Source organism: Anomaloglossus baeobatrachus, chromosome 9 (genome assembly GCF_048569485.1).
Source record: "Anomaloglossus baeobatrachus isolate aAnoBae1 chromosome 9, aAnoBae1.hap1, whole genome shotgun sequence".
Classification (NCBI taxonomy): domain Eukaryota; kingdom Metazoa; phylum Chordata; class Amphibia; order Anura; family Aromobatidae; genus Anomaloglossus; species Anomaloglossus baeobatrachus.
This window is the reverse complement of record NC_134361.1, coordinates 205,360,593-205,504,771: the sequence shown is the minus strand read 5'-3', so window position 1 is coordinate 205,504,771 and position 144,179 is coordinate 205,360,593. Positions and strand designations below refer to the sequence as shown.

General features: G+C 51.4%; 3 protein-coding genes across 5 annotated transcripts in view; 2 read left to right on the top strand and 1 right to left on the bottom strand.

Moving 5' to 3' along the window:
• FAM120C (family with sequence similarity 120 member C) overlaps positions 1-3,267 on the top strand; it is a 15,170-nt gene extending 11,903 nt beyond the window's left edge. The window contains exon 13 of the mRNA XM_075324919.1: positions 1-3,267. This exon is cut by the window's left edge and continues 3,222 nt beyond it. The gene's annotated coding sequence lies outside the window, so the exon portion shown is untranslated.
• Positions 3,268-47,345: 44,078 nt separating this feature from the next.
• Positions 47,346-114,444, top strand: PHF8 (PHD finger protein 8). Its single transcript, XM_075324309.1, has 22 exons — positions 47,346-47,558; positions 51,538-51,748; positions 53,358-53,443; positions 53,748-53,865; positions 54,299-54,459; positions 55,012-55,153; positions 55,345-55,531; positions 55,712-55,874; positions 55,957-56,044; positions 57,367-57,473; positions 58,363-58,454; positions 58,669-58,758; positions 58,847-59,077; positions 99,408-99,520; positions 99,682-99,872; positions 106,938-107,023; positions 107,101-107,228; positions 108,163-108,518; positions 109,427-109,522; positions 109,691-109,800; positions 109,886-110,159; positions 111,003-114,444. Exons 2-22 carry the CDS (start codon positions 51,651-51,653, stop codon positions 111,092-111,094), a joined length of 3,009 nt encoding a protein of 1,002 aa, XP_075180424.1. The 5' UTR covers positions 47,346-47,558; positions 51,538-51,650; the 3' UTR covers positions 111,095-114,444.
• A 21,963-nt stretch (positions 114,445-136,407) lies between these two features.
• SH2D3C (SH2 domain containing 3C) overlaps positions 136,408-144,179 on the bottom strand; it is a 93,103-nt gene continuing 85,331 nt past the window's right edge. For all 3 annotated transcript variants that reach the window (XM_075324306.1, XM_075324307.1, XM_075324308.1), the window contains 3 exons: positions 142,285-142,396; positions 139,334-139,540; positions 136,408-138,691 (listed from right to left, as the gene is read on the bottom strand). In XM_075324306.1, coding sequence (XP_075180421.1) covers positions 138,516-138,691; positions 139,334-139,540; positions 142,285-142,396 — 495 coding nt within the window. In that variant the 3' untranslated portion in view covers positions 136,408-138,515. The remainder of the gene's footprint in view (positions 138,692-139,333; positions 139,541-142,284; positions 142,397-144,179) is intronic.

Below are 144,179 nucleotides of genomic sequence, written 5' to 3'. Positions count from 1 at the left end.
CCTAGTAGCACCATGTTTTGTTTTAGCGCTCAGTTGAGATCTTGCTACCTAGATCTCAACTAAGAAATACATTTTTAGCACGATAACGTTTTCTAAATCCTGTAGGCACTCTTTCTTTAGAATTGATTTGCTTAACTGTTGGCCATATTATGATCTCAGTTTTGGGGGACTAATTACGAGCCATTTCCGAGGGGGGGGCTAATTTTTTGGGTACCGTTTGATTCCCCTTTACGCCATCTTGGAAAACAATACAAAAGTTTATGACCCTAGGCATCCTTTGTTGAGCAAAGCATTGTATTCATCCACCCACCCAGAACAGGGGGGCAATTGGCAGACTAAAAGCCAATGGTTACGATACTGATACCAGTCCCTGCTCCATACTTTTCCCCCCACCTTCTGTCCCACTTCGACCAGAAAGGATTTCGGCGTGTACTCGGCAGAGCTGAGCCGATTTATCCAATGTACAGTTGATAGAATGGTTTTGCAGTGTTGCGGTGCTCTAACCGGCCCTTTACATTGCATGTTTGTGTTCTTTTTTTTTTTATTGTATTTTGAACTCCAAACTTTTTGACAAAAGAAGGGAGGTAACGTTACAATGGTCTCTTCAAGTTTCAAAACAAAATAAAATACCATTCGGCGGCATAACAGGCTTGGGGCATTCACTTACCCATTCTGTAATAACGCCAAGCTGCTTTCTGACGTTTTGAACTCCAAACTGTTGATTGAGGAGAGGTAACGTTACAATGGTTCCTTCAAACGTCAAAGCAAAAAAAATAAATACTATTCGGCGGCATAACAGGTTTGTGGCATTCACTTACCCATTCTGTAATAACAGGAGTATTGCCAAGCTACTTTCCAATGTTTTGAACTCCAAACTGTTGACAGAAGAAGGGAGGTAACGTTACAATGGATTCTTCAAACGTCAAAGCAGAAAAAAAAAATCAATTTGGCGGCATAACAAGCTTGGGTCATTCCCTTCCCATTCTGTAATAACGAGAGTCTTGCCAAGCCGCTTTCTGACATTTTGAACTCCAAACTGTTGACACAAGAAGGGAGGTAACGTTACAATGGTCTCTTCAAATGTCAAAGCTTCGGCGGCATAACAGGCTTGGGGCATTCCCTTTCCATTCTGTAATAACGGAGTCTTGCCAAGCCGCTTTCTGACGTTTTGAACTCCAAACTGTTGACAACAGAAGGGAGGTAACCTTACAATGGTCTCTTCAAACGTCAAAGCAGGAAAAAAATCCAATTTGGCGGCATAACAAGCTTGGGTCATTCCCTTCTCATTCTGTAATAACGGGAGTCTTGCCAAGCCGCTTTCTGACGTTTTGAACTCCAAACTGTTGACACAAGAAGGGAGGTAACCTTACAATGGTCTCTTCAAATGTCAAAGCAAAAAAATAACATTCGGCAGCATAACAGGCTTGGAGCATTCCCTTCCCACTCATTAATAACAGGAGTCATGCCAACCTGCTTTCTGACGTTTTGAACTCCAAACTGTTGACAAAAGAAGGGAGGTAACGTTATAATGGTCTCTTCAAATGTCAAAGCTTCGGCAGCATAACAGGCTTGGGGCATTCCCTTTCCATTCTGTAATAACGGAGTCTTGCCAAGCCGCTTTCTGACGTTTTGAACTCCAAACTGTTGACAACAGAAGGGAGGTAACCTTACAATGGTCTCTTCAAACCTCAACGCCTGGCATAAGAGGCTTGGGACATTCTGTACCTTTGCTGATGATATTAACGGGAGTCATGCCAAGCCGCTTTCTGACGTCGGCATCCACCGATGCCCCGCTGCTCGGATCTCTTCTCTTTTTTTTAGGCATTGTTATCAAATACATTGTCCAGAGGAGTCGTGACGAAAATTCTCCTCTGATTACTTACTATGGCCGCCTGGACGGACTTATGACGATTTCCTTTAAGGATCGTGCCCATGCCCACAGGGTATCAGAGGGCAAAAACTGTTTTGTTCATAGAGGGGGGAACCTGTCCTGATATTTCACAGGGGAGAAAAAAAAAAAGAACAGCCAGTTCCCACCCAAAAGTGTCAACTAGTGATTTTTTAATTTTTTTTTTTCATATTTTTATCGCATTTCACAACTAATTTTAATCACACGTGAACATCCACTATTAATTTGATTTTTATCATTTATTTTTATTTTTTATCATGTGTTGTACGCACATAACGTAGCTGGTGAGCGGCGGCAATTTAAACCGTTTTTTTCCGCCCTCGCCAGAAAGTTTTGTTGAAATGTTTTCTCACTAACCGTAATCTCTCTTGACATTTTAATTAAAGTAACCGCTAATCTCATATATTAGATCACATAATTGTTTCAAGCGAAATACCTTTCTGACGTTAAACCCGTATATATCTTCCACATTTGGCGCGTTTGTTCCCGACGCCCGTTTTGCCTGCATCCAAGACGGGCGCGAAAAACTCGGCATATACGGAAGATTTTATTTTATTATTTTTTTTATTATTTGTTTATTTTATTTTTTATTTATTTATTTTTTTTTTATGCTTTTTTGTGTTTGATTTCAGAAAGGTCATTTTGAGCAATTGCTGGCTTCAACCAATTAAGCGCACGTAACGTAGAAGGGGTTTAGTAGCAGATATTCATTCTGTTTTTGCAATGTTTTGGTTACCCGGCTAGGATATATATATTTTTTGGGGGGTAAGGGGTGGGTGGGCATTTATTGTTGATGTAACACTTGTTCTTTATTATATACATATTGCTCGAATTGACTTATGGTAGGTTCCCAAGAAACCCCCCTCCCCCTGTAATCTGTATGAACGGGTGACGGCTTTTCGGACCGGAACCCACCGAACCGGTAGGATGTTTTGGGAACGGTAGCTATGTGTCGCCTTGTTTCTTGTATCGTGCACCGTCTGACATGGAAAAACAAGGCACGTCCATGACACTTTACCTAGGCGGAACTTTGACGTATATATATATATATTAACCAAACCACCACTCCCAGTATTCTGGGGCCTTCCCCGCTTTGACATCACAACACGCCATAAATGAAGACTAGCACATCTTTACCGTAGACCCTTGCAGTAGTTTTCACAGTCCGAACATCCAAAGGCTTCAATTGTGTTGCGTGGGGGGAAAGACTGTGGAGTGCGAGACTACCTGACACCGATGAATTTTCTTTAAAAAACGTTCACATCCTGGCTATTTCCATTCTTGATGTCTCGAGAAGGGGCAAACCCATTCGTCATTTATTTACTTGTCATATATTTTTCTTTCTTTTTTTTTATTCTCACACCTAATAGTGGGGATTTTTTTCAGATTTTTAATATTTAGATGTTCTTGAGACAAAGAAAAAAGCAACCTTAACATTTTCTTCTTCAGACTTGTAAGACGTGACACTTAAGAAAAAAAAATGTAAAAAATACAAAAAAATAAATAAATAAAAAATATATTGTCCTCGCACACCCGATTCCTTTTGGGTGTCGACTTTTGACCCATCTGTATCTGCCGCACACGTATTTGTGATAGTACGCTTCTCTTTTAATTCCTGGTTTAGTGGTAACTTAATTGCGAATTTAATTATTTTTTTTCAAGAAGAAACAGAACCTTTTGAAAGCAAATCTTGCTGACTTTCAAAGTGTAAGTATATATATTTTGTAAGCCCCGCTCCCTGTTAAACCCGATTATTTTTTTTTTCTTAATATAAACTTCCCGCTTTCTCTTCAGTTTGTTTTTTTTTTTCGGAGGTTTTAATTTTTAGCTAGGTGAATCTTTCACTGCAATGAATCTTTGTTAGTAATTTCATGTTTTAACTGATACTGTCTGTGTTTTAATTACAGTAAAAAAAATATCTAAAAAAAAACAAACAAAAAAAAACATGGCTTCTGGATTATATTTTCTCCCCCCCACCTGTTAATAAACGCCCCCCTTTCCTCTTATGCTAGTCACCTGTTTAGTGGATGGGTAATGTGTAACTATCTCCCACCTCCCAAAAATATTCCTGTCCTGTAATCCCTTTCCCCCCCGGCATCTCCATAGTTTATCAATGTAAGTTAGAGCGGCAAAACTCTTGAGAATGTCTGCTGTTGTTGAGAAGGTGGTGAAATTATGATGCAGAATGTTTAGGAACGCTTCATGGAGGAGCTTGGTTTCCAGTTAGAAAGACTTACAATGCTTAATAAAGTCTATTCTTTTAGTAAAAATCTGTCTCGCTTTTTTATTGCACCAAAAAGAGGATTTTTGGTACTCACTGTTAAAAAACAAATGGCATGTTATATTTTCCGCCTCTAATTGACCTATGTAAGCGACAATGGAAAAAGAGAATTTCTTTGTCGCTCTATTGGGAGACCCAGACAATTGGGTTGTATAGGCTATGCCTCCGGAGGCCGCACAAAGTATTACACTCAAAAGTGTTAAGCCCCTCCCCTTCTGCCTATACACCCCCCGTGCTCCCACGGGCTCCTCAGTTTTTTGCTTTGTGCGAAGGAGGTCAGACACACACAGCACAGCTCCACAGATTGGTCAGCAGCAGCTGCTGACCATGTCGGATGGAAGAAAAGTGGGCCCATATAGGGCCCCCAGCATGCTCCCTTCTCACCCCACTCTTGTCGGCGGTGTTGTTAAGGTTGAGGTATCCATTGCGGGTACGGAGGCTGGAGCCCACATGCTGTTTTCCTTCCCCATCCCCCTCAGGGCTCTGGGCGAAGTGGGATCCTATCGGTCTCCAGGCACTGAGACCGTGCTTCATCCACAACTCCTGTGGAGCCTGCTGGATAGGAGCCGGGTACCGTTCAGGGACATGGCCCTGCTACGTGAAGGTACTCTGTATCCCTGTGGGGACCGCGCACGGCAACACCTCAGCTTTGCTGGGTGTGCTAGTGCACCGGGCCGCGGCGCTGACCGGGTTAAATGTGCCATTACATACTCAGCGTCGCTGAGTGTGTTTATATGTAGGGGCTACCGCGCTAACCGCCGCTGCCATGGGAAACTGCGGCGCGGCTGGGACTTGTAGTTCGCCGGGGACTTCGGCGTGTGCCGCGCTTTTACGGCGGTCACGCTTATACTCGAGTCCCCGGCTTACTTGCGGCCTAGTTTTCCCTTTCTCCCGCCCTCAGCCCTGACAGGCAGGGGGAAGGGCGGGACGCTGCACGGAACGAGCAGCACTGAGGGCTGGAGTATGATTTGCATACTCCACCCCCCCTCACTGTGCACAGTGCGGGCACCAGTTCCCGCACTTTCTCGGCCACGCCCACGGCTCCCTCCTCTCGTCAGGACGCCGCAGCCATTCCTGTCAGCTCCTCCGACGCTGCAGAGAGGGACAAACCCTGGGAGACCCAGACACGGTCTCTAGTGGCCTCACAACCGCTTTAAAGCGGGTGGTAAGCAGCACCTGTTGGTGCTAGCCCCATGGTGCTGTAGTGTATTGATACATTATTTGTTTATAGTATATACTCTACACTGTATGAGCACAGTTCATTCTGGCTATATACCCTATTGTGTTACACAGGGAAAACAATAGCATGGCGCCCACAAAAGGCAGGGGTGCCAAAACACAGGCTTATTATGCTGCCTGCGCCGCATGTATGACCCCACTACCGGCAGGTTCCACTGACCCTCATTGTGTGCATTGTTCGGCCCCTGTGACACTTATTCAGCCAGAGCCTCTGCTAAGAGGGGCCCAGGGGGAGCCACCTGTTGACACTGTCCAGGTGACGGGGACTGAGTTTGCAAAACTCTCTGAGACTATGGCTAAGATACTAGAAGCCTTGCAGTCCAGGCCGGTATCTCAGCAAAGGGACTCTGTTGTATCATTGTTCCCTGACCCCCCTCAGTTGGTCCAACAATGTCCTCCCGGGGTATCTCATACATCCCAGGCTGAGGGTTATGACTTAGACCCCAGCCCCAGACCGAATAAGCGGGCTCGCTTAGAATTTCCCTCGACATCATATTGTTCAGGGTCTCAGCGGGGGGAATCTCTGGTTGATGATGCGGAGACAGCTGATCAGGATTCTGATCCTGAGGGCGCTCTCAATCTTTTTTTTTCCAATTTAAAGTTTTATTAAATTTTTCAAAAAGAAACATAACACATACATGAGAAGGGCACAAAACCACGCTGCATCAAATAGCATTCATCCATAATCTGAATCAATAAGAAACTATCAAGAGCTTCATAATGGAATATGGATGATTACAAAAATATATGGATAATCATTTTTTAAACCCTAGAAAATAGTGAAACAAAGAAGAAAGCTTAAGAAAGGAGGCAGTCGTGAAGAGTAGAAAGAAAAGAGCGGGTCAGAGGAAGAAGTGGAAGGGAGGGAAGTTGGGCACGGCGACCGGGGCTGATACTGTGTCTATTGGACCATAACTTATCAAAAGGGTAGTATATTATCTGAAGAATAAGGGGGGCCAGGGTACTTGTCCTCCGGAGGTTAGATTAGTTCCATAAATTTTTTACCCGACAGGAATGATTCCCACTGAAACCATTTGGCGGCTAACTCTACCGTTTGCCCACGTGACTGGGCCATCACCATTTCCATTCGGTGAATTACATTCACCTCCATTACCCACTCATCTAGCGTAGGGGGGGTAGGATCCTTCCAACGTCGTGGGATCACTGTCTTGGCAGCCTGGAGGAGGTGACCTAGGATAGATTTTTTATAGACCTTTTCGGGTATGTTAAAGATGTACAGCAAAACTGCTTCTGGGCGGCTGGGAACCACAATCCCGGTAACCTCATGGATGGCCACCAGTACTTTGTTCCAAAAGACCGACAGACTCGGGCAGTACCACCAGATATGTGACATGGTGCCCCCCTGCGCTCCACAGCGCCAGCATGTGTCAGGAACTTCGGGACACCATGCATGGAGAGATGCTGGGACCCTGTACCACCTAGAAAGGATTTTATAGCTGGTTTCTTGCATCCTGGTGGCCACCACTGACCTATGGGTCAGACGGTAGCAACGCTCCCATTGTTTCCTAGGGAACGTCTGACCGAGCTCTGTTTCCCATGCCGCACAGAAGTGAGGGCGGGACGTCTCTGCCGCGCCTGTCATAAACTTGTACACCCTTGAGATTGCATGGCGCGAATCAGAAGACCCACTACAAAGATTTTCAAAAGGTGTTTGGGGCGGGCAGTGGGCCCTGACAGTGTCTGGGGAGGTTATAAAGTGTTTGAGTTGGGCATATTCAAAATGGAACCGCAGTTTGAAGTTACGATTCTCTACAATCTCCCGGAGCGGAAGGAGGGAACCCCCCGGGGCCACGTGGTTTAATCTCAGGGGGTTTAGTTTCGTGCTGCCCAGAAAATTGTTGGACGATGCTCCCGGCAGGAACTCTGGATTGTCAGTTAGTGGCATAAGCGGCCCTCTAGGCTGGATCATGAGGTTGCGTGATGACATAGAATGTATTGTTTTCAATGTTTGTTTGGTGCTATAGGACATCTCAATTTTATGTTTAGTGAGGAGAGGCCAAGTCCACGGCAGGGTCGGAATTGACAAAGGGCACAAATCTTGCGCCAGATCAACCCAGAGCTTGGATCCAGAACAATGCAGAAGGTCCAGAACCCTGGCGTAGGCGGCTGCCATGTAGTACCGCCTACAGTCGGGCAGGCCCGCTCCGCCTGCGTTCTTGGTCCTAGTTAATACGCTGCATCTCAAGCGAGCTCGCTTTTTGGACCAGACAAATTGATTGAATAGGCGTTGTACCTTGGCCCAGTATGCTGCCGGGATGTATACCGGAACCGTCTGTATTAAGTACAACAGTCGTGGCAAGGCCGTCATCCTAAGAGCGCTAATCCTGCCAAACCACGATAGAGTGCCTTTTTGCCATGAGGCCAAATCTCCCTCGAGCTTTGACAGGAAAGTTTGATAATTTAGTTGAAAAAGCCTAGCTGGGTCAGCAGGGATCTTTATACCCAGGTATCCAATACTGCCGTGGGGCGGCCATCGAAAGGGAAAATTTGGTTTAAGAGCATTTACCGTTGTCAGGGGTAGAGAGATATTTAGGGCCTCTGATTTATCAAAATTGATTTTGAAGTTGGACCATTTGCTGAAGCGGTTTAGCTCCAGTAGTAGAGACGGGAGGGATGTGAGAGGGTTACATAGATAAATAAGGAGATCATCGGCAAACGCGGCACATTTATGCTCCCGGTTGGCGATCCGAACACCCTGTATATCCGGGTTATTCCTGATGGCCGATAACAGATGTTCCATTACGAGAACATAAAGTAACGGTGACAAGGGACAACCTTGTCGGGTCCCGTTCCGGATGGGGAAGGGTCTCGACAGAGTGCCATTAATCTTAAGATATGCAGTCGGGGAATGATATAAGGCCATAATCTTGGATGAGAAAACAGGTCCCAGGCCTATATGCTCCAGCGTCTGTGAAAGTGACTGCCATGAGACTCTGTCGAAAGCCTTCTCGGCATCCAGGGACAGTAACATAAGAGAGAGTTTTTTAGTGTGCGTGTGTTGGATTAGATCTAGGGTCTTTATAGTATTGTCCCTTGCCTCCCTACCCGGGACAAATCCGACCTGGTCTAGATGAATTAGGTCAGGGAGCAGAGGGCCCAATCTATTTGCTAGTAGCTTGGCGTAGAATTTTAAATCGACATTAAGGAGTGATATCGGTCTGAAACTACCACATGCCGTGGGATCCTTTCCCTCTTTACGGATCAGGGAAATATAGGCGGTGGTTGAATGAGGCGGGAAAGGAGCAGAGTCCGAGATTGAGTTGAAGGAAAGAAGCATTAAAGGTGCCAACCGCTCCGCAAAGGCCTTGTAAAATTTGGCAGGGAATCCGTCGGGTCCGGGACTCTTGTTACCCGGTGTGTCGCGGATCACTGCTAGTAAGTCATTCAATAAAAATGGACTTTCCAGGTCCTCAATTATGGAGCTATTGAGACGTCGAAAAGGTGAGGATATTGCGGGGCATCCGTCACTCGACGCAGGGGGCTCGACAGGTAAATTATATAGCTTGGAATAAAAATCATGAAAAGTATTAGAAATGTCAGGGGTGGCATAGAGTAATTTGTCGCGTAAGTTCTTAATACAGGGTATGAGGGTGTGGGCTCTCCTTTCTCTCAATGCATTAGCCAACAACCTACCTGGCTTGTCCCCAAACTCATAGAATCTCCCCTTTCCTACCTGCATTAGGCGCTTATATGAGGAGTCCAATAGTTTTTTAACCTCTATCCTGGCCTGTAAGAGAGCCTGTAAGTTTGCGGCCGATAAGGCTTGCTTGTGAATGAGCTCCAGTTCAGAAACCTTTTGAAGAGCTTTTACTATATCTTGGGCCCGTTCTTTTTTAATTCGGGACCCATGTTTGATAAAAATACCTCGTATGACACATTTCAATGCTTCCCACTTATAAGTGGGAGCTGTGTCATCTACGGAATGGTCTTCTATGAACCTTGTTATGGAGGTCTGAACATCAGTAACACAGCTCATCCAGCAGCAGCGACTCATTCAACCGCCACGACCCCCTGGGGGCTGGGAGAGAGGGGATCTCAATCGAGCAATAGACCGGCGCATGGTCAGACCACAATATGCTATCCATCTCAGTGTGTTGGATCCAGGGGAGAGCGTTATGCTGTAATAATATGTAATCTATGCGGCTATATGAGTCTTGGGTATGGGAATAGTAACTATAGTCTCTGTCGGACGGATGTTCCAATCTCCATGTGTCAAATAGTTGAATGCGCAATAGAGCTTTTTTGATCCGTTTAATGGTGGTGTAGGCAATGTTAGATTTCCCCCTGGAGTTATCCAAAGTGGGGTCAAGGGTGACATTGAGATCACCGCATAAAATTACTGTACCTTGTATCAGGGGGATCGCAGCGTCCACCAGACGTGTAACAAAGCTGTCCTGCTTTTGATTTGGGGCGTATGCGTTAATAATTGTAAGTATTTGGTCCCCCACCCTCAGTGAGAGTATAATGTATCTTCCAAAACTATCTGTCGTGCACTTTAGAATTTGATGTGGAAGGGATTTATGAATAGCTATCGCCACACCCTTGGAACGGGAATCCGGGTTATCTGAGGATACCCATGTCTGATAATACTTATTTTTAAGAGTGGGGACATGCCCTTGTTTGAAATGGGTCTCCTGAAAACACACCATGCTCACCTTCCGTTTGTGAAGGTGGTATAATATCTGTGATCTCTTCTCCGGAACATTGAGGCCCCTGGCATTGAAAGAAGCAATAGTTAGGTCCGCCATCTATAAGAGAGTGAGACATTAGAAATATATGAGAAAGGGGATCGAACACGATCAGCCCGGCCGCCCAAGTAAAGGAGAGAAAGAGGTTTAAGATGAGTAGAGTGTAGCGGGAAAGAAAACAGAAAGAACATCAGGTAAAAAGACCTTGCACAGTAAACTAAATCCGAACAAACGTTCCTAGGGAACATATCCGCCCTAACTAGGCAGGACAGAGGATCCCGACCTATTTGGGGAAAAAGGATGTCAGGCATGACCAAGCAGAGCTCTGGATATATGAAGAACCTTAGAGATAACCATAAATGCCGGCAAGAGAATTAGATGCTGATATGATACGGGCATTGAATAAACTTTAAAACACAAGTGAAAGTCATTTAGCTTTGAATATTTGTAGGTAAGATAGGTCAAAGAGGCGCACGCGGCCTCTGAGCCTCTCTATGTCGGGTAACGAGGGCGACCCGCCCCACGGCCCCGTTCACCTCGCGGAGGTAGTCCCCTGTTGTATCCAGAAGGTGGGTCTGGCCTGGTATAGGTGTTCCTTTCCCTTGGGACCCAGGGCTGGAGCAGCGTAAGTGGCCAGGCCGTGATAGAAATTGCAGGTAGGCCCAAGTTCTTGGTGAACGTCGGGATATCCTCTGGGGAGCGTAGGACCCACCATCGAGAGTCTTTCTGAACCGATAGGGAGAATGGAAATCCCCACCGGAACGGTAGTTCCTTTTCTTTTAGGACATCCAGAAGAGGCTTAAGGGTAGCACGTTGGGCTAGGGTGTGCCTTGAAAGATCTGGCATGATGCGAATGGCAGAGCCGTTGTATGATAAGTTCGGTTTCTTCCTGGCAGCTTGTAAAATGGCCTCCTTTGCAGCAAAGAAGTGCACCCTGCACACAACATCCCTTGGGCGAGGGTCCTCTGGATCCGGGGGACGTAGAGCCCTATGGGCTCTGTCAAGCTCTAGAGGGGTCCCTGGTGGCTTCCTTAACAGATTATTGAAGATGGAACGGAGGACGGCTGGGATGTCTGGGGGCGCAATCGATTCAGGAAGGCCTCTAATACGTAGATTGTTTCTTCTATTTCTGTTTTCTTGATCATCTACGTGTTGTTGAAGGGCAAATAATTGTTTGGACTGGTTCTGTACTGTCTCTTGGATGGATTGAATAGAGACTTGAGAATTTGATTGTTGTTCGGTAAGGGTATCAACCCTATGGGTAAGTGAGGAGAGATCAGACCGCAATTGGATAAATTCCTGTTTACATTCCGCCACCACCTGCTTGGCCAGTGCTGCAATGTCGTTCTTAGTAGGAATTGCTTGTAACAGTGCCCGCAGATCTGCCAAGGATGCCGGGCGATCTTCGCTCGCTGAGGCGGCAGCATGAGGTATATTGGGGTATGCATAAAAAGAGTCCTGTATAACTGGGCCAAAGATCATTTTCTGCGCACTTTGGGGGTTGTTCATGTCCTCCCATAGCGGTGGTCCGGCTACAAGATGGTGTGGGGGAGCCCCTAACGTCATGGGCCCTTTGTGTACGGGTATCAATGTGCCCCCATCCAGAACCCCGTCTGCACCCGTCTGGTTCTCAGCCCAGGAGGATCCCGTGCACCAACTGTCTGGAGAGGTGGGGGGCAACTCCTTCTGAGGTATCTCCCAGAACTCAGCGGCCACCTCCATAGACTCTTGCGGTCCTCCTCTGTCCGCAGGTCCCTCTGAGGTCCGTGTGGTCCTTGGTAGGGGAGTGTGGTTTATGCTGCTACCACCGTCTCTGATGTAGGCCCCTTTTAGCAGGTCCCCTCTCCCCCCCTGTACCTGCAACGTTTGGTCTAGCAGTCCTACAGGGGTGTCTGCTGCGTCGTCCCCACCATCGTCAGTCGCCCTCACATAAGAGGCTGGCAGCGCCTGAGCTTCGGCCGCTCTGCTCGGCGTCTGATTCTTCATTGCCCGGGGCTGCAGCGGTGAGTCATCACCTGGGCCCGGGCACTTGTACAGATCACTCTCGCATGCTGCAACTCTCCTGGATCCACTGGCGCTGACTGCAGGTAAGTTGTGGGGGCTAACCGGTCTCATCGGCGACGCCTTGGGGTACAGGGGAGGCAAGATCGCGGCCACGGGTGTCTCGTCCTCCAGTGCTAATCCTTCAGGCCGCGTCCCAGGGGAGCGGGCGCCATCTTGGAATGGCGCCAGCAGATTTACCGCTCCTCTCGTCGCTGAGCTCTTGAATGTGCACACCGCCGCTGTGGGTCTCTCGGCCGGCTCACTCACATCACGGGGAGTCTCTGCTGCTTCACACCTATCCCGGGCCTCCAGCATTGTCGCATTCTCAGGCATCAGGACAGGGGCAGGGGCCGGATCAGGCCCTGCAGGCCGCGATTTGTGCCCCGGCTGTGCAGTCGTCTCATACTCCTTGGAGCGGGTGAAATATGCCCCAATGTTGTTCTGGGGTGCAGGGGGCCGACTTGGGGTGCTGGGCTTAGCCTTTTTAGTGGTGGATTTGCCCATTTTGCATATAAAAGCCGGCTTTATGGGGGATTATATGGAGGAGCTCCAGAAATCACGTCTTCACTCAGCCATGTCTAGCTCCGCCCCCCTCGGGCGCTCTCAATCTTAATACTCCAGACGGGGACGCCATAGTGAACGATCTTATTGCGTCCATCAATCAAATGCTGGATATCTCTCCCTCAGCTCCTCCGGCGGAGGAGTCAGTGTCTCAGCAGGAGAAATTCCGTTTCAGGTTCCCCAAGCGTACACCGAGTATGTTTCTAGACCACTCTGATTTCAGGGAGGCAGTCCAGAATCACCATGCTTGTCCAGATAAGCGTTTTTCTAAGCGCCTTAAGGATACACGTTATCCCTTTCCCCCTGACGTGGTTAAAGGTTGGACTCAGTGTCCCAAAGTGGATCCTCCAATCTCCAGACTGGCGGCTAGATCTATACTTGCAGTGGAAGATGGGGCCTCGCTCAAAGATGCCACTGACAGGCAGATGGAGCTCTGGTTGAAATCCATCTATGAAGCTATCGGAGCTTCTTTTGCCCCAGCATTCGCAGCCGTTTGGGCGCTACAAGCGATCTCAGCAGGTCAAGCGCAAATTGAAGCAGCCACATGCACGGCCGCGCCACAAGTGGCATCCATTACCACCCAGACCTCGGCAATTGCGTCTTACGCTATTAATGCTGTCCTGGACTCTGCGAGCCGTACGGCGTTGCGGCCGCCAATTCGGTGGTACTCCGCAGGGCCTTGTGGCTACGGGAATGGAAGGCAGATTCTGCTTCCAAAAAGCGCTTAACCAGTTTGCCAATTTCTGGCGACAGGCTGTTTGGCGAGCGTCTGGATGAAATCATCAAACAATCCAAGGGAAAGGATACATCCTTACCCCAGCCCAAACAGAACATACCCCAACAGAGGAGAGGGCAGTCGAGGTTTCGGTCCTTTCGAGGCGCGGGCAGGTCCCAATTCTCCTCGTCCAAAGGGTCTCAGAAAGAACAAAGGAACTATGATGCATGGCGGTCTAAGTCACGTCCTAAAAAGACCACCGGAGGCGCCGCTAACAAAGCGGCTTCCTCATGACTTTCGACCTCCTCTAGTAGCGTCCTCGGTCGGTGGCAGGCTCTCCCGCTTTTGCGACACCTGGCTGCCACAAATAAAAGACCGCTGGGTGAGAGACATTCTGTCTCACGGTTACAAGATAGAGTTCACCTCTCGTCCCCCGACTCGATTCTTCAGGTCATCCCCGCCTCCCGAGCGAGCCGAGGCTCTTATGCAGGCGCTGGGCACTCTGAAGGCAGAAGGAGTGGTGGTCCCTGTTCCTCTTCAGCAACAGAGCCACGGTTTTTACTCCAACTTGTTTGTGGTTCCAAAGAAGGACGGGTCTTTCCGCCCGGTCCTGGACCTGAAACTGCTCAACAAACACGTAAAAACCCGACGGTTCAGGATGGAATCCCTCCGCTCCGTCATCGCCTCAATGTCCCAAGGAGATTTCCTTGCATCGATCGATATCAAAGATGCTTATCTCCACGTACCGATTGCTCCAGAGCACCAGCGCTTCTTGCGCTTCGCCATAGGAAACGAACACCTGCAATTCGTGGCATTGCCGTTCGGCCTGGCAACAGCCCCACGGGTTTTTACCAAGGTTATGGCTACTGTAGTAGCGCTCCTACACTCGCAGGGTCACTCGGTGATCCCGTATTTGGACGATCTGCTGATCAAGGCACCCTCTCAAGAGGCATGCCAACGCAGCCTCGACGCTACCCTGGAGACTCTCCAGGGTTTCGGGTGGATCATCAATTTTCCAAAGTCAAATCTGACACCGGCCCAATCGCTGACATATCTTGGCATGGAGTTTCATACCCTCTCAGCGATAGTGAAGCTTCCGCTGATCAAGCAGCAGTCACTACAGAAAGGGGTACAATCTCTCCTTCAAGGCCAGTCACACCCCTTGAGGCGCCTCATGCACTTCCTGGGGAAGATGGTGGCAGCAATGGAGGCAGTCCCTTTCGCGCAGTTTCACCTGCGTCCCCTTCAATGGGACATCTTACGCAAATGGGACAGGAAGCCGACGTCCCTCGACAGGACCGTCTCCCTCTCTCAGGCGACCAAAGCTTCCCTTCGGTGGTGGCTCCTTCCCACTTCTTTATCGAAGGGGAAATCCTTCCTACCCCCATCCTGGGAGGTGGTCACGACGGACGCGAGTCTGTCAGGGTGGGGAGCGGTTTTTCTCCACCACAGGGCTCAGGGTACGTGGACCCAGCAAGAGTCCTCGCTTCAGATCAATGTTCTGGAAATACGGGCAGTGTATCTTGCCCTGAAAGCGTTCCAGCAGTGGCTGGAGGGCAAGCAGATCCGAATTCAGTCGGACAATTCAACAGCGGTGGCATACATCAACCACCAAGGCGGCACACGCAGCCGGCAAGCCTTCCAGGAAGTCCGGCGGATTTTGATGTGGGCGGAAGCCACGGCCTCCACCATATCCGCAGTTCACATTCCAGGCGTGGAAAACTGGGAAGCAGATTATCTCAGTCGCCAGGGCATGGACGCAGGGGAATGGTCCCTTCACCCGGACGTGTTTCAGGAGATCTGTTGCCGCTGGGGGGTGCCGGACGTCGACCTCATGGCGTCCCGGCACAACAACAAGGTACCAATGTTCATGGCACGGTCTCAAGATCCCAGAGCTCTGGCGGCAGACGCCTTAGTTCAGGATTGGTCGCAGTTTCAGCTCCCTTATGTGTTTCCTCCGCTGGCACTGTTGCCCAGGGTGTTACGCAAGATCAGGGCCGACTGCCGCCGCGTCATCCTCGTCGCTCCAGACTGGCCGAGGCGGTCGTGGTACCCGGATCTGTGGCATCTCACGGTCGGCCAACCGTGGGCACTACCAGACCGACCAGACTTGCTGTCTCAAGGGCCGTTTTTCCATCTGAATTCTGCGGCCCTCAACCTGACTGTGTGGCCATTGAGTCCTGGATCCTAGCGTCTTCAGGGTTATCTCAAGACGTCATTGCCACTATGAGACAAGCTAGGAAACCAACGTCCGCTAAAATCTACCACAGGACGTGGAAGATTTTCCTGTCATGGTGCTCTGCTCAGGGTTTTTCTCCCTGGCCTTTTGCCTTGCCCACCTTTCTGTCCTTCCTTCAATCTGGACTGGAAAAGGGTTTGTCGCTCGGCTCACTTAAGGGACAAGTCTCAGCGCTCTCTGTGTTTTTCCAGAAGCGCCTAGCCAGACTTCCACAGGTACGCACGTTCCTGCAGGGGGTTTGTCACATCGTCCCTCCTTACAAGCGGCCGTTAGAACCCTGGGATCTGAACAGGGTGCTGTTGGTTCTTCAGAAACCACCATTCGAGCCAATGAGGGATATTCCTCTCTCACGCCTTTCGCAGAAAGTGGTTTTTCTAGTAGCAGTCACTTCACTTCGGAGAGTGTCTGAGCTAGCAGCGCTTTCATGCAAGACCCCTTTCTTGGTGTTTCACCAGGACAAGGTGGTTCTGCGTCCGGTTCCGGAATTTCTCCCTAAGGTGGTATCCCCCTTTCATCTCAATCAGGATATCTCCTTACCTTCTTTTTGTCCTCATCCAGTTCACCAATGTGAAAAGGATTTGCACTTGTTAGATCTGGTGAGAGCACTCAGAATCTACATTTCTCGTACGGCGCCCCTGCGCCGCTCGGATGCACTCTTTGTCCTTGTCGCTGGCCAGCGTAAAGGGTCACAGGCTTCCAAATCAACCCTGGCTCGGTGGATCAAGGAGCCAATTATCGAAGCTTACCGTTCGGCTGGGCTTCCGGTTCCCTCAGGGCTGAAGGCCCATTCTACCAGAGCCGTGGGCGCGTCCTGGGCTTTGAGGCACCAGGCTACGGCTCAGCAGGTGTGTCAGGCGGCTACCTGGTCGAGTCTGCACACTTTCACGAAGCACTATCAAGTGCATACCTATGCTTCGGCGGATGCCAGCCTAGGTAGACGAGTCCTTCAGGCGGCGGTTGCCCACCTGTAGGAAGAGGCCGTTTTACGGCTCTCTTACGAGGTATTATTTTACCCACCCAGGAACTGCTTTTGGACGTCCCAATTGTCTGGGTCTCCCAATAGAGCGACAAAGAAGAAGGGAATTTTGTTTACTTACCGTAAATTCCTTTTCTTCTAGCTCTAATTGGGAGACCCAGCACCCGCCCCTGTTTTTTTGTGTACACATGTTGTTCATGTTGAATGGTTTCAGTTCTCCGATATTCCTTCGGATTGAAGTTACTTTAAACCAGTTTGTAATTCTTTTTCCTCCTTCTTGCTTTTGCACCAAAACTGAGGAGCCCGTGGGAGCACGGGGGTGTATAGGCAGAAGGGGAGGGGCTTAACACTTTTGAGTGTAATACTTTGTGCGGCCTCCGGAGGCATAGCCTATACAACCCAATTGTCTGGGTCTCCCAATTAGAGCTAGAAGAAAAGGAATTTACGGTAAGTAAACAAAATTCCCTTCTTTTGGTACTCCCTTTAAATAAAAAATATGGTATGTTTTCCACCTTTGATTGACCTATGTAAGTGACATTGGAAAAAAGAGGATTTTTGGTACTCACTGTAAAAAAAATAGCATGTTATTTTTTCCGCCTCTAATTGACCTATGTAGGCGACACTGGAAAAAGAGGATTTTTTGATACTCCCTTTAAAGAAAAAATAAAAAATATGGTATGTTTTCTACCTTTGATTGATCTATGTAAGCAACACTGGAAAAAGAGGATTTTTGGTACTCACTGTAATAGAAAACATGTTATGTTTTGCGCCCTTGATTGACCTATGTAAACGACTCTGGGGGAAAAAGGAATTTTTGGTATTTACTTTAAAGAAAAAATAGCGACACTGGAAAATGACGATTTTTGGTACTCACTGTAAAAGAAAACAGCATGTTGTTTTCCCACCCTTGATTGACCTAAGAAACGCTGGATAAAGTGGATTTTTGGTATTTACTGTAAAGAAAAAATGGCAACACTGGAAAAAGAGGATTATTGGTACTTACTGTAAAGAAAAAATAGCGACACTGGGAAAAGAGGATTATTGGTACTTACTGTAAAGAAAAAATAGCGACACTGGGAAAAAAGGATTTCTGGTACTCACTGTAAAAAAAAATAGCATGTTATGTTTTCCGCCCTTGATTGACCTATGTAAGCGACACTGGAAAAAGAGGATTTTTGGTACTTACTGTAAATAAAAAAAATAGCCAGACTGGAAAATTAGGATTTTTGGTTCTCACTGTAAAAGAAAACCACATGTTATGTTTTCCGCACTTGGTTGACTTATGTAAGCGACGCTGGAAAAAGGATTTTTGGTACTCTAAAAAAAAAATAGAAAAATAGAATGTTATTGTAAGCAACAATAGAAAATGGATTTTTGGTACTTACTGTAAAGAAAATAGCATGTTATGTTTTACGCACTTGATTGACTTATGTAAGCAACCCTGGAAAATATTTTTTCTTTATCGTTCCTTCCATGGGAGACCCAAACCATGCTTGTATAGCTAGCGCCTCCGGAGGACACACAAAGTACTACACTCAAACGTGTAGCTCCTCCCTCCGGGCTATATACACTCCCTGGATGACAATCTATCCAGTTCAATACTTTGTGTTTCAGGAGGAACACACACTTGCATTCTCTGATATTTTTTTCTCATTTTTATTTTATTTTAAAGATTTGGAAGAAAAGCGGGTCCAGTCTGGACTCCCGGCATGTCCCTTCACACCCCACTCTGTCGGCGGTGCTGTTAAGGTTGACTTTATAAGGCTGGAGCCTTCACATGCCGCGCTCCTTCACATCCTCTAAGAGGCTCTGGGTTGAAGTGGGAGCCTCCACGGTCCTCTCTGCTTGCAGAAGACCGGTCTCCATCCGCAGCCCTGTCTGGTCCCTGCTGGAAGGAGCATTTACCCCCCTCTCCAGGGACATGGCCCTGCGTCTCAAAGCTAAGTATAGAGACGTTTTTCAGGGGTCCCGGGTACTTTTATTAGGGGGACAGTATGTGTTTTAGCGTTACTGTAAATTCCGGCCGATTCTGGGGATTTCCCCTGAGAACCGCGCCGAAGGTGCCTGCTCGTCGGCCGCATTGTTAAATCTAGGCCCCGGCTTCTGTTTGGGCCTAGTTTCGGTTTTGGCTTCTCTGCATGTTTTGCATACAGCACCGCCCACCGCCCGACCAGCAGAGGGGAGGGCACTCCTCTTTGGGGAGATGTTCCCTCCCCTGTATATCGTCCTGTATCTCTCTGCCCTCCGTTTTTCCCGCTCTTGGGCTTATACACGCCCCCCCTCTTTCTCCCAGCGCCATTTTCTCAGCGTTCTTGCGCTGGAGGGAGCTGGATGCTGCAGCTGCATTCTATCAGGAAGGCTAACGCTTCACAGGGGAGCGGTGGAATCCGGAGGGCACACAGAGAGCACGGGCTGGTAAGCCACAACCTCTGGTTGTGGACTTTTATTACACTCTCAGGCATTCTACAGGAGTGTATTCTGGCTGCAGAGCCTCCACCTCAGCAGCATGTCTGTCACTAGGAGCAAGGCTGCAAACATGTACGCTATATGCACTGCTTGTAAGCTCATTCTGCCATAGCCAAGCACATACCCACATTGTGATGCCTGTGCTAACATGGTTGTGTCTCAGCCTGGAGCCTCCGCAGGGGTCCCTCCGGCTGCTTTGGCCCCGGTGGCTGAACCCCTGGCTTGGGTAGCATCCTTTTCGCAAGCTATTTCCAGGTCTTTTGCCGACTCCATGGGGCAGCTGTCCCGGACACTGCTGTCCATGCATCAGCCCCCTTCACAGGGTGCTTCGGCTGCTCCTAGCTCTGCAGAGCTCCCAGAGCATGTCCCAGGACCCCGTCCCCCTAAACGGAGACGCAGGGACCCTTCTCCTTCCTCTTCCCACGGCTCTGATTCACGTGCCGAGGTGCAGGGCGAGGAGGACTCGTTTACTGTGGGCTCAGACGCTACCTCTATGTACCCCATTGACTTGTCTGAGGGTGATGCGGATGTTAGTGACTTGATTGCGTCCATTAACTCCGTACTGAACCTCAACCCACCAGAGTCTGAGGAACAAGCCTCTCTGGTAGAGATACACCAGTTTACCTCACCTAAGAAAGCTAGGAGTATGTTTCTTTGTCGCTCCATTGGGAGACCCAGACAATTGGGTGTATAGCTATGCCTCCGGAGGCCACACAAAGTATTTCACTAAAAGTGTAAAGCCCCTCCCCTTCTGCCTATACACCCCCCGTGCTCACGGGCTCCTCAGTTTTTATGCTTTGTGCGAAGGAGGCAGACATCCACGCATAGCTCCACAGCTTAGTCAGCAGCAGCTGCTGACTATGTCGGATGGAAGAAAAGAGGGCCCATAACAGGGCCCCCAGCATGCTCCCTTCTCACCCCACTTTGTCGGCGGTGTTGTTAAGGTTGAGGTACCCATTGCGGGTACACAGGCAGGAGCCACATGCTGTTTTCCTTCCCCATCCCTTAATGGGCTCTGGGTGAAGTGGGATCCGGATCGGTCTCCAGGCACTGGGACCGTGCTCCCTCCGCAGCCCCTGGGAATCTGCTGGATAGGAGCCGGGTATCGTCAGGGACAAGGCCCTGCTACTATGAGGTACTCTGTGTCCCCGTGGGGACAGCGCATGGAGCGCTGGTGCCACACACATTGCAGCACTGCTGGGTGTGTTAGTGCGCCGGGGACTATCGCGCATGGAGCGCTTGTGCCATACACTTTCCAGCACGGCTGGGTGTGTTAGTGCGCCAGACATGGAGCGCTTGTGCCAGACACTTTCCAGCACTGCTGGGTGTGTTAGTGCGCCGGGCATGGAGCGCTTGTGCCAGACACTTTCCAGCACGGCTGGGTGTGTTAGTGCGCCGGACATGGAACGCTTGGGCCAGACACTTTCCAGCACTGCTGGAGGTGTTAGTGCGCCGGGGGACTACCGCGCGGCCGCGCTGATTGCCGGCCGCGCTTATAACTTTAGTCCCCGGCTTCTGCGGCCTAGTGTCGTTTATTCCCGCCCACAGGCCTGCCAGTCAGGGGAAGGGCGGGACGCTGCACAGATCGTCAGCGCCGAGGGCTGGAGCATACATTTGTATCCTCCTCCCTCCTCACTCAGTACACTGGGGCACTAGATTCCCGCACTTTTCTTGGGCACGCCCACGGTCCCCTCCTCCCCACAGAACGCCGGCAGCCATTCCTGTCAGCGATTCAGACGCTGGAGAGGAGAGACAACACAGGGAGACCCAGGCAGGGAATCTGGTGATCACACAACCGCTCTCAGCGGTTGGTAAGCAGCACCTCTGGTGCTGGCCCCACTGAGTACCGAAGTGTATATATATATATAGGCTTATAGGCTATACATTTGCACTGTACGGTCGCTCTGTTGATTTTTGGCTATATACCCTCCTGGTTGTTCTCAGAGGGGACAACATGTCATCCGCAAAAAGCAAGGGTGCCAAAGCACAGGCGTACTTTGCAACCTGTACCTCTTGTACAGCTGTACTACCGGCAGGTTCCACTGACCCTCATTGTGTGCAATGCTCGGCCCCTGTGGCACTTACTCAGCCGGAGCCTCTGCTACAGGTGGCCCAGGTGGAACCACCTGCTACCACTGTCCAGGTGACAGGGACGGAGTTTGCAGCCTTTGCTGACAAACTGTCTGAGAGTATGGATAAATGGTCTGCTAAAATACTGGAAGCATTGCAGTCCAGACCGGTGATTCAGGCCCCGGGCACTGTCCAATCCTTGACCCCTGGTCCCCCTCATTTGGAACAGCAAAATGCCCCTGGGGTAACCCATAGGTCACAGGGTGAGGTCTCTGACACGGACCGCAGTCCCAGGCCGCCCAAGCGGGGTCGCTGGGAAATTCCCTCCACTTCATCACACTGTTCAGGGTCCCAGCAGAGGGACTCTCTGGAGGATGAAGCGGAGGTATCAGATCAGGATTCTGATCCTGAAGCCGCTCTCAACCTAGATACACCTGAAGGTGACGCAGTAGTGAATGACCTTATAGCGACCATCAATCAGGTGTTGGATATTTCTCCACCAGCTCCCCCAATTGAGGAGTCTGCTTCTCAGGAGAAATTCCGTTTCAGGTTTCCAAAGCGTACATTAAATATGTATCTGGATCACTCTGACTTCAGAGAGGCAATCCAGAAAAAACGAGACTGTCCAGACAAGCGTTTTTCCAAGCGCCTTAAGGACACACGTTATCCCTTCCCCCCCGAGGTTGTTAAGGGCTGGACTCAGTGTCCTAAGGTGGATCTTCCAATCTCCAGACTGGCGGCTAGATCCATAGTTGCAGTGGAAGATGGGGCTTCACTCAAAGATGCCACTGACAGACAGATGGAACTGTGGTTGAAATCCATCTATGAAGCTATAGGCGCGTCTTTTGCTCCAGCATTCGCTGCCGTATGGGCACTCCAAGCCATCTCAGCTTGTCAGGCGCAGATTCATGCAGTAACACGTACATCTGTCCCGCAAGTGGTGTCCTTAACCAATCAGGCGTCGGCGTTTGCGTCCTACGCCATTAATGCTATCCTGGACTCGGTGAGCCGTACGGCGGTGGCATCTGCCAATTCGGTGGTACTCCGCAGGGCCATGTGGCTACGTGAATGGAAGGCAGACTCTGCTTCCAAAAGGTTCTTAACCGGTTTGCCATTGTCTGGCGACCGCTTGTTTGGTGAGCGATTGGATGAAATCATTAAACAATCCAAGGGAAAGGATTCATCCTTACCCCAGTCCAAACCAAACAGACCTCAACCACGGAAGGTACAATCGAGGTTTCGGTCCTTTCGGACCGCGGGCAGGTCTCAATTTTCCTCGTCCAAAAGGCCTCAGAAAGGTCAGAGGAACTCCGATGCATGGCGGTCTAAGTCACGTCCTAAAAAGACCGCCGGAGGAACCGCTCCCAAAGCGGCCTCCTCATGACTTCCGGCCTCCTCAAACCGCATCCTCGGTCGGTGGCAGGCTCTCCCGCTTTTGCGACACCTGGCTGCCACAAGTAAAAGACCGATGGGAGAGAGACATTCTATTTCATGGTTACAGGATAGAGTTCAGCTCTCGTCCTCCGATTCGTTTCTTCAGAACATCTCCGCCCCCCGACAGAGCCGAGGCTCTTATGCAGGCGGTGGGCACCCTGAAGGCGGAAGGAGTGGTGATCCCTGTTCCTCTTCAGCAACGGGGTCACGGTTTTTACTCCAACTTGTTCGTGGTGGCAAAAAAGGACGGATCCTTCCGTCCCGTTCTGGACCTAAAACTGCTCAACAAGCATGTGAAAACCAGGCGGTTCCGGATGGAATCGCTCCGCTCCGTCATCGCCTCAATGTCCCAAGGAGATTTCCTGGCATCAATAGACATCAAAGATGCTTATCTCCACGTACCGATTGCACCAGAGCATCAGCGCTTCCTGCGCTTCGCCATAGGGGACGAACACCTTCAGTTCGTGGCACTGCCTTTTGGCCTGGCGACAGCCCCACGGGTCTTCACCAAGGTCATGGCAACAGTGGTGGCAATCCTACACTCTCAGGGACACTCGGTGATCCCTTACTTGGACGATCTCCTTGTCAAGGCACCCTCTCAAGGGGCATGCCAACACAGCCTGAACATTGCTCTGGAAACTCTCCAGAGTTTCGGGTGGATCATCAATTTTCCAAAGTCAAATCTGACACCGGCCCAATCACTGACATATCTTGGCATGGAGTTTCATACTCTCTCAGCGATAGTGAAGCTTCCGCTGAACAAACAGCGTTCACTACAGACAGGGGTGCAATCTCTCCTTCATGGTCAGTCACACCCCCTGAGGCGCCTCATGCACTTCCTAGGGAAGATGGTGGCAGCAATGGAGGCAGTTCCTTTTGCGCAGTTTCATCTGCGCCCACTTCAATGGGACATTCTCCGCAAATGGGACAGGAAGTCGACGTCCCTCGACAGGAACGTCTCCCTTTCTCGGGCAGCCAAAGCTTCCCTTCAGTGGTGGCTCATCCCCACTTCTCTGTCGAAGGGGAAATCCTTCCTGCCCCCATCCTGGGCGGTGGTCACGACGGACGCGAGCCTGTCAGGGTGGGGAGCGGTCTTTCTCCACCACAGGGCTCAGGGGACTTGGACTCAGACAGAGTCCTCCCTTCAGATCAATGTTCTAGAGATAAGGGCAGTGTATCTTGCCCTAAAGGCATTCCAGCCGTGGCTGCAAGGCAAGCAGATCCGAATTCAGTCGGACAACTCCACAGCGGTGGCATACATCAACCACCAAGGCGGGACACGCAGTCGGCAAGCCTTCCAGGAAGTTCGGCGGATTCTGCTGTGGGTGGAAGCCACAGCCTCCACCATATCCGCAGTTCACATCCCGGGCGTAGAAAACTGGGAAGCAGACTTTCTCAGTCGCCAGGGCATGGACGCAGGGGAATGGTCCCTTCACCCGGACATGTTTCAGGAGATCTGTTGCCGCTGGGGAATGCCGGACGTCGACCTAATGGCGTCCCGGCACAACAACAAGGTCCCGACATTCATGGCACGGTCTCAAGATCACAGAGCTCTGGCGGCAGACGCCTTAGTTCAGGATTGGTCGCAGTTTCAACTCCCTTATGTGTTCCCTCCTCTGGCACTGTTGCCCAGAGTGTTACGCAAGATCAGGGCCGACTGCCGCCGCGCCATCCTCGTCGCTCCAGACTGGCTGAGGAGGTCGTGGTACCCGGATCTGTGGCATCTCACGGTCGGCCAACCGTGGGCACTACCAGACCGACCAGACTTGCTGTCTCAAGGGCCGTTTTTCCATCTGAATTCTGCGGCCCTCAACCTGACTGTGTGGCCATTGAGTCCTGGATCCTAGCGTCTTCAGGATTATCTCAAGAGGTCATTGCCACTATGAGACAGGCTAGGAAACCAACGTCAGCCAAGATCTACCACAGGACGTGGAGGATATTCTTATCTTGGTGCTCTGATCAGGGTTTTTCTCCCTGGCCATTTGCCTTGCCCACGTTTCTGTCCTTCCTTCAATCCGGATTGGAAAAGGGTTTGTCGCTCGACTCCCTTAAGGGACAAGTCTCTGCGCTCTCTGTCTTTTTTCAGAAGCGCCTAGCCAGACTTCCACAGGTACGCACGTTCCTGCAGGGGGTTTGTCACATCGTCCCTCCTTACAAGCGTCCGTTAGAACCCTGGGATCTGAACAGGGTGCTGATGGTTCTTCAGAAACCACCGTTCGAGCCAATGAGGGATATCTCTCTCTCATGCCTTTCGCAGAAGGTGGTTTTCCTAGTAGCAGTCACTTCACTTCGGAGAGTGTCTGAGCTAGCAGCGCTGTCATGCAAAGCCCCCTTCCTGGTGTTTCACCAGGACAAGGTGGTTCTGCGTCCGGTTCCGGACTTTCTCCCTAAGGTGGTATCCCCCTTTCATCTCAATCAGGATATCTCCTTACCCTCTTTTTGTCCTCATCCAGTTCACCAATGTGAAAAGGATTTGCACTTGTTAGATCTGGTGAGAGCACTCAGATTCTACATTTCTCGTACGGCGCCTCTGCGCCGCTCGGATGCACTCTTTGTCCTTGTCGCTGGCCAGCGTAAAGGGACACAAGCTTCCAAATCAACCCTGGCTCGGTGGATCAAGGAACCAATTCTCGAGGCTTATCGTTCCTCGGGGCTTCCGGTTCCCTCAGGGCTGAAGGCCCATTCTACCAGGGCCGTGGGAGCGTCCTGGGCTTTGCGGCACCAGGCTACGGCTCAGCAGGTGTGTCAGGCGGCTACCTGGTCGAGCCTGCACACTTTCACGAAACACTATCAGGTGCATACCTATGCTTCGGCAGATGCCAGCCTAGGTAGGCGAGTCCTTCAGGCGGCGGTTGCCCACCTGTAGGACGGAGCCGGTTGCGGCTCTATTATGAGGTATTATTTACCCACCCAGGGACTGCTTTTGGACGTCCCAATTGTCTGGGTCTCCCAATGGAGCGACAAAGAAGAAGGGAATTTTGTTTACTTACCGTAAATTCCTTTTCTTCTAGCTCCAATTGGGAGACCCAGCACCCGCCCCTGTTTTTTGTGTGCACATGTTGTTCATGTTGAATGGTTTGAGTTCTCCGATATTCCTTCGGATTGAATTTACTTTAAACCAATTTACAATTTTTTCCTCCTTCTTGCTTTTGCACCAAAACTGAGGAGCCCGTGGGAGCACGGGGGGTGTATAGGCAGAAGGGGAGGGGCTTTACACTTTTAGTGTAATACTTTGTGTGGCCTCCGGAGGCATAGCTATACACCCAATTGTCTGGGTCTCCCAATTGGAGCTAGAAGAAAAGGAATTTACGGTAAGTAAACAAAATTCCCTTCTTTTTAGCCACTCCAGCTTTCAGGCCACTGTTACCAAACCCAGGGCCTGTCCTGACAAACGTTTTCCGAAGCGTAGTTCAGATGACCGTTTTCCTTTTCCACCAGAGGTGGTTAAGGAATGGGCTCAGTCCCCAAAGGTAGACCCTCCGGTGTCCAGAATCTCAGCCCGCACAGTCGTGGCTGTGGCTGATGGCACTTCTCTTAAGGATCCCACTGACCGCCAGGTTGACCTTTTGGCCAAGTCTGTATATGAGGCGGCTGGAGCCTCGTTCTCCCCGTCTTTTGCGGCAGTGTGGGCTCTCAAGGCAGTCTCTGCCTCTCTGGAGGAGATGCATTCCCTCACCAGGGACTCTATGCCTGAGCTGGAGACCTTAACTTCTCGAGCTTCGGCTTTTGCATCCTACGCCATGTCTGCCATCCTGGAGGCTTCTCACCGCACGGCGGTGGCCTCCGCTAACTCCCTCGCGATCCGCAGGATCTTGTGGCTTCGAGAATGGAAAGCAGACGCTTCCTCAAAAAAGTACCTTGCGAGTCTCCCTTTTGCTGGGTCCAGGCTGTTTGGGGAACAGCTGGATGACATAATCAAGGAGGCTACTGGCGGGAAGAGTACTTCCTTGCCTCAAACTAAGGCCAGGAAACCTGTCCAGGGCAGGATCCAATCGAGGTTTCGTTCCTTTCGTTCCTCTAACTGGTCATCCTCGAAGCCCTCGACCGCGTCCACTACCGCAGCCAAGGATCGTAAACCGAACTGGCGCGCAAAGCCGCGTCCTCAAAAGACCGGAGGAGCCGCTGCCACTAAGGCGGCCTCCTCTTGACTATCTGGCTGCGCCAGCAACGTCCTTGGTCGGTGGCAGGCTCTCCCACTTTGGAGACGTGTGGTTCCAACACGTCACCGATCAGTGGGTGCGGGATATTATCTCCCACGGCTACAGGATAGAATTTTCTTCCAGCCCGCCAAACAGATTTTTTCTGTCCACACCCCCTTGCTCCAAGGCCGCCGCCTTCTCTCAGGCCGTGGCCTCCCTGCAGGCCAACGGGGTAATTGTTCCGGTTCCCGCCCGGGAACGGTTCAGCGGTTTCTACTCAAACCTCTTTCTAGTCCCCAAGAAGGACGGTTCCTCCCGGCCCATCCTGGATCTCAAGCTTCTCAACAAGCATGTTCAGGTGCGGCACTTTCGCATGGAATCTCTGAGATCGGTCATTGCCTCAATGACCCAAGGAGATTTTCTGGCATCCATCGACATCAGAGATGCCTATCTGCATGTGCCTATTGCGGTCTCACACCAGCGTTGGCTACGCTTTGCAATCGGAGAGGAACATTTCCAGTTCGTGGCTCTTCCCTTTGGCTTAGCCACGGCCCCTCGGGTGTTCACCAAGGTAATGGCAGCAGTGGTTGCGGTCCTGCACCTCCAGGGATTGGCAGTGATTCCTTACCTGGACGACCTTCTAGTCAAGGCCTCATCCAGTGTAGACTGCCAGCGGAGTGTCTCTCTCACTGTCGCCACGCTAGTTCAGTTCGGGTGGCTCGTCAACCTGCCCAAGTCCACTCTGACCCCGACCCAGGTACTTATGTACCTAGGGATGCAGTTCGAGACTCTGCCGGCACTTGTCAAGTTGCCCTTAGTCAAACAGCAGTCCCTTCGTCTGGCGGTGCGCTCTCTGCTGAGGCACCGCCGTCATTCCATCAGACACCTCATGCGGGTGCTGGGTCAGATGGTGGCGTCAATGGAAGCGGTTCCCTTTGCCCAGTTCCATCTGCGTCCCTTGCAGCTGGACATTCTCCGCTGTTGGGACAAGCGGATCTCTTCCTTGGACAGGCTGGTGGCTCTGTCATCACAGGCCAGGAACTCCCTTCAGTGGTGGCTTCAGCCCCTCTCCCTGTCACAGGGACGCTCCTTCCTGACTCCGTCCTGGGTGATACTCACCACGGATGCCAGCCTCTCCGGTTGGGGAGCGGTATTTCTCCATCACCGAGCACAGGGCACTTGGACTCCGTCCGAATCAGCCCTCCCGATCAATGTGCTGGAGATCAGAGCTGTGTTTCTAGCTCTCCTAGACTTTCACCACCTGTTGGCGGGCAAGCACATTCGGGTTCAGTCGGACAACGCGACAGCGGTTGCCTACATCAATCACCAGGGCGGGACTCACAGCCGTCTGGCGATGTTGGAGGTTCAACGAATCCTCCAGTGGACGGAGGACTTCAAGTCCACCATATCTGCAGTCCACATCCCAGGCGTGGAAAACTGGGAGGCCGATTATCTCAGCCGTCAAACCGTGGACGGCGGCGAGTGGGCCCTGCATCCGACAGTGTTCAGATCGATCTGCCGCAAGTGGGGCACTCCGGAAGTGGATCTAATGGCATCCCGGCACAACAACAAGGTTCCGGTTTACGTGGCTCGCTCCCACGATCCTCAAGCCTTCGCAGCAGACGCACTGGTTCAAGATTGGTCTCAGTTCCGTCTGGCCTATGTGTTTCCCCCTCTAGCGCTCTTGCCCAGGGTTCTGCGCAAGATCGGAACGGAGGGCCGTCGAGTCATACTCATTGCTCCGGACTGGCCCAGGCGAGCTTGGTACCCAGACCTGCTCCGCCTGTCAGTAGAGGTGCCGTGGCATCTCCCGGACCGCCCAGACCTTCTCTCTCAAGATCCGTTCTTCCGCCAGAATTCTGCGGCTCTCAGATTGACGGCGTGGCTCTTGAGTCCTGGATCCTGACGGCTTCAGGCATTCCCTCTGAGGTCATCTCCACCATGACTCAGGCTCGGAAGTCTTCCTCGGCCAAGATTTACCACAGGACTTGGAGAATTTTCCTGTCCTGGTGTCGCTCTTCCGGCCATGCTCCTTGGCCGTTCTCCTTGCCGACCATCCTGTCTTTTCTACAGTCAGGCCTACAGTTAGGTCTGTCCCTCAATTCCCTCAAGGGACAGGTGTCGGCTTTGTCGGTATTGTTCCAGCGGCGTATCGCCCGACTGGCTCAGGTGCGCACCTTCATGCAGGGCGCATCTCACATCATCCCTCCTTACCGGCGGCCCTTGGATCCCTGGGACCTTAATCTGGTCCTCACGGCCTTACAGAAACCCCCTTTTGAGCCTCTCAGGGAGGTTCCTTTGTCTAGACTTTCACAGAAAGTTGTCTTTCTAGTAGCCATAACTTCTCTCAGGAGAGTTTCTGATTTGGCTGCGCTTTCTTCGGAATCCCCCTTTCTTTGTCGCTCCATTGGGAGACCCAGACAATTGGGGTGTATAGGCTATGCCTCCGGAGGCCGCACAAAGTATTACACTAAAAGTGTAAAGCCCCTCCCCTTCTGCCTATACACCCCCCGTGCTCCCACGGGCTCCTCAGTTTTTATGCTTTGTGCGAAGGAGGCAGACATGCACGCACAGCTCCACAGATTGGTCAGCAGCAGCTGCTGACTATGTCGGATGGAAGAAAAGTGGGCCCATATAGGGCCCCCAGCATGCTCCCTTCTCACCCCACTCTTGTCGGCGGTGTTGTTAAGGTTGAGGTATCCATTGCGGGTACGGAGGCTGGAGCCCACATGCTGTTTTCCTTCCCCATCCCCCTTAGGGCTCTGGGTGAAGTGGGATCCTATCGGTCTCCAGGCACTGAGACCGTGCTTCATCCACAACTCCTGAGGAGCCTGCTGGATAGGAGCCGGGTATCGTTCAGGGACATGGCCCTGCTACTTGGAGGTACTCTGTGTCCCCGTGGGGACCGCGCACAGCAACACTCCAGCATTGCTGGGTGTGCTAGTGCACCGGGGACAGCGGCGCTGACCGGGTTAAATGTGCCATTACACACTGCAGCGTCGCTGAGTGTGTTTGTGTAAGGGGACTACCGCGCTGACCGCCGCTGCCATGGTTAACACTGCGGCGTGGCTGGGACTAGTGGTGCGCCGGGGACTTCCGCGCCGGGCGCGCTTATACGGCGGCCGCGCTTATTACTCGAGTCCCCGGCTTTTGCGGCCTAGTCTTTTTTCCTCCCACCCCCAGCCCTGACAGGCAGGGGAAGGGCGGGACGCTGTACAGGACGAGCAGCAATGAGGGCTGGAGCATGCTTTGCATACTCCACCCCCCTCACTGTGCACAGTGGGGCACCAGTTCCCGCACTTTCTGGGTCACGCCCACGGCTCCCTCCTCTCCTCAGGACGCCGGCAGCCATTCCTGTCAGCTCCTCGGACGCTGCAGAGGGGGACAAATTCTGGGAGACCCAGGCAGGGATTCTGGTGGCCTCACAACCGCTTTAAGCGGGTGGTAAGCAGCACCTGTGGTGCTAGCCCCATTGTGCAGAAGTGTAATTATAATTTATATGTTTATGGTATATACTTTACACTTTATGGTGCACAGTTGATTTCTGGCTATATACCCTATTGTGTTGCTCAGGGAAGACAATAGCATGGCGCCCACAAAAGGCAGGGGTGCCAAAACACAGGCTTACTATGCTGCCTGCGCCGCATGTACGACCCCGCTACCGGCAGGATCCACTGACCCTCATTGTGTACACTGCTCGGCCCCTGCGGCACCTACTCAGCCGGAGCCTCTGCTAAGGGGGGCCCAGGGGGAACCACCTGCTGACACTGTCCAGGTGTCGGGGACGGAGTTTGCAGTCTTTACGGATAAACTCTCTGAGACTATGGCTAAGATACTAGAAGCCTTGCAGTCCAGACCGGTATCTCAGCACAGGGACACTGTTGAATCATTGTTCCCTGGCCCCCCTCAGTTGGACCAACAATGTCCCCCCGGGGTGTCTCATAGATCCCAGGCTGAGGGCTCTGACACAGACCCCAGCCCCAGACCGACTAAGCGAGCTCGCTGGGAAATTCCCTCGACATCATCATATTGTTCAGGGTCTCAGCGGGGGGAATCTCTGGTTGATGACGCGGAGACAGCTGATCAGGATTCTGATCCTGAGGCCGCTCTCAATCTTGATACTCCGGACGGGGACGCCATAGTGAACGATCTTATTGCGTCCATCAATCAAATGCTGGATATTTCTCCCTCAGCTCCTCCGGTGGAGGAGTCAGCTTCTCAGCAGGAGAAATTCCGTTTCAGGTTTCCCAAGCGTACACCAAGTATGTTTCTGGACCACTCTGATTTCAGAGAGGCAGTCCAGAATCACCATGATTGTCCAGATAAGCGTTTTTCTAAGCGCCTTAAGGATACACGTTATCCCTTTCCCCCTGACGTGGTCAAAGGTTGGACTCAGTGTCCCAAGGTGGATCCTCCAATCTCCAGACTGGCGGCTAGATCCATACTTGCAGTGGAAGATGGGGCTTCACTCAAAGATGCCACTGACAGGCAGATGGAACTCTGGCTGAAATCCATCCATGAAGCTATCGGCGCTTCTTTTGCCCCAGCATTCGCAGCCGTATGGGCGCTACAAGCTATCTCAGCAGGTCAAGCGCAAATTGACGCAGCCACACGCACGTCCGCGCCGCAGGTGGCGTCCATAACCTCTCAGACGTCGGCATTTGCGTCTTACGCTATTAATGCTGTCCTGGACTCTGCGAGCCGTACGGCGGTTGCATCCGCCAATTCGGTGGTACTCCGCAGGGCCTTGTGGCTACGGGAATGGAAGGCAGATTCTGCTTCCAAAAAGCGCTTAACCAGTTTGCCAATTTCTGGCGACCGATTGTTTGGCGAGCGTTTGGATGAAATCATCAAACAATCCAAGGGAAAGGATACTTCCTTACCCCAGCCCAAACCGAACATACCCCAACAGAGGAGGGGGCAGTCGAGGTTTCGGTCCTTTCGGGGCGCGGGCAGGTCCCAATTCTCCTCGTCCAAAAGGCCTCAGAAAGATCAAAGGAACTCTGATTCATGGCGGTCTAAGTCACGTCCTAAAAAGACCACCGGAGGTGTCGCTACCAAAGCGGCTTCCTCATGACTTTCGGCCTCCTCAATCCGCATCCTCGGTCGGTGGCAGGCTCTCCCGCTTTTGCGACACCTGGCTGCCACGGGTAAAAGACCGTTGGGTGAGAGACATTCTGTCTCACGGTTACAAGATAGAGTTCGCCTCTCGTCCCCCGACTCGATTCTTCAGGTCATCCCCGCCTCCCGAGCGAGCCGAGGCTCTTATGCAGGCGCTGGGCACTCTGAAGGCAGAAGGAGTGGTGGTCCCTGTGCCTCTTCAGCAACAGGGTCACGGTTTTTACTCCAACCTGTTTGTGGTCCCAAAGAAGGACGGGTCTTTCCGTCCTGTCCTGGACCTGAAACTGCTCAACAAACATGTAAAGACCAGGCGGTTCCGGATGGAATCCCTCCGCTCCGTCATCGCCTCAATGTCCCAAGGAGATTTCCTTGCATCGATCGATATAAAAGATGCTTATCTCCACGTACCGATTGCTCCAGAGCACCAGCGCTTCTTGCGCTTCGCCATAGGAGACGAACACCTGCAGTTCGTGGCACTGCCGTTCGGCCTGGCAACAGCCCCACGGGTTTTCACCAAGGTTATGGCTACTGTAGTAGCGGTCCTCCACTCTCAGGGTCACTCGGTGATCCCTTACTTGGACGATCTGCTGATCAAGGCACCCTCTCAAGAGGCATGCCAACACAGCCTCGACGCTACTCTGGAGACTCTCCAGAGTTTCGGGTGGATCATCAATTTTCCAAAGTCAAATCTGACACCGGCCCAATCGCTGACATATCTTGGCATGGAGTTTCATACCCTCTCAGCGATAGTGAAGCTTCCGCTGGTCAAGCAGCGTTCACTACAGAATGGGGTGCAATCTCTCCTTCAAGGTCAGGCACACCCCTTGAGGCGCCTCATGCACTTCCTGGGGAAGATGGTGGCAGCAATGGAGGCAGTCCCTTTCGCGCAGTTTCACCTGCGTCCTCTTCAATGGGACATCCTACGCAAATGGGACAGGAAACCGACGTCCCTCGACAGGAACGTCTCCCTCTCTCAGGCGACCAAAGCTTCCCTTCGGTGGTGGCTTCTTCCCACTTCATTATCGAAGGGGAAATCCTTCCTACCCCCATCCTGGGCGGTGGTCACGACGGACACGAGTCTGTCAGGGTGGGGAGCGGTTTTTCTCCACTACAGGGCTCAGGGTACGTGGACCCAGCAAGAATCCTCACTTCAGATCAATGTTCTGGAAATACGGGCAGTGTATCTTGCCCTGAAAGCGTTCCAGCAGTGGCTGGAAGGCAAGCAGATCCGAATTCAGTCGGACAATTCCACAGCGGTGGCATACATCAACCACCAAGGCGGCACACGCAGTCGGCAAGCCTTCCAGGAAGTCCGGTGGATTTTGATGTGGGTGGAAGCCTCGGCCTCCACCATCTCTGCAGTTCACATCCCAGGCGTGGAAAACTGGGAAGCAGATTATCTCAGTCGCCAGGGCATGGACGCAGGGGAATGGTCCCTTCACCCGGATGTGTTTCAGGAGATCTGTTGCCGCTGGGGGGTGCCGGACGTCGACTTCATGGCGTCCCGGCACAACAACAAGGTACCGACGTTCATGGCACGGTCTCAAGATCCCAGAGCTAAGGCGGCAGACGCCTTAGTTCAGGATTGGTCGCAGTTTCAGCTCCCTTATGTGTTTCCTCCGCTGGCACTGTTGCCCAGAGTGTTACGCAAGATCAGGGCCGACTGCCGCCGCGTCTCCTCGTCGCTCCAGATTGGCCGAGGAGGTCGTGGTACCCGGATCTGTGGCATCTCACGGTCGGCCAACCGTGGGCACTACCAGACCGACCAGACTTGCTGTCTCAAGGGCCGTTTTTCCATCTGAATTCTGCGGCCCTCAACCTGACTGTGTGGCCATTGAGTCCTGGATCCTAGCGTCTTCAGGATTATCTCAAGAGGTCATTGCCACTATGAGACAGGCTAGGAAACCAACGTCCGCCAAGATCTACCACAGGACGTGGAAAATTTTCCTGTCGTGGTGCTCTGCTCAGGGTTTTTCTCCCTGGCCTTTTGCCTTGCCCACTTTTCTGTCCTTCCTTCAATCTGGACTGGAAAAGGGTTTGTCGCTCGGCTCCCTTAAGGGACAAGTCTCAGCGCTCTCTGTGTTTTTCCAGAAGCGCCTAGCCAGACTTCCACAGGTACGCACGTTCCTGCAGGGAGTTTGTCACATCGTTCCTCCTTACAAGCGGCCGTTAGAACCCTGGGATCTGAACAGGGTGCTGATGGTTCTTCAGAAACCACCATTCGAGCCAATGAGGGATATTTCTCTCTCACGCCTTTCGCAGAAAGTGGTTTTCCTAGTAGCAGTCACTTCACTTCGGAGAGTGTCTGAGCTAGCAGCGTTGTCGTGCAAAGCCCCTTTCCTGGTGTTTCACCAGGACAAGGTGGTTCTGCGTCCGGTTCCGGAATTTCTCCCTAAGGTGGTATCCCCCTTTCATCTCAATCAGGATATCTCCTTACCCTCTTTTTGTCCTCATCCAGTTCACCAATGTGAAAAGGATTTGCACTTGTTAGATCTGGTGAGAGCACTCAGACTCTACATTTCTCGTACGGCGCCCTTGCGCCGCTCGGATGCACTCTTTGTCCTTGTCGCTGGCCAGCGTAAAGGGTCACAGGCTTCCAAATCAACCCTGGCTCGGTGGATCAAGGAGCCAATTCTCGAAGCTTACCGTTCTGCTGGGCTTCCGGTTCCCTCAGGGCTGAAGGCCCATTCTACCAGAGCCGTGGGCGTGTCCTGGGCTTTGAGGCACCAGGCTACGGCTCAGCAGGTGTGTCAGGCGGCTACCTGGTCGAGCCTGCACACTTTCACGAAACACTATCAGGTGCATACCTATGCTTCGGCGGATGCCAGCCTAGGTAGACGAGTCCTTCAGGCGGCGGTTGCCCACCTGTAGGAAGGGGCCGTTTTACGGCTCTATTACGAGGTATTATTTTACCCACCCAGGGACTGCTTTTGGACGTCCCAATTGTCTGGGTCTCCCAATGGAGCGACAAAGAAGAAGGGAATTTTGTTTACTTACCGTAAATTCCTTTTCTTCTAGCTCCAATTGGGAGACCCAGCTCCCGCCCCTGTTTTTTTGTGTACACATGTTGTTCATGTTGAATGGTTTCAGTTCTCCGATATTCCTTCGGATTGAATTTACTTTAAACCAGTTTATAATTTTTTCCTCCTTCTTGCTTTTGCACCAAAACTGAGGAGCCCGTGGGAGCACGGGGGGTGTATAGGCAGAAGGGGAGGGGCTTTACACTTTTAGTGTAATACTTTGTGTGGCCTCCGGAGGCATAGCCTATACACCCCAATTGTCTGGGTCTCCCAATTGGAGCTAGAAGAAAAGGAATTTACGGTAAGTAAACAAAATTCCCTTCTTTTGGTGTTTCACCAAGACAAGGTGGTTCTTCGTCCGGCTCCGGACTTTCTCCCTAAGGTGGTGTCTTCCTTCCACCTTAACCAGGACATTTCATTGCCCTCTCTTTGTCCGGCCCCTGTGCATCGCTTTGAGAAGGCGTTGCACACCTTGGATTTGGTGCGGGCGCTCCGAATCTATGTGTCACGCACCGCCGTTTTTCGGCGGTGCACCTCACTTTTTGTGCTAACCACGGGTCAGCGCAAGGGTCTCTCTGCTTCTAAACCGACCCTAGCTCGTTGGGTTAGGTCGGCTATCGTCGATGCCTACCAGTGTTCTCAGGTGCCTCCCCCGCCGGGGATTAAGGCGCACTCGACCAGAGCTGTCAGTGCCTCCTGGGCTTTCAGACACCAGGCTACGGCTCAGCAGGTGTCAGGCTGCCACTTGGTCCAGTCTGCACACTTTTTCGAAGCACTACCAAGTGCATGCTCATGCTTCGGCAGATGCGAGCTTGGGCAGACGCATCCTTCAGGCGGCTGTCGCCCATTTGTGAAGTTAGGTTTTGCCTACTTCTCAGTTTGGTTTATTTCCCACCCATGGACTGCTTTGGAACGTCCCATGGTTTGGGTCTCCCATGGAAGGAACGATAAAGAAAAAGAGAATTTTGTTTGCTTACCGTAAATTCTTTTTCTTGTAGTTCCGACATGGGAGACCCAGCACCCTCCCTGTTGCCTGTTGGCAGTTTTTTGTTCCGTGTGTTTCACCGGCTGTTGTTAGTAGACAGAGTTCTGGTTTTGCCGAGTTTTACTCTATCTCTACTTATGGGTGGATGTCCTCCTTCAGCTTTTGCACTGAACTGGATAGATTGTCATCCAGGGAGTGTATATAGCCCGGAGGGAGGAGCTACACGTTTGAGTGTAGTACTTTGTGTGTCCTCCGGAGGCGCTAGCTATACACCCATGGTTTGGGTCTCCCATGTCGGAACTACAAGAAAAAAATTTTACGGTAAGTAAACAAAATTCTCTTTTTTCGTGAGTGCCAAAAATCCTCTTTTCCAGTGTCGCTGTTTTTTGTTTACATCAAGTACCAAAAGTCCTCTTTTTCCAGTGTTGCTATTTTTTCTTTACAGCAAGTACAAAAAAATCCTCTTTCTATGTTTTCCGCCCCTGATTGACTTATATAAGCGAGGCTTGAAAAAGAGGATTTTTGGTACTCTAAAACAAATAGTATGTTATCGTAAGAGACAATGTAAAAAGGATTTTTGGTACTGTAAAAAAAATAGCATATTATGTTTTCCACCCTTGATTGACTTATGTAAGCAACCCTGGAAAAAGAGGATTTTTGGTACTTACCGTAAAGAAAAAATAGCGACACTGGAACAAAAGCATCTTTGGTACTTCCTGCAAAAAAATAGCATGTTATGTTTTCTGGCCTTGATTGACGTATATAAGCGACCCTGGCAAAAGAAGACTTTTGGTACTTGCCATAAAGAAAAAATAGCGACACTGCCAAAAATCCTTTTTTCCACTCACTGTAAAAAAAAATATATCATGATGCTTTCCGCCCTTGATTGGCTTATGTAAGCGACATTGGAAAAAAGAGGATTTATGGTGCTCACTGTAAAAAAAATATGTTTTCCACCTTTGATTGACCTACAGTGCCTTGCGAAAGTATTCTGTCCCCTTGAATTTTTCAACCTTTTCCCACATTTCAGGCTTCAAACAAAGATAAAAATGTTAATTTTCTGGTGAAGAATCAACAAGTGGGACACAATTGTGAGGTTGAATGAAATTTATTGTTTATTTTAAACTTTTGTAAAACAAGAATAAACTGAAAATTGGGGCGTGCAATATTATTCATCCCCTTTACTTTCAGTGCAGCAAACTCCCTCCAGACGTTGATTGAGGATCTCTGAATGATCCAATGTTGTCCTAAATGACTGATTATGATAAATATAAGCCCCTGTGTGTAACTAAGTCTCCGTATAAATGCCCCTGCTCTGTGATAGTCTCAGGGTTCTGTGTAAAGCACAGAGAGCATCATGAAGACCAAGGAACACAACAGGCAGGTCCGTGATATTGTTGTGGAGAAGTTTAAAGCCGGATTTGGTTACAAAAAGATTTCCACAACTTAAAACATCCCAAGAAGCACTGTGCAAGCGATCATACTGAAATGGAAGGAGTATCATACCACTGCAAATCTACCAAGACCCGGCCGTCCATCCAAAATATCTCACACAAGGAGGAGACTGATCAGAGATGCAGCCAAGAGGCCCATGATCCCTCTGGATGAACTGCAGAGATCTACAGCTGAGGTGGGAGAGTCTGTCCATAGGACAACAATCAGTCATGCACTGCACAAATCTGGCCTTTATGGAAGAGTGGCGAGGAGAAAGCCATTTCTCAACGATATCCATAAAATGTGTCGTTGAAAGTTTGCCACAAGCCACCTGGGACACCAAACATGTGGAAGAAGGTGCTCTGGTCAGATGAAACCAAAAACTAACTTTTTGGGTACAATGCCAAACAATATGTTTGGCATAAAAGCAACACAGCTCATCACCCTGAACACACCATCCCCACTGTCAAACATGGTGGTGGCAGCATCATGGTTTGGGCCTGCTTTTCTTCAGCAGGGACAGGGAAGGTGGTTAAAATCGATGAGAAGATGGATGGAGCCAAATACAAGATAATTGTTGAAGAAAACCTGTTGGAGTCTGCAAAAGACCTGAGACTGGGACAGAGATTTGTCTTCCAACAAGACAATGATCCCAAACATAAAGCAAAATCTACAATGGAATGGTTCACAAATAACCGTATCCACGTGTTAGAATGGCCAAGTCACAGTCCAGACCTGAACCCAATCGAGAATCTGTGGAAAGAGCTGAAAACTGCTGCTCACAAACGCCTCCATCCAACCTCACTCAGCTCCAGCTGCTTACAAAGGAAGAATAGGCGAGAATTTCAGCCTCTCCATGTGCAAAACTGATAGACACATACCCCAAGCGACTGCAGCTGTAATCACAGCAAAAGGGGGCGCTGCAAAGTATTAACTTAAAGGGGATGAATAATTTTGCACGCCCCAATTTTTAGTTTATTATTTTTTATAAAAGTTTAAAATAAACAATAAATTTCATTCAACTTCACAATTGTGTCCACTTGTTGATTCTTCGCCATAAAAATTTTAAATTTAATCTTTATGTTTGAAGCCTGAAATGTGGGAAAAGGTTGAAAAATTCAAGGGGGACGAATACTTTCGCAAGGCACTGTATGTAAGCGACACTGGAAAAAAGAGGATTTTTTGGTACTTACCGTAAAGAAAAAGTAGCGACCGGTAAAAAAAAAAAAAAAATAGAATGTTATGTTTTCCGCCTTTTATTTACCTATGTAAGCAACACTGGAAAAAAAAGATTTTTGGTACTCCCTGTAAAAAAAAAAAAAAAAAAAAGCATGTTATGTTTTCTGCCTTTGATTGACCTATGTAGCGACACTGGTAAAAAGAGGATTTTTTGGCACTGACTGTAAAAATAAAAAATAGCATCTTGCTTTCTGCCCTTGATTGATTTATGTAAGCGACATTGAAACAAAGAGGATTTTTGGTGCTCACTGTAAAAAAAATCATGTTATGTTTTCCACCTTTGACCTATGTAAGCGACAATGGAAAAAATAATTTTTTGGTACTCTCTCTAAAATCGCTTTCTCGTAGCCTTTATGGTCTGTCTCTGTCCCCCCAATGAAACGACAGAGAAATATGACTGCATTCTCGACATACTGTGAATGGGGTAAAAAAAAAAAGCATGATACTTTATTCCGAACTGTTTTCCGACATTGATTGACCTATATAAGCACCGAAGGGGAAAAAAAGGATTTTTGGTACTCAGTGGTATATATCTTCATCGTAGCCTTCATGTTCTTCCTCTGTACCCCTAATAAAAGAATAGAAAATTATGATTACATTCTTGATATACTGATCCATAAAAAAAAAGTATGCTGTATTATTCCGAAATGTTTTCCACCCTTCATTGACCTATGTAAGTGACACTGGAAAAAAAGAGGACTTTTGGTACTCTCTAAAATCTCTCGTAGCCTTCATGGTCTTCCTCTGTCCCCCCTAATTTATGTGACAGAGAAATCTGATTACATTCTCGATATACTGTTCCATCAAAAAAATTAATGGGTTAAAAAAAAGCAGCTAATAGGGTCAGTTTCGTAATACTATAAAGGCCGGATTATACAGGCTTATCTATCGTGTTAATTTACAGCTCATCAGGGATAAATGAAGCCGATACCAAATACCCTCCGCAACGGATGCCAAAACTCGCCAGGAAAAGGATAGATGCACATTGTGGTGATTTAAAACCTAAAACAGCTTCTGGAAAAATGCTCGAGTTCCATAATGACTTCCATTATAGTCTGTACACGATTCACACCCGTCTGTGTGTCCGACTGCTGGTTACGAGTACCGAGCACCCGAGCATGGTAGTGCCCGCTCATCACTAGTTACAAGTACTGAGCACCTGAGCATGGTAGTGCCCGCTCATCACTAGTTACAAGTACTGAGCACCTGAGCATGGTAGTGCCCGCTCATCACTAGTTAGGAGTACCGAGCACCTGAGCATGGTAGTGCCCGCTCATCACTAGCTACTAGTACCGAGCACCTGAGCATGGTAGTGCCCGCTCATCACTAGTTACCAGTACTGAGCACCTGAGCATGGTAGTGCCCGCTCATCACTAGTTACTAGTACCGAGCACCTGAGCATGGTAGTGCCCGCTCATCACTAGTTACGAGTACCAAGCACCTGAGCATGGTAGTGCCCGCTCATCACTAGTTACTAGTACCGAGCACCTGAGCATGGTAGTGCCCGCTCATCACTAGTTACGAGTACCAAGCACCTGAGCATGGTAGTGCCCACTCATCACTAGTTACCAGTACCGAGCACATGAGCATGGTAGTGCCCGCTCATCACTAGTTACCAGTACAGAGCACCCGAGCATGGTAGTGCCCGCTCATCACTAGTTACCAGTACCAAGCACCTGAGCATGGTAGTGCCCGCTCATCACTAGTTACCAGTACCGAGCACCTGAGCATGGTAGTGCCGCTCATCACTAGTTACTAGTACCGAGCACCCAAGCATGGTAGTGCCCGCTCATCACTAGTTACGAGTACCAAGCTCCTGAGCATGGTAGTGAACGCTCATCATTAGTTACGAGTACCAAGCACCCGAGCATGGTAGTACCCGCTCATCACTAGTTACGAGTACAGAGCACCTGAGCATGGTAGTGCCCGCTCATCACTCATTACGAGCACCCGAGCATGGTAGTGCCCGCTCATCACTAGTTACCAGTACCGAGCACCTGAGCATGGTAGTGCCCGCTCATCACTAGTTACTAGTACCGAGCACCCAAGCATGGTAGTGCCCGCTCATCACTAGTTACGAGTACCAAGCTCCTGAGCATGGTAGTGAACGCTCATCATTAGTTACGAGTACAGAGCACCTGAGCATGGTAGTGCCCGCTCATCACTAGTTATGTGTACAGAGCACCCGAGCATGGTAGTGCCCACTCATCACTAGTTACGTGTACAGAGCACCTGAGCATGGTAGTGCCCGCTCATCACTCGTTACGAGCACCCGAGCATGGTAGTGCTCGCTCATCACTAGTTACTAATACTGAGCACCCGAGCATGGTAGTGCCCGCTCATCACTAGTTACTAGTACCGAGCACCTGAGCATGGGAGTGCCCACTCATCACTAGTTACTAGTATGGCGCACCCGAGCATGGTAGTGCTCGCTCATCACTAGTGTCACTCTTGGTGAGACCGTCTGCTGCTTTTTAGCCCTGGTTCCTATCCTTTTGGTCCACAGTATGAAGAGGGTTTCTCGACATCTTAAAGAACAGAGAGGGTTACAAAGTCATGGAAACTGCGGCTTGAGGACAGTAAAGGGTTTGTTTTCCTTTCCCACTATTTTCAGCTATTGACCCATTACATTCTGCCATTATTTATAGCTGAAGCCTCACTTCTTACTGGGAACCAGTAGGACGCACAGTACGTTATTGCCTGGCTCACAAATTTACGGGATCCTACAGGGATCCTCTGCCCTAATGGGGCAGATTTATCAAGTCTCTAAAAGGAAAACTGTTTTTGTTTACTATTGCAACCAATTACAGTGCAGCTTTCATTTTACCAGATCTGTTTATGAAATAAAAGCCGTGCTGTAATTGGTTGCTGTCATGAAAAGGGGTTAGGAAGTGGAAGTTATACCCCCCCTTTCCACCCGACAGAGTACGTGACGCGCTCTCTAGCGCCCCTCTTATAGTCAGGCCAATTATGGAATTGCCCAACAATAAGCAAGGAGGCCGCTATTCTACTATGCCGATGATTGAAGGGCGGAATATATCTAATCTTCCCCTGATCTCACTGGTTGCCCCACAATGATCCTTGGCATAAACTCGCTGCCACCAATCGATTACGATAACTATTACGCCGAGCTCACAGACGTGGAATTCAGGATTGAGATAACAGAGCAGCCCAAGATTAAATTATATATTTTTAATCGCCGTGAGGGCACACTAGATACTACAATATATACAATATGAAATTTACAGAAGATATATATGTGTGAGAGTACATTTACAGATAAGATGTGGTCACAAACATAGTCAGATCAAGCAGTTACCTTATGCGTCTGGCCACAGGGGGGCGCCGTTCGACCAGGGTTCCATGGACTTTCTCACATGTGTATAGTACGCATGACCCCCGAGTAAAGACAAGCCAAGAATGTCCACATTGTCTTTATCAAACTGGCTACAATCCATGTCCCCTCCCACCTGGTGACCTCGCAGGGTTGTACTGCCCCATCCCTGTCCTGAGTCTAAAATAATATCCCAAAGTGATTATTGGCCATGACTGCCTGGGAATGTCGTAGGCGGACGACAATGCTTTCATATTTTCAGTTATGATTTTATCTTCACAATGATAGGACACATATTTAGTCTGCTGGTACCCCACTGGCCAATATCAAGTTTGGGATACCTACAGAGGTCCCACACCTATATAAAATATGTGCTAGAATCGTATGAATGTCTGGATGCGATATTTCGGCTTGACATGTTTATAGGAAGCACGGCTCATGAGATATTAAACCTTTATTCCTGGCTCCTCTCTGTCTCGGGTGTACAGGACGCCTCTAATTAGTTTGTCACTTTTCTGCAGTGTCACACATTGGGGTCTTCCTTTCCCTTAAGCTGGTGTCACACTAAACGACAGCGACAACGACGTCGCTGTTACGTCACCATTTTCGGTGACGTAACAGCGACCTTGTAAGTCGCTGTTATGATCGCTGCTTAGCTGTCAAACACAGCAGAAGCAGCGATCATAAGGTCGCTGTGCTACATGTTCAGAGAGCAGGGAGCCGCGCTTAGCACTGGCTCCTTGCTCTCCTGCAGCACACATCGGGTTAATTAACCCGATGTGTGCTGCAGCTACATGTCACAGTTCAGAGAGCAGGGAGCCGCGCTTAGCGCTGGCTCCTTGCTCTCCTGCAGCACACATCGGGTTAATTACCCGATGCATACTGCAGCCACATGTCACAGTGCAGGAGCCGGCGCTGGCAGCAAGAGCGGAGGCTGGTAACCAGCGTAAACATCGGGTAACCAGGGAAAGGGCTTCCCTTGGTTACCCGATGTTTACGCTGGTTACAGCTTACCGCAGCTGCCAGTGCCGGCTCCTGATCGCTTCATTTCGTCGCTCTCTCGCTGTCACACACAGCGATGTGTGTGTCACAGCGGGAGAGTGACGACCAAAAAATGAAGCTGGACATTCAGCAACGACCGGCGACCTCACAGCAGGGGCCAGGTCGTTGCTGGATGTCACACACAGCGACAGCGACGGGACGTCGCTGCAACGTCACAGAAAATGGTGACGTAGCAGCGACGTCGTTGTCGTCGTCGTTATGTGTGACACCAGCTTTACTGTTCTCAGGCCTAAACAGCTCATCTAATTTCCATTTCATAGGAGTTTACCTTGTGTCACAACCACTGGCTAACAGACAATTTCCTCAAGTTAATCAGCATACTGATTGAAGCCTCCTTAGGCCTTAAGGTGGGGGCTTCTTCTAGGAGTGAGATATGGTCGTACCTTTCGTACCTTGACACGATGGCGGCTATAGGAATATTGCTTAATAGATCAGAATATATCCCTATTTCCTCACAGTTGCTATGGGTAACAAAGCCAGTTTTCCTTTTAGACACGTGTGATGAGGCCTATATGTTTTTGTTTTCTTTATTTATCATCGTTACGAAATAGAGACCTTGTCCTGATGGATTCTATGGCTCTCATGTACTCATACACTTGATGTTCTGACTCCCTGCCTTCCACTGCCATAAGTCGTTGTATTTCTCCTCATCCTCCCCAGGGGCTGTGGAGATGTCAAGTGCGCTACTGGTTGGTAGTGATGAGCGCGCAGCTCGTGAGAAGGGCGCTATTATGAGTGTGCTACTGGTGAGAAGGGCCACAATGATGAGTGCGCAACTGGTGAGATGGGCCGTGATGATGAGTGCGCTACTGGTGAGATGGGCTGAGATGATGAGTGCGCTACTGGAGAGATGGGCTGAGATGATGACCGCGCTCCTGGAGAGATGGGCTGAGATGATGAGCGCTCTCCTGAAGAGATGGGCTGAGATGATGAGCGCCCTACTGGAGAGATGGGCTGACATGATGAGCGCTTTACTGGAGAGATGGGCTGAGATGATGAGGGCGCTCCTGGAGAGATGGGCTGAGATGATGAGCGCGCTCCTGGAGAGATGGGCTGAGACGATGAGTGCGCTACTGGAGAGATGGGCTGAGACGATGAGCGCCCTACTGGAGAGATGGGCTGAGATGATGAGCGCGCTCCTGGAGAGATGGGCTGAGATGATGAGTGCGCTACTGGAGAGATGGGCTGAGACGATGAGCGCCCTACTGGAGAGATGGGCTGAGATGATGAGCGCTCTACTGGAGAGATGGGCTGAGATGATGAGTGCTTTACTGGAGAGATGGGCTGAGATGATGAGCGCTCTACTGGAGAGATGGGCTGAGACAATGAGTGCTTTACTAGAGAGATGGGCTGAGACGATGAACACTCTACTGGAGAGATGGGCTGAGATGATAAGCGCCCTACTGGAGAGATGGGCTGAGATGATGAGCGCTCTACTGGAGAGATGGGCTGAGATGATGAGCGCGCTACTGGAGAGATGGGCTGAGATGATGAGCGCGCTACTGGAGAGATCGGCTGAGACGATGAGTGCCCTACTGGAGAGATGGGCTGAGATGATGAGCGCGCTACTGAAGAGATGGGCTGAGATGATGAGCGTGCTTCTGGAGAGATGGGCTGAGATGATGAGCTCGCTACTGGAGAGATGGGCTGAGATGATGAGCGCGCTACTGGAGAGATGGGCTGAGATGATGACCGCGCTCCTAGAGAGATGGGCTGAGACGATGAGCGCTCTCCTGGAGAGATGGGCTGAGACGATGAGTGCGCTCCTGAAGAGATGGGCTGAGATGATGAGCGCCCTACTGGAGAGATGGGCTGAGATGATGAGCGCTTTACTGGAGAGATGGGCTGAGATGATGAGGGCGCTCCTGGAGAGATGGGCTGAGATGATGAATGCGCTACTGGAGAGATGGGCTGAGATGATGAATGCGCTACTGGAGAGATGGGCTGAGATGATGAGTGCGCTACTGGAGAGATGGGCTGAGACGATGAGCGCCCTACTGGAGAGATGGGCTGAGATGATGAGCGCTCTACTGGAGAGATGGGCTGAGATGATGAGCGCTCTACTGGAGAGATGGGCTGAGATGATGAGCGCTTTACTGGAGAGATGGGCTGAGATGATGAGCGCTCTACTGGAGAGATGGGCTGAGACAATGAGTGCTTTACTAGAGAGATGGGCTGAGACGATGAACACTCTACTGGAGAGATGGGCTGAGATGATAAGCGCCCTACTGGAGAGATTGCCTGAGATGATGAGCGCTCTACTGGAGAGATGGGCTGAGATGATGAGTGCGCTACTGGAGAGATCGGCTGAGACTATGAGCGCCCTACTGGAGAGATGGGCTGAGATGATAAGCGCTCTACTGGAGAGATGGGCTGAGACGATGAGCGCCCTACTGGAGAGATCGGCTGAGACGATGAGCGCCCTACTGGAGAGACGGGCTGAGACGATGAGCGCCCTACTGGAGAGATGGGCTGAGATGATGAGCGCGCTACAGTAGAGATGGGCTGAGATGATGAGCGCGCTACTGGAAACATGGGCTGAGACGATTAGCGCGCTATTGGAGACATGGGCTTAGATGATGAGCGCGCTACTGGAGAGAAGGGCTGAGTCGATGAGCGCGCTACTGGAGAGAAGGGCTGAGATGATGAGCACTCTACTGGAGAGATAGGCTGAGATGATGAGCGCGCTACTGGAGAGATGGGCTGAGATGATGAGCGCGCTACTGGAGAGATGGGCTGAGATGATAAGCACTCTACTGGAGAGATAGGCTGAGATGATGAGCGCGCTCCTGGAGAGATGGGCTGAGACGATGAGCGCTCTCCTGGAGAGATGGTCTGAGATGATGAGCGTGCTACTGGAGAGATGGCCTGAGATGATGAGCGCGCTACTGGAGAGATGGGTTGAGATGATGAGCGCGTTAGTGGAGAGATGGGTTGAGATGATGAGCGCCCTACTGGAGAGATGGGCTGAGATGATGAGCGCGCTCCTGGAGAGATGGGCTGAGATGATGAGCGCGCTCCTGGAGAGATGGGCTGAGATGATGAATGCGCTACTGGAGAGATGGGCTGAGATGATGAGCGCGCTCCTGGAGAGATGGGCTGAGACGATGAGCACGCTCCTGGAGAGATGGGCTGAGATGATCAATGCGCTACTGGAGAGATGGGCTGAGATGATGACCGCGCTCCTAGAGAGATGGGCTGAGACGATGAGCGCTCTCCTGGAGAGATGGGCTGAGACGATGAGCGCGCTCCTGAAGAGATGGGCTGAGATGATGAGCGCTCTCCTGGAGAGATGGGCTGAGATGATGAGCGCGCTCCTGGAGAGATGGGCTGAGATGATGAGAGCGCTCCTGGAGAGATGGGCTGAGATGATGAGCGCTCTCCTGGAGAGATGGGCTGAGATGATGAGAGCGCTCCTGGAGAGATGGGCAGAGATGATGAGCGCTCTCCTGGAGAGATGGGCTGAGATGATGAGAGCGCTCCTGGATAGATGGGCTGAGATGATGAGCGCGCTCCTGGAGAGATGGGCTGAGATGATGAGCACGCTACTGGAGACATGGGCTGAGACGATGAGCGCTCTCCTGGAGAGATGGGCTGAGATGATGAGGGATGAGAAATTCTTGAAGCAGAGTTGAGTTCATTCGGTGAAGAAGGGCGCCAGGTTACCATTCTAACCCAACATGCAGAAATGCAAAGGGCGTGGGCTGAGGCCGGAGAAAGACGCGACATCTGGTAATGGAGACCGGACAGGTAACACTAGCCGACATCTTCTGAATGACCACTGGTCATTGAAGATCCCAACCACCCTGCAAACTATCACCTCATCCTAACGAGACTAGAACCTTATTACCCTCTAGGGGGCATTATGATTTTGTAAGGGGCATTATTAGAATGTCATTTAACCCTTTATAAACCCCATTACCTATTCATATCACTTAGCAGAGGCCATCTGCCTACTTTGATGCCAGTTTTTGTGCCTACACATATTTTGGTCTGCCGGTTCTTAATTTATTCTCACATGGTTCATCGCTTTTCTGTTTTTGTGATGTGAGATTTGCGGCAGAACATTATTTTACCCTTCTCAGATATCATTCATGAAATGAGAAGCGAATCTCATCATCATCATCATCATCATCATCATCATCATCATCATCATCAATATCATCATCATCATCATCATCATCATCATCATCATCATCAATCATCAATCATCATCATCATCTCCAGACCTGTGCCTGACACTTGTTGCTATTCATGGGCGCTCCGCTATAAGAATAATGTTCTGCCACCACCAATATGGCGGCCAGAAGACGATGACGTTTCAACAAACTTTATCAATGTGAACAGGACGCTGAGCTGTGATGCGGAGTCTGGGCGGAGCGAGCAGGTTAATGGCGTCGCGAAGGCCTAAGTCCCCTCCGCCACCAATGCGGCGGGTTCCGCGGCCCCAGAGTGGATGTTACCCCTGTGAGCTGAGCCCCTGACCGGCTGCGGCCCTCCCGCTCCTCCGGCCGCTCCTCTCCGCAGCGCACGGCTCTGATCTCCGCCGGAGCAGGGGCCGCCGCACAGGCCTCGGCCTCAGGTACAACGCGCGACCGGGGACGTCGTCTGTGTGACAATGCCGGCTGTGTGGTGCCAGCCATTGTGCCCATATCACACCCCCCACATTGCCGGTCATAGCGCCCACTCCATAGTGCCTGGTGCCAGTCATAGTGCCCCCTCCATAGTGCCTGGTGCCAGTCATAGCGCCCCCTCCATAGTGCCTGGTGCCAGTCATAGCGCCCACTCCATAGTGTCTGGTGCCAGTCATAGCGCCCACTCCATAGTGTCTGGTGCCGGTCATAGCGCCCACTCCATAGTGTCTGGTGCCAGTCATAGCGCCCACTCCATAGTGTCTGGTGCCAGTCATAGCGCCCACTCCATAGTGTCTGGTGCCAGTCATAGCGCCCACTCCATAGTGTCTGGTGCCAGTCATAGCGCCCACTCCATAGTGTCTGGTGCCAGTCATAGCGCCCACTCCATAGTGTCTGGTGCCAGTCATAGCGCCCACTCCATAGTGTCTGGTGCCAGTCATAGCGCCCACTCCATAGTGTCTGGTGCCAGTCATAGCGCCCACTCCATAGTGTCTGGTGCCAGTCATAGCGCCCACTCCATAGTGTCTGGTGCCAGTCATAGTGCCCCCTCCATAGTGCCTGGTGCCAGTCATAGTGCCCCCTCCATAGTGCCTGGTGCCAGTCATAGTGCCCCCTCCATAGTGCCTGGTGCCAGTCATAGTGCCCCCTCCATAGTGTCTGGTGCCAGTCATAGCGTCCACTCCATAGTGTCTGGTGCCAGTCATAGCGCCCACTCCATAGTGTCTGGTGCCAGTCATAGCGCCCACTCCATAGTGTCTGGTGCCAGTCATAGCGCCCACTCCATAGTGTCTGGTGCCAGTCATAGCGCCCACTCCATAGTGTCTGGTGCCAGCTATAGCGCCCACTCCATAGTGTCTGGTGCCAGTCATAGCGCCCACTCCATAGTGTCTGGTGCCAGTCATAGCGCCCCCTCCATAGTGTCTGGTGCCAGTCATAGCGCCCCCTCCATAGTGTCTGGTGCCAGTCATAGCGCCCACTCCATAGTGTCTGGTGCCAGTCATAGCGCCCACTCCATAGTGTCTGGTGCCAGTAATAGTGCCCACTCCATAGTGTCTGGTGCCAGCTATAGCGACCAATCCATAGTGTCTGATGCCAGCTATAGCGCCCACTCCATAGTGTCTGGTGCCAGCTATAGCGCCCCCTCCATAGTGTCTGGTGCCAGCTATAGCGACCAATCCATAGTGTCTGATGCCAGCTATAGCGCCCACTCCATAGTGTCTGGTGCCAGCTATAGCGCCCCCTCCATAGTGTCTGGTGCCAGTCATAGCGCCCCCTCCATAGTGTCTGGTGCCAGTCATAGCGCCCCCTCCATAGTGTCTGGTGCCAGTCATAGCGCCCCCTCCATAGTGTCTGGTGCCAGTCATAGCGCCCACTCCATAGTGTCTGGTGCCAGTCATAGCGCCCACTCCATAGTGTCTGGTGGCAGTAATAATGCCCACTCTATAGTGTCTGGTGCCAGTAATAGTGCCCACTCCATAGTGTCTGGTGCCAGCTATAGCGACCAATCCATAGTGTCTGGTGCCAGCTATAGCGCCCACTCCATAGTGTCTGGTGCCAGCTATAGTGCCCCCTCCATAGTGTCTGGTGCCAGCTATAGTGCCCCCTCCATAGTGTCTGGTGCCAGTCATAGCCCCCCCTCCATAGTGTCTGGTGCAAGTCATAGCGCCCCCTCCATAGTATCTGGTGCCGGTCATAGCGCCCACTCCATAGTGTCTGGTGCCAGTCATAGCTCCCCCTCCATAGTGTCTGGTGCCAGTCATAGCGCCCCCTCCATAGTGTCTGGTGCCAGTCATAGCGCCCCCTCCATAGTGTCTGGTGCCGGTCATAGCGCCCACTCCATAGTGTCTGGTGCCGGTCATAGTACCCCCTCCATAGTGTCTGGTGCCAGTCATAGCGCCCACTCCATAGTGTCTGGTGCCAGTCATAGCGCCCACTCCATAGTGTCTGGTGGCAGTAATAATGCCCACTCTATAGTGTCTGGTGCCAGTTATAGCGCCCACTCCATAGTGTCTGGTGCCAGTCATAGCGCCCAATCCATAGTGTCTGGTGCCAGTAATAGTGCCCACTCCATAGTGTCTGGTGCCAGTCATAGCGCCCAGTCCATAGTGTCTGGTGCCAGTCATAGCGCCCAGTCCATAGTGTCTGGTGCCAGTCATAGCGCCCACTCCATAGTGTCTGGTGCCAGTCATAGCGCCCCCTCCATAGTGTCTGGTGCCAGTCATAGTTCCCCCTCCATAGTGCCTGGTGCAAGTCATAGTTCCCCCTCCATAGTGTCTGGTGCCAGTCATAGCGCCCACTCCATAGTGTCTGGTGCCAGTCATAGCGCCCCCTCCATAGTGTCTGGTGCCAGTCATAGCGCCCCCTCCATAGTGTCTGGTGCCAGTCATAGCGCCCCCTCCATAGTGTCTGGTGCCAGTCATAGCGCCCCCTCCATAGTGTCTGGTGCCAGTCATAGCACCCCCTCCATAGTGTCTGGTGCCAGTCATAGCGCCCACTCCATAGTGTCTGGTGCCAGTCATAGCGCCCACTCCATAGTGTCTGGTGGCAGTAATAATGCCCACTCTATAGTGTCTGGTGCCAGTAATAGTGCCCACTCCATAGTGTCTGGTGCCAGTAATAGTGCCCACTCCATAGTGTCTGGTGCCAGCTATAGCGACCAATCCATAGTGTCTGGTGCCAGCTATAGCGCCCACTCCATAGTGTCTGGTGCCAGCTATAGTGCCCCCTCCATAGTGTCTGGTGCCAGCTATAGTGCCCCCTCCATAGTGTCTGGTGCCAGTCATAGCCCCCCCTCCATAGTGTCTGGTGCAAGTCATAGCGCCCCCTCCATAGTGTCTGGTGCCGGTCATAGCGCCCACTCCATAGTGTCTGGTGCCAGTCATAGCTCCCCCTCCATAGTGTCTGGTGCCAGTCATAGCGCCCCCTCCATAGTGTCTGGTGCCAGTCATAGCGCCCCCTCCATAGTGTCTGGTGCCAGTCATAGCGCCCCCTCCATAGTGTCTGGTGCCGGTCATAGCGCCCACTCCATAGTGTCTGGTGCCGGTCATAGTACCCCCTCCATAGTGTCTGGTGCCAGTCATAGCGCCCACTCCATAGTGTCTGGTGGCAGTAATAATGCCCACTCTATAGTGTCTGGTGCCAGTTATAGCGCCCACTCCATAGTGTCTGGTGCCAGTCATAGCGCCCACTCCATAGTGTCTGGTGCCAGCTATAGTGCCACTCCATAGTGTCTAGTGCCAGTCATACTGCCCACTCCATAGTGTCTGGTGCCGGTCATAGCGCCCACTCCATAGTGTCTGGTGCCAGCTATAGTGCCACTCCATAGTGTCTGGTGCCAGTCAGTGCCCACTCCATAGTGTCTGGTGCCAGTCATAGCGCCCACTCCATAGTGTCTGGTGCCAGTCATAGCGCCCACTCCATAGGGTCTGGTGCCAGTCATAGCGCCCCCTCCATAGTGTCTGGTGCCAGTCATAGCGCCCCCTCCATAGTGTCTGGTGCCAGTCATAGCGCCCCCTCCATAGTGTCTGGTGGCAGTAATAGTGCCCACTCTATAGTGTCTGGTGCCAGTTATAGTGCCCACTCCATAGTGTCTGGTGCCAGTCATAGCGCCCACTCCATACTCTCTGGTGGCAGTAATAATGCTCACTCTATAGTGTCTGGTGCCAGTCATAGTGCCCACTCCATAGTGTCTGGTACCAGTCATAGTGCCCACTCCATAGTGTCTGGTGCCATAGTGACCACTCCATAGTGTCTGGTGCCAGTCATAGTGCCAGTGTTGCGCCCCTGGATATGGTGCCAGCCGGTTTGGTGACTTTTTTTCCTCCTGGCACCAGTTCTGTACCCTATAGTGCCCAATTGTAGAGTTGTTCCCTATTCCATGCCCCATTGATGCCACCATATGACGCGTCCTCCGTCTTGTCTCCGCAGGCTTCCTCCTCCACCATCTTCCTTTCATTGCTCGGATTGTCCATGCGTCAGGCGCCCACTGAGGGGAGATAAAGAGGTGACTAATAACCCCAGTGTGCGGGGACCACGGCAGGATGGCGTCTGTGCCCGTCTACTGCCTGTGCCGGCTGCCCTACGATGTCACCCGCTTCATGATCGAATGTGACGTCTGCCAAGACTGGTTCCACGGCAGGTAGGATGTCATAAAACGTGATTATCCTGCAGATGTGGGGTTAATCCGTAGGGTAGTAGCAATCTGAAGCTGCACGGCGCCTGCACTTAGAGCCCCGCTGCTAGGAAAAATGTACTTTAATCCTCTTTCTCCCTCTGGCTTTCAGTCACAAAGGTCTGGCTTCAGTCACCACTCCGTACATGATGAGCAGCGGCTGTATCCACCCCCGACACTGACTGACAGCCGGCTCCCGATGTCAGTCACTGCCGGGAGCGGTTACAGCCGCTGCTCACTATGCACAGAGCAGGGACTGAACGTTTGAGGCTGCCAGGAGGAAATGAACTTTATTCCTCTTGCAGCCTCTGGCTTTCAGTCATAAAGGTGTGGCCAGAGTGGCTTCAGTCACCGCTCAGTACATAATAGTAATAGCTGTAACCTCCTCCAGCACTGACTGACAGGAAGCTCAGAGCTCATTGCTCCCAGTGTCAGTCACTGCCAGGGGTGGTTACAAGCGCTGCTCACTATGCACAGAGCGGTGACTGAACCGACACCAACACTGTGACTGAAAGCCCAAGGCTGCCTGAAGAAAATGAATTTGGCAGGCTCTGGCATTCAGTCACAGTGTTAGTGCCGGTTCAGTCACCGCTCTGTGCATCGTGAGCAGTGGCTGTAAACACCCCCAGTACTGACTGACAGCCAGCTCAGAGCTCACTCCTCCTGGCAGCCTCCGGCTTTTAGTCAGGGGAGGTGCTGGTTCAGTCACCACTCTGTGCATAGGGAGTCGCAGCTGTAACCATCCCCTGCACTGACTGACAGCTGGCTCAGAGTTCATTCCCTCTGGCTCTCAGTCATAAAGGGGCGGCCGGATTGGCTTCATAAAGGTGCCCCCTCCCCCAGTGACTGACAGCCAGCTCAGCTCAGAGCTAATTCCTTCAGGTGTCAGTTAGTGCAGTGGGCGGTTACAGCTCCTGCTCATTATGCACAGAGCAGTGATTGAACCAGCACCAACACTGTAACTGAAAGCCCAAGGCTGAATGGAGAAAATGTAGTTTATTCCTCCCGATAGCCTCTAGCTTTCAGTCTCAGTGTTGGTTCAAGTCCCCGCTCTGTGCATAGTAAGGAGTGGCTGTACCTGGCAGTGACTGACAGTTGGCTCTGCATTAGAGGATGTCAGTCAGTGCCGGAGCCAGTTATAGCTGTGACTCCCTATGCACAGAGCAGTTAATGAACCGGCACGAACACTGTGACTGAAAGCCAGAGGCTGCCGGGAGGAGTAAAGTTTCTATCCTCCCGGCAGTGGGGACTCTTCAGAACACTTTTAACCTGCGGATTAACCCCTTATCTGCAGGTTAATTGGGTTCTTTCACATGGAAGGTTCGCTTTAATATGCTATGGTTGGAAGCCTTCCCATTAGCAGTGGAGGTCTCCTGACAATCTGCGGGGGGCTGCGTGACCCCTCTCTATACTAAAGCATAAAGGGGCAGTGCGGTCTTCATTCCTGCACATGTATTATGGGTATTATACCTGACTGTACCGAGGGTACGTTGTAGGTTGCTCTGGCCTTACGGGGCTGATGTGCCGGGGGGCTCCGTGTCACACGATGGCTAACACTCGTCTCTCCTAATGACAGCTGTGTGGGAGTGGAGGAGGAAAACGCGTCCGAGATCGACCTGTACCATTGTCCGAACTGCCAGATCGCTCATGGCCCGTCAGTCAGTGAGTACTCTCCCTCTTTTTTACATATGGGGCACCTAATGAGGTGAGCACCCACCCGCTTTTCGCACATCACAGGGGAGGCCATTTTTAAAGGGCTCCCTTCATCCTTTTAATGATAACACTGATGAAGAGCGTTTTACCTTTGTGGCCTATAGGCGAACATATTGCACTTTTATCCCATATAAGAGCCCAGGCGTCCCCTGCCAAACCCTGCGCCATCCTCGGTCTCTATTCTCCGTCTCTATTCTCCATCCCTGTAAGTCAGATTTGCGCAGGATAATTCCTTGATCTTCTCTTAATTCAGTGAAGAAAAGACGCGGAAGTACAAAGCAAGATCCTGCTGTGACCAAAGAGGCGGGGAAGCCCGTGCAGACCGGAAGCGCCGGCTTCATCAAGGAGCTGAGAAGTAGGAACTTCCCAAGGTAAAAGGCCATATTAATACAGGACGCAGAGGATCGGATCCTCCTGGACGCTGCTGTGCCCGTTGTATGCCGTGGCAATCCTATTACCCCAGTCGCCCTTTTCTGCACTGCTGCTTTAAAAGATCAAACTTGGGCTATTCCTCTCGGGGGTAATTGCTGGAATCAGTGGCGTACCACACCACTCTGGTCCCAGGGAGGTAGCATCATACCGAGTGTGTGTGCTGATATTGAAAATATTGTGGCTACATCCTGCTGCCACCACTAGGGGGAGCTCACTGCATATTCTGCATACATTGACCTGTGAGCTCCCCCTAGTGGCGGATGCAGACATTTATTAGTTTATTATTGATGCCTGTGCTCCTTTTAGATACACAGTGTGTGTAAATATCTTTGAGTTACTTTTTTTGACCCTTTTTTCTTCTTCTATATCCAGTGCAGATGAGGTGATCCTGAAGCCGCAGGGAGCTCAGCTCACCGTGGAGTACTTAGAGGAGAACAGCTTCAGCGTCCCCATCCTGGTGGTGAAAAAAGACGGGCTCGGGATGACTCTTCCACCTCTGTCCTTCGCAGTGAATGATGTGGAGTATTATGTCGGTGAGTTGGGGGTCTTAGAGACTTAGACCAGTCTCAAACATTAAGGGTCCGAGTTCGGACTGCCATGTCCATACTGGCCGCTGGTCTCTGGTCTCCTGACGTACGTGTGTGCGCGTGTGTGTGCGTGTTATATATATTATGTAAAAATATATACACACACATATATTATATATATATATATATATATATATATATAATTAGTCCGATTATGATCAGCCCAACCATATGTCTCCAGACCCGTCGGGTTAGAAGACATATGGATGGCCTGATCATACTCAGACCATGACTGTCAGACATGCAACACTGATCGTCTTCATGTTACAACCTTAGCAAACTGTAAATTGTAGTGATGGGGTTTGTTTGATGCAAAGACCAGCATCCCCTTGTCCCCCTTTTATTAGTGATGGGGGCCTTGTTTTCTAAGTAGCCTCTGAATCCCCCATAGGTTAGAGGCTACCTTCATGTCCAGGACCCCCTCCGATCCTCTCCTGCTCGCCGATCTGAATATTTCTAGTAAATCCACTTTAACCTTTTGTGCTTCTTTATTTCCAGGGAGCGAGAAGGAAATAGATGTAATCGATGTGACGAGACAAGCCGACATGAAGATGAAGCTGAAGGACTTTGTGAAATATTACAATAGCCCCAAAAGGGAGAAAGTGCTGAATGTGATCAGCTTGGAGTTTTCCGAGACAAGGTGACTGATATCAATGGAGCGCAGCGGGTCCTGAGCTGAGGACCACAACCCCAGCATTGTCACTGCGGTGGTCTTTCACTTCTTGCTTCTCCCACCTCCTAGTTTTGCTCGAGACATAACACCTTGTATCACATTCTTCTCTCCATCAGTCGTATTTCTTAGTCTTTATCATTTTGCATCTTTTGTAATAGGTTATCGAACCTCGTGGAAACTCCAAAAATTGTCCGCAAACTTTCCTGGGTTGAAAACTTGTGGCCCGAGCAAAGTGTATTTGAGCGACCAAACGTTCAGAAATACTGCCTGATGGGCGTGAAGGACAGTTATACAGATTTCCACATAGACTTTGGGGGTACCTCTGTCTGGTACCACGTGCTAAAGGTAAAAATGTCACTTGGCCCATACCCTTGTGCCAGGAATGGAAACTGTACCAGTCATCTAAGTGACCCCTGAGCGCTTCTAATTGCCAGAAGCAATTGTTTATTAGCGGTTACCCCCAACTTAAAGGGTTCTACCTTTCTTTTGTGTTCTGTAATGACAAGTACATTTTTTTTTCTGCAGGGAGAAAAGATTTTCTACCTGATCCAACCCACAAAGACGAACCTTGCCTTGTTCGAGTGTTGGAGCAGCTCCTCCAACCAGAATGAAATGTTCTTCGGGGATCAAGTCGACAAGTGTTACCGGTGTCCAGTGAAACAGGGGCAGACGCTCTTCATCCCCACAGGTGGCCATGGTGTTACTGAAGTGTTGGGTACAATTCATATGTAGCGTGTCTGCACTACTAATATTGTGTGTGCACTTCACAGGGTGGATCCACGCTGTGCTCACTCCCGTGGACTGTTTAGCTTTTGGAGGAAACTTTCTGCATAGTCTGAACATTGCCATGCAGCTCAGGTAGGCGAACAGAAACATGGTTGTGACATACAGACTTAAAGGGGTTATCCATAGGTTAGGTGAGAACTTGTTGATTGGTGGGTTTCAGACTGATGGACCTGTTCTGATCGGCAGGTTTCTAACCGCTTGGACCTCTACCGATCGGTGGGTTTCTGACCGCTGGGTCCTCTATTGATCGGTGCGTTTCTGACCATTCAGACCTCTACTGATCGGCAGGTTTCTGACTGCTGGGACCTTTTACTGTTCATCGGTTTTCTGATCGCTTCTACCTTTACTGATCGGCGAGTTTCCGACTGCTGGGACCTCTACTGATTGGTGGATTTTTGACCTTTAGGTCCTCTATTGATCGGCGGGTTTCTGACCACTCTGACCTTTACTGATTGGCAGGTTTCTGATTGGCGGGTTTCTGACCACTCAATCCTCTACTGATCGGCAGGTTTCTGATCGCTGGGACCTTTACTGATCGGCGGGTTTCTAACCACTCAATCCTCTACTGATCGGCGTGTTTGTGACCACTCAATCCTCTACTGATCGGTGGGTTTCTGATCGCTTCTACCTTTACTGATCGGCGGGTTTCTTATCACTTGGATCTCTACTGATCGGCGGGTTTCTGACCACTTGGATCTCTACTGATCGGCGGGTTTCTGACTTCTGGGATTGGCAGATTGGGTATCTTTTATCCTCGTTACAAAGTAGAGTGGCACATCAGGTGCCCAATCATTCATTCTTTATGGGGCTGCTTGGAAAAGCCAATCGCTGCGCCAACAGCCCCTTAGGGATTGAATGTAGTTGCATCCGCTCTGTTCTAAAGGGGATAAAATTACCTTGTGCCATTCTGGGCGGTCCTAACGGATGGACCACCAACTATCCTGTGGTAACTTGTTTTCACCAGACAGTCCCTTTTAAATAGGTAATCCGGTTTCTCTTTCGTTTCATTGGGGGACACAGGACCGTGTGCTGTGTCCCCCAATGAAGACTCAGAGATTTTACGGTGAGTACCCAAAAATCCGTTTTTCCCTCACTTCCGCATCAGCAGGTGAGCGGATCTGGTAACATGGCGTGTACTGAGATCTGCTGCCGCTCGTGCACAGGTGACCGGTATGGCTGACATTAGAATAACTCAGGCACACAAGAGCCGACCGACGACTTTAGATGCTGTCGCAATGTTGGGGTGAACAGAGCCGGAGTACTCTTTTAAGTTTCTATATTAAGGTCTTCCCTCTTAGGCTCAGTCTCGCACAATGCGTCGTTCCACAATTTTAATTTTGGGGTTAGTTTTGTAGCTAAAAATCTATATCATTTTTTATTTTTTCATTCCACAGAGCGTATGAAATTGAGAAGCGGTTGAGTACGGCTGACCTTTTTAAGTTTCCAAACTTTGAGTCCATCTGTTGGTACGTGGGCAAGCACTTACTGGACACGTTTCGGGGTACGTATTTGGGGCCACGGTTTCCTGTTCTCCGCCCTTTCCCGTTCTTTGAGAATTCTCAGTGGTTTCTTCTTCACCTCCATTTCGGCATTGAAATACACTCCTCGGACAGGACAGGTGGGGGGCACCATGTAACACCCTGCTGATGTCAAGAGAGGACTTTGGGTTGAAGACTGCTAATGGAGTCTTCGTTTGGGATATCCAGAGATGGTGCCGTATTAGCTGTATACCAGTGCCGATATATCAATGTATCCGACAATGAACACACAGACATGCCCTCTCTTTCAGCCAGCGTCATCCACTGACTCGTGTATTCGATAGATCCAATTATACAGTAATCATGAATAACCTTGAAGCTGAACAGGGAGTACTTTTACTCCCCAATTTCTCACAGCACATTGCCTGCCTCCCATACATTCCTTCTGTATGAACATTACTGATAACACTTTTGCAACTTCACATTCTGGCTTCATTATCTTTGGTTTCCTTCATGACTATACAGCTTTGAATTATATTATAGGTCTATGCGATGGCTACATAGACAGACAGATTATTATACAACTACATCTACATTTTGATTATTTATATACACAGATATTCTTATTACGTTTGAACAAACAAGCTATAGCTCAGTGCCACCTCCACGCTGATATTGTGTGCGTGCCCTATAGTGGGCGCAGGACGCCGGCCTGGAGCCCACCACCACAAGACCTGGCGTGCAGCAACCTCCGCTCTGTGTGTGGATGTGACAGGCGCTGTAGAACCTCTTTAATTGTGGCGTTAGATATATTCGTGAAGCATCGGCAGACTTGAGGGAAGTCCTGAAGCTCCAGATGCTTCTGATCTAGATTTGCTTCCATTTCATTCTTACCGTAACCTTATTTTTCAGGTCTGAGAGAGAACAGAAGACACCCAGCAGCTTATTTACTGCATGGAGCCAAAGCCCTGAACATGGCCTTCAAAGCTTGGACCAAGAAGGAGGTGCTCTTTATTTATATAGCTATTATCCAAGATTTCAAACAGCGCCCCCTCACCCGTAGGCTAGGTCTGGTACTGCAGCTCCACGCTCGAATACTGCAATACCAGACACAGAAATCAGAGGGGAAAACAAATGAAGACCCTTCTCATCCACGACACTTCTAAGTCTCCTGGGGTTTCTGTCTCCATCTCATTTACATCTGGAATTATTTTGCAGGCCATTATGGATCACGAGGAGGAGATTCCCGAGACCATCATTACTGTCCAGCTCATAAAGGATTTGGATCGTGAAGTCAGACTAATGGAGGTGAAGCGTCTTCTGTTTGCATCGGTCGCCCGTGTGCATTACCCCCTGCCTCGCACAAGTCATGTGAAACTCTGTCCTTTCCATTCAGGACATTTTCCACCAAAACCTTGAGAAAACTGGCAATCTACTGGGTCTGACCCGGAGTCCTATCACCGGCACGTCCTCTCCGGTCATGTCACTGCTGGCCAAGAATTCCAAGAAGAAAGCTCTGAAAACCAAGGAACTGTTAAGGAAAGCGGGAAGAGGTCCTCAGGAAGATGACACGAGCCCGGAGCTTTCTGACATCCACGGGAAGACATTGATTCCCAAGCAAGAAATGGTAAACTTTATTTTTTAATTAATACCTCTAAAATAAAACCCACAAATTTTCACAGCCTGACTTCGTTCTCCATACTGTATCATGCATGTAAGATGACTTCGCTGTGGATTTGTGGCAGTATTTATTTTTATTTATAATCTATTTTTTATTTTAATATATCTTTCTCTATCGTTTCATTGGGGGACACAGGACCATGGGTTATGCTGCTGTCACTAGGAGGCTGACACTAAGTAAACATAAAAAAGTTAGCTCCTCCCTAGCAGCATACACCCCGAGCCGGAGGCGGGCTCAGATCAGTTTTTAGCTTAGTGTCGTAGGAGGCTGATGTGGGCCGTCTCGGCCCCCCTCAGCCATGTATTTTTTTGCGCTTTTTTTTCTTTTATTTCGGCGCCGCTCATCACTCTCATACCTGTCGTCTTCTTCTCTGCAGGTATTCGCTTCACTCATTCTCCGCAGCCCCGTGGGTACCACTCCCCAGGGTCGCAGGGGCTTGAGACGTCGGGGCCCTCTCCCCCGCCCGTCCCCGTGGTACCACTCCCGGGGGTGCGCGTGTGGGCAGGTTGTTTTGTGGGCACCCCTGATTCGCCCTGAGGTATCACCCCAAAGGGCGTACAGGGGAGTACAGCAGGGATGGATCCTCCGCAGCGTGTGTGATAGGGGGCTGTCTACCCCCATCATGATGTCCACTACCCTGCCTCAGCACGCTCTCCCCCGGAGCCTTCCTGGACGAGCAGCGCTGTTCACAGGCAGGGCAGGGAGCCCTGCCTGCACCGCATCCATCGCTGAGCCGGCGCCGCCGATTGCAGGTAGGACCGACTTCCCTGCTCTTTCCCCCGGCCCTCTCCATAAATTTAGTCCCCGGTCTCGGCCTAGTCGCTCCTGCGTCCTAGCCACGCCCCCCTGCAGCGCTATTGGCCGCCGGTCGTCTCCCTCTGTACCTCCCACTGCTCTGCCTCCTGGCTGATGGTGGGGGCTGTAAATCCTCCTGGCTTTTCGCGCCGGAATCCTGCTCCTCCCCCAGCCTCCTCCAGCGTCCCCTCTCCATTTTAGCCTGCCTCTGGTCCCCTGAGGCTGCAGCGCGCCGGCGTTATGAGTTTTCTGGCCAGCTCATTCCTGGACTCCACTTCTGGACTGGTGGGCAGCACGCAGGACCTGGGTAAGCTCTGCTCCTAAGGAGTAGCCCTCACTAGGTAGCATTCTCTGAGTTTAGGGACGAGTTAACCCTCTCCTGTCTCCTTCCTAGCAGCCACCAGGGAGAGTACCTGTTTGCACCATGCCTAAGGCTAAGCCCACCCAATCCAAGCAGGCCCCCTTTGCACTATTTTTTGCATGCTCCTCCTGCAGCTCCAAATTTTCCCAGGGTCAGGACGCCCCACTATGCTCCGTCTGTTCTACAGACGCGCAGCCTCCGCAGAACTCCGCGGCCGACGTTTCTGATACCGCAGACGCCACAGCGCCATATGCTGCAGGGCCCTGCGTCCCGCCCCCCCCCCAGACTGGCTAGCGTCCCTGTCCCAGTCCGTAGATTCCCTCTCTGAGGCTTCTCGGACCATCGCGCAAGCTCTACGCCTGCTGCCGACGCTCGCCCAGATTCCCGCAGACCCGGCGCAATTGCCTCCGGAGCAGGTGAGCCCCGTTGCAGGGTCCTCCTCTGCTGCTCAGAAACGGACCTGCCAGGTCTCGTCCTCAGACTCTTCCCAGGTTTCACCTTCATCCCCAGGTCCAGACCGTCAGTCCTCCAGGGAGGCTTCTGACTGCTCCGAGGATGATTCCGATGCGGTACCCCTGCAGGACTCAGAGCAGGCGGCCGATATCCGGCACATGGTAAATAGCCTGATAGAAGCAGTAAACCAGACCTTGAAGGTACAGGTGGACCCAGTCTCCTCCCAGAGCACCCAGATCTCCTTTAAGCGGGTGAAGCGGGCCCAGAACACATTCAGCGGACATCCAGAATTCGCTGAGTTGCTGCGCAGCCACAGGCAACAGCCGGACAGGGTATTTACCAGCGGTAAGTCCATCGATTTGCATTATCCCTTTCCTGAGGGTCTTAGAAAGGATTGGGCAGGTTCCCCTGTGGTCGACCCCCCCCCAATCTCCCGCCTGTCTTCTCACACAGTCCTTCCACTCACTAACGGTACGTCTCTCAAAGACCCGACGGACCGTACTATTGACAGGTTGGCCCGTTCCGCCTTCGAGGCAGCGGGCTCATCCCTCTCTCCGGCCTTCGCCTCGGTTTGGGTTGCGAAGGCCCTGATGTCCTGGGCGGACACGCTACGCTGCGGTCTCCGCGCCATTCCTGCCAATCCGGACCTGGTTCCCATCGCCTCGCAGATTTCCCTCGCGGGTGAGTACTTGCTCAATGCAGCCCTGGCGTCTGCAAGTTGCGCGACCCAGGCCGCCAGCAACAATGTGGCCATCCGTCGAGCCCTTTGGCTCCGGTCCTGGAACGCGGATGCGGCCTCTAAGAAGTCACTAACTTCTCTGCCCTTCCTAGGGGAGCGTCTCTTCGGAGATAGGCTGGACCAGCTGATCTCCGATGCAACGGGAGGAAAGAGTACATCTCTCCCCCAATTGCGTCCCAAGCGCTTCCAGAATCGGCGCTCCACCGCTCGTTTCCGGCCCTTTCGCAGCTTCAGCTCCAATCCCCAGCCGCGGAAAAGCCGCTCTCCTCCGAGAGACAGGAAGACCCCGTCATTCAAGACCAATCCCGCCTGGCGTTCACGCCCCCGCCAGTCCACGAGATCCTCTTCCGGTTACCGCCGTCGTTCATCCAAGTGACTCGCGGTCGGCGCGCAACAGCGCCAGACTTGTGGGAGGGCGTCTGTCTCGTTTTCAGCATGTGTGGATCCCCCTGACCGCCAATGCCTGGGTCAGAGAGATCATCACATCAGGCTACAAAATAGAATTCGAGGCAAAGCCACCGAGACGTTTTTTCCTATCTCGCCCTCCCGAGTCTACCGCGCGGGCTCGCGCGTTCTTTCACTCCATAGACTCCCTCCTCCGAACCGGAGTCGTGGTACCAGTCCCTCCCGCAGAGCGTTTCAAGGGGTTCTATTCCAACCTTTTCGTGGTCCCCAAAAAGGACGGCTCTGTCCGTCCCGTCCTCGACCTAAAGCTTCTGAACAGGTCGGTGAGACCTCGGCCGTTTCGAATGGAGTCACTCCGGTCCGTCATCGCGTCCATGGAGGTAGGCGAATTCCTGGCATCGCTGGATATTCAAGACGCCTATCTTCACGTCCTGATAGCCACCTCTCACCAACAGTTCCTCCGCTTTGCGATAGCGGAAGATCACTTCCAGTTCACGGCTCTTCCCTTCGGCCTCGCATCCGCACCCAGGGTCTTTACGAAGATCATGGCTGCTGCCATGTCCGTCCTGCATGCCAGGGGTGTCATGGTCATCCCGTACTTGGACGATATGTTGATAAAGGGCTCTTCCTTCGAGGACTGTCGTCTTGGGGTTCAGGTCACGATCGACACCCTTTCACGGTTAGGGTGGCTGATAAATCGGAAGAAGTCCTCTCTGATCCCGGCCCGTCGGATCACCTTTTTAGGCATGGTATTCGATACCATCCAAGGGCGAGTTTTCCTCACACAGGAGAAGATCTCCTCCCTACAACGAGGACTCCGCGCTCTCCGGCGTCAGCGCCAAGTGTCCATCAGGTTCGGCATGCGAGTCCTCGGTCGTATGGTGGCGGCGATGGAAGCGGTACCCTTTGCACAGTTCCATCTCCGACCCCTCCAGCTGGCCTTGCTGAAGAAGTGGGACAGATCTCCCTTTTCTCTGGACCGCAGGTTTCATCTTTCGCCGGAGACCCGCCACTCCCTCCGTTGGTGGCTCAATCAGCGCAACCTCGCATCAGGGAGGTCTTTCCTCCCGCTCCACTGGAAGATAGTGACCACCGACGCCAGTCTCCAGGGCTGGGGAGCAGTGTTTCGACATCACACAGCGCAGGGCCGATGGTCACCGAGAGAGAGTTGCCTCCAGATCAACATTTTGGAGATAAGAGCCATCTGGCTAGCCTTGCAGCAGTTTCGGCACCTCGTACAGGGTTGCCCGGTCAGGATCCAGTCGGACAATGCGACGGCGGTGGCGTACATCAACCACCAAGGCGGCACAAGAAGTGTCGGGGCGATGCGAGAAGTCAAGAAGATCTTGCACTGGGCCGAGTGTCATCACTCCCTGATCTCAGCGGTACACATCCCAGGCGTGGACAATTGGGCGGCGGACTTCCTCAGCAGGGAAGGCCTCGCCTCAGGAGAATGGTCCCTCAACCGGGAAGTCTTCAACCAGATCTGCGACAGATGGGGAGTTCCGGACGAGGACCTAATGGCCTCCCGGTTCAACCGTCAGGTTCCGCACTTTGTAGCACGGTGCCGCGACCGCTTGGCTTTAGGAGTCGACGCCCTCACCCTGTCATGGAGCCAGTTCAGTCTCCCGTACATCTTCCCTCCGCTCCCTCTAATTCCGAGGGTCCTCAAGAAGATCAAGGCGGAAGGGATACCGGTCATCCTAGTGGCTCCGGACTGGCCCAGGCGAGCATGGTTCGCGGAACTAACTCAGCTCCTCGCAGACGCTCCGTGGCGCCTTCCAGACCGTCCAGATCTCCTGCAGCAGGGGCCTCTCTTCCATCAGAACTCACAGGTCCTAAATTTGACGGCCTGGCCATTGAATCCTGGGTTCTAGCTAAGGCTGGTTTTTCCTCAAGAGTGATTCAGACAATGATTAGGGCCAGGAAGCCATCTTCATCAAAGATTTACCACCGCACGTGGAAGGTTTTCTTCAGGTGGTGTGAAGAGCAGAATATTTCTTCAGCGCTCTATTGGGAGACCCAGACGATTGGGGTATAGCTACTGCCCTCCGGAGGCCACACAAAGCACTACACTAAAAAGTGCAAGGCCCCTCCCCTTCTGGCTATACCCCCCCGTGGTATCACGGGTTCTCCAGTTTTCAAGCTTTGTGCGAAGGAGGTCAGACATCCATGCATAGCTCCACAGATTTTAGTCAGCAGTAGCTGCTGACTATTTCGGATGGAAGAAAAGAGGGCCCATATAGGGCCCCCAGCATGCTCCCTTCTCACCCGTTGATGGTGTTGTAAGGTTGAGGTACCTATTGCTGGTACGGAGGCTGGAGCCCACATGCTGCTTTCCTTCCACATCCCCCTGGGGGGCTCTGAGGAAGTGGGATCCTGCCGGCCTCAAAGCTCTGACGCCGGGCTCCATCCACAGACCCATTTGAACCTGCTGGATACGGAGCTGGAGTACCGTTCAGGGACATGGCCCTGCACCATTACAGGTACTCTGTGTCCCCGGTCACACGGACACAGCACACTCCAGACTTGCTGGGTGTGCTAGTGCGCCGGGGACAGTAATGGGTTACAGTCACTGCAGCTTTGCTGAGTGACTTTGTGTTTTGGGAACTACCGCGCCGGACGCTCCGGGAGCGGCGGCGCGGCTGGGACTTGTAGTTCGCCGGGGACTGGGCGCCGACCGCGCTTTTACGGCGGCGGCGCTTATAAATCCAGTCCCCGGCTTCTGCGGCCTAGTGCCGCTTCGTTCCCGCCCCCTCCCTGTCACTCAGGGAAGGGGACAGGCGCTGAGCAATCAGCAGCGCCGAGGGCTGGAGCCTTATTTACATGCTCCAGCCCTCTCACTGCACACTGTCGGACGCCGGATTCCCGCTCTGCCTTGGGGCACGCCCACGGCCCGCCCCTCCTCACACGAGCTGGGGAAGAAGCCGGCAGCCATTACTGCAGTCCGAGCTCGGACTTTCAGCAACCAGGCAGGACGGTGGCGACCATACACCCGCTATAGGCGGGCGGTAAGCGGCACACATAGTGCTGACCACAATATATACTGCAGTGGGTACATGTGTTGTTTTTAACTGCATAGGTCGCTATATGCCCGCTTGGGGAGCGACACATCAGCAGCAGGAAAGCAGGTGTGCTAAGGCACAGGCTTTCTAGGCTGCTTGTATTGCACGACTGAGGTGTTCATTTGTGTTTATGCTTATATGCTATACATTGCACTGTACAGTCGCTAGTCTTAGCTATATTCTCCTGGAATGGCTAGACTACAGCAGCAGAAAACCAAGGGTGCTGGGGCACAGGTTTTTTTCTATGCTGCTTGTATTGCATGGGCTGCAGTGTGCATTTGTACTTGTGCTTGTATGCTATACATTGCACTGTATGGTCACTCTTCTGGGCTATATTCCCCTGGATGACCAGTCTACAGCAGCAGAAGAGCTGGGGTGCCAGGGCACAGGCTTCTATGCTGCTTGTATTGCATGTGCTGCAGTGTTCTTTTGTACTTGTGCTTGTAGGCTATACATTGCACTGTAGGGTCACTCTTCTGGGCTATATTCCCCTAGATGACTAGTATACAGCAGCAGAAGAGCAGGGGTGCCAGGGCACAGGCTTCTATGCTGCTTGTATTGCTTGTGCTGCAGTGGTCATTTGTACTTTATGCCTGTATGCTATACATTGCACTGTACGGTCACCAATCTTGGCTATATACTTCTAGATAGCTAGTCGGCAGCGGCAAAAAAGCAACACAGATTTTCAGTGCTGTTTTTACTACATGGGATGCTGTTCATGACACCGTCCCATTGTGTGCCTGCTCCCCTGTAGCACGTCGTCTGCCGGGGTCTCTAGCACTTCGTCTGCCGGGGTCTCTACTAGTCGTGGCCAAAGAAACCACCTGTCAACCCTGTCCATGGACAGGGACGGAGTAGTCATAATATAGAGACTTGCAGTCCAGACAGGCCATGGGCAATCTACTTGACCAAAAGGCAGCTCTTCAGGGCTTTGATCCTGACATCGCTCTCAATCCGGATACACCGGGTGGTAACGCCATACGGAATGATCCTATACCGTCCACCAATGGAAGGTTGGATCTTTCTCCCTCAGCTCCCCCAGTGGAGATAGGAGACGAACAGGAGAAGTCCTTTTTTCAGTATCTCACACAGATATTGAGTATTTTTCTGGCCACGCTGACTTCAGAGAAGCAGTCCAGGAACACCACGCTTACCAGATAAGCGTCTTCTCCAAACGTTTTTTAGGATACACGTTATCCCTTTTCCCCTGACGTGGTCAGCGCTGGACCCAGGGTCCAAAGGTGGATTCTCCAATCTCCAGGCTTGCATCTAGAGCCATAGTTGCACTGGAGATGGGGCTTCACTTAAAGATGCCATTCACAGACAGATGGACTCTGGTTGAAATCTGTCTAGGAAGCTATCGGCGTGTCGGTTGCTCCGGCATCCACAGCCGTATAGGCAACCTAACCTTTTCAGCTGTTCTTGCGCAGCTGGCCTTGAGCACAGGGACATCTGTACCGCAGAGGCGTCCGTAACCCCGCAATGTCTGCACTGCGACTTACCCTATTAATGCTGTCCTAAAAGTACAGTCGAGGTTTCGGTCCTTCCCAAGCTCCGGCAGGTCCCAATTGTCCTCGTGCAAAAGGGCTACAAAACCTCAGACGGGCTCAGATTCCGGCCGGGCTCAATCACGCCCAAGGAAGGCAGTCGGAGGAACCGCTACCGAGGCGGCCTCCTCAGGACTCTCAGCTCTCTCTCTCTCTCTCCGCATCCGCGGTTCATGGCAGACTCCTCCGCCTTTGGCGACGTTTAGCTGCCACAGGTCACAGACCGGTGGGTGACGGACATTGTGCTCACGTGCACAGGACAGTGTTCTGTTCTCGTCCTCCGACTCCATTCTTCAGAACGGCCCCACCCCCCACCGAGCAGATGCCCTGCTGCAGGCGGTGGACGCTCTAAGAGCAGAAGGAGTGGTGATCCCTGTCCCCCCTCAGGAACGAGGGCGAGGGTTTGTACTCCAATCTCTTTGTGGCTCCAAAAAAGGACGGTTCCTTCCGTCCTGTTCTGGTCCTGAAACTGCTCAACGAGCATGCGAACGCCAGGCGGTTCCGGATGGGATCCCTCCGATCCGTCATTGCCTCAATGTCTCGAGGAGACTTCCTTGCCTCAACAGACATCAAAGATGACTATCTCCACGTGCCAATTGCTACGGAACACCAACGTTTTCTACGTTTTGTGATAGGAGACGAACATCTTCAGTTCGTAGCTCTGCCATTCAGTCTGGCGACAGCCCCACGGGTGTTCACCAAGGTCATGGCAGCAGTGGTAGCAGTCTTGCACTCTCGGGGACACCCGGTGATCCCGTACTTGGACGATCTACTCGTCAAAGCACCCTCTCTCGAGGCATGCCAACGCAGCCTGAATGTTACGCTGGAGACTCTCCAGACTTTCGGGTGGATCATCAATTTGGCAAGGTCAAATCTGTCTCCGACTCAATCACTAACGTATCTCGGCATGGAGTTTCATACTCTATCAGCAATAGTGAAGCTTCCGCTGAACAAGCAGCGTTCACTGCAGACAGAGGTGCAGTCTCTCCTTCAAGGCCAGTCGCACCCCTTAAGGCGCCTCATACACTTCCTAAGGAAGATGGTGGCAGCCATCGAGGCAGTTCCCTTTGCGCATTTTCATCTGCGCCAACTGCAATGGGACATTCTCCGCCAATGGAACGGGCAGTCAACCTCTCTGGACAGGAAAGTCTCCCTTTCCCAGACGGCCGAGGACTATCTGCAATAGTGGCTTATTCCCACCTCATAGTGGTCACGACAGATACGAGTCTGTCAGGGTGGGGAGCAGTTTGTCTCCGCCACATGGCTCAGGGGACGTGGACTCAGCAGGAGTCCACCCTTCAGATCAATGTTCTGGAAATCGGGGCAGGGTATCTTACCCTACTAGCTTTCCAGAAGTGGCTAGAAAGAGAGCAGATCCGAATCCAGTCGGACATCTCCACAGCGGTGGCATACATCAACCACCAAGAAGGGACGCGCAGTCAGCAAGCCTTCCAGGAAGTCCGGCGAATCCTCATGTGGGTGGAGGACACAGCATCCACCATATCCGCAGTTCACATCCCGGGCGTAGAAAACTGGGAAGCAGACTTCCTCAGTCGCCAGGGTATGGACGCGGGGGAATGGTCCCTTCACCCGGACGTGTTTCAGGAAATCTGTTGCCGCTGGGGGGTGCCGGACGTCGACCTAATGGCGTCTCGGCACACCAACAAGGTCCCGGCATTTATGGCACGATCGCGCGATCACAGAGCTCTGGCGGCAGACGCCTTAGTGCAAGATTGGTCGCAGTTCCGGCTCACATATGTGTTTCCACCTCTGGCACTCTTGCCCAGAGTACTGCGCAAAAATCAGATCCGATTGCAGCCGCGTCATACTCGTCGCCCCGGACTGGCCGAGGAGATCGTGGTATCCGGATCTGTGGCATCTCACGGTCGGTCGACCGTGGTCACTGCCAGACCGACCAGACTTACTGTTCCAAGGGCCGTTTTTCCATCAGAATTCTGCGGCCCTGAACCTGACTGTGTGGCCATTGAGTCCTGGATCCTAGCGTCCGCAGGATTATCTCAAGGAGTCGTAGCCACAATGAGACAAGCTAGGAAGTCAACGTCTGCTAAGATCTACCACAGAACGTGGAAGATTTTCTTATCCTGGTGCTCTGCACAGAGAGTATCCCCTTGGCCATTTGCATTGCCCACCTTTCTTTCCTTCCTGCAATCGGGGTTGGAAAAGGGCTTGTCGCTCAGCTCCCTTAAAGGGCAAGTTTCGGCACTATCCGTGTTTTTTCAGAAGCGTCTAGCACGTCTTCCTAAGGTGCGCACGTTCCTGCAGGGGGTCTGTCATATTGTGCCCCCGTACAGGCGGCCGTTAGATCCATGGGATCTGAACAGGGTACTAGTTGCTCTCCAGAAGCCGCCTTTCGAGCCTCTGAAGGAAGTTTCCTTTTCTCGCCTGTCACAGAAAGTGGCGTTTCTTGTTGCGATCACATCGCTTCGGCGAGTGTCGGAGCTGGCAGCTCTGTCGTCCAAGGCTCCCTTCCTGGTGTTCCACCAGGACAAGGTAGTGCTGCGCCCCATTCCGGAGTTTCTCACTAAGGTCGTATCCTCGTTTCATCTTAATCAGGATATATCCTTGCCTTCCTTTTGTCCTCATCCGGTTCACCGGTATGAAAAGGACTTACGTTTGCTAGATCTGGTGAGAGCACTCAGAATCTACATTTCCCGCACGGCGCCCATGCGCCGTTCCGATGCACTTTTTGTCCTTGTCGCTGGTCCGCGCAAGGGGTTGCAGGCTTCTAAAGCCACCCTGGCTCGATGGATCAAAGAACCAATTCTAGAGGTCTACCGTTCTGCGGGGCTTCCGGTTCCTTCAGGGTTAAAAGTCCACTCAACCAGAGCCGTGGGTGCGTCCTGGGCATTACGACACCAGGCTTCGGCTCAACAAGTGTGCCAGGCAGCTACCTGGTCGAGTCTGCACACTTTCACCAAACATTATCAGGTGCATACCTATGCTTCGGCGGATGCCAGCTTAGGTAGAAGAGTCCTGCAGGCGGCAGTGACACCCCCGTAGGGGAGGGCTGTTTTGCAGCTCTAACATGAGGTATCTCTTTACCCACCCAGGGACAGCTTTTGGACGTCCCAATCGTCTGGGTCTCCCAATAGAGCGCTGAAGAAGAAGGGAATTTTGTTACTTACCGTAAATTCCTTTTCTTCTAGCTCTTATTGGGAGACCCAGCACCCGCCCTGTTGTCCTTCGGGATTGTTTTGTTGTTTGCGGGTACACATGTTGTTCATGTTGAACGGTTTTTCAGTTGTCCGAAGTTATTCGGAGTTAATTTGTTTAAACCAGTTATTGGCTTCCTCCTTCTTGCTTTGGCACTAAAACTGGAGAACCCGTGATACCACGGGGGGGTATAGCCAGAAGGGGAGGGGCCTTGCACTTTTTAGTGTAGTGCTTTGTGTGGCCTCCGGAGGGCAGTAGCTATACCCCAATCGTCTGGGTCTCCCAATAAGAGCTAGAAGAAAAGGAATTTACGGTAAGTAACAAAATTCCCTTCTTCTTCTCCTCTCGCCTTCTCCCTTCCTTCCCTATTGGCATTCTTGCAGTCAGGCCTAGATGCGGGTCTCTCGCTCGCAACACTAAAGGGCCAGATATCGGCGTTATCAATCCTGTTTCAGAAGCCACTGGCCGCTCGTTCACAGGTTAAGACCTTCATCCAGGGAGTTGCCCACCTGGCACCGCCGTACCGGCGGCCTCTAGAACCGTGGGACCTTAATCTAGTCCTAGGGTCACTTCAGGGCTCCCCATTCGAGCCCTTGCGAGAATCTTCCCTTTCTCACCTGTCATGGAAGGTGGTGTTTCTTGTTGCCATCACTTCTATTCGCAGGACGTCAGAGCTGGCAGCTCTCTCTTGTCGTTCCCCCTTTTTGATTTTTCACCAGGACAAAGCGGTTCTCCGGCCAGATCCCGCTTTTCTCCCAAAGGTGGTCTCCCCGTTCCATCTTAACGAGGAAATCGTCCTTCCGTCCTTCTGTCCTGGCCCCTCTCACAGCTTGGAGAGGTCCTTGCACACCCTGGACCTAGTGCGTGCACTTAGAATTTATGTCTCCAGAACCGCGCCGTTCCGTAAGTCAGATGGTCTGTTTGTTCTCCCTTCTGGTCCCAAGAAGGGTCAATCGGCATCCAAGGCCACAATTGCCAGATGGATCCGTTCCGCCATATCAGAGGCCTATCGGATTCGGGACAAGTCTCCGCCGCGGGGGGTAAAGGCGCACTCTACCCGCGCAGTGGGAGCCTCTTGGGCGATTAGGCATCAGGCGTCGGCCGACCAGGTCTGCAAGGCCGCCACCTGGTCTAGCCTGCACACCTTTACTAGGTTCTACCAGGTTCACACCCAAGCATCGGCAGATGCTATTTTTGGGAGAAAGGTCTTGCAGGCAGCAGTTGCACACCTGTAATAGGGTGGCAGCATTCAATTATAGTGCAAGCCCGCCGAGGGAGGTTGTTGTTTTTCTTCCTCTGCGGGTTTTTCGGTATTCCCACCCAGGGACTGCTTTTGGACGTCCCATGGTCCTGTGTCCCCCAATGAAACGATAGAGAAAGTAGGATTTTTGTGTACTCACCGTAAAATCTCTTTCTCTGAGTCTTCATTGGGGGACACAGCACCCACCCTGCTTGGTTTTTTTGGTTGATTCAATTGCATTTGCCGGCTATTTTTTCAGTGGTCTTATGTTCATAGACCTCTTGTTTGCACGGCTGCATTGTTTTAGTTACAACTTGTGTTTATGTATGGTGATTCTGGTACTCCTCCTACTGCTTGTGCACCAACTGATCTGAGCCCGCCTCCGGCTCGGGGTGTATGCTGCTGGGGAGGAGCTAACTTTTTTATGTTTACTTAGTGTCAGCCTCCTAGTGACAGCAGCATAACCCATGGTCCTGTGTCCCCCAATGAAGACTCAGAGAAAGAGATTTTACGGTGAGTACACAAAAATCCTACTTTCTTTTTCGCTCCTAATTGGGAGACCCAGACAATTGGGTGTATAGCTACTGCCTCCGGAGGCCGCACAAAGTACTACACTTAAAAGTGTAAGGCCCCTCCCCTTCTGGCTATACACCCCCCCGTGGGAGCACGGGTCCCTCAGTTTTTGCTTTGTGCGAAGGAGGTCAGACACGCACGCATAGCTCCACTATTTAGTCAGCAGCAGCTGCTGACTATGTCGGATGGAAGAAAAGAGGACCCATACGAGGGCCCCCAGCATGCTCCCTTCTCACCCCACTTTCTGTCGGTGGTGCTTGTTAAGGTTGAGGTACCCATTGCGGGTACGGAGGCTGGAGCCCACATGCTGATTTCTTCCCCATCCCCATTAGGGCTCTGGGCGAAGTGGGATTTTACCGGTCTCCAGGCACTGAGACCGTGCTCCATCCACAGCCCCTGGAGAAGCCGCTGGATATGGAGCTGAGTATCGTCAGGGACATGGCCCTGCTCCGTCAAGGTACTCTGTGTCCCCGTGCATACGCGCGCACACCGCAGCATTGCTGGGTGTGTTAGTGCGCCGGGGACAACAGCGCTGCTGCGCTTGTGCCATTTCCTCACTTCAGCTTAGCTGAGTGGGTAGACTCAGAACGGTCGCGCCGGCCGCTGGGACTGCGACGCGGCTGGGACTTGTGGTGCGCCGGGGACTTCCGCGCTGACCGTGCATATATCACGGCCGCGCTTATTACTACAGTCCCCGGCTTTTGCGGCCTAGTTCGTTCGTTCCCGCCTCCGCACCTGCCAGTCAGGAGGAGGGCGGGACGCTGTACAGAGCATCAGCGCTGAGGGCTGGAGTCTTTTTTACATACTCCAGCCCTCACACCAGGCACAGTAGGACGCAGTTTCCCGCACTTTGTTTGTGGCACGCCCACGGTCCGCCCCTCTTCACTGAACGCCGGCAGCCATTCCTGCCTGCACGCTGAGCTGCAGAGGGGAGACGGGGAGACCCAGACACGGGATTCTACGGCCTCATACCCGCTGTTCAGCGGGCGGTAAGCAGTCCTCAAGGGCTCACCCCCACTTGTGCCGTTTGTATACTGAGTATTTTGTGTTTGCAAATACTTTGTACTGTACGGTCGCTGGTGATTCTCGGCTATATACCCTCCTAGATCTCAAGGAGGCAACAGCATGTCGTCCGCAAAACGCAAGGGTGCCAAGGCACAGACATTATATGCTGCCTGTACCGCATGTGGGGCTGCTCTACCGGCAGGTTCCACTGACCCCCATTGTGTGCAGTGCTCGGCCCCTGTGCAACTTGCACAGCCGGGGCCTCTGCTGGACGTGACCCAGAGTGTACCACCTGTGAATGCTGTCCAGGTGACAGGAACGGAGTTTGCAGCTTTTGCTGACAGATTGTCTATGACCATGTCAAAGATTCTTGAAACATTGCAGTCTAGACCAGTAACTCAGACCATGGACACTGTGGCATCATTGCTCCCTGGTCCCCCTCAGCTGGAACACTTCCAAGCTCCGGGGGTGTCACATGCACCCCAGGGTGACGATTCTGACTCAGACAACAGTCCCAGACAACCTAAGCGGGCTCGTTATGAGGGGCCCTCAACTTCGTCTCACTGGTCAGGATCCCAGCGGGACGAATCTATGGGTGATGAGGCGGATGTAACTGATCAAGATTCTGATCCTGGGACCGCTCTCAATCTGGATACACCGGATGGTGACGCCATAGTGAATGATCTTATAGCGTCCATCAATAGGATGTTAGATATTTCCCCGCCAGCTCTTCCTGCGGAGGAGGCAGCTTCACAGCAGGAGAAATTCCATTTCAGATATCCCAAGCGTAAATTAAGCACTTTTCTGGACCACTCTGACTTTAGAGATGCAATCCAGAAACACCACGCTTATCCTGAGAAGCGGTTTTCTAAACGGCTTAAAGATACACGCTATCCTTTTCCCCCTGACGTGGTCAAGGGTTGGACCCAGTGTCCCAAGGTGGACCCTCCAATCTCCAGGCTTGCAGCTAGATCTTTAGTTGCAGTAGAAGATGGAGCGGCACTTAAAGATGCCACTGACAGGCAGATGGAGCTCTGGCTGAAATCCATCTATGAAGCTATTGGAGCGTCGTTGGCGCCAGCTTTTGCAGCCGTATGGGCACTCCAAGCCATTTCAGCTGGGCTTATACAAGTCGACTCGGTCACACGTACATCTGCCCCGCAGGTGGCACCATTGACCTCTCAAATGTCTGCATTCGCGTCTTACGCGATTAATGCTGTCCTGGACTCTACGAGCCGTACGGCGGTGGCGTCAGCCAACTCCGTGGTTTTGCGCAGAGCCCTGTGGTTGAGAGAATGGAAGGCAGATTCTGCTTCCAAGAAGTGCTTAACCAGTTTGCCTTTTTCTCGCGACCGATTGTTTGGGGAGCGTTTGGATGAAATCATTAAACACTCCAAGGGTAAGGACTCATCCTTACCTCAACACAGACAAAACAAACCCCAACAAAGGAGGGGTCAGTCTGGTTTTCGGTCCTTTCGAGGCTCAGGCAGGTCCCAATTCTCCTCGTCCAAAAGGACTCAAAAGGATCAGAGAGGCTCAGATTCTTGGCGGACTCAGTCACGCCCAAAAAAGACAGCAGGAAGAACCGTTACCAAGACGGCTTCCTCATGACTTTCAGCCTCCTCTCTCCGCATCCTCGGTCGGTGGCAGGCTCTCCCGCTTTGGCGACATTTGGCTGTCACAGGTCAAAGACCGTTGGGTGAAGGACATTCTGTCTCACGGGTACAGGATAGAGTTCAGCTCTCGTCCTCCAACTCGTTTCTTCAGAACTTCCCCACCGCCCGACCGAGCCGATGCTCTGCTGCAGGCGGTGGCCGCTCTAAAGGCGGAAGGAGTGGTGACTTCCGTTCCTCTTCAGGAACAAGGTCACGGTTTTTACTCCAATCTGTTTGTGGTGCCAAAGAAGGACGGGTCCTTTCGGCCCGTCCTGGATCTAAAGTTGCTCAACAAACACGTAAAAACCAGGAGGTTCCGGATGGAATCTCTACGCTCCGTCATAGCCTCAATGTCTCAAGGAGATTTCTTAGCATCAATAGACATCAAAGATGCTTATCTTCACGTGCCGATTGCGCCAGAGCATCAGCGTTTTCTACGCTTCGTTATAGAAAGCGAACACCTGCAGTTCGTAGCGTTACCTTTCGGGCTGGCAACAGCCCCTCGGGTCGTCACCAAGGTCATGGCAGCAGTAGTAGCTGTCCTGCACTCGCAGGGTCACTCCGTGATCCCGTATTTGGACGATCTACTTATAAAGGCACCCTCTCAAGAGGCATGCCAACACAGTCTGGACGTGGCACTGAAGACTCTCCAGAGTTTCGGGTGGATTATCAACTTTTCAAAGTCAAATCTAACCCCGACCCAATCACTAACATATCTTGGCATGGAGTTTCATACTCTCTCAGCGATAGTGAAGCTTCCACTGGACAAGCAGTGCTCTCTGCAGACAGGGGTGCAATCTCTCCTGCAGAACCAGTCCCACTCCTTGAGGCGCCTCATGCATTTCCTAGGGAAGATGGTGGCAGCAATGGAAGCAGTCCCTTTCGCGCAGTTTCATCTGCGCCCTCTACAATGGGACATTCTCCGCCAATGGGACGGGAAGTCGACGTCCCTCGACAGGGATGTCTCCCTCTCTCAGGCAGCCAAGGACTCTCTCCGATGGTGGCTTCTTCCCACCTCATTGTCAAAAGGAAAGTCGTTCCTACCCCCATCCTGGGCGGTGGTCACGACAGATGCGAGCCTATCAGGGTGGGGAGCAGTGTTTCTTCACCACAGGGCTCAGGGTACGTGGACTCAGAGAGAGTCCACCCTTCAGATCAATGTTCTGGAAATCAGAGCAGTCTATCTTGCTCTGCGAGCCTTCCAACAGTGGCTGGAGGGCAAGCAGATCCGGATTCAGTCGGACAATTCCACAGCGGTGGCGTACATCAACCACCAAGGGGGAACACGCAGTCGGCAAGCCTTTCAAGAAGTCCGGCGGATTCTGACGTGGGTGGAAAACACAGCATCCACCATATCCGCAGTTCACATCCCAGGCGTGGAAAACTGGGAAGCAGACTTTCTCAGTCGCCAGGGCATGGACGCAGTGGAATGGTCCCCTTCACCCGGACGTGTTTCAGGAGATCTGTCGCCGCTGGGGGATGCCGGACGTCGACCTGATGGCGTCACGGCACAACAACAAGGTCCCGGTTTTCATGGCACGGTCTCACGATCACCGAGCTCTGGCGGCAGACGCCTTAGTTCAGGATTGGTCGCAGTTCCGACTACCTTATGTGTTTCCACCTCTGGCATTGTTGCCCAGAGTGCTCCGCAAAATCAGGTCCGACTGCCGTTGCGCCATTCTCGTCGCTCCAGACTGGCCAAGGAGGTCGTGGTACCCGGATCTGTGGCATCTTACGGTAGGACAACCGTGGGCGCTACCAGGCCGTCCAGACTTGCTGTCTCAAGGGCCGTTTTTCCATCTGAATTCTGCGGCCCTGAACCTGACTGTGTGGCCATTGAGTCCTGGATCCTAGGGACCTCAGGTTTATCTCATGATGTTGTTGCCACCATGAGACAGGCTAGGAAACCATCCTCCGCCAAGATCTACCACAGAACGTGGAAGATATTCTTATCTTGGTGCTCCGCTCAGGGAGTTTCTCCCTGGCCATTTGCATTGCCTATTTTTCTTTCCTTCCTGCAGTCTGGGTTGGAAAAAGGTTTGTCGCTTAGCTCCCTTAAAGGACAAGTCTCTGCGCTATCCGTATTCTTTCAGAAGCGCCTGGCGCGACTTCCTAAGGTACGCACGTTCCTGCAAGGGGTTTGTCATATCGTCCCCCCTTACAAGCGGCCATTGGAACCCTGGGATCTGAACAAGGTTCTAATTGCTCTCCAGAAGCCACCTTTCGAGCCTATGAAGGAGATTTCCTTTTCTCGGCTTTCACAGAAAGTGGCTTTTCTGGTGGCGGTCACGTCTCTTCGGAGAGTGTCAGAGCTGGCGGCGTTATCTTGCAAATCTCCCTTCCTGGTGTTTCACCAAGACAAGGTAGTACTGCGTCCAATTCCAGAGTTTCTTCCCAAGGTGGTATCTTTCTTTCATCTCAATCAGGATATCACTTTACCATCTTTGTGTCCGCATCCAGTTCACCAATTTGAAAAGGGGTTACATCTGTTGGACCTGGTGAGAGCACTCAGGATCTACATTTCCCGCACGGCGCCTCTGCGCCGTTCGGATGCACTCTTTATCCTGGTCGCTGGTCAGCATAAAGGGTCGCAAGCTTCCAAATCCACCCTTGCGCGGTGGATCAAGGAACCAATTCTTCACGCCTACCGTTCTGCTGGGCTTCCGACTCCTTCTGGACTGAAGGCCCATTCTACCAGAGCCGTGGGTGCGTCCTGGGCATTACGGCATCAGGCTACGGCTCAGCAGGTGTGCCAGGCGGCTACCTGGTCGAGTCTGCACACTTTTACCAAGCATTATCAGGTGCATACCTACGCTTCGGCGGATGCCAGCCTAGGTAGACAAGTCCTGCAGGCGGCGGTGGCCCACCTGTAAGAAAGGGCTGCCTGACAGCCCGATCACGAGGTATTCTTTTACCCACCCAGGGACTGCTTTTGGACGTCCCAATTGTCTGGGTCTCCCAATTAGGAGCGAAAAAGAAGAAGGGAATTTTGTTTACTTACCGTAAATTCCTTTTCTTCTAGCTCCAATTGGGAGACCCAGCACCCGCCCTGTTTTTTCTTAGGGTATTTGTTTTTCGGGTGCACATGTTGTTCATGTTGATAAGTTACGTTCTCCGATATTGTTTATCGGATTGAATTTGTTTTTGAAACAGTTATTGGCTTTCCTCCTTCTTGCTTTTGCACTAAAACTGAGGGACCCGTGCTCCCACGGGGGGGTGTATAGCCAGAAGGGGAGGGGCCTTACACTTTTAAGTGTAGTACTTTGTGTGGCCTCCGGAGGCAGTGCTATACACCCAATTGTCTGGGTCTCCCAATTGGAGCTAGAAGAAAAGGAATTTACGGTAAGTAAACAAAATTCCCTTCTTTTTATAAAAAATTGTCAAATAAAAAATACAAAATTTTTATTATAATTTTTTTTATATAAAATAAACTATATATAATAAATTATATATTAAATTAAAATATATTTACTTTTATATATATATATATATTAAACAATATTTCTTCGGCGCTCCATTGGGAGACCCAGACGATTGGGTGTATAGCACTGCCTCCGGAGGCCACACAAAGCATTACACTAAAAAGTGTAAGGCCCCTCCCCTTCTGGCTATACACCCCCCGTGGGATCACGGGCTGATCAGTTTTCAAGCTTTGTGCGAAGGAGGTCAGACATCCACGCATAGCTCCACTGTTTAGTCAGCAGTAGCTGCTGACTATGTCGGATGGAAGAAAAGAGGGCCCATACTAGGGCCCCCAGCATGCTCCCTTCTCACCCCACTTTTGTCGGGTGTTTGTTAAGGTTGAGGTACCCATTGCGGGTACGGAGGCTGGAGCCCACATGCTGCTTTCCTTCCCCATCCCCCTGAGGGCTCTGAGGAAGTGGGATCTTACCGGCCCCCAAGCCCTGAGGCCGGGCTCCATCCACAGACCCGTTGAACCTGCTGGATACGGAGCTGGGTACCGTTCAGGGACAAGGCCCTGCAACATTCAGGTACTCTGTGTCCCCGTATGGACAGGCCGCGCACACTCCAGACTTGCTGGGTGTGCTAGTGCGCCGGGGACAGTAGCGCTGCGCGCTGGGGTTACAGTCACTGCAGTTTCGCTGAGGGACTTTATGTGTTGGGGACTGCTGCGCCGGCCGCCCCTGGAGCGGCGGTGCGGCTGAGACTTGTGGTGCGCCGGGGACTTAGCGCCGACCGTGCTTTTACGACGGCGGCGCTTATAAATCTAGTCCCCGGCTTTTGCGGCCTAGCTCCGCTTCGTTCCCGCCCCCACCCTGTCAATCAGGGCAAGGGAGAGACGCTGTACGATAGTCAGCGCAGAGGGCTGGAGTCTTTTTTACATACTCCAGCCCCCTCACTGAGCACAGTGGGACGCCAGTTCCCGCTCTTTGTCTGCAGCACGCCCAGGGCCCGCCCCTCTCCACAGGACGCCGGAAGCCATTCCTACATGCAGTCTGGCTGGAGAACGGACACAGGCTCTGGGAGACCCAGACAAGGGATTTCTGGCGACCACACACCCGCGTTAAGCGGGCGGTAAGCAGCACATTAGTGCTGGCCCCACTAGTGCCACAGTGTTATATTGGTGTATTTTTTTCTCTATACCATATATATTTATATATTGCACTGTAAGGTCGCTTCTTGGCTGTATACCCTAATTGCTCTGAGGAGACGACAACATGTCATCCGCAAAACGCAAGGGTGCCAAGACACAGGCTGCATACGCTACTTGTGCCGCTTGTGGGGCTGATCTACCGGCAGGTTCCAAAGACCCCCATTGTGTGCAATGTTCGGTCCCTGTGCCACTTCGTCAGCCGGAGTCTATGGTGGTAGTGGCCCAGGCAGAGTCACCGGTGAACCCTGTCCCGGTGACGGGGACAGAGTTTGCAGTTTTTGCTGACAAGATGTCTGTCACTATGACAAAAATCCTAGAGACCTTGCAGGCCAGGCCGGTCACTCAGACCATGGACACTGCTGCGTCAATGTTCCCCGGTCCCCCTCAGTTGGAGTTAATCCGTGCTTCAAGGGGGTCCCAGGCATCTCAGGCTGAAGGCTCTGACTCAGATGACAGTCCCAGGCAGCTTAAGCGAGCTCGCTGGGAGAGACCCTCCACGTCATCACGCGGATCAGGGTCTCAGCGAGAAGAGTCTCTGCGTGATGAGACAGAGGAGGGTGATCAGGAGTCTAATCCTGAGACCGCTCTCAATCTGGATACTCCTGATGGTGACGCCATGGTAAATGACCTTATAGCGGCCATCAATAGACTGTTGGATATTTCTCCCCCAGCCCCTTCAGCAGAAGAGGCAGCTGCACAGCAGGAGAAGTTCCATTTCAGGTACCCCAAGCGTAAACTGAGTACTTTTCTGGACCACGCTGACTTCAGAGAATCAGTCCAGAAACACCATGCTTATCCAGACAAGCGTTTCTCCAAACGTCTTAAGGATACACGTTATCCCTTTCCCCCTGACGTGGTCAAACGCTGGACCCAGTGTCCAAAGGTGGATCCCCCAATCTCCAGGCTTGCGGCTAGATCCATAGTTGCAGTGGAGGATGGGGCTGCACTTAAAGATGCCAATGACAGACAGATGGACCTATGGTTGAAATCTGTCTATGAAGCTATCGGCGCGTCCTTTGCTCCAGCATTCGCGGCCGTGTGGGCACTCCAAGCTATTTCAGCTGGTCTGGCACAGGTGGACTCTATCATACGTCCAGCAGTGCCGCAAGTGAAGTCCTTAACTTCGCAAATGTCTGCGTTTGCGACCTATGCTATCAACGCTGTCCTGGACTCTACGAGCCGTACCTCAATGGCGTCTGCCAACTCGGTGGTTTTGCGCAGAGCCTTGTGGTTAAAAGAATGGAAAGCGGATTCTGCTTCCAAAAAATGTTTAACCAGCTTGCCACTATCTGTAGACAGACTGTTTGGTGAGCAATTGGCTGAAATCATTAAACAGTCCAAGGGTAAAGACTCTTCCTTACCCCAGCCCAGATCAAGCAAACCTCAACAAAGGAGGTGGCAGTCGAGGTTTCGGTCCTTTCGAGGCTCCGGCAAGGCCCAATTCTCCTCGTCCAAAGGGACTCAGAAAGAGCAAAAGGGCTCAGATTCCTGGCGGGCTCACTCACGCCCCAAGAAAGCAACCGGAGGAACCGCTTCCAAGGCGGCTGCCTCATGACTTTCGGCCTCCTCCCTCCGCATCCTCGGTCGGTGGCAGGCTCTCCCGCTTTTGCGACATTTGGCTGCCACAGGTCAAGGACCGGTGGGTAACAGACATTTTGTCTCACGGGTACAGGATAGAGTTCAGTTCTCGTCCTCCGCCTCGGTTCTTCAGAACTTCCCCACATCCCGACCGAGCAGATGCTCTTCTGCAGGCGGTGGCCTCACTAAGAGCAGAAGGAGTGGTGATCCCTGTTCCTCTTCAGGAACGAGGGCAAGGTTTTTACTCCAATCTCTTCGTGGTTCCAAAAAAGGACGGCTCGTTCCGTCCTGTTCTGGACCTAAAGCTGCTCAACAAGCATGTGAATGCCAGGCGGTTCCGGATGGAATCCCTCCGCTCCGTCATTGCCTCAATGTCTCAAGGAGATTTCCTTGCATCAATAGACATCAAAGATGCTTATCTCCACGTGCCGATTGCTACAGAGCACCAACGTTTTCTACGTTTTGTGATAGGACACGAACATCTCCAGTTCGTAGCTCTGCCATTTGGTCTGGCGACAGCCCCACGGGTTTTCACCAAGGTCATGGCGGCAGTGGTAGCAGTCTTGCACTCCCAGGGACACTCGGTGATCCCTTACTTGGACGATCTACTTGTCAAAGCACCCTCGCAAGAGGCATGCCAACACAGCCTGAATGTTGCGCTGGAGACTCTCCAGACTTTCGGGTGGATCATCAACTTTTCAAAGTCAAATCTGTCACCGACTCAATCACTAACGTACCTTGGCATGGAGTTTCATACTCTGCCAGCGATAGTGAAGCTTCCGCTGGACAAGCAGCGGTCACTACAGACAGGGGTACAGTCTCTCCTTCATGGTCAGTCGCACTCCTTGAGGCGCCTCATGCACTTCCTAGGGAAGATGGTGGCAGCAATGGAGGCAGTCCCGTTTGCACAGTTGCATCTGCGCCCACTTCAATGGGACATTCTCCGCCAATGGGACGGGAAGTCAACTTCCCTGGACAGGAAAGTTTCCATTTCCCAGATGGCCAAGGACTCTCTGCAATGGTGGCTTCTTCCCACCTCTTTATCACAGGGAAGATCATTCCTGCCCCCATCCTGGGCAGTGGTCACGACAGACGCGAGTCTGTCAGGGTGGGGAGCAGTTTTTCTCCACCACAGGGCTCAAGGGACGTGGACTCAGCAGGAGTCCACCCTTCAGATCAATGTTCTGGAAATCAGGGCAGTGTATCTAGCCTTACTAGCCTTCCAGCAGTGGCTGGAAGGAAAGCAGATCCGAATTCAGTCGGACAACTCCACAGCGGTGGCATACATCAACCACCAAGGAGGGACACGCAGTCGGCAAGCCTTCCAGGAAGTCCGGCGGATTCTGTTGTGGGTGGAGGACAGAGCATCCACCATATCAGCGGTTCACATCCCGGGCGTAGAAAACTGGGAAGCAGACTTCCTCAGTCGCCAGGGTATGGACGCAGGGAAATGGTCCCTTCACCCGGACGTGTTTCAGGAAATCTGTCGCCGCTGGGGGGTGCCGGACGTCGACCTAATGGCGTCGCGGCACAACAACAAGGTCCCGACGTTCATGGCGCGGTCTCGCGATCAAGGAGCTCTGGCGGCAGACGCCTTAGTGCAAGATTGGTCGCAGTTCCGGCTCCCTTATGTGTTCCCACCTCTGGCACTCTTACCAGAGTGCTACGCAAGATCAGATCCGATTGCAGCCGCGTCATACTCGTCGCCCCAGACTGGCCGAGAAGGTCGTGGTACCCGGATCTGTGGCATCTCACGGTCGGCCAACCGTGGGCACTACCAGACCGACCAGACTTACTGTCCCAAGGGCCGTTTTTCCATCGGAATTCTGCGGCCCTGAACCTGACTGTGTGGCCATTGAGTCCTGGATCCTAGCGTCTTCAGGATTGTCCCAAGGAGTCGTTGCCACCATGAGACAGGCTAGGAAGCCCACTTCTGCTAAGATCTACCACAGAACGTGGAAGATTTTCTTATCCTGGTGCTCTGCACAAGGAGTATCCCCCTGGCCATTCGCGTTACCTACTGTTCTTTCCTTCCTGCAATCTGGGTTGGAAAAGGGCTTGTCGCTCGGCTCCCTTAAAGGGCAAGTCTCGGCACTATCCGTGTTTTTTCAGAAGCGTCTAGCACGACTTTCTCAGGTGCGCACGTTCCTGCAGGGGGTTTGTCATATCGTCCCTCCGTACAGGCGACCGTTAGATCCATGGGATCTAAACAGGGTACTAGTTGCTCTTCAGAAGCCGCCCTTCGAGCCTCTGAGGGATGTTTCACTTTCTCGTCTTTCACAGAAAGTGGCCTTTCTGGTGGCGGTCACGTCTCTTCGGAGAGTGTCTGAGCTAGCAGCGCTGTCATCCAAGGCTCCCTTCCTGGTGTTCCACCAGGACAAGGTAGTGCTGCGCCCCATTCAGGAGTTTCTCCCTAAGGTGGTATCCTCTTTTCATCTTAATCAGGATATCTCTTTGCCTTCCTTTTGTCCTCATCAAGTTCTTCGGTATGAAAAGGATTTACATTTGTTAGATCTGGTGAGAGCACTCAGAATCTACATTTCCCGCACGGCGCCCCTGCGCCGCTCGGATGCACTCTTTGTCCTTGTCGCTGGTAAGCGCAAAGGATCGCAGGCTTCCAAAGCCACCCTGGCTCGATGGATCAAGGAACCAATTCTTGAAGCCTACCGTTCTGCGGGGCTTCCGGTTCCATCAGGGCTGAAGGCCCACTCTACCAGAGCCGTGGGTGCGTCCTGGGCATTACGACACCAGGCTACGGCTCAACAGGTGTGCCAGGCAGCTACCTGGTCGAGTCTGCACACTTTCACCAAACATTATCAGGTGCATACCTATGCTTCGGCGGACGCCAGCCTAGGTAGAAGAGTCCTGCAGCAGGGCTGTGGAGTCGGAGTCGTGGAGTCGGAGTCGGAGCTCATTTTGGTGGAGTCGGAGTCTGAGTCGGTATAAAATGCACCGACTCCGACTCTTAAAATATATAATAAATTGGGGACAGGAGTGCAATGCAGAATGTGCTGAATATTTTACTAAATAATAACATTTAGTATAATGCTTATATTTAAGTGAAAAATTTATTGTAGTACAATGTGAACATCAGACATTTAATTGTTTTTATGATACAATAATCAAGATATTTGGATAGAACATAAAATATTTATTGGAATACAACTTTAGAACACAAAAAACTAATAAATTGTAAATATGTAATATATATATATATATATATATATATACACACACAGTGTATATACACACACAAGATATATATGTAATCTACTGTATATTACATAGTGTATTACATATTTACAATTTATTACAGTTTTTTGTGTTCTAAAGTTGTATTCCAATAAATATATTTTATGTTCTATCCAAATATCTTGATTATCGTATCATAAAAATTATTAAATGTCTGATGTTCACATACACATATTCATGTACTACAATAAATTTTTCACCTAACTAAGCAATATATGTAGGAGTCGGAGCCGGAGTCGGAGTCGGTGCAAGAGAATTTGAGGAGTCGGAGTCGGAGTCGAAGGTTTGGCTTACCGACTCCACAGCCCTGTCCTGCAGGCGGCAGTTACCTCCCCGTAGGGCAGGGGTGGGGAACCTTTTTACTGCCGGGGGCCATTTGGAATTTCCTACTAACCTTTGGGGGCCGCACAACATTATCAACCTGAAAAATAACCCTGCTATATTTGGTCAAACGATTAACTCACCCCTATTGTGGTGGCCGGAGCTGCTTCTCTTTGGTGCGATTGTAATGTTCGGTGATATTGATCATCTTGTTTCTCACAGCTGCTTTTCCAGGTTTGTCTCTGTCTGGAGATGCTGGGGGCATACACATCACAGGAGGGGCCAGGGCGCATAAATTACAGGAGACACTGGGAGTACACATCACAGGAGGGGCTGGGGCATATACATCACAGGAGGGGCTGGGGCATATACATCACAGGAGGGGCTGGGGCATATACATCACAGGAGGGGCTGGGGCATATACATCACAGGAGGGGCTGGGGCATATACATCACAGGAGGAGCTGGGGCATATACATCACAGGAGGGGCTGGGGCATATACATCAGTAGGGGGCATGGACAGCCCTGGCGGTGGCACAGACATGACTGGGGACACGCACAGCACTGGGTGGCAGCACGCACTGCACTGGGTGGCAGCACGCACTGCACTGGGTGGCAGCACGCACTGCACTGGGTGGCAGCACGCACTGCACTGGGTGGCAGCACGGACTGCACTGGGTGGCAGCATTAGGGAGACAGACAGGTCTGGGGGAACATAGACATCAATAGGAGAGCACGGACTGGGGAGCATAGAAAGCAGTGGGAGGGTACAGACAGCAGTAGCGAGTTAAGAGCACTGAGGGGTGGCACACAGCACTGGGGAGCATGGACAGCATAAGGGGGACACAGGCAGCACTCACCGTGGCATGGACAGCACTGGTGGCAGCATGGACAGCATTAGGTGGTGCGGACAGCACTGGTGGGGGGGCATAGACATCACCCAGGGGGTACAGACAGCACTAGGGGGGGCACGGACAGCAGTGAGGGGTTACACCGTGCTGAGGGGGTACACAGCACTGGGGTGTACACAGCATTAGGGGGTACACACAGCACTAGGGGGTACACACAGCACCTGGGGGTACACAGCACTGGGGGGTACACACTGTACTAGGAGGTACACAGCATGAGGGGGTACACACAGCACGAGGGGGTACACAGCACGAGGGGGTACACAGCACGAGGTGGTACACACAGCATTAAGGGGTACACAGCATTAGGGGGTACACACAGCATTAAGGGGTACACACAGCATTAGGGGGTACTCACTGTACAAGGGGGTACTCGCTGCACTAGGTGGTACACACTGCACTAGGGGGCACATAGCACGAGGGGGTACACACAGCACTGGGGTGTACACAGCACTAGGGGGTACACACAGCACTAGGGGGTACACACAGCACCTGGGGGTACACAGCACTGGGGAGTACACACTGTACTAGGAGGTACACAGCATGAGGGGGTACACACAGCACGAGGGGGTACACACAGCACGAGGGGGTACACACAGCACGAGGGGGTACACAGCACGAGGGGGTACACAGCATGAGGGGGTACACACAGCATTAAGGGGTACACACAGCATTAAGGGGTACACACTGCACTAGGGGGTACACACAGCATTAGGGGGTACTCACTGTACTAGGGGGTACACACTGCACTAGGGGGTACATACAGCACAAGGGGGTACACACAGCATTGGGGGGTACATACAGCACGAGGGGGTACACAGCACGAGGGGGTACACACAGCATTGGGGGGTACATACAGCATTGGGGGGTACACACAGTACGAGGGTGTACACAGCACTGAGCGGGGGGGGGGGGGCAGCGATGGGTTGAGTACTCGGAGTGAGGGGGAGGGAGAGTCACACACACAGCACAGTTTCGGGAGGCTGGTAAACCTGCTGCAGCTCTTCTGTGTGACTTTATCGCAGCTTGCTGCTTACCCGCCCACCAGAGCACACAGGCCGGGGATAAGCCTAGAATGTATGGGCTGCAGTCAGGTCCTGGAAGTCAGGATCTGGAGAGAGCCCGTACATTCTAGCATCTACCCACAGGGCATCAGGCTGTGGGATTTAAAGGGCCGGCAGCCGGGAAAAGCGCGGCTGCCACCAAAGCAGAATGGTCCCCGGGAATGTGCCCGGGGGCCGCATAAAAAGTCGTCACGGGCCGTATACGGCCCGCGGGCCGGAGGTTCCCCACCCCTGCCGTAGGGGAAGGCTGTCTTTGCAGCTCTAACATGAGGTATTTCTTTACCCACCCAGGGACAGCTTTTGGACGTCCCAATCGTCTGGGTCTCCCAATGGAGCGCCGAAGAAGAAGGGAATTTTGTTACTTACCGTAAATTCCTTTTCTTCTAGCTCCTATTGGGAGACCCAGCACCCGCCCTGTTGTCCTTCGGGATTGTTGGTTTTTCGGGTACACATGTTGTTCATGTTGAACGGTTTTCAGTTCTCCGATGTTACTTCGGAGTGAATTTGTTTAAACCAGTTATTGGCTTTCCTCCTTCTTGCTTTAGCACTAAAACTGATCAGCCCGTGATCCCACGGGGGGTGTATAGCCAGAAGGGGAGGGGCCTTACACTTTTTAGTGTAATGCTTTGTGTGGCCTCCGGAGGCAGTGCTATACACCCAATCGTCTGGGTCTCCCAATAGGAGCTAGAAGAAAAGGAATTTACGGTAAGTAACAAAATTCCCTTCATATACAAAAAAATGGATAAAGAAATATATAAAACATGTATATAAAAATTAACAAATCTATATACCGTATACATAAACTATATATAGAATAAAAAATATATATAAGAAAAAAATATATATTTTATTTACTTTATATATAATAAAAAAATTATATATAAAAAATTAACAAATATATAAAATAAACTATATTTTATATATATAATATATATATATATATATATATATATATAATTATTATATATAATAAATAAAATATATGCAAATAAAAAATGTATATTTATATATAATATATATTTAAAGATAAAAAATCCATATATATAAAAAAAATCATATATATATATATATATATACATAATAAATATATATATTTTTATATAATTATTATTTCTTTGTCGCCCCATTGGGAGACCCAGACAATTGAGACAATTGGGTGTATAGCTTCTGCCTCCGGAGGCCACACAAAGTATTACACTTTAAAAAGTGTAACCCCTCCCCTCTGCCTATACACCCCCCCGTGCATCACGGGCTCCTCAGTTTTATGCTTTGTGTTGAAGGAGGCACACATGCACTCATGCTCCCATTTTTAGTCAGCAGCAGCTGCTGATTATATCGGATGGAAGAAAAGAGGGCCCTAACAGGGCTCCCGGCATGCTCCCTTCTCACCCCACTAAGTCGGCGGTGTTGTTAAGGTTGAGGTACCCATTGCGGGTACACAGGCCGGAGCCACATGCCGTTTTCCTTCCCCATCCCTTAGGGGCTCTGGGAGAAGTGGGATCCTATCCGGTCATCCAGGCACTGGGACCGGGCTCCCTCCGCAGCCCCTGTGGGATTCTGTCGGACAGGAGACTGAGTATCATCAGGGACAGGGCCCTGCATCTAAAGGTACTCTCTGTCCCCTTGGGGACGGTGCATGGAACACCTTGACCTCAGACGCTGCAGCGACTGCGCTGTTGGTATGAGACCGGGACTACCGCGCCGACCGCGCCTGCTTGCCGGCCGCGGTTTTAACTTTAGTCCCCGGCTTTTGCGGCCTAGTGCCTTAAACTCCCGCCCCCGGACCTGCCAGTCAGGGGGAAGGGCGGGACGGTCGGTCTGACGCCGACAGTGAGGACTGGAGCACACTTGGCTGTCTTCCACCCCCCTCACTATTCACTCTGGGGCACCAGATTCCCGCACTTTTTGTCGCTCCTAATTGGGAGACCCAGACAATTGGGTGTATAGCTATGCCTCCGGAGGCCACACAAAGTATTACACTAAAAGTGTAAAGCCCCTCCCCTTCAGCCTATACACCCCCCGTACTGCTACGGGCTCATCAGTTTTTATGCTTTGTGCGAAGGAGGTCAGACATCCACGCATAGCTCCACAGCTTAGTCAGCAGCAGCTGCTGACTATGTCGGATGGAAGAAAAGAGGGCCCATAACAGGGCCCCCAGCATGCTCCCTTCTCACCCCACTCTTGTCGGCGGTGTTGTTAAGGTTGAGGTATCCATTGCGGGTACGGAGGCTGGAGCCCACATGCTGCTTTCCTTCCCCATCCCTCAATTAGGGCTCTGGGTGAAGTGGGATCCCATCGGTCTCCAGGCACAGGAGACCGTGCTCCATCCACAGCTCCTGAGGACCCTGCTGGATAGGAGCCGAGTATCGTTCAGGGACATGGCCCTGCTACTTGGAGGTACTCTGTGTCCCCGTGGGGACCGCGCACAGCAACACTCCAGCATTGCTGGGTGTGCTAGTGCACCAGGGACAGCAGCGCTGGCTGCATTTGTGCCACTATACACTTCAGCGTCGCTGAGTGTGTTTGTGTCTTTCTTCCCGCCCCCAGCCCTGCCAGTCAGGGGAAGGGCGGGATGCTGTACAGGTCGGCAGCACTGAGGGCTGGAGCATGCTTTGCATACTCCACCCCCCTCACTCTGCACAGTGGGGCACCAGTTCCCGCACTTTTCTGGGTCACGCCCACGGCTCCCTCCTCTCCCCAGGACGCTGGCAGCCATTCCTCTCAGCTCTGCTAACGCTGGAGAGGAGAGACAAGCTCAAAGAGACCCAGGCAGGAATTCTGGTGCCCACACAAACGCTTTGCGCAGGCGGTAAGCAGCACCTGTGGTGCTGGCCCCACTAGTGCAGAAGTGTATTTATAGTTTATATGATTATAGTCTATACTTTACACTGTATGGTGCACTGTTGATTTGTGGCTATATACCCTCCTGTATTGCTCAGAGGAGACAACAGCATGTCGTCCACAAATAGCAAGGGTGCCAAAGCACAGACTTACTATGCTGCCTGTGCAGCATGTACGGCTATACTGCCGGCAGGTTCCACTGACCCTCATTGTGTGCAATGCTCGGCCCCTGTGGCACTTTCTCAGCCAGAGCCTCTGCTAAGGGTGGCCCAGGGAGAACCACCTGTTGACACTGTCCAGGTGACAGGGACGGAGTTTGCAGTTTTTACTGAAAGACTTTCTGAGACTATGGCTAAGATATTAGAAGCCTTGCAGTCCAGGCCGGCATCTCAAGCCAGGGGCACTGTGGAATCATTGTCCCCTGGTTCCCCTCAGTGGGAACAGCAATGTCTTCCCGGGGTGTCCCATGGATCCCAGGGTGAGGTCTCTGACACGGACCGCAGCCCCAGACCGACTAAGCGAGCTCGCTGGGAAATCCCCTCGACCTCATCACATTGTTCAGGGTCTCAGAAGATGAAGCGGAGGTAGCTGATCAGGATTCTGATCCTGAGGCCGCTCTCAACCTTGATACTCCTGATGGTGACGCCATAGTGAATGATCTTATCGCGTCCATACATCAAATGTTGGATTTTTCTCCCTCGGCTCCTCCAGTGGAGGAGTCAGCCTCTCAGCAGGAGAAATTCCGTTTCAGGTTTCCCAAGCGTACAAGGAGTATGTTTCTGGACCACTCTGACTTCAGAGAGGCAGTCCAGAAACACCGAGCTTGTCCAGATAAGTGTTTTTCCAAGCGCCTTAAGGATACACGTTACCCTTTCCCCCCTGACGTGGTCAAGGGCTGGACTCAGTGTCCCAAGGTGGATCCTCTAATCTCCAGACTGGCGGCTAGATCCATAGTTGCAGTGGAAGATGGAGCTTCACTCAAGGATGCCACTGACAGACAGATGGAGCTCTGGTTGAAATCCATCTATGAAGCTATCGTCGCGTCTTTTGCTCCAGCATTCGCAGCCGTATGGGCACTCCAAGCTATCTCAGCTGGTCAGGCGCAAATTGACGCACTCACACGTACGTCTGCGCCGCAGGTGGCGTCCATAACCTCTCAAACGTCGGCATTTGCGTCCTACGCTATTAATGCTGTCCTGGACTCTGCGACCCGTACGGCGGTTGCAGCCGTCAATTCGGTGGCAATACGCAGGGCCTTGTGGCTGCGGGAATGGAAGGCAGATTCGGCTTCCAAAAAGTGCTTAACTGGATTGCCATTTTCTGGCGACCGTTTGTTTGGTGAGAGATTGGATGAAATCATCAAACAATCCAAGGGAAAGGAAACATCCTTACCCCAGGCCAAACCAAAAACACCCCAACAGAGGAGGGGACAGTCGAGGTTTCGGTCCTTTCGGGGTACGGGCAGGTCCCAATTCTCCTCGTCCAAAAGGCCTCAGAAGGATCAGAGGAACTCCGACGCATGGCGGTCTAAATCACGCCCTAAAAAGACCGCCGGAGGTGCCGCTACCAAGGCGGCTTCCTCATGACTTACGGCCTCCTCACACCGCATCCTCGGTCGGTGGCAGGCTCTCCCGCTTTTGCGACACCTGGCTGCCACAAGTAAAAGACCGTTGGGTGAGAGACATTTTGTCTCACGGTTACAGGATAGAGTTCAGCTCTCGTCCTCCGACTCGATTCTTCAGAACATCTCCGCCTCCCGAGCGAGCCGAGGCTCTTCTGCAGGCGGTGGGCATTCTGAAGGCAGAAGGAGTGGTGGTCCCGGTTCCTCTTCAGCAACAGGGTCACGGTTTCTACTCCAACCTGTTTGTGGTTCCAAAGAAGGACGGGTCCTTCCGTCCTGTTTTGGACCTAAAACTGCTCAACAAACACGTAAGGACCAGGCGGTTCCGGATGGAATCCCTCCGCTCCGTCATCGCCTCAATGTCCCAAGGACATTTCCTAGCATCGATCGATATCAAGGATGCTTATCTCCACGTACCAATTGCTCCAGAGCATCAGCGCTTCTTGCGCTTCGCCATAGGAGACGAACACCTTCAGTTCGCGGCACTGCCGTTCGGCCTGGCGACAGCCCCAAGGGTTTTCACCAAGGTCATGGCTACAGTAGTTGCGGTCCTCCACTCTCAGGGTCACTCAGTGATACCTTACTTAGACGATCTGCTGGTCAAGGCACCCTCTCAAGAGGCATGCCAACACAGCCTCAACGTTACTCTGGAGATTCTCCAGAGTTTCGGGTGGATCATCAATTTTCCAAAGTCAAATCTGACACCGGTCCAATCACTGACATATCTTGGCATGGAGTTTCATACTCTTCCAGCGATAGTGAAGCTTCCGCTGGACAAACAGCGTTCACTACAGACAGGGGTACAATCTCTCCTTCAAGGTCGGTCACACCCCTTGAGGCGCCTCATGCACTTCCTGGGGAAGATGGTGGCAGCAATGGAAGCAGTTCCTTTCGCGCAGTTTCACCTGCGTCCTCTTCAATGGGACATCCTACGCAAGTGGGACAGGAGGCCGACGTCCCTAGACAGGAACGTCTCCCTCTCTCAAGCAACCAAAGCTTCCCTTCGGTGGTGGCTTCTTCCCACCTCATTATCGAAAGGAAAATCCTTCCTACCCCCATCCTGGGCGGTGGTCACGACGGACGAGAGCCTGTCAGGGTGGGGAGCAGTTTTTCTCCACCACAGGGCTCAGGGTACGTGGACTCAGCAAGAGTCCTCACTTCAGATCAATGTTCTGGAGATCAGGGCAGTGTATCTTGCCCTAAAAGCGTTCCAGCAGTGGCTGGAAGGCAAGCAGATCCGAATTCAGTCGGACAACTCCACAGCGGTGGCTTACATCAACCACCAAGGTGGGACACGCAGTCGGCAAGCCTTCCAGGAAGTCCGGAGGATTCTGCTGTGGGTGGAAGCCACAGCATCCACCATATCCGCAGTTCACATCCCGGGCGTAGAAAACTGGGAAGCAGACTTTCTCAGTCGCCAGGGCATGGACGCAGGGGAATGGTCCCTTCACCCGGACGTGTTTCAGGAGATCTGTTGCCGCTGGGGGATGCCGGACGTCGACCTAATGGCGTCACGGCACAACAACAAGGTCCCAACATTCATGGCTCGATCTCAAGATCACAGAGCTCTGGCGGCAGACGCCTTAGTTCAGGATTGGTCGCAGTTTCAGCTTCCTTATGTGTTTCCTCCTCTGGCTCTGTTGCCCAGAGTGTTACGCAAGATAAGGGCCGACTGCCGCCGCGCCATCCTCGTCGCTCCAGACTGGCCGAGGAGGTCGTGGTACCCGGATCTGTGGCATCTCACGGTCGGCCAACCGTGGGCACTGCCAGACCGACCAGATTTGCTATCTCAAGGGCCGTTTTTCCATCTGAATTCTGCGGCCCTCAACCTGACTGTGTGGCCATTGAGTCCTGGATCCTAGCGTCTTCAGGATTATCTCAAGAGGTCATTGCCACTATGAGACAGGCTAGGAAACCAACGTCCGCCAAGATTTCCTCCCTAAGGTGGTATCCCCTTTTCATCTCAATCAGGACATCTCCTTACCCTCGTTTTGTCCTCATCCAGTTCACCAATGTGAAAAGGATTTGCACTTGTTAGATCTGGTGAGAGCACTCAGACTCTACATTTCTCGTACGGCGCCCATGCGCCGCTCCGATGCACTCTTTGTCCTTGTCGCTGGCCAGAGTAAAGGGACACAAGCTTCCAAATCAACCCTGGCTCGGTGGATCAAGGAACCAATTCTCGAAGCTTACCGTTCCTCGGGGCTTCCGGTTCCCTCAGGGCTGAAGGCCCATTCTACCAGGGCTGTGGGAGCGTCCTGGGCCTTGCGACACCAGGCTACGGCTCAGCAGGTGTGTCAGGCAGCTACCTGGTCGAGCCTGCACACTTTCACGAAACACTATCAGGTGCATACCTATGCTTCGGCAGATGCCAGCCTAGGTAGGCGAGCCCTTCAGGCGGCAGTTGCCCACCTGTAGGACGGAGCCGTTACGGCTCTATTATGAGGTATTATTTACCCACCCAGGGACTGCTTTTGGACGTCCCAATTGTCTGGGTCTCCCAATTAGGAGCGACAAAGAAGAAGGGAATTTTGTTTACTTACCGTAAATTCCTTTTCTTCTAGCTCCAATTGGGAGACCCAGCACCCGCCCCTGTTTTTGTATACACATGTTGTTCATGTTAAATGGTTTCAGTTCTCAGATATTCCTTCGGATTGAATTTACTTTAAACCAGTTTATAATTTTTTCCTCCTTCTGGCTTTTGCACCAAAACTGATGAGCCCGTAGCAGTACGGGGGGTGTATAGGCTGAAGGGGAGGGGCTTTACACTTTTAGTGTAATACTTTGTGTGGCCTCCGGAGGCATAGCTATACACCCAATTGTCTGGGTCTCCCAATTGGAGCTAGAAGAAAAGGAATTTACGGTAAGTAAACAAAATTCCCTTCTTTGTGGTTACGCCCACGGCTCCCTCCTCCCCTGTGAACGCCGACGGCCATGTTTTAAGCACATTCTGCCGGTGGAGGACTTCTGGCTGCATCTCTGGGAGACCCGAGGCAGGGAATCTGGTGGCCACACACTGCTTGAGCGGTCGGTAAGCCAGGTGGCTTCTTCCCACCGGTGCTGGACCCCCTAGAGTGCTGAACTGTATATATATATTATATTGTATACATTTTCTCGGTTCGGCTGTACTGTTATCTTGTGGCTATATATCCCTCAGTGATCACTCTCCTGGGAGACTACAGCATGTCGTTCACAAGGAGCAAGGGTGCCAAGACACAGGGTTATTTTGCAACCTGTACCTCTTGTGCGGCTATGCTACCTGCAGGTTCCACCTACCCTCACTGTGAGCAATGCTCGGGCCATGTGGCACTCGCTCAGCCGGAGCCTGGGGCACTGGTGGGACCCTCGGCCCAGGTAGAACCGCCGGCTTCCCCTGTCCAGGCGGCAGGGACAGAGTTTGCAGCTTTTGCTGAGAAACTCTCTGAGTCACTTTCGCAATCCATGGCTCAGTCTATGGACAAATGGTCTGCTAAGATACTAGAAGCTTTGCAGCCCAGACCGGCCCTTACACAGGCACTGCGGGATCGCCCCCAGGCCCCTCTCGGTCTGCGACGAAGCGTGCTCCTGGGGTGGCCTCTAGTTATTACGTGGAGGACTCCGGCACGGACCGCAGTCCCAGACCGGCTAAGCGGGCTCGCTTAGAATCTTCCCCGACTTCATCACGCTGTTCGGGGTCTCAGCTTGAGGACTCTCTAGAGGATGAGGCGGAGGTCGCAGCCCAGGACTCTGACCCTGACGTTGCTCTCAATCTTGATACACCTGAAGGGGACGCCATAGTAAATGACCTTATAGCGTCCATCAACCAGGTGCTAGATCTTTCTCCCCCACCTCCACCTATAGAGGAGTCGGCAGCACAGCAGGAGAAACACCAATTTAGGTTTCCCAAACGTACTCGGAGTTTTTTCTTCGATCACTCGAACTTCAGAGATGCTGTCCAGAAGCACAGGGCTTTCCCGGACAAGCGCTTTACTAAACGCCTTAATGACACACGTTACCCCTTCCCCTCTGACGTAGTTAAGGGTTGGGCTCAATGTCCCAAGGTGGATCCTCCAGTCTCTAGACTGGCGGCTAGATCCGTAGTAGCAGTGGCTGACGGTTCAACGCTCAAGGATGCCACGGACAGGCAGATAGAGCTCCTAATGAAATCCATCTATGAATCCATAGGCGCGTCCTTTGCCCCAGCCTTTGCAGCAGTGTGGGCACTCCAAGCTATCTCAGCTTGTCTGTCTGAGATTAATGCGGTCACCCGTACCTCTGCTCCGCAAGTAGCGTCTTTAACGTCTCAGGCGTCGGTATTTTCATCCAACGCCATGAATGCTGTCCTGGACTCGGCTAGCCGTACAGCGGTAGCATCCGCCAATTCGGTGGCAGTCCGCAGGGCCATGTGGCTACGCGAATGGAAGGCAGACTCTGCTTCCAAGAAGTTCTTGACCGGTTTGCCCTTTTCTGGCGACCGATTGTTTGGCGAACAATTGGATGAAATTATTAAGCAATCCAAGGGAAAGGACTCGTCCTTACCTCAGCCCAAACCAAAGAGACCTCAGCAACGAAAAATTCAAGCGAGGTTTCGGTCCTTTCGGCCCTCAGCCAGGTCCGAATCCTCATCGTCCAACAGGCCACAGAAGAGCCAGAGAAACTCTTCTGCATGGCGGTCTAAGTCACGTCCTCCAAAGACCGCCGGAGGCACAGTCTCCAAGGCGGCCTCCTCATGACTTTCGGCCTCCCCAAACCGCATCCTCGGTCGGTGGCAGGCTCTCCCGCTTTTGCGACGCCTGGTGGCCACATGTCCAAGACCGATGGGTGAGGGACATTCTGTCTCACGGTTACAGGATAGAGTTCAGCTCTCGTCCTCCGACTCGTTTTTTCAGAACATCTCCGCCCCCCGAGCGAACCGTTGCACTTTTTCAGGCGGTGGACACTCTGAAGACAGAAGGAGTTGTGATCCCCGTTCCCCTTCAGGAACGTGGTCGCGGCTTTTACTCGAACCTGTTCGTGGTACCAAAAAAGGACGGTTCATTCCGTCCCGTTTTGGACCTCAAATTGCTCAACAGACATGTGAGAACCAGGCGGTTTCGCATGGAATCCCTCCGCTCTGTCATCGCTTCGATGTCCCAAGGAGACTTCCTGGCATCAATCGACATCAGGGATGCCTATCTCCACGTGCCGATCGCTCCAGAGCATCAACGCTTCCTGCGTTTCGCCATTGGGGACGAACACCTTCAGTTTGTGGCACTGCCTTTCGGCCTGGCGACAGCCCCACGGGTCTTCACCAAGGTCATGGCATCCGTGGTGGCGGTCCTACATTCTCAGGGCCACTCGGTGATCCCTTACTTAGACGATCTCCTAGTCAAGGCACCCTCCCGGGTGGCATGTCAACAAAGTCTGACCGTGGCTCTGGAGACGCTCCAGAGGTTCGGGTGGATCATCAATTTCCCAAAGTCAAAATTGACTCCGACCCAATCACTGACTTACCTCGGGATGGAGTTTCATACTCTCTCAGCGATAGTGAAGCTACCGCTGGACAAACAGCGTTCGCTGCAAACAGGGGTGCACTCTCTCCTTCAGGCCCAGTCACACCCCTTGAGGCGCCTCATGCACTTCTTGGGGAAGATGGTGGCAGCAATGGAGGCAGTTCCCTTTGCGCAGTTTCATCTGCGTCCACTCCAATGGGACATTCTCAGCAAATGGGACAAGAGGTCGACATCCTTAGACAGGAACGTCTCTCTTTCTCTGGCAGCCAAGACCTCTTCAGTGGTGGCTTCTTCCCACTTCCCTGTCGAAGGGAAAATCTTTCCTGCCCCCATCCTGGGCTGTGGTCACGACGGACGCGAGTCTGTCAGGGTGGGGAGCGGTTTTTCTCCACCACAAGGCTCAGGGAACCTGGTCTCCGACAGAGTCCTCCCTTCAGATCAATGTTCTGGAGATAAGGGCAGTGTATCTAGCCCTAAAAGCGTTCCATCGGTGGCTGGAGGGCAGGCAGATCCGCATACAGTCGGACAACGCCACGGTGGTCGCGTACATCAACCACCAGGGCGGCACTCGCAGTCGTCAAGCCTTCCAAGAAGTTCGGCGGATTCTGCTGTGGGCGGAGGCCACAGCCTCCACCATCTCCGCGGTTCACATCCCAGGCGTAGAAAACTGGGAAGCAGACTTTCTCAGTCGCCAGGGCATGGACGCAGGGGAATGGTCTCTTCACCCGGACGTGTTTCAGGAGATCTGTTGCCGCTGGGGAACGCCGGACGTCGATCTAATGGCGTCTCGGCACAACAACAAAGTCCCGGCATTCATGGCACGGTCTCAGGATCACAGAGCTCTGGCGGCGGACGCCTTAGTTCAGGATTGGTCGCAGTTTCGACTGCCTTATGTATTCCCTCCTCTGGCAATGCTGCCCAGAGTGTTGCGCAAGATCAGGTCCGACTGCCGCCGCGCCATCCTCGTCGCTCCAGACTGGCCGAGGAGGTCGTGGTACCCGGACTTGTGGCACCTCACGGTGGGTCAACCGTGGGCGCTCCCAGACCGACCAGACTTGCTGTCTCAAGGGCCATTTTTCCATCTGAATTCTGCGGCCCTCAACCTGACTGTGTGGCCATTGAGTCCTGGCTCCTAGCGTCCTCAGGGTTATCTCAAGAGGTCATTGCCACTATGAGACAGGCCAGGAAACCAACGTCAGCCAAGATCTATCACAGGGCTTGGAGGATCTTCTTAGCCTGGTGCTCTGATAAGGGGTTTACCCCCTGGCCGTTTGCCTTACCCACGTTTCTTTCTTTCCTTCCTTCAATCTGGAATGGACAAGGGTTTGTCTCTCGGCTCTCTCAAGGGACAAGTCTTGGCGCTTTCCGTGTTTTTTCAAAAGCGTCTGGCCAGGCTTCCGCAGGTCCGCACGTTCCTGCAGGGAGCTTGCCACATAGTTCCACCTTACAAGCGTCCACTGGAACCCTGGGATCTTAACAGGGTTCTACGGGCTCTTCAGAAACCACCTTTCGAGCCGCTGAAGGATGTCTCTCTATCACGTCTTTCGCAGAAGGTGGCATTTCTAGTGGCAGTCACTTCACTCCGAAGAGTGTCAGAGCTTGCAGCGCTGTCATGCAAAGCCCCCTTCCTGGTATTTCACCAGGATAAGGTGGTTCTGCGTCCGGTCCCGGACTTTCTCCCCAAAGTGGTGTCCCCTTTTCATCTCAATCAGGATATTTCCTTACCTTCATTTTCCCCTCATCCAATTCACCAATGTGAAAAGGATTTGCATTTGTTAGATCTAGTGAGAGCACTCCGGATCTACGTGTCTCGCACGACGCCACTGCGCCGTTCTGATGCGCTCTTTGTCCTTGTCGCTGGCCAGCGTAAGGGGTCGCAGGCTTCCAAGTCAACCTTGGCTCGGTGGATCAAGGAACCGATTTTTTAAGCCTACTGTTCTTCTGGGCTTCCGATTCCTTCAGGGCTGAAAGCCCATTCTACCAGAGCCGTGGGTGCGTCCTGGGCATTGCGGCACCGGGCGACGGCTCAGCAGGTGTGTCAGGCAGCTACCTGGTCTAGTCTTCACACTTTCACGAAACACTATCAGGTGCATGCCTATGCTTCGGCGGATGCCAGTCTAGGTAGGCTAGTCCTTCAGGCGGCGGTCGCCCACCTGTAAGAGGAGGGCCGTTGTTGGCTCTTTTTCTCAGGGTATTCTTTTACCCACCCAGGGACTGCTTTTGGACGTCCCAATTGTCTGGGTCTCCCAATGGAGCGACAAAGAAGAAGGGAATTTTGTTTACTTACCGTAAATTCCTTTTCTTCTAGCTCCTATTGGGAGACCCAGCACCCGCCCCTGTTCCCTTCGGGCTGTTGTTCTTTTGTGTACACATGTTGTTCATGTTCAATTGTTCTTTTGGTTCATGGTTTTCAGTTCTCCGAACATCCTTCGGATTGAATTTACCCTAGACCAATTTATAAGTATCCTCCTTCCTGCTTTTGCACCAAAACTGAGGAGCCCATGATGCACGGGGGGGTGTATAGGCAGAGGGGAGGGGTTACACTTTTTAAAGTGTAATACTTTGTGTGGCCTCCGGAGGCAGAAGCTATACACCCAATTGTCTGGGTCTCCCAATAGGAGCTAGAAGAAAAGGAATTTACGATAAGTAAACAAAATTCCCTTCATATATATATATATATACACACACATATATGTGTGTGTGTGTGTGTGTGTGTGTATGTATGTATGTATATATGTGGCCTCATTTGGTGTCTCTAGGTGGTCATACTTAATTAAGGGTAATAATGGGCCTCCAAGAATGACCACAAAACAGCACACTCTCCAAAACTAATATAGACAAAGAAACAAGGAGTTTTAAAGTTCAATAAAAGTTATTTTATTAGAATATCATGAAACATAGTAAAGGGACGTAGAGTAGTCTAAGGTGAGGGGCTCACACAAAGACCCCATAAATCACGGTAATTTTTGGCATATTTGGAAATATTATACCTAAAAGTTGCAAAGAGTGAAGCTGTCAGTGATCGGCGGTGTGATTTCGGCCAGACATGTTTTCTGAAATGCTGCATTGCCCATAAAATATATGCATTTAAAAACCGGCCATGGCCAATGCCGCTCACGTGACTAGTCCGAGACCCTTGTGTGGCCGGTCTTCACACACGGCAGGAGAATGCTGTAAGTTCAGGCGGGGGCATAGTCTTCTGCTGGCTTTTAATATATAGATTATTTGACATCCTGAAATGTTAGCGCCGCACTCTCTGCTCATGGTTCGGGCAGCAGGAATCGGCCGTCAGGTTCTCTTTAATTTGTCATCAGTATGGTTCCTATAGACTATAGTTGGGGGTCTCTCTTTGCAGTCTCCCACTTTTAACCCTCGAGGCTCTGCTTTGTCCACCAGCTATTATACAGAGTGCGAGTGTTGTTTTCGAATATCCCAAGAAAGAAATGGCAGCCTATGGTCACATTGTTGCCTCCACTCCAGATTCCCCGGTGCAGCTCGCCACAGCAGACCCCATTATATACTAATAGGGTCCACAATGTGATGGATTTGCTAATACGAGAAAGCCTAAATGTGTTTCATTGTGATCTTTTTAGGACGATGATGACCTGATGGACGACCTCGATGAGAAGCCCGATGGCTGCTTACTGGACTCGGACCTGACCGAGAGTAAACTGCGCCTGGTCCTGGCCAACGGCTCAAATGTGAGGTTGGTGAATTCTACTTTTCCTGATACTAATGTAAAAGGACTGGTGAGAAATTGGGACTTTTGGAAACCTCTTTTCTGTGTAGACCTTCACTGGATAGCCCCCGATCTAATTTTACAGGGTCTTTCCTAACTCAGCTTGCTTTTTTTCCCCCCTCTTATAGCGGCAAAAAGATCCGTGTAGGAGCCGGAAGCCGGCGGCAGGGGTCCATGCTAAAAACCCCGAAAAGTGAATCTCTGGATCCAGAACTTTCTCCCAGTGATCCTTTCTTCATGGACTCTGAAGATGACCTTCAAATTGACGAGACACCTCATAAAGAGCGGAAGCTGATCCCTCCAAAAAGAAAGCTTCATAGTGCGTATCCAGTACCTGCTTCTGACTGTTTCCCCAAAAATAAGACCTGGTAGGATTTTTGGGGCTTTTCGGAGTGCTTAAAGGGAACCTGTCACCAGTTTTTTCCCTATTAAACCAAAAATATCTCCTTCTGCAGCTCCTGGGCTGCATTCTACGAAGGTGCACCTTGTTGCAGACCCCAAAAGAAGGGAATTTTGTTTACTTACCGTAAATTCCTTTTCTTCTAGCTCCAATTGGGAGACCCAGACAATTGGGTGTATAGCTTCTGCCTCCGGAGGCCACACAAAGTATTACACTTAAAAGTGTAAAGCCCCTCCCCTTCTGCCTATACACCCCCCGTGCCTCACGGGCTCCTCAGTTTTGGTGCAAAAGCAAGAAGGAGGAAAAGTTATAAATTGGTTTAAAGTAAATTCAATCCGAAGAAATTTCGGAGAACTGAAACCATTGAACATGAACAACATGTGTACACAAAGAACAACAGCCCGAAGGGAACAGGGGCGGGTGCTGGGTCTCCCAATTGGAGCTAGAAGAAAAGGAATTTACGGTAAGTAAACAAAATTCCCTTCTTCTTTGTCGCTCCATTGGGAGACCCAGACAATTGGGACGTCCAAAAGCAGTCCCTGGGTGGGTAAAGTAAAACCTCGAAATAGAGCCGTAAAACGGCCCCTTCCTACAGGTGGGCAACCGCCGCCTGAAGGACTTGTCTACCTAGGCTGGCATCTGCCGAAGCATAGGTATGCACCTGATAGTGTTTCGTGAAAGTGTGCAGGCTCGACCAGGTAGCCGCCTGACACACCTGCTGAGCCGTAGCCTGGTGCCGCAAGGCCCAGGACGCACCCACGGCTCTGGTAGAATGGGCCCTTAGCCCTGAGGGAACCGGAAGCCCAGAAGATCGGTAGGCTTCGAGAATAGGATCCTTGATCCACCGAGCCAGGGTTGATCTGGAAGCCTGTGACCCTTTACGCTGACCAGCGACAAGGACAAAGAGTGCATCCGAGCGGCGCAGGGGCGCCGTACGAGAAATGTAGAGTCTGAGTGCTCTCACCAGATCTAACAAGTGCAAATCCTTTTCACATTGGTGAACTGGATGAGGACAAAAAGAGGGTAAGGAGATATCCTGATTGAGATGAAAGGGAGAAATTCCGGAACCGGACGCAGAACCACCTTGTCCTGGTGAAACACCAGGAAAGGGGCTTTGCATAACAGCGCTGCTAGCTCAGACACTCTCCGAAGTGATGTGACTGCTACTAGGAAGGCCACTTTCTGCGAAAGGCGTGAGAGAGGAATATCCCTCATTGGCTCGAAAGGTGGTTTCTGAAGAGCCATCAGCACCCTGTTCAGATCCCAGGGTTCTAACGGCCACTTGTAAGGAGGGACTATGTGACAAACCCCCTGCAGGAACGTGCGGACCTGTGGAAGTCTGGCTAGGCGCTTCTGAAAGAACACAGAGAGCGCTGAGACTTGTCCCTTAAGGGAGCCTTGGCGGACGTTGGTTTCCTAGCCTGTCTCATAGTGGCAATGACCTCTTGAGATAACCCTGAAGACGCTAGGATCCAGGACTCAATGGCCACACAGTCAGGTTGAGGGCCGCAGAATTCAGATGGAAAAACGGTCCTTGAGACAGCAAGTCTGGTCGGTCTGGTAGTGCCCACGGTTGGCCCACCGTGAGATGCCACAGATCCGGGTACCACGACCTCCTCGGCCAGTCTGGAGCGACGAGGATGGCGCGGCGGCAGTCGGACCTGATCTTGCGTAACACTCTGGGCAACAGTGCCAGAGGAGGAAACACATAAGGGAGTTGAAACTGCGACCAATCCTGAACTAAAGCGTCTGCCGCCAGAGCTCTGTGATCTTGAGACCGTGCCATGAATGTCGGGACCTTGTGGTTGTGCCGGGACGCCATTAGGTCGACGTCCGGCATCCCCCAGCGGCAACAGATCTCCTGAAACACGTCCGGGTGAAGGGACCATTCCCCTGCGTCCATGCCCTGGCGACTGAGAAAGTTTGCTTCCCAGTTTTCTACGCCCGGGATGTGAACTGCGGATATGGTGGAGGCTGTGGCTTCCACCCATAGCAGAATCCGCCGGACTTCCTGGAAGGCTTGCCGACTGCGTGTTCCGCCTTGGTGGTTGATGTAAGCCACCGCTGTGGAGTTGTCCGACTGAATTCGGATCTGCTTGCCTTCCAGCCACGGCTGGAACGCCTTTAGGGCAAGATACACTGCCCTTATCTCCAGAACATTGATCTGAAGGGAGGACTCTGGCTGAGTCCAAGTACCCTGAGCTCTGTGGTGGAGAAAGACCGCTCCCCACCCTGACAGGCTCGCGTCCGTCGTGACCACAGCCCAGGATGGGGGCAGGAAGGATTTCCCCTTCGACAGAGAAGTGGGAAGAAGCCACCACTGAAGGGAAGCCTTGGCTGCCCGAGACAGGGAGACGTTCCTGTCGAGGGACGTCGACTTCCTGTCCCATTTGCAGAGAATGTCCCATTGAAGTGGACGCAGATGAAACTGCGCAAAAGGAACTGCCTCCATTGCTGCTACCATCTTCCCTAGGAAGTGCATGAGGCGCCGCAAGGGGTGCGACTGGCCTTGAAGGAGAGATTGCACCCCTGTCTGCAGTGAACGCTGTTTGTCCAGCGGAAGTTTCACTATCGCTGAGAGAGTATGAAACTCCATGCCAAGATATGTCAGTGATTGGGCCGGTGTCAGATTTGACTTTGGAAAATTGATGATCCATCCGAAACTCTGGAGAGTCTCTAGAGCGATGCTCAGGCTGTGTTGGCATGCCACTTGAGAGGGTGCCTTGACAAGCAGATCGTCTAAGTAAGGGATCACCGAGTGTCCCTGAGAGTGCAGAACTGCTACTACTGTTGCCATGACCTTGGTGAAGACCCGTGGGGCTGTCGCCAAGCCGAAAGGCAGTGCCACGAACTGAAGGTGTTCGTCCCCTATGGCGAAACGCAGGAAGCGCTGATGCTCTGGAGCAATCGGTACGTGGAGATAAGCATCTTTGATGTCGATTGATGCTAGAAAATCTCCTTGGGACATTGAGGCGATGACGGAGCGGAGCGATTCCATCCGGAACCGCCTGGTTTTTACATGTTTGTTGAGCAGTTTTAGGTCCAGAACAGGACGGAAGGATCCGTCCTTTTTCGGCACCACGAACAAGTTGGAGTAAAAACCGTGACCCTGTTGCTGAAAAGGAACAGGGATCACCACTCCTTCTGCCTTCAGAGTGCACACCGCCTGAAGAAGAGCATCGGCTCGCTCGGGGGGCGGAGATGTTCTGAAGAACAGTCGGAGGATGAGAGTTGAACTCTATCCTGTAACCGTGAGACAGAATGTCTCTCACCCAACGGTCTTTTACCTGTGGCAGCCAGGCGTTGCAAAAGCGGGAAAGCCTGCCACCGACCGAGGATGCGGTTTGGGGAGGCCGAAAGTCATGAGGAGGCCGCTTTGGGAGCGGTTCCCCCGGCGGTCTTTTTAGGACGTGACTTAGACCGCCATGAATCGGAGTTCCTCTGATCCTTCTGAGGCCTTTTGGACGAGGAGAATTGAGACCTGCCCGCGGACCGAAAGGACCGAAACCTCGATTGTACCTTCCGTGGTTGAGGTCTGTTTGGTTTGGACTGGGGTAAGGATGAGTCCTTTCCCTTGGATTGTTTAATGATTTCATCCAATCGCTCACCAAACAGACGGTCGCCAGAAAATGGCAAACCGGTTAAGAACTTTTTGGATGCAGAGTCTGCCTTCCAGTCACGTAGCCACATGGCCCTGCGGACTGCCACCGAATTGGCGGATGCTACCGCCGTACGGCTCGCAGAGTCCAGGACAGCATTAATGGCGTAGGACGCAAACGCCGACGCCTGAGAGGTTAAGGACACCACTTGCGGAGCAGACGTACGTGTGACTGCATTAATCTGCGCATGACAAGCTGAGATAGCTTGGAGTGCCCATACGGCTGCGAATGCTGGAGCAAAAGACGCGCCGATAGCTTCATAGATGGATTTCAACCAGAGCTCCATCTGTCTGTCAGTGGCATCTTTGAGTGAAGCCCCATCTTCCACTGCAACTATGGATCTAGCCGCCAGTCTGGAGATTGGAGGATCCACCTTGGGACACTGAGCCCAGCCCTTGACAACGTCAGGAGGGAAGGGATAACGTGTATCCTTAAGGCGCTTGGAAAAACGCTTATCTGGACAAGCTCGGTGTTTCTGGATTGCCTCTCTGAAGTCAGAGTGATCCAGAAACGTACTCAATGTACGCTTGGGAAACCTGAAACGGAATTTCTCCTGCTGAGAAGCTGACTCCTCAATTGGAGGAGCTGGTGGAGAAATATCCAACACCTGATTGATGGTTGCTATAAGGTCATTCACTATGGCGTCACCTTCAGGTGTATCCAGGTTGAGAGCGGGCATCAGGATCAGAATCCTGATCTGCTACCTCCGCTTCATCATCCAGAGAGTCCTCCTGCTGAGACTCTGAACAGTGTGATGAAGTCGAGGGAATTTCCCAGCGAGCCCGTTTAGGCGGCCTGGGACTGCGGTCCGTGTCAGAGACCTCACCTGGGACCTATGGGTCACCCCAGGAGCACTTTGCTGCTCCAACTGAGGGGGCCTGGGGCCAATGATTGAACAGTGCCCGTGGCCTGAGTCACCGGTCTGGACTGTAAGGCTTCTAGTATCTTAGCAGACCATTTATCCATACTCTCAGACAGTTTGTCAGCAAATACTGCAAACTCCGTCCCTGTCACCTGGACAGTGGTAGCAGGTGGTTCCACCTGGGCCACCCGTAGCAGAGGCTCCGGCTGAGTAAGTGCCACAGGGGCCGAGCATTGCACACAATGAGAATCGGTGGAACCTGCCGGTAGTATAGCCGCACATGAGGTACAGGTTGCAAAGTAAGCCTGTGCTTTGGCACCCTTGCTTTTTACGGACGACATGCTGTTGTCTCCTCTGAGTACAATCCAGGAGGGTATATAGCCAAAAATCAACAGTGCGACCGTACAGTGTAAATGTATAGCATATATATATATGTACACTTCGGCACTCAGTGGTGCTGCTTACCGACCGCTCAAAGCGGTTGTGTGATCACCAGATTCCCTTGCCTGGGCCTCCCAGAGCTGTGTTGTCTCTCCTCTCCAGCGTCAGAAGTGCTGACAGGAATGGCTGCCGGCGTTCTGTGGGGAGGAGGGGGCCGTGGGCGTGCCCTAGAAAGTGCGGGAATCTGATGCCCCACTGAGCTGAGTGAGGGGGGAGGAGGATACAGAGTATGCTCCAGCCCTCAGCGCTGACGTCCTGTGCAGCGTCCCGCCCTTCCCCTGACTGGCAGGCCTGGGGGCGGGAATATGCGATACTAGGCCGCAAAAGCCGGGGACTAAAGTTATAAGCGCGGCCGGCAAATAAGCGCGGCCAGCGCGGTAGTCCCCGGCGCACTAACACACCCAGCAGTGCTGCAGTGTGTATGGCACAAGCGCTCCATGCGCGGTCCCCCAGGGGGACACAGAGTACCTCACAGTAGCAGGGCCTTGTCCCTGACGATACCCGGCTCCTGTCCAGCAGATTCCCCAGGGGCTGTGGAGGGAGCACGGTCTCAGTGCCTGGAGACCGATTAGGATCCCACTTCACCCAGAGCCCATTAAGGGATGGGGAAGGAAAACAGCATGTGGCTCCTGCCTGTGTACCCGCAATGGGTACCTCAACCTTAACAGCACCGCCGACCAGAGTGGGGTGAGAAGGGAGCATGCTGGGGGCCCTGTTATGGGCCCTCTTTTCTTCCATCCGACCTAGTCAGCAGCTGCTGCTGACCAAGATGTGGAGCTATGCGTGGATGTCAGCCTCCTTCGCACAAAGCATGAAAACTGAGGAGCCCGTGAGGCACGGGGGGTGTATAGGCAGAAGGGGAGGGGCTTTACACTTTTAAGTGTAATACTTTGTGTGGCCTCCGGAGGCAGAAGCTATACACCCAATTGTCTGGGTCTCCCAATGGAGCGACAAAGAAAGAACCGTTTCCTATGCAAATGACTTGTGTTGGCCAGATGGGCGGGCTCATTTTCGCTGGTGAGGTCATGCACAGCACCGCCCATAATCTCGCGCCTGCGCAAATACATCACCGGCGCGCGCAAGGGAAACTTTCTGCGCAGGCTCGCGATAAGGGCACAGTGAACTGCGCCTGCACGAGACTTCGCCAGCAGCGTGCACCATGACGGGGGCGTCGTCATCCATGTAAATAGTGACAGGGGGACGGGTGAGCAAGGCCAGAGTGAAGGACACGAGCCAAAAATGAGCCCGCCCATCTGGCCAAGTCATTTGCATAGGAAACGGTGAGATTTTTATAAAGTTCTTTTTGGGGTCTGCAACAAGGTGCACCTTCATAGAATGCAGCCTAGGAGCTGCAGAAGGTGACACTTTTGGTTTAATATGGAAAAAAACTGGTGACAGGTTCCCTTTAAGATATAAGCCCTACTCCAAAAATAAGCCCTAGTTGTGGTTTCATAAGGAGGAGTCCAAGCAGTTCAAGTAAAAATATAAAGAAGGACTCTTCATCAAAGAAAACAAAGACCCCCAAAAGAAAACAGAAAAAAAAAAAGATTATACTCACTAGACAAGTACCAATGGTGGATGGGCTCTCACACAGAGATCTGTGTCGCCGTCAGGAGCCTCACCATTGCACTGCAGCTCTCACAATCAGATCGGGTACCAGTATCACTCTGCGCGAGTAATACTGCTTTCAGTCACTAGAGGGAGCCAACCGCTGTAGAACGCAGGGGACCTGACAGTGACGCAGATCTGTATGTGAGAGCCCATTCACTTGCCAATTCTATGTAGAAGCGTTTCCTCCTTATTTAGCTGTGGGAATTAGTAACGTCACTTCTTGTACAGAACTAGAATAAATCAGCTACACCAACCCTCTCTTCCCAAAAAACGCACCATTCTAGCCCATGGGTAGTATATCTTACATCGTAGCCACAATCACATTTCAGTAGCCAACATACTTTGGTTGGAAACGTAAGAAGCCCCTTTATTCTAATCCTATGTAAACCATTTAATTTTTTATTTTTGCAGAGTTCCCACGAAAACTCCCAAGAGCAAAGCCGTGCTCGGACCCCAATCGGGTGCGGGAGCCCGGGGAGCTGGAGTTTGATGTGGAGGTAAATGATTTCCGGCTTTGTATTAGAAACCTATTTATGTGCCATATTCTTAGTCCGAAAATGTGTTCCTGTAATAGGAGGATTACACCACAGACGAGGAGATGGGAGAAGCGGGTGGAGACCAACTGGGCGCCAGCAGCGGGGGAATATTGGACCTTCTAAAGGCCAGTCGACAAGTCGGAGGCCCAGACTACGCCGAGATCGAGTAAGGGGAATGTATTCGGCTGCCATTTAATTCTAGTTACCTGCCCCTTTAAGGGAATATTCCCATTTACTAATGTTAAAGATATGCTCAATGGCGCCACCTGGTGTGCAAGGAATTGTAAGGGGTTCTTCACACAGCGGGATCGCTGCAGAGTCACGGTTTTTGTGACGCACTGGTGACCTCATTAGCGATCTCGCTTTGTGACACTGAGCAGTGATCTGGCCCCTGCTGTGAGATCGCTGCTCGTTACACACAGCGCTGGTTCATTTTTTGGTCGTTGCTCTCCCGCTGTGAAGCACACATCGCTGTGTGTGACAGCGAGAGAGCAACGATCTGAATGTGCAGGGAGCAGGAAGCCGGCTTCTAGCAGCCTGCGGTAAGCTGTAACCAAGGTAAATATCGGGTAACCAAGCGAAGTGCTTTGCTTGGTTACCAGATATTTACCTTGGTTACTAGCGTCCACCGCTCTCAGGATGTCAGTGCCGGCTCTCTGCACACGTAGCCGGAGTACACATCGGGTAAATAAGCAAAGCGCTTTGCTTATTAACCCGATGTGTACTCTGGCTAGGAGTGCAGGGAGCCAGCGCTAAGTCGTGTGCGCTGGTAACCAAGGTAAATATCGGGTAACCAAGCACTTGGTTACCCGATATTTACCTTAGTTACCAAGCGCAGCATCGCTTCCACGCGTCGCTGGTGAGATCTGCCTGATTGACAGCTCACCAGCGACCATCTAGCGACGCAGCAGCGATCCTGACCAGGTCAGATCGCTGGTGGGATCGCTGGAGCGTCGCTAAAGTGTGACTGTACCCCAACACCTACATTCAGCCATAAAAAGCCGAATGGCTATTTGCAGATTTTCTAGGTCTGATGTCATGTGATCATCCCTCCCTTTAATATCCTTTACTGACCCCGTTTTTTTATCTCTAATGTCCAGCGAAGCTCCTGCCTCTCCGAGCACCCAAGAAGCCATCCAGGGCATGCTGTGCATGGCAAATCTGCAGGCCTCCTCCTCCTGTACGCCCTCTAGTCTGCAGGCCTGGTGGGCAGCCGGACAGGAGGGTGGTGCGTCAGGAAGTATACCTCAAGGCGGCGGCAGCGGCAAAGCTGCGGGGAGTAACAAGGCCGGAAGCAATGGTACCAGCGGAGGAACGGGAAACAGTAAAGTAATTATCAGGCCGGGGAAAAGGCCAGTAAGACGGCCGGCACACCGCAGCATGGACAGCGAGGAGGAGGACGACAGCACGGACGAGCAGGAAACCTTGGGGGCATGCTTCAAAGACTCTGAATACAGTAAGTGCCCACTCCTTATACACACGATTTACCGGATTTTTCGGATTATAAGATGCACTTTCTCTATCGCTTCATTGGGAGACACAGGAAACCATGGGGTGCACGAAAATGAGGGGTGCGTCTTGTAATCTGAATTACCGGGGAGTGGTGGAGAGGGGTCACTGGAGGCAAGGGCAATGCTTTGCTCTGTGCGGCAGGCAGTGAGGCACGGGCCATTCTGAAGATTTCAGCGGTGAGGGCTTCAAATAATGGCGCCCAGAGTCGGCGCATGTACAGATGGAGCTCTCAAGCTCTCATCAGCGCATGCGCCAACTCCGGTGCATTGACGATCCAGCAGTGGACTTGAGGAAAATGGCGCCTGGAGGTGGCACGTCAACTCCGGCCTCCATTTCTTTGAAGCTCGCACCGTTGACATCTTCAGAATGGCCTGTGCCGCACTGCCTGCAGTGAGCCAAAGCACAGAGCAGCGCCCAAAGCACAAAGCAGCGCCCGCAGCGAGCCAAAGCAGAAATCAGCGCCCGCGGCGAAGCCCCATCACAGAGCAGCGCCCGCGGCGATCCCCGGCACAGAGCAGCGCCCGCGGCGATCCCCGGCACAGAGCAGCGCCCGCGGCGATCCCCGGCACAGAGCAGCGCCCTCGGCGATCCCCGGCACAGAGCAGCGCCCGCGGCGATCCCCGGCACAGAGCAGCACCCGCAATGAGCATCTGCACCGCCCTTGTCTCCTGTGACTACCGCTGCCGTTCCCTTTCCCTGGTAAGACACTATAAAACTGACCCATATTTTTTTTTTTTGTACTTATCTTTTCTCCCTAAATTTGGTGCAAGTCCTATAATCCGGTGCGTCTTTATAAAACGGAAGATACGGTGTATATATACATTTCTACATTTGTACCTCTGCTTCCATCAGTTTATCCTTCTCTGGAGTCAGACGATGACGACCCAGCCCTGAGGTCACGACCCAAGAAAAAGAAACAGACGGACGATGCTCCATGGAACCCAAAAGGTGTGTGCGTGAGCCGGGTCTGGATATTCTCCCTTACATGGGGCAGGACAAAAAAAAAAATATGTAAAAAGGAGAGTATCGAGTGGCGCATACACCGACATCACCACCTAGCATTCATTCAGTTAGCGATACTTGATACCTTTGCTTTAACCACTTTTTTCCCTTCAGCGCGGGTCACTCCAACACTTCCTAAACAGGCCCGTCCGATTCGGGAGGGGACACGTGTGGCCTCGGTGGAGACGGGGTTAGCGGTGGCTGCAGCGAGGCTTTCACAGCAGGTAAATAAGCAAAGACGTCAGGAATGCTGCGCCCCGGGCATTGTGAGAAGCAAAGACCTTATGGTATTACTCACCTGTGACATAGGAGCAACAGAAATCCCAGAAGAAGAAAGTGCTGATTAAGAAGAAGCCGCCGAGTGACCCTGAACCCCCAGCCCCCCCCTCCGAGCCCGAGCCCCCTCCACCAGAACCACAGATCGAGGTCTTCTCTGGCAGCCTGGTGGATCATGAGTACACAGCAGGACCCAATATATTTGGCATGGCTCAGGTCAACCGAGGCACTACCCCTATGGCACCTGGTGTCTTCCTCTCCCACCGGCGGCTTTCTGCTACCTCCCCATCAAGTCAGATAGTTCAGGGTAAGGAATCGGCATTCTCTTATAGAACACGGAGGATCGGAGATAATGGAGGAAAAGATGGGGGATGAGGAGCATGTTGGGGATGGGGAGGGATGATGATGGAGGATAATATGCGTAATAAGGAGGGTGATGAGCATGGGGCAGGAGGAGGATGGAGGATAAAATGGGAAATGATGGAAAAATAATATGGGGAATAAGGAGGATGGGGAGGAGAAGGATGATGCAGGATAAGATGGGGGTTGAGGAGCATGATTGGGTGAGTGATGAGAATGGGGATGATGGAGGATAATATGGGGAATAACGAAGATGGGGGAGGAGAAGGATGATTGAGGATAAGATGGGGGTTGAGGAGCATGATTGGGGGGTGATAACAGGTCATGAAGGTTAAATTTGGTTATAAGGAAGGTGGGGAATGATGGAGAATAATATGGGGAATAAAGAGGATGGTGGAGGAGTGTTGAGGATGGGGGAGAAGGATGATGCAGGATAAGATGGGGAATGAGGAGGATGGGGAAGGAGAAGGATGATGGAGGATAAAATGGGTATGAGGAGCATGATCGGGTATGGGAGGTGTGATGAGAATTGGGGATGATGGAGGATAAGATGGAGAATGTTGATGGATTTGGATGGGGAATGAGGAGGATGATGGAGGAAAAAAATGAGGACTGAGGTGAATGATGAGGGATAAGTTGGGGAATGAGGAGCTTGATTGGGATAAGATGGGGAATGATGGAGGAAGGGGGTTAATGGAGGATAAGAAATGGGGGAGGATAAGATGCGGGATGATGATGATAGATGAGGACGATTAATCATTGAAAAAGTTACATTTATTTCTATTTTCAGGAAAGAGACCCAAGAAAGGCCTGGCAACCGCAAAGCAGCGTTTGGGCAAGATCTTGAAAATCCACAGGAATGGAAAGCTGCTCCTGCTGTGACCTTCCTTCCTTCCTACGCTCTTGCTTCACCCTTTGGTGGATTAGACTTTGATAGGGCCATGGGACAAAGCCCTCAGTGACCGCAGCGCTGCCTCCCCCCTTGGCCGTGCTCAACACTTTTATTTTTTTAAGAACTGCTTACAAACGTCACTTGTTTTACAGAGAAACAAACCAAAAAGGCAGAAAGGACAAAGACCCCCCGAGAGCTGGATCATACATGACAAAGCGTCATCCTCACCCCACATGTGGGTCATGTTGGGACATTTACGTCTTTGCAGACACTTGCTCCTTGGCCTCTGCGTTGAGTTTTTCTTTTCTTTAAAAGGACGTGGAGACGTGAGTCTTAACCAAGGGGGCAGAACGTGACCAGACCTCGATGTCTCTCTAATCGCCCCTCACCTGCTTCTCCCCGGACAGCACTAAATTCATGTTTTTAAGGTTTTTAGTCTAATATTGTACTGAGCACTTGGCCCGGCGAAGGCTGAAGCGTTGGAGGATGTCAGACCCCGGACCTCATCCATCCTGCCCTTCCATATAAATAGTTTTTTTCCCCCTTCTTTATATAGAAGCTGTAATGATGAACGGTCAGACCGGACATTAGTTTTGTTATCACACTCCGCACAGAGGGATTCGCACAGATCTCTGCTCCTCGAGACTATGGACCCCAACTGCACCCCTGTACACAAGCTCAGAAAGTTGTTTTTTTTATTGTCTGCGACATTGATTTATTTATTTTTTCCCATTTACAGCTTATGGTGATGTTTGCAGTGCGATAATAGTAATTAGGCCGGATAGTGCACCGGCACCGAAAGAGCTCTAGTGATTGTTGCAGAGGGTGGAGGACTCGGTGCAGCGGCTTTGGCTCGTTTTATACATAGTAGCTAATTGTGGTATCAAGACGCAGTTTGCTGCTCCGAGCGCACTTTTCCTATCTGAAAAATAGATACCGTATGTTTCGGATTATAAGTCGCACCCCAAATTTAGAGGAAAAAAAAAAAAAATGGGGTCCTTCTTATACTCTGGTGATGTCTTACCGGAGGGGGGGGGTGACAGCAGTGGTGGAGCGAGGTCACAGAAGGCAGGGGAAGCGCTGGAGTAGGGCGATGCTGGATACGGACGCCATGGTGGGTGCTACAGATGCTCTGTCAACTGTGCGGGCTTCACAGAAATGGCGCCCGGAGGCAGCACGTGCGCATTTGCAGCTATTGGCTCAATGACAAGCCAAGATCTCCTCTGCGCACGTGCTGCCTCCGGGCACCATTTCCTTAAGTCCGCTGCTGGGAGATTAATAGGCGGAGGCGGTGCGTGCGCAGATGAGATCTTGAGCTAAGAGCTTCATCTGCGCACGTGCCAACTCCGAGCGCCATTATTTGAAGGCTACACCGCCGACCGAGCATCAAAACCGCCGCACCGCTCTGCTCCACACAGCCTCGCACCGCTGACAGAGCATCTCACCCGCTGCAGTGCCCTATTACACAACCCCCAGTACAGGTCCACAGTGCCGACAGAGCATCTCACCCGCTGCACCGCCATACGCCACACAGCCCAGCACCGCCGACAGAGCATCTCACCCGCCAATCCACACAGCCCTTCACCGCCAACAGAGCATCTCACCTGCTGCACAGCCCCGCACCGCCAACAGAGCATCTCACCCGCTGCACAGCCCCGCACCGCCAACAGAGCATCTCACCCGCTGCACAGCCCCGCACCGCCAACAGAGCATCTCACCCGCTGCACAGCCCCGCACCGACAACAGAGCATCTCACCCGCTGCACAGCCCCGCACCGCCAACAGAGCATCTCACCCGCTGCACAGCCCCGCACCGCCAACAGAGCATCTCACCCGCTGCACAGCCCCGCTCCGCCAACAGAGCATCTCACCCGCTGCACAGCCCCGCACCGCTAACAGAGCATCTCACCCGCTGCACCGCCACACAGCCCAGCACCGCCGACAGAGCATCTCACCCGCTGCACAGCCCCGCACCGCCAACAGAGCATCTCACCCGCTGCACAGCCCCGCACCGCCAACAGAGCATCTCACCCGCTGCACAGCCCCGCACCGCCAACAGAGCATCTCACCCGCTGCACAGCCCCGCACCGCCAACAGAGCATCTCACCCGCTGCACAGCCCCGCACCGCCAACAGAGCATTTCACCCGCTGCACAGCCCCGCACCGCCAACAGAGCATCTCACCCGCTGCACAGCCCCGCACCGCCAACAGAGCATCTCACCCGCTGCACAGCCCCGCACCGCCAACAGAGCATCTCACCCGCTGCACAGCCCCGCTCCGCCAACAGAGCATCTCACCCGCTGCACAGCCCCGCACCGCCAACAGAGCATCTCACCCGCTGCACAGCCCCGCACCGCCAACAGAGCATCTCACCCGCTACACAGCCCCGCACCGCCAACAGAGCATCTCACCCGCTGCACAGCCCCGCACCGCCAACAGAGCATCTCACCCGCTGCACCGCCACACAGCCCAGCACCGCCGACAGAGCATCTCACCCGCCAATCCACACAGCCCTTCACCGCTAACAGAGCATCTCACCCGCTGCACAGCCCCGCACCGCCAACAGAGCATCTCACCCGCTGCACAGCCCCGCACCGCCAACAGAGCATCTCACCCGCTGCACAGCCCCGCACCGCCAACAGAGCATCTCACCCGCTGCACAGCCCCGCACCGCCAACAGAGCATCTCACCCGCTGCACAGCCCCGCACCGCCAACAGAGCATCTCACCCGCTGCACAGCCCCGCACCGCCAACAGAGCATCTCACCCGCTGCACCATCCTGCTCCCACCGCAGCCAGCACAGCGCCCATTCTCCACCTCCCGGTAAGCTACATTTGCATTATAAGATGCACCCCTCATTTTCCTCCCAAATTTTTGGGAGGAAAAGTGCATCTTGTAATACGAAAAATACGGTATAAAGGGGGTACTCCCATCTCATCTGGACACCATAAGCGTATGAGGTGGGAATCCCCCTATAACACTAGAGCCTCTCTCACTTTTTACACACATGAACGGCTCAGGAAGAAAACACAAGACTTTACCAGCCACGCAGAAGAAGTTTTAACAGTTTGTACAATATTTTTTTTATTATTATTAATAGTCCATAATGATAAACTAAAAAAAAAAATTAAAAAAAATCCCCCGCAGCGCCCCCTGCAGGTGTGTGAATAAATCTGTCACCATGTTCGCGCATCGGCTTTATATTGCAGGCAGCTGCGGAAGAAGCGTTCTTGGTTTTTTCTTCCTATGTTTAGGTTTCTGTTCACTACTTGTAATTTATATATTTTTTTAGACTGTGGTTCCCTCTTCAGTAGCTATAAATGGATACGGCGGCCGGAAAACATGCGTCTAGTGTCTTTCTTCTTCATAAGGTTACTTAGAATAATGCCGTATGCAAATCCCGCGTGCACAGTCACACGTCTGCTATTCACGCTGTGGTCGCATCACAGTACCGGACTGATCACAGTACCGGACTGATCACAGGGCTCCGGACTGATCACAGGGCTCCGGACTGATCACAGGGCTCCGGACTGATCACAGGGCTCCGGACTGATCACAGGGCTCCGGACTGATCACAGGGCTCCGGACTGATCACAGGGCTCCGGACTGATCACAGGGCTCCGGACTGATCACAGGGCTCCGGACTGATCACAGGGCTCCGGACTGATCACAGGGCTCCGGACTGATCACAGGGCTCCGGACTGATCACAGGGCTCCGGACTGATCACAGGGCTCCGGACTGATCACAGGGCTCCGGACTGATCACAGGGCTCCGGACTGATCACAGGGCTCCGGACTGATCACAGGGCTCCGGACTGATCACAGGGCTCCGGACTGATCACAGGGCTCCGGAGACGCATTACAGGCTTTCCTATGAGACTGATAGTCTGTGTCAGGAGACGCACGGCCAGGCCGGATATTTTGGGTCAGGTCCAGACAGTAAAAAAACTGATGAAGGCATGTGCCTTTAATATTTCTTTGTAAGGGCCATTTCACGCACCCAGCTCTTCGCTGCATTACCGGATCCGGAGCACTACAGTACAGTGTATACAGTACAATGGCAGCGCAGCAACTTCCGGGTCACATGACAGGATGTGACCGGAGCCTGTCGCGCTGCCATTGTACTGTATCACACTGTACTGGAGTGCGCTGGATCCGGTAATGCAGCGAAGAGCTGGGTGCGTGAAATGGCCCTAAGCAGCCTATAATAATGTGACTATTAGTGCACATTCACATCCATTTTTCATGCTCAGTACACAGACCGTCTGGTCACGCTACGAGTCTCCCGACTCAAGGACACCCCCCCCCCCCCAGTCTCCCGACTCAAGGACCACCCCCCCCCAGTCTCCCGACTTAAGGCCCTTACCCCCCGGTCTCCTCCCGACTCAAGGCCCCCCCCAGTCTCCCGACTCAAGGCCCCCCCCAGTCTCCCGACTCAAGGCCCCCCCCAGTCTCCCGACTCAAGGCCCCCCCCAGTCTCCCGACTCAAGGCCCCCCCCAGTCTACCGACTCAAGGCCCCCGCCAGTCTCCCGACTCAAGGCCCCCGCCAGTCTCCCGACTCAAGGCCCCCCCCCAGTCTCCCGACTCAAGGCCCCCCCCAGTCTCCCGACTCAAGGCCCCCCCCCAGTCTCCCGACTCAAGCCCCCCCCCAGTCTCCCAACTCAAGGCCCCCCCCCAGTCTCCCGACTCAAGCCCCCCCCCCAGTCTCCCGACTCAAGCCCCCCCCCCAGTCTCCCGACTCAAGGCCCCCCCCCAGTCTCCCGACTCAAGGCCCCCCCCAGTCTCCCGACTCAAGGCCCCCCCCCAGTCTCCCGACTCAAGGCCCCCCCCCAGTCTCCCGACTCAAGGCCCCCCCCCAGTCTCCCGACTCAAGGCCCCCCCCCAGTCTCCCGACTCAAGGCCCCCCCCCAGTCTCCCGACTCAAGGCCCCCCCCCAGTCTCCCGACTCAAGGCCCCCCCCCAGTCTCCCGACTCAAGGCCCCCCCCCAGTCTCCCGACTCAAGGCCCCCCCCCAGTCTCCCGACTCAAGGCCCCCCCCCAGTCTCCCGACTCAAGGCCCCCCCCCAGTCTCCCGACTCAAGGCCCCCCCCAGTCTCCCGACTCAAGGCCCCCCCCAGTCTCACGACTCAAGGCCCCCCCCAGTCTCCCAACTCAAGGCCCCCCCCCCCACCCCTCGGTCTCCCGATTCAAGGCCCCCCCCGTCTCACGACTCATTGGGCTCCCCGCCTGGCCACCTAGGCATTTATGAATGTTGCTAGTACATCTCAGAAGGCCTGTGATCGGCCAGGTATTGTGGTGTGGGTACGGAGGGTGAAAAACTCATCTATGGTTGTGCACTTACAATAAAATAAGTGCTTAAAGGGATATTCCTATCATAGCCATACTGGGTTATGATGGGAATTCCTGGCTCTATGCAGAAATACAGAAAGGGCTGGGTGGGCTGCGATATCCTGTTTCTTCGGCGCTCCATTGGGAGACCCAGACGATTGGGTGTATAGCTACTGCCTCCGGAGGCCACACAAAGCATTACACTAAAAAGTGTAAGGCCCCTCCCCTTCTGGCTATACACCCCCAGTGGGATCACTGGCTCACCAGTTTTCTGCTTTGTGCGAAGGAGGTCAGACATCCACGCATAGCTCCACTGTTTAGTCAGCAGTAGCTGCTGACTATATCGGATGGAAGAAAAGAGGGCCCATATAGGGCCCCCAGCATGCTCCCTTCTCACCCCGCTTGTGGTTTGTAAGGTTGAGGTACCTATTGCTGGTACGGCGGCTGGAGCCCACATGCTGTTTTCCTTCCACATCCCCCTGAGGGGCTCTGAGGAAGTGGGATCTTACCGGCCCCAAAGCCCTGAGGCCGGGCTCCATCCACAGACCCATTGAACCTGCTGGATGTGGAGCGGGAGTGCCGTTCAGGGACAAGGCCCTGCACCATTCAGGTACTCTGTGTCCCCGTACACACAGGGACAGCACACTCCAGACTTGCTGGGTGTGCTAGTGCGCCGGGGACAGTAAAGGGTTACAGTCACTGCAGCCTAGCTGAGTGACTTTATGTATGGGGAACTACCGCGCCGGACGCTCCGGGAGCGGCGGCGCGGCTGGGACTTGTAGTGCGCCGGGGACTTAGCGCCGACCGCGCTTTTACGGCGGCGGCGCTTATAAATCCAGTCCCCGGCTTTTGCGGCCTAGCTCCGCTTCGTTCCCGCCCCCACCCTGTCAATCAGGGTAGGGGAGAGACGCTGTACAATCAGCAGCGCCGAGGGCTGGAGCCTTATTTACATGCTCCAGCCCTCTCACTGGACACTGTGGGACGCCGGTTTCCCGCTCTGACTTGGGGGCACGCCCACGGCCCGCCCCTACTCGCACGAGCTGGAGAAGACGCCGGCAGCCATTCCTGCAGTCCGAGCTGAGAGATCGGACTCTGGGCAACCAGGCACAGGACTAGGGCGACCACACACCCGCTTATAGGCGGGCGGTAAGCGGCACCTGAAGTGCTGACCCCACTAAATACCGCAGTTTGTCCATTTGTATTTTATGCTTACACTGCATAGGTCGCTATTTTTGGCTATATGCCCTCTTAGATGGCGACACATCAGCAGCAGGAAAGCAGGGGTGCTAAGGCACAGGCTTTCTATGCTGCTTGTATTGCATGTCCTGAAGTGTTCATGTGTATTTATGCTTGTATGCTATACACTGCACTGTACGGTCGCTAGTCTGGGCTATTTTCGCCTAGAATGACTAGACTACAGCAGCAGAAAAGCAGGGGTGCTGAGGCACAGGTTTTTTCTATGCTGCTTGTATTGCAGGGGTTGCAGTGTTCATTTGTACTTATGCTTGTATGCTATACATTGCACTGTATGGTCGATATTCTGGCCTATATTCCCCTAGATGGCTAGTCTACAGCAGCAGAAAAGCAGGGGTGCCAAGGCACAGGCTTTCTATGCTGCTTGTATTGCATGTGCTGCAGTGTTCATTTGTACTTTATGCTTGTATGTTATACATTGCATTGTACGGTCGCCATTCTTGGCTCTATGTCCTAGATGGCTAGTCGGCAGCAGCATATAAGCAACACAGGCTTTCGATGCTGTTTTTACTGCATGTGATACTGTTCCACGGCACTGAACCCCATTGTGTGCAATGCTCCCCTGGAGCACTTGGTCAGCCGGGGTCTCTACTAGACGTGGCCAAAGGAACCACCTGTCAACCCTGTCCAAGGTCAGGGATGGAGTTGCAATGGGATAGAGACTTGCAGTCCGGACAGGCCATGGGCAATCTGGATCATTGCTCCCTGGCCACCCTCATTAGGGATAAAATCGGTGCTCCGGGGGGGGGGGGTCCCAGGAGGCTCTCTGTATGATGAGGCAGACGTAGCTCATCAGGACTTTGATCCTGACAACGCTCTCAATCCGGATACACCGGATGGTGACGCCATAAGGAATGATCCTATAGCGTCCATCAATGGAATGTTGGATCTTTCTCCCTCAGCTCCCCCAGCGGAGGAGTCAGCTTCACAGCAGGAGAAGTCCCATTTCAGTAGCTCAAACGTATATTGAGTATTTTTCTGGCCACGCTGACTTCAGAGAAGCAGTCCAGGAACACCACGCTTACCAGATAAGCGTTTTCTCCAAACGTATTAAGGATACACGTTATCCTTTTCCCCCTGACGTGGTCAAGCGCGGGACCCAGGGTTCAAAGGTGGATTCTCCAATCTCCAGGCTTGCGGCTAGAGCTATAGTTGCAGTGGAGGGACTTCACTTAAAGATGCCAGACAGATGGACTCTGGTTGAAATCTGTCTATGAGGCTATCGGCGTGTCGGTTGCTCCGGCATTTACAGCCGTATGGGCACCCTAAGCTTTTCAGCTGTTCTTGCACAGCTGGTCTTGAGCATATGTACATTTGTGCCGCAAGGGCGTCCGTAACCTCGCAATGTCTGCATTGCGACTTACCCTATTAATGCTGTCCTGGAAGGACAGTCGAGTTTTCGGTCCTTCCCAAGCTCGGGCAGGTCCCAATTGTCCTCGTCAAAAAGAGCTGAAAAGCCTCAGAGGGGCTCAGTTTCCGGGGGCTCAATCACGCCCAAGGAAGGCAGCCGGAGGAACCGCTACCACGGCGGTCTCCTCATGACTCTCAGCTCTCTCATCTCTCCGCATCCGCGGTTGATAGCAGACTCGCTCGCCTTTGGCGACATTTGGCTGCCACAGGTCACAGACCGGTGGGTGTGGGATATTGTGCCCACGTGCACAGGACAGAGTTCTGTTCTCGTCCTCCGACTCGATTCTTCAGAACGTCCCCACCTCCCCACCGAGCCGATGCTCTTCTGCAGGCAGAAGGAGTGGTAATCCCTGTTCCTCTTCAGGAACAAGACACGGTTTTCCTCCAATCTGGTTGTGGTGCCAAAAAAGGATGGCTCTTTCCGTTCCATTCTGGACCTAAAACTGCTCAACAAGCACGTGGAGGCCAGGCGGTTCCGGATGAAACCCTCCGCTCCGTCATTGCCTCAATGTCTCAAGGATATTTCCTAGCATCAATAGACATCTAAGATGCTTATCTCCACGTGCCGATTGCTACAGAGCACCAATGTTTTCTACGTTTCGTGATGGGAGACGACCATCTTCAGTTCGTAGCTCTGCCATTCGGTCTGGCGACAGCCCCACGGGTGTTCACCAAGGTCATGGCGGCAGTGGTAGCAGTCTTGCACTCACAGGGACACTCTGTGATCCCTTACTTGGACGATCTACTTGTCAAGGCACCCTCTCAAGAGGCATGCCAACTCAGCCTGAATGTTGCGCTGGAGACTCTCCAGACGTTCGGGTGGATCATCGACTTCTCAAAGTCAAACCTGTCACCGACCCAATCACTAACGTATCTTGGCATGGAGTTTCATACCCTCTCAGCGCTAGTGAAGCTTCCGCTGGACAAGCAGCGGTCACTACAGACTGGGGTGCGACTCTCCGTCAAGGTCAGTCGCACTCCTTAAGACGCCTCATGCACTTCCTCGGGAAGATGGTGGCGGCAATGGAGGCGGTTCCGTTTGCGCAGTTTCATCTGCGTCCTCTTTATTGGGACATTCTCCGCCAATGGGACGGGAAGTCAACATCCCTGAACAGGAAAGTATCCTTTTCACAGAAGGACTCTCTGCAATGGTGGCTTCTTCCCACCTCATTATCACAGGGAAGATCCTTCCTACCACCGTCTTGGGCGGTAGTCACGACAGACGCGAGTCGGTCAGGGTGGGGAGCAGTTTTTCTCCACCACAGGGCTCAGGGTACGTGGACTCAGCAGGAGTCCACCCTTCATATCCATGTTCTGGAAATCAGAGCAGTGTATCTTGCCCTACTAGCCTTCCAGCAGTGGCTGGAAGGAAAGCAGATCCGAATTCAGTCGGACAACTCCACAGCGGTGGCATACATCAATCACCAAGGAGGGACACGCAGTCGGCAAGCCTTCCAGGAAGTCCGGCGGATTCTGATGTGGGTGGAAGCCACGGCCTCCACCGTATCCGCAGTTCACATCCCCGGCGTAGAAAACTGGGAAGCAGACTTCCTCAGCCGCCAGGGCATGGACGCAGGGGAACGGTCCCTTCACCCGGACGTGTTTCAGGAAATCTGTAGCCGCTGGGGAAGGCCGGACGTCGACCTAATGGCGTCCAGGCACAACAACAAGGTCCCAACCTTCATAGCACGGTCTCGCGATCACAGAGCTCTGGCGGCAGACGCCTTAGTGCAAGATTGGTCGCAGTTCCGGCTCCCTTATGTGTTTCCACCTCTGGCACTCTTGCCCAGAGTGCTACGCAAGATCAGATCCGACTGCAGCCGCGTCATACTCGTCGCCCCAGACTGGCCAAGGAGGGCGTGGTATCCGGATCTGTGGCATCTCACGGTCGGCCAACCGTCGGCACTACCAGACCGACCAGACTTACTGTCCCAAGGGCCGTTTTTCCATCGGAATTCTGCGGCCCTGAACCTGACTGTGTGGCCATTGAGTCCTGGATCCTAGGGTCTTCAGGATTATCCCAAGGGGTCGTTGCCACCATGAGACAGGCTAGGAAGCCCACGTCCGCTAAGATCTACCACAGAACGTGGAGGATATTCTTATCCTGGTGCTCTGCTCAGGGAGTGTCTCCCTGGCCTTTTGCATTGCCTACCTGTCTTTCTTTCCTGCAATCTGGGTTAGAAAAAGGTTTGTCGCTCGGCTCCCTTAAAGGGCAAGTCTCGGCGCTATCCGTCTTTTTTCAAAAGCGTCTAGCACGACTTCCTAAGGTGCACACGTTCCTGCAGGGGGTTTGTCATATTGTACCCCCGTACAAGCGGCCGTTAGATCCATGGGATCTGAACAGGGTACTGTTGCCCTCCAGAAGCCGCCCTTCGAGCCTCTGAGGGAGGTTTCACTTTCTAGACTATCACAGAAAGTGGCTTTTCTGGTAGCGATCACATCTTTTCGGAGAGTGTCTGAGCTGGCAGCGCTGTCATCCAAGGCTCCTTTCCTGGTCTTCCACCAGGACAAGGTAGTGCTGCGCCCCATTCAGGAGTTTCTCCCGAAGGTGGTGTCCTCTTTTCATCTTAATCAGGATATCTCTTTGCCTTCTTTTTGTCCTCATGCAGTTCTCGGTATGAGAAGGATTTACATTTGTTAGATCTGGTGAGAGCACTCAGAATCTACATTTCCCGCACGGCGCCCCTGCGCCGCTCCGATGCACTCTTTGTCCTTGTCGCTGGTAAGCGCAAAGGGTCGCAGGCTTCCAAAGCCACCCTGGCTCGATGGATCAAAGAACCAATTCTTGAAGCCTACCGTTCTGCGGGGCTTCCGGTTCCATCAGGGCTGAAGGCCCATTCTACCAGAGCCGTGGGTGCGTCCTGGGCATTGCGACACCAGGCTACGGCTCAACAGGTGTGCCAGGCAGCTACCTGGTCGAGTCTGCACACTTTCACAAACATTATCAGGTGCATACCTACGCTTCGGCGGACGCCAGCCTAGGTAGAAGAGTCCTGCAGGCGGCAGTTGCCTCCCCGTAGGGGAGGGCTGTCTTCGCAGCTCTAACATGAGGTATTTCTTTACCCACCCAGGGACAGCTTTTGGACGTCCCAATCGTCTGGGTCTCCCAATGGAGCGCCGAAGAAGAAGGGAATTTTGTTACTTACCGTAAATTCCTTTTCTTCTAGCTCCTATTGGGAGACCCAGCACCCGCCCTGTTGTCCTTCGGGATTTTTGGGTTGTTTCGGGTACACATGTTGTTCATGTTGAACGGTTTTTCAGTTCTCCGATGTTACTCGGAGTGAATTTGTTTAACCAAGTTATTGGCTTTCCTCCTTCTTGCTTTTGCACTAAAACTGGTGAGCCAGTGATCCCACTGGGGGTGTATAGCCAGAAGGGGAGGGGCCTTACACTTTTTAGTGTAATGCTTTGTGTGGCCTCCGGAGGCAGTAGCTATACACCCAATCGTCTGGGTCTCCCAATAGGAGCTAGAAGAAAAGGAATTTACGGTAAGTAACAAAATTCCCTTCTTTCTTAACTTAAAGGGACTCCGCACAGAATGACTGTTCAAACCAAGCACAGGCGCTCGGTGCATCATTACATAGCCAAATATTTAAGTGCACCTTGTTTTCCCTCAGTCTCCACCGTCCCTTCTTCTTTGAACATGTCACAATCAAAGAAGGTGGTGAACAGGTTAAAAAAAACAAAAAAAAAACATTTTGGGTCCAGAAGCCTCAGCCTGAAAAGGTAAGAAAATGACGCAGCTCACCGTGACTTGTCGGATCTAAGCTGTGATTAATGCTAGGAGTGGGCTCGACCGCACATGTAAAGATGTCCCTCTTCTGTCCCACAAGGGTGACCATTGCTACCATCTTGTGAACATCTCATGTAGTGTCCACCTTTCACCACCAGATGGCAGAAGGGATCATAAGGTGATGCTACCGTAGATCATGGGGGTCTTACTGCCGGAGCCTCCCCCATTGCCAGGACAGGGATACTATGACACCCAAAGATGGGATGCACGCGCACCCCGCAACTCTAAAAAGTCACAGCACATCACTTGTCCATGGAACATTTCCTTCCAATTCTAAAATATGAAGCTGCGCTTTACTCACCCTCCCCTGGTCCACTGCTAAGTGTCTGTGACTAATCCCAGTGTGTGGCATTGACTGTGTAGACAAAACGCCCCCTCCAGAGCCGCTCAGCTCACTGATTAGCAGAGCCGCAGCCAATGCCGCACACTGGGAGCAGTAGCTGAGACTCAGCAGTGGACCAGGGGAGGGTGAGTAAAGCACAGCTTCATATTTTAGAACACAAAACTGTAGCCAGGTAGAAGTTGAAGTAAAAGGGAAGAAAGGCTAAACTGACTCCTAATACTGACCCAAAGATTTCCATGTAAAACTGTTCACACCAGATGACCGCTGCAGCCACTCACCTGGCCTGACTAGTGATGTTTGAAGGGATGGCTCCAGCGATTGGCGACATCGGTAATACACATGATGGACGTGATGCTTTCCTGTGGGGGCCGTCAGGAATCGTAGGAAAGGAGGGAGCGTGAATACAGAAGAAACATGTTTAATCATTTTACACCTTTTACCTTGTAAAGTAAAGACTGTACAGTAACCCAATAACCTCACCTGTTACTGAAAACTATCACTATATAGTAACTGAATAACACCGCTATACAGCGCATATATACAAAGAATACTACCATATAGTAAATAAAAAACACCACTATATAGTGGCTGAATAATACTGCTATACAGCGCATATATACAAAGAATACTACCATATAGTAATCAAATAACGCCACTATATAGTGGCTGAATAACCCTGCCATACAGCACCGATATACAAAGAATACTACTATATAGTAATCAAATAACGCCACTATATAGTGGCTGAATAATACTGCTATACAGCGCATATATACAAAGAATATTACCATATAGTAATCAAATAACGCCACTATATAGTGGCTGAATAATACTACCATACAGCACTGATATACAAAGAATACTACTATATAGTAATCAAATAACGCCACTATATAGTGGCTGAATAATACTGCTATACAGCGCATATATACAAAGAATATTACCATATAGTAATCGAATAACGCCACTATATAGTGGCTGAATAATACTACCATACAGCACCGATATACAAAGAATACTACCATATAGTAATCGAATAACGCCACTATATAGTGGCTGAATAATACTGCTATACAGCACCGATATACAAAGAATACTACCATATAGTAATTGAATAACACTATATAGTGGCTGAATAATACTGCCATACAGCATCGATATACAAAGAATACTACCATATAGTAATTGAGTAACGCCACTATATAGTTGCTAAATAATACTGCTATACAGCTCATATTTACAAAGAATACTACCATATAGTAATCGAATAACGGCGCTATATAGTGGCTGAATAACACTGCTATACAGCGCATATATACAAATACTACCATATAGTAATCGAATAATGCCGCTATATAGTGGCTGAATAATACTACCATACAGCACAGATATACAAAAGAATACTACCATACAGTAATTGAATAACACCACTATATAGTGGCTGAATTACACCGCTATAGAGCGCATATATACAAAGAATACTACCATATAGTAATCGAATAACGCCACTATATAGTGGCTAATACTGCTATACAGCACATATATACAAATACTACCATATAGTAAATAAATAACACCACTATATAGTGGCTGAATAATAGTACCATACAGCACCGATATACAAAGAATACTACCATATAGTAATCGAATAACGCCACTATATAGTGGCTGAATAATACTGCTATACAGCACCGATATACAAAGAATATTACCATATAGTAATCGAATAATGCCACTATATAGTGGCTGAATAATACTGCTATACAGCACCAATATACAAAGAATATTACCATATAGTAATCGAATAACGCCACTATATAGTTGCTGAATAATACTGCTATACAGCGCATATATACAAAGAATACTACCATATGGTAGTGGCTGAATAATACTGCTAAGGTCTGTTCTCTGTCTTTCCTTGCCCGTCTATACTATCAGCCGAAATACCATTACCCTCCATGTCTGGGGGTTGGAAACCATATGGGTTTTCTTTGTACTATAGGAGGCTGCTACCGGTAATTATCATCAATACAATCCATTAATGTTACAATCCAACCCCACGGACCAATGACCAGTAAAATGCCAAATCCACACAGTACAGATTTAATACAAACATTTAACACAACACACAGTCTGCACACAGTTCTTTGTGTATCAACAATGGACCACTTACTATGTTTAGATCGATTGATCTGGGGCTCACTTATCCAAGACAAACATTCGAATAGTGTAAGAATAAGCTTCTTACCTTTTGCCGCAGCTTGTCGGTTAGATCAGCGGTCCTCTGGATTAGTGGGTCCATCTTCAAGGCGCCAGGTGCATGGGACGTATAAGACTGTATGTGGTCGTAATTAGATAGAGATCACGTACATATAAGAGAAGCCCCCTCTGAGACAATACGGCATCAGAACTAGCTCTGTCTCCAATAAATAAGTGTTTAATACATCATATATTTAACAAGATGGATCCTGCTCTCACAGTGGAATAGGTAATTACTATCAGATTGGCGGGGATCAGACCCTCTGCACCCCCCCTTGTCAGCGGTTCTTTACCTCCGAGTACTGCAGAACTGCTCCTATTCAAAGTAATCATTTAACCGGACAACCCCTTTAAGAAAAAGGTGGATTTTAACCTATGTATTGGATTATCCATCCGCAAATAAAGACAGAAAATATGCGGCAAATCCACAGTGTGTGAACAAGGCCTTATACTTCATACTCACTTCTACAAAGAAAAAAGTGCAATAGCACACTTATCAGTCACAGCGCACCTGTACACTAAACACCCCCTTCACACAAACAAAAAGCTCAGGGGAAAACTTAAAGGGGGTGTCCACTTTCAAATTCTGGGATTTGTTTTGGCATACTCCAGCACCACCATTGCAGCCACCGCCTCCGGTCTTCATTAACAGTGCTGCGGTGAGGACAACATGACCACAACACTTGACCACTGCAGCCAATCACTGGACTCAATAGTGATGCTGAAGTAGATGGCACATGATTGTTGCAGCAATTTTGTTATGACAATGAAGCCTGGGAGCGGTGGCATGAAGGAGCAGAGTCCAGCAGTGATTGGCTGCAGCGGTCATGTGCAGTTTGATGTGATAACAGACTGGGGATAGTGCTAGAGCCGTAGAGCGCAACACTGATATTCTTATTTTACCAGGGTAAGTCAGAACCCTAAAATCAAATAAAAAAAGGGGACAACCCCTTAAACTAAATACTGTAAATAAATGAATAAATACCATAACCACTATGATGTATGTATAAATGAAGCCCCCCATCTTGTGGACTTGCTGCTTTCCGAGCCCCTGCAGCATTACTGTGTCTTGCCCTGCATCTTGCACACTTCTGCACCAAGTTTTATAATAAATAAAATTATATATATATATATATATATATATATATATATATATATTATAGATATAGATATTATATATATATATATATATATATATAATTGCCTTATTCTGTCTGTCTGTCTGTCTGTCTCCAAAATTGTGTCCTTACGGTGACACAAAGCTGATTGGCCGCTGGGCTCGCCATGGCCCCGCCCCCCCCACACGGATTGGCCTCTCGCCCCGGCACCCTGCAGGCATTGGCAAATCGCCCACGCCCCGCCCCCCTCACGCAATGCACGCTCGCTCTGGCCCCGCCGCCCGCACGCATTCCCCGAACCGACCGACACAGAGCCACGACTCCCAGGTGAGTACTGTACCCCCGGGAGCCCACATCAGCGTACGCCGCCAACCCAGCCGACACATACCCTCGCATTGCTGGGGTTGCCGCCGTATGCTGGTGTGGACTCCCGCGCGAGCGGGGGACGGGATACGCTGGTAACCATGGTAGCATAGTTACCAGCACATCAAGGTCCTGCAGCGGCGGAACATACACACACGCACGCACACACACACACACACACACACATCAGATCACACTCACTCTCACACACACACACACACACACACACACACACATCAGATCACACTCACTCTCACACACACACACACATCCACACACTCACAACATCCTGGGATATCGCTTGCTTCTCGGCGCAGATACTGTGCTGTGAGCTTCCAGGACCTGCCGGAGGATCACATGGCCAGAAGCATGTGGTATACACACGCGCACACTGCACAACACACACACACACACACACACACTGGGAACCACAAACACCGCCCTACACAGACACCCACAGACAACGCTGCACACACACAACACCCAACATACAAACACCGCGGCATACATAAATATACGCACATACCACACAACACACACATTGCACAAAACATACCTCCCACCAAAACACACCACACACACACAAACCGCGCAACGATACAGACACACAGCGCTCTACAAACAACGCAACACACATACAACACCGCTCTCACCCCCCGCCACACCCAGAACATGTACAGCGCCCTACACAAACACTAATATATATATATATATATATATATATAAATATAACAGAAATCATACATGAACTACACAATATGTAAATTCTAGAATACCCGATGCGTAGAATCGGGCCACCTTCTAGTATATATAGATATAGAGAGATATATAGATAGAAAGAAAAATATATATATATATATATATATATATATATATATATATATATATATATATATATATAATCTCATATCGATATCTATGTATCTATCAATATCTATGTATCTATATAATATACATATCTATAATATATATGTATATATAGTGTCTATCTATATACACACACACACACACACCTATATTTATCTCTATATCTGTATCTATATCTATACAAACACATATATATACACACACACTGGGTCCAAGTGCCTAGCAACCCTACTAGTCAATGGTAACCCATAGCAACCAAACGATCAATTCTCAGCCCTATGCTCAATGAAGACAAATGTTAATCATTGTTACCCATAGCAACCAAAATTCAGCTTTTTCCTACTGTGCTAGAAAGTGAGACTGTTGCTACGGACAACCAGGGCCCAATTTTACTACTTGAGGCCTACAATGGCTGACACTAGGAGCCATACCTCAGAAGCATTACACCTGGGTTCCACAGAATAGAAGAAGTTAGATCACCATAGTATTATTAGAAGTCAGACATTGTACAGCCTGTTCCCTCCACAGCGGCCATTGTCCAGAAGCCAGTCATATGATAGCAGCACCTGTTCCCCCCCAGGGTGGAGGCTCCTAGACATGAGCTGCCTCCCCTCACACCCAGTGCAAGGCCTGGACAGTCCTAGTCATGATGGCCGCCCTCCACACTGCACAGCTGTAATCATCAGTGACCTGATCCCCTCAGCTGTGGTCTGTGGAGGGCGGACATGGCCAGCTTCATCATGTTTACTCAAATTTGACCTTGTGGTAAAACCAAATTAAAACTGCATCTCCTCCACCATAAATTGTCACAATGTCCAGATGCGGTTAACGACCAGTCACATTAAAAAAAAATATAAAAAATAAAATGCTTTTTTTCTTTTTAGAGGACCCACTCATACCTCCTCCGTAAACCCCATGTACCCACACCCTTATGGGCCGCGTGCACCACAGCACTGGGCCGCATTAAGACGGACATTTTTTTGTTATATTTCTGTATACATGAAAAAAATGAAAATGTTTTTATCCTCATCGATGTGTTATATATAATTTTCATCCATGTTTACAATCAGTGTGGCATCTTTTTCTTGTGTACCCCCAAAATATTAAAGTTTCTCCAACCCATTAGTCTATGTGAACAGAGTATTTGGATGCAGAAATTTCTGCACCAAATCAGCATCGCCTGGGAGAAAAAAAAAAAGTGTTTTTGCCTCTTGGTGTGTTTTTTTGCATGAGTTTTTCATGCAATTTGGGTCAGAAAAAAATGATGCCACCGAGTGTTTGGATGCAGAAATTTCTGCTCCAAATCTGCATCGCCTGGCAGGAAAAAAATAAATAAATAAATAAATCTAAAAATGTGCGTTTTTACCTGGTTTTCAGTATGTTTTTTCTTCCATGCATTTGGGGTCTCTTGTATGCAAAAAGTGAAAAATAAAAATACAAAGCTTCTCCTACCCGTTAGGCTATGTACACACAGCATTTGGTTGCAGAAATTTCTGCACCAAATCTGCATCTCCTGCAAAAAAAAAAAAAAAAAGTGTGTTGTCTCGTTTTTTGTGTTTTTTTGCATGTGTTATTTCAATTCGTTTTTCATGTATTTGGGGTGGAAAACCATGGTCAGAAAAGCTGAAAGAATTGATTATTTTCTCCACAAAATATGCGGAAAAATAAGACATGTGCACACAACACTTCAGGATTCTCATTAACTTGGCTGGCATAAGGATAGGCCTGCAGTTGTGTCAAAACTGCACCCAAAAATGGATCAAATATGCACTGTGTGTACAAAGCCTTAAACAGTAAAAAAAAAAAAAAGTGCACCCATTCATGAAGTAATGATGGCATCTGTGCTGGCCCCCCCCACCCCCTTTTTTCCCACAGGCCTATTAATTTGATTGAGCAAGAATGATCTGTGACTCACCAAAAACAGTCATTTCTCCAATTTAATTATTTTAGTAGACATTGGGAAAAACAAACACAAAAAGAAGGGAATTTTGTTTACTTACCGTAAATTCCTTTTCTTCTAGCTCCAATTGGGAGACCCAGACAATTGGGTGTATAGCTTCTGCCTCCGGAGGCCACACAAAGTATTACACTTAAAAGTGTAAACCCCTCCCCTCTGCTATACACCCCCCCGTGCATCACGGGCTCCTCAGTTTTGGTGCAAAAGCAGGAAGGAGGAAACTTATAAATTGGTCTAAGGTAAATTCAATCCGAAGGATGTTCGGAGAACTGAAACTATGACCAAGAACAGTTCAACATGAACAACATGTGTACACAAAAGAACAACAGCCCGAAGGGAACAGGGGCGGGTGCTGGGTCTCCCAATTGGAGCTAGAAGAAAAGGAATTTACGGTAAGTAAACAAAATTCCCTTCTTTGTCGCTCCATTGGGAGACCCAGACAATTGGGACGTCCAAAAGCAGTCCCTGGGTGGGTAAAAGAATACCTCGTTAAAAGAGCCGTAAAACGGCCCCATTCCTACAGGTGGGCAACCGCCGCCTGAAGGACTCGCCTACCTAGGCTGGCATCTGCCGAAGCATAGGTATGCACCTGATAGTGTTTCGTGAAAGTGTGCAGACTCGACCAGGTAGCCGCCTGACACACCTGCTGAGCCGTAGCCTGGTGCCGCAAGGCCCAGGACGCTCCCACGGCCCTGGTAGAATGGGCTTTCAGCCCTGAAGGAACCTGAAGCCCAGAAGAGCGATAAACTTCAAGAATTGGTTCCTTGATCCATCGGGCCAAGGTTGACTTGGAAGCCTGCGACCCTTTACGCTGGCCAGCGACAAGGACAAAGAGCGCATCCGAGCGGCGCAGGGGCGCCGTGCGGGAAATGTAGAGCCGGAGTGCTCTCACTAGATCTAACAAGTGCAAATCCTTTTCACATTGGTGAACTGGATGAGGGCAAAAAGAAGGTAAGGAGATATCCTGATTGAGATGAAAAGGGGATACCACCTTAGGGAGAAACTCCGGAACCGGACGCAGAACCACCTTGTCCTGGTGAAACACCAGGAAGGGGGCTTTGCATGACAGAGCAGCTAGCTCAGACACTCTCCGAAGTGATGTGACTGCCACTAGGAAGACCACCTTCTGCGAAAGGCGTGAAAGAGAAATATCTCTCATTGGCTCGAAAGGTGGTTTCTGAAGAGCCGTTAGCACCCTGTTCAGATCCCAGGGTTCTAGCGGACGCTTGTAAGGAGGGACTATGTGGCAAACCCCCTGCAGGAACGTGCGTACCTGCGGAAGCCTGGCTAGACGCTTTTGAAAAAACACCGAGAGCGCCGAGACTTGTCCCTTAAGAGAGCCGAGCGACAACCCCTTTTCCATTCCGGATTGAAGGAAGGACAGAAAAGTGGGTAAGGCAAATGGCCAGGGAGTAAAACCCTCATCAGAGCACCAGGATAAGAAGATCCTCCACGTCCTGTGGTAGATCTTGGCGGACGTTGGTTTCCTGGCCTGTCTCATAGTGGCAATGACCTCTTGAGATAACCCTGAAGACACTAGGATCCAGGACTCAATGGCCACACAGTCAGGTTGAGGGCTGCAGAATTCAGATGGAAAAATGGCCCTTGAGACAGCAAGTCTGGTCGGTCTGGTAGTGCCCACGGTTGACCCACCGTGAGATGCCACAGATCCGGGTACCACGACCTCCTCGGCCAGTCTGGGGCGATGAGGATGGCACGGCGGCAGTTGGACCTGATCTTGCGTAACACTCTGGGCAGCAGTGCCAGAGGAGGAAATACATAAGGCAGACTGCGACCAATCCTGAACTAATGCGTCTGCCGCCAGAGCTCTGTGATCTTGAGACCGTGCCATGAATGCCGGAACCTTGTTGTTGTGCCGGGACGCCATGAGGTCGACGTCCGGCTTCCCCCAGCGGCAACAGATCTCTTGAAACACGTCCGGGTGAAGAGACCATTCCCCTGCGTCCATGCCCTGACGACTGAGAAAGTCTGCTTCCCAGTTTTCTACGCCCGGGATGTGAACTGCGGAGATGGTGGAGGCTGTGGCTTCCACCCACAGCAGAATCCGCCGAACTTCCTTGAAGGCTTGCCGACTGCGTGTGCCGCCTTGGTGGTTGATGTATGCCACCGCCGTGGCGTTGTCCGACTGAATTCGGATCTGCCTGCCCTCCAGCCACGGCTGGAACGCCTTTAGGGCTAGATACACTGCCCTTATCTCCAGAACATTGATCTGAAGGGAGGACTCTGGCTGAGTCCAGGTACCCTGAGCCCTGTGGTGGAGGAAGACCGCTCCCCACCCTGACAGACTCGCGTCCGTCGTGACCACAGCCCAGGATGGGGGCAGGAATGATTTCCCCTTCGACAAGGAAGTGGGAAGAAGCCACCACTGAAGGGAGGCCTTGGTCGCCCGAGAAAGGGAGACGTTCCTGTCGAGGGACGTCGACTTCCTGTCCCACTTGCGGAGAATGTCCCATTGAAGTGGACGCAGATGAAACTGCGCAAATGGAACTGCCTCCATTGCTGCCACCATCTTCCCTAGGAAGTGCATGAGGCGCCTCAAGAGGTGCGACTGGTCTCGAAGGAGAGATTGCACCCCTGTCCGTAGTGAACGCTGTTTGTCCAGCGGAAGTTTCACTATCGCTGAGAGAGTATGAAACTCCATCCCGAGATATGTCAGCGATTGAGTCGGTGTCAATGTTGACTTTGGGAAATTGATTATCCACCCGAATCTCTGGAGAGTTTCCAGAGCAATGTTCAGGCTGTGTTGGCATGCCACCCGAGAGGGGGCCTTGACAAGAAGATCGTCTAAGTAAGGGATCACAGAGTGTCCCTGAGAGTGTAGGACTGCTACCACTGTTGCCATGACCTTGGTGAATACCCGTGGGGCTGTCGCCAGGCCGAAAGGCAGTGCCACGAACTGAAGATGTTCGTCCCCAATGGCGAAACGCAGGAAGCGCTGATGCTCTGGTGCAATCGGCACATGGAGATAAGCATCCCTGATGTCGATTGATGCTAGGAAGTCTCCTTGGGACATCGAGGCGATGACGGAGCGGAGGGATTCCATCCGGAACCGCCTGGTTTTCACGTGTCTGTTGAGCAGTTTGAGGTCCAGAACGGGACGGAAAGATCCGTCCTTTTTTGGTACCACAAACAAGTTGGAGTAAAAACCGTGACCCCGTTGCTGAAGGGGAACCGGGATCACCACTCCTTCTGCCTTCAGAGTGCTCACCGCCTGAAGAAGAGCATCGGCTCGCTCGGGGGGCGGAGATGTTCTGAAGAAACGAGTCGGAGGACGAGAGCTGAACTCTATCCTGTAACCGTGAGACAGAATGTCTCTCACCCATCGGTCTTGGACATGTGGCAACCAGGCGTCGCAAAAGCGGGAGAGCCTGCCACCGACCGAGGATGCGGTTTGGGGAGGCCGAAAGTCATGAGGAGGCCGCTTTGGGAGCGGTTCCTCCGGCGGTCTTTTTAGGACGTGACTTAGACCGCCATGAATCAGAGTTCCTCTGACCTTTCTGTGGCCTGTTGGACGAGGAGAATTGAGACCTGGCTGAGGGCCGAAAGGACCGAAACCTCGATTGTACCTTCCGTTGTTGAGGTCTGTTTGGTTTGGACTGGGGTAAGGACGAGTCCTTTCCCTTGGATTGTTTAATGATTTCATCCAATCGCTCGCCAAACAGGCGGTCGCCAGAAAATGGCAAACCGGTTAAGAACTTTTTGGAAGCAGAGTCTGCCTTCCATTCACGTAGCCACATGGCCCTGCGGACTGCCACTGAATTGGCGGAAGCTACCGCCGTACGGCTCGCAGAGTCCAGGACAGCATTCATGGCGTAGGACGCAAACGCCGACGCCTGAGAGGTTAAGGACACAACCTGCGGAGTAGAGGCACGTGTGACTGCATTAATCTCAGACTGACAAGCTGAGATAGCCTGGAGTGCCCAGACGGCTGCGAATGCCGGAGCAAAGGACGCGCCTATAGCTTCATAGATGGATTTCATCCAGAGCTCTATCTGCCTGTCAGTGGCATCCTTGAGAGATGCACCATCTTCCACTGCAACTATGGATCTAGCCGCCAGTCTAGAGACTGGAGGATCCACCTTGGGACACTGAGCCCAACCCTTGACTACGTCAGGGGGGGAAGAGGTAACGTGTGTCATTAAGGCGCTTAGTAAAGCGCTTATCCGGAAAGGCTCGGTGTTTCTCGACTGTATCCCTGAAGTCGGAGTGATCAAGAAACGCACTCCGTGTACGTTTGGGAAACCTAAAGCGGAATTTCTCCTGCTGAGAAACTGGCTCCTCAATCGGAAGAGGTGGAGGAGAAAGTTCTAACACCTGATTGATGGATGCTATAAGGTCATTCACTATGGCGTCACCATCAGGTGTATCAAGGTTGAGAGCGGCGTCAGGATCAGAGTCCTGATCTGCCCCATCCGCTTCATCATACAGAGAGTCCTCATGGTGAGACCCTGAACAGTGAGATGAAGTCGAGGGAAGCTCCCAGCGAGCCCGCTTAGCCGGTCTGGGACTGCGGTCCGTGTCGGAGTCCTCACCGTGGGACCTATGAGTCGCCCCAGGAGCACTTTGCTGCTCCAACCGAGGGGGGCCTGGGGTCAATGATTCAACTGTGCCCGGGGCCTGTGTTACCAGTCTGGACTGCAAACCTTCTAGTATCTTAGCAGACCATCTATCCATAGACTCAGAAAGTTTGTCAGCAAATACTGCAAACTCTGTCCCTGTCACCTGGACAGTAGCAGCAGGTGGTTCCAACTGGGCCGATGGTCCCACCAGTGGCTGAGGCTCCTGCTGAGTGAGTGTCACCGGGGCCGAGCATTGCACACAATGAGGGTAGGTGGAACCTGCAGGTAGCATAGCCGCACATGAGGTACAGGTTGCAAAGTAAGCCTGTGCCTTGGCACCCTTGCGTTTTGCGGACGACATGCTGTCTCCTCTGAGTACAATCAGGGAGGGTATATAGTCAAAAACAAGCAGTGCGGCCGTACAAAGTAAATGTATAGATTATAAGCATATAAATATACACTTCGGCACCCAGGGGGGCCAGCACCTAGTAACAGGTGCGGCTTACCGACCGCCCGCAGCGGTTGTGTGACCACCAGATTCCCTGCCTGGGCCTCCTAAAGCTGTGTCTCTCCTCTCCAGCGTCAGAAGTGCTGACAGGAATGGCTGCCAGCGTTCTGTGGGGAGGAGGGGGCCGTGGGCGTGCCTTTAGAAAGTGCGGGAATCTGGTGCCCCACGGTGCTCAGTGAGGGGGGAGGAGGATACAAAGTTTGCTCCAGCCCTCAGCGCTGACGTCCAGTGCAGCGTCCCGCCCTTCCCCTGACTGGCAGGCCCGGGGGCGGGAATATGCGGTACTAGGCCGCAAAAGCCGGGGAGTAAAGTTACAAGCGCGGCCGGCAAACAAGCGCGGTCAGCGCGGTAGTCCCGGCGCACTAACACACCCAGCAGCTGCTGCAGCGTGTATAACACAGGCGCTCTATGCGCCGTCCCCAAGGGGACACAGAGTACCTCAGAGCAGCTGCCTGTCCCTGACGATACCCGGCTCCTGTCCAGCAGATTCCCCCAGGGGCTGTGGAGGGAGCACGGTCCCAGTGCCTGGAGACCGGTTAGGATCCCACTTCACCCAGAGCCCTTAAGGGATGGGGAAGGAAAACAGCATGTGGCTCCTGCCTATGTACCCGCAATGGGTACCTCAACCTTAACAGCACCGCCGACCAGAGTGGGGTGAGAAGGGAGCATGCTGGGGGCCCTGTTATGGGCCCTCTTTTCTTCCATCCGATATAGTCAGCAGCTGCTGCTGACTAAATTGTGGAGCTTGCGTGCATGTGTGCCTCCTTCGCACAAAGCATAAAAACTGAGGAGCCCGTGATGCACGGGGGGGTGTATAGGCAGAGGGGAGGGGTTTACACTTTTAAGTGTAATACTTTGTGTGGCCTCCGGAGGCAGAAGCTATACACCCAATTGTCTGGGTCTCCCAATGCAGCGACAAAGAAAACACATGGGAATTGCCCTTGTAATCAAAAGCATTTACGGATTGCTGCCATTTTTCTTTTTTTTTTTTTTCTTTTGCAGATTTAGTAGGACTGGAATAGAAGCCAAAATCAAGTGCATTAAAGGGAATCTGTCACCAGGTTTTTGCCACCTAATCTGAGAGCACCATAATGTATAAACTGAGACCCTGATTCCAGGGATGTGTCACTTACTGGGCTGCTCAGTGTAGTTTTGATAAAAAATACTGTTAATCAGCAGTAGATCATCATTACAGGACTACTTGGCCTGCTGCCAGGTAGTCCAGCATATTCATGAGCTCTAGATCTGCAGCAGAGAAAGCATGGATTTTATCAAAATGATGGCACACAGCTCAGTGACATCGCTGGAATCAGGATCTCTGCCCCTACATCATGCTGCTCTCAGATGGGGGAGCAAAAACCTGGTGACAGATTCCCTTTAAAATAATTCCATTCTTTAACAGTACAGAGAACACTGGCTCCCCATTTCTAGTGTGACGTCCTGCTGAAATGCTCTGTGCTGCTGTGAACACTCAACCGTATTACCCACACTAATAGCAACTCCCAATCACATCCACGGACAACTTTTTTTTACATCAATACATTTATTTACAAATGACTTGAAATCAGTAGCGAATGGTTCTGTACAATGAGATGAGGTGAGGTTTCTGTACAGCACAGACGGACCGATATTTACATACTGGGATTATTTACATGGGAAAATTGCTCCTCTATACACATTCATCGTCCTGTAAGTGACGTCCGCGCCAGACGCCCCTAATAGTCCTTATACAGTCCGTATGTCCGCGGTGGTGGAAGAAGAAAACTAGAAGTCTTCAACGCTTTCTCAGGACGATATTGAAATGACACATTGTAGTTCTACCTACATTTGTGCAAAGACTCTACTATCCCCCCCCCATAGTCTCATCCGGAAACCCAGAATGTGTGAAAACTGCGATGGTGCCGGAGGGGGTCCTAAAGCCCCTTTGCGTTAAAAAAAGTAAAATAAAAAATGGGTGTTTGATATGGCATATCTTTTTTGGAGTTTGTTTTGAGGCCCAGTGGTGTCAACAAAATTCCACCATAATGGATTTTTGGCGCACCAATTCCTTACCCAGGATTATCCTTACCCTTAATCTAGCTCCTATGGGAAGCAGCCCAGAGGTCTCAACAAAGTCCCACCATAATGGATTTTTGGAGCACCAATTCCTTATCCAGGATTATCCTTACCCTTAATCTAGCTCCTATGGGAAGCAGCCCAGAGGTCTCAACAAAGTACCACCATAATGGATTTTTGAAGCACCAATTCCTTCCAGGATTATCCTTACCCTTAATCTAGCTCCTATGGGAAACGGCCCAGTGGCCTCAAGGTTGCACCATAATGGATTTTTAAAGCACCAATTCCTTCCAGGATTATCCTTACCCTTAATCTAGCTCCTATGGGAAACGGCCCAGTGGCCTCAACAAGGTTGCACCATAATGGATTTTTGGAGCACCAACTCCTTCCAGGATTATCCTTACCCTTAATCTAGCTCCTATGGGGAAGCAGCCCAGTGGCCTCAACAAGGTTGCACCATAATGGATTTTTGGAGCACCAACTCCTTCCAGGATTATCCTTACCCTTAATCTAGCTCCTATGGGGAAGCAGCCCAGTGGCCTCAACAAGGTTGCACCATAATGGATTTTTGGAGCACCAATTCCTTCCAGGATTATCCTTACCCTTAATCTAGCTCCTATAGGAAACGGCCCAGGGGTCTCAACAAAGTTCCACCATAATGGATTTTTGGAGCACCAATTCCTTATCCAGGATTACCCTTACCGTTACCGTTACGTAAAGCGCTATACGGGGAATAATAAAAACACCTATAGAGAATGAAAATTGGTCAAATTTGGGTTTGCCAGCCTAATTGGTCCAATCACTTATTTATTTCAGAATATAAAAAGGTAGCACGACCCTCCGAGCAATCCTCCCTTCAGTGCGGTGGATAAGGTTATTATTGCCAATATTGTAGACGGATTAACTCAATATTTGCTGTGGATCCTCCCTTTATGGAATCCGGTCGGTCGTTTTAATGTTAGGATTTCTATAAAAATATAATGCCCTCTTGCAAATTAATTACACTGTAATCCAATGTGTCACATAGGGGGCAGTATAGCAACTGATCATTAATAACCTTTTCCTATACGTTGAAAATATACAGTAAAATTATTCCAGTTCTATAAAATTATATTTCTACCACTCAATGGTTTAATGATCGTAATGGCCAATGTTATTGCGGTAAATGGGAACGTGTGCTTTACGGTATGATTTTGGATGAAATCACAACCACTAGATGGCGATATGGTCCTTCATAACCAGTCGCTGACTAGTATGGCTGCCGTTCTGACGTCCATGTGTCAGTGAATATATTCTCCGCACATTTGGACGTGGCCGGTAAATGTGATTTCGTATTGTTGGGGTCATATAAAAGCCACCTGTAAATTAATAAGCCTATATAAAGCTGTCTTTTCCATTGGAAATTAACCCATTCCATGTCCCAAGAACCAGCATGCACTGTGGTGCCATATAGCAATGCTCCCCTCCCCCCCAAGTAATTAAAAAGTGCTATATTTCCTCCGGATGAAGTCTTTGATTCGTTGCTTCGGACAGATTTCATCCCTTTGTTTTCCAGTCCGTATCACTGAGTTCTCTGTTATAATTCACTGAAGCGCACCGACGGTTCCAGTTTGTGCGAGAGGGCGGTGAGAACTTTGTCAAACTTGTCGTATCTCTCGGCTTGGGTCCCGGCTGCTCCCCGATTGCCCCAAAGCATCCGCATCTGGAATTCGGTGCTGGAAACCTCCATCAGATCTGATCTAGGGTGGAAGCCTGAAAAGTGCAAGGGAAAAAAAAATCAGACGGGCAGTCCGAAAAATGTATGTATACTGCACACATTTCACTCTTTGCATTGCAATGGGTGAAATCTGTGGCGAAACGCGCGTCGCTGCACAATTTCTGCAGAGAATTTGTCTCCATAGCAAATGAAATTTAATAAAATCCGAGAAAGAATGCCACTAATTGCAAGTCCACAGCCAAAAATCCAAAAGGGAAATCAGCTATGTATCCACCCCAATTAGATATACCGACCCAGAATGGTGGTGGTCTTAAAGATGGTCAGTAGGGCCATAACGATAGGGGGGCTAGAGCTGCAGTTGCATTTGGTTCCGGGATTTATTGGCCCATATGTGAAAACTAATAGTAAAGAGTCGTGATAGTCGGGGGCCCTGTTGAAAATTTTGGATTGGAGCACATGAACTATATAGTATATGGTGGAACCGAAATCTGTCATGGTGGTCTTCACAAGAGGTGGTCCTCGGTGACAACCAATATGGATTCCATTGTAGCTCACCCAATTTTCCTAGAAGGAAGATACTGGGATCTGGAAACGTGGTATGAAACCCTTTGTCGGAGCTGTAGAAACGGCGGCCAACGGCCATGTTGTTGTCAGTCCTACCAGAATTCGATTCTCACCTTGTAGCCTCATCTCGGCATTGGTGCGGTAGAGTCCCCCATGATGTGCCACCATCCGGGCCGCTTCTAGATGAGACATAACCACTTCTACTCCAGTGTCAATGCTGTCCCACGGCTCTCCGCCATCCAGAAGAGGGGAGTCTCTCTCCAACAGGGTGATGAGAGGGAGGATATGGGGGAACGTGGTGTTGCTCAGTGGTAGACTCTCTGCACAGATGAAAAAAAAAAAAAATATAAAAAAAATGTTATAACCTTTAATAATCTGGAATATTAGAGACAAAAAATATATAAATTGATTTATTAGAGGAGGATCGACTAGTGCATAAAAATTCACTCCCTCTGACCGGTCTATAAAAGGCTAAGGAGAACACCTTATGTCCAAAATGAAAGCTTATATAGTGAGCGCCCCCCCTCTCAAAGTGGCAGAATTTTAAACATTAAGTGCTATACAGTGCCTTGCGAAAGTATTCACCCCATTTGTTTTTTTACCTATTTTGTAACTTCACAACCTGTGTTTAAATATTTTTGTAATACGATTTGTGCTTCAGCTCTAAATAGTGTAAGTTGGAAGAGAATTGAGAAAAATAAGCAAAAATTAAATATATGGGATAAAAAAAAAAATTGCTATGAGCATATGTAGTCACCCCTTTTGGTACGAAGCCCCTAAACATTTCTGGTGCAAGCAATTCCCTTCATAAGTCACATGCTTCGTGAAAGGAAGTCCATCTGTGAGCAAAGTGTCCTGTGGTCGGTCAGTTTATATACACACACACACACACACTTTTCTGAAAGGCCACAGAGGCGGCAACACCGTGAAGACCACGGAGGTCTCCAGACAACACCGTGAAGACCACGGAGGTCTCCAGACAACACCGTGAGGACCACGGAGGTCTCCAGACAACACAGTCAAGACCAAGGAGGTCTCCAGACAACACGAGGAAGACCAAGGAGGTCTCCAGACAACACGAGGAAGACCAAGGAGGTCTCCAGACAACACGAGGAAGACCAAGGAGGTCTCCAGACAACACCGTGAAGACCAAGGAGGTCTCCAGACAACACCGTGAAGACCAAGGAGGTCTCCAGACAACACCGTGAAGACCAAGGAGGTCTCCAGACAACACCGTGAAGACCAAGGAGGTCTCCAGACAACACCGTGAAGACCAAGGAGGTCTCCAGACAACACCGTGAAGACCAAGGAGGTCTCCAGACAACACCTTGAAGACCAAGGAGGTCTCCAGACAACACCTTGAAGACCAAGGAGGTCTCCAGACAACACCGTGAAGACCAAGGAGGTCTCCAGACAACACCGTGAAGACCAAGGAGGTCTCCAGACAACACCGTGAAGACCAAGGAGGTCTCCAGACAACACCGTGAAGACCAAGGAGGTCTCCAGACAACACCGTGAAGACCAAGGAGGTCTCCAGACAACACCGTGAAGACCAAGGAGGTCTCCAGACAACACCGTGAAGACCAAGGAGGTCTCCAGACAACACCGTGAAGACCAAGGAGGTCTCCAGACAACACCGTGAAGACCAAGGAGGTCTCCAGACAACACCGTGAAGACCAAGGAGGTCTCCAGACAACACCTTGAAGACCAAGGAGGTCTCCAGACAACACCATGAAGACCAAGGAGGTCTCCAGACAAGTCAGGGACAAAGTGGTAAGAAGTGCAAGTCAGGATTGGGTTCTAAAAAAATACCTTAATCTCGGAGAATTCCCCTGGGCATCATATCAAATCTATCATCATCAAATGGAAAGAACAACAAACCTGCAAGAGGACTGCCCACCAAAACTCTCAGCCCAGAAAAGGAGGGCATTAATCAGAGAGGCAGCACAGAGACCAAAAGGTAACTGAAGCAGCTGCAGGGTTCCCAAGCACAGACTTGTGGATATGTACATGCGACTACAATAAGTCGTACACTCCATAGAGCTGGCCTTTCTGGAAGAGTGGACAGAAAACAAAGAATTTACTTACAGCCAAAAATTGGAAGGCTTGTTTTGATTTTGTCAAAAGACATGTGGGAGACTCCCCAAACGTATGGGGGAAAGTTCTGGGATCAGATGAGACCAAAAAATGAAGTTTTTGGCCACCAAGGTAAACGCTATGTCTGAAACCAAACTAACAGCTCATCTTCCCAAGAACACCATCCCCACAGTGAAACGTGGTGGTGGCAGCATTATGCTGTGGGAATGTTTTTCAGCAGCAGGGACAGGGAAAATGGTTAGAGGTGAAGATGGATGGTGCAAAATACAGGGATATTCTTGAGTAAAATCTATTTGTCAGTGATTTGAGAATTTGATGGAGTTTTCATCATCCAACAAGACAATGACCCAAAGTTACTGCTAAAGCAACACTTGAGTGGTGTAAAGGGAAACATGTAAATGTATTGGAGCGGCCGAGCAACAGCCCAGACCTTAATCTAATGGAAAATCTGTGGTCAGACGTGAAGATCGCTGTTTAGAAGAAACATCTAATATGGAGGAGCTGGAGCAGTTTTGCTTTGAGGAACGGGCAAAAATCCCAGTGGCAAGACGTGGAAATCTCAGAGACTTCTCCAAAGCGACTTGCAGCTATAATTGGAGGCTCTACAAAGTACTGACTATAGGGGGGTGAATAGTTATGCACACTGACGTTTTCAGTTATTTTGTCCTATTTGTGGTTTGCTTCACAATAAAATGAAAACTGTTCCCAGTTGTGGACATGTTCTTCACATGACCCGATGCAAGGTAGGTTGGCTACACACGAGGAATGTGCAACCACTTTTCAGTGGCAAGATGGATGGTCACTAATTCCTTATACCGCTATTAACCCTGTGTTGTCCCAGTCCACCAAGGATATGAGGTGTTGACCCTGAGCACTTTTGCCGATACGGATTTTCAACTCCGGAAATATATCGAGTCGAAAAGTGCAAAGCGAGCCGAGGGAGTAAAGTGGTCTTTGGGTTAGTTACCTTTGCCTTCATTCATGCTTTTGAGGAAGGGCTTCAGTTTCTTCTCGTACAATATGGCTCCCTCCGTGTGTCTCTGTCTCAAGGCAATCCACGTCTGTTCTAGTCTGGAGATCTGGAAATGAGACGGAGAACAGCAGCCTTTGTTACGCCACGTGTGGAGGATTCATTAATCTTGCTGGGTTTATGGCATCATTTCTTCCAAGTCATTAATAGAGCAGGCAGGAGGGCTCATTGACCCGATTATGTATGACCCACCCTCCCCCTGCGAGTGTACAAATGTGACAACGTCAGATGGGAACCACCACTAATCTGCTCATTGCCGGGAGTAGAAAAGCAGCTTCAATTTGCCGCCAACTTCATATTAATACATGTAGATCATGCAATTGGTGCAAACAACTACATATTTTGCTGTAGGTGTGGGTTGCAATATTACGTGTGATGTCCAATTCGGATCTTACTGTCGCTGTGCAGCCCGGGCCTCAACTGACCACTGGACATTTCCATTCCTCTTTCCCCAAGAATGTCACCCAAGAATGGACAATATCAGATTGCCTCAGTGACAAGGAAATTGGTAATGTCCGGTGGTCAAGTCATTCCAAAAGTTCCAAGAGAAACGATCACTAGTGTTTGGAGCTGTGGGTGCACTGTAGACAGATGGCCTCAGGGGCAAACAGCTGAGCATTGGGGGTGCCATGTACCAGACCCCCCACTGATATCAAAGTACAAATGAGCAGATCGCCTTGTACTTCCATAATCCGTTCTCGCTATCTGTGCACAAGAGCTGCGAAAATTTCCTGAGCTTCCGAGGTTATCTGATGCCGCGATTAATGTCACCTATGCAGTGCACGCTGCGTTTGATGTCACCTATGCCGTGCACGCTGCGTTTGATGTCACCTATGCCGTGCACGCTGCGTTTGATGTCACCTGTTCTCCAGCCTGGCAGGATCCCGGAGAATAAGAAAATTCAAGCAGCTCCTGCCCATAATCCATGAGCATCAACCTGGACCATGGATCAAAGGCATCCGCTCATGTTTAATTGTGGGCGGTACGGTGGCTCAGTGGTTACCACTGCAGTCTTGTGGTGGCTCAGTGGTTATCACTGAAGTCTTGCAGCGCTGGGGTCCTGGGTTCAAATCCCACCAAGGACAACATCTGCAAGGAGTTTGTATGTTGGCCACGTGTTTACGTGGGATTCCTTAAACACTCTAAAGACATACAGATAGGGAATTTCGATTGTGAGCCCCAATGGGGACAGTGTTGCTGATATAAAGCGCTACGCTACATAAAAAAGGAAGAAGACAAAAAGAAAAAAGGAAGACAGGAAGAAAAAAGAAAAAAGGAAGACAGGAAGAAAAAAGAAAAAAGGAAGACAGGAAGAAAAAAGAAAAAAGGAAGACAGGAAGAAAAAAGAAAAAAGGAAGACAGGAAGAAAAAAGAAAAAAGGAAGACAGGAAGAAAAAAGAAAAAAGGAAGACAGGAAGAAAAAAGAAAAAAGGAAGACAGGAAGAAAAAAGAAAAAAGGAAGACAGGAAGACAGGAAGAAAAAAGGAAGACAGGAAGAAAAAAGGAAGACAGGAAGAAAAAAGGAAGACAGGAAGACAGGAAGAAAAAAGGAAGACAGGAAGAAAAAAGGAAGACAGGAAGAAAAAAGGAAGACAGGAAGACGGAAGACAGGAAGACAGGAAGAAAAAAGGAAGACGGAAAAAAGGAAGACGGAAGACAGGAAGACAGGAAGAAAAAAGGAAGACGGAAGACAGGAAGACGGAAGACAGGAAGACGGAAGACAGGAAGACGGAAGACAGGAAGACGGAAGACAGGAAGACGGAAGACAGGAAGACGGAAGACAGGAAGACGGAAGACAGGAAGACGGAAGACAGGAAGACGGAAGACAGGAA

What these genes read in the sequence shown, in the direction of transcription:
- PHF8 (XM_075324309.1), top strand. Translation starts at nt 51,651, where the DNA reads ATGGCGTCTGTGCCCGTCTACTGCCTGTGCCGGCTGCCCTACGATGTC. An exon ending in TGATGTGGAGTATTATGTCG is followed by an intron (nt 54,460 to 55,011) that starts GTGAGTTGGGGG and finishes CTTTATTTCCAG; the next exon opens with GGAGCGAGAAGGAAATAGAT. An exon ending in GCCAACGGCTCAAATGTGAG is followed by an intron (nt 99,521 to 99,681) that starts GTTGGTGAATTC and finishes CCCCTCTTATAG; the next exon opens with CGGCAAAAAGATCCGTGTAG.